The sequence below is a fragment of the Muscardinus avellanarius genome, assembly GCF_963383645.1.
Source record: "Muscardinus avellanarius genome assembly, chromosome: 1".
NCBI classification, from domain to species: domain Eukaryota; kingdom Metazoa; phylum Chordata; class Mammalia; order Rodentia; family Gliridae; genus Muscardinus; species Muscardinus avellanarius.
In genome coordinates this window covers 233,178,185-233,317,294 of record NC_137786.1, presented here as the reverse complement: position 1 = coordinate 233,317,294, position 139,110 = coordinate 233,178,185, and the positions used below count along the sequence as shown (strand labels likewise).

Here is a 139,110-nt window from a genome sequence, read left to right as displayed (position 1 = left end):
ATGGAGAAATAATTCTCTGGTGAAAAATGGGACTCCAGAATGGGGATCCTAGCATCAGGATCCTAGCATCTTTCTAGTAAAAACTTCAGCATCTGTACTCTCACATTCTCTAGAAGACGTTGTCCCACTGGCCCCACCCTCAGCCTGGGGCAGGTGCTCCTGCAAGGATTATTTCACTGTACAACAACCACCCCTTTCCATAACCTCCCCCACTAGACTGTGAACTCCCTAGCAGGCACTGGGCTGTGTAGTGTTCTATCCCCAGGGCCTTCATCAGAGAAAGTGTCAATAAAGGTTCCTAAACTAAACAAAATCAAGTGAAGTGAGCCAGATGTGGTGGTACATGCCTGTAATCCTAGTATGTGGGAGACTGAGACAGAAGGAGCTCAGGTTTGAAGCCAGCCTCCCAGCAACTCAGCAAGATCCTGTTCCCCAATAAAAAAATAAAATAGGGCAGGGGATGTAGCTGAGAGATAGAATGCCCCTGGGTTCAAGCCCCAGAACCAAAACATAAAATCAAGTGAGAGGAAAAGACCATGCCACGCTTCAAGGGCCCAAGAGCTGCCTGCCCAGCCTCTGATACCTGGGGTTCTCTATACATCCAAGCCCAGCCCGGACTGACACTTACCCGGTCAGAGTCCTGGGGGCCCCCATGAGACATTCCATCAGGGTTAAAGTGGTCCCCACAGCTAAGGAGGAAAGGTAGCAGGTGTGTAGCAAAGCAGCAGCTCACAGGCCAGTTGGTCCACCCTTTAGCCTATCGACATTTGTTTCATTCATTCACTCAACAAACAGGCCTATTCTGGGCCAGGCTTTGGGCAGATGGCACCGAAAGAATGGACACGGTTCTGCTCTCCATAAGCTTCTGATCCAGGAGAGACTCAAATGAAGGGACAGCTAATTAGATCACAGCAGAACAAACACTCTGCCATGAGACCCCTCTTTTCCGGGGTGAGGAGTCACCCTCCAGCAGGAGCTCAGAGGTGGATCCTGATTAGAATCCTAACTCTCTTACATCCTCTGGGGCCTTTCATAAGTCATTTGACCTCTTCAAGCCTCAGTTTCCTCATCTGTAAGCTGTGCCTCCCAGGGTACTTGTGAGGATCAGGCATGAGAAGTACGTAGCTGAGGATGCTATCAGGGATGTTAGGGGATCCTTACCTGCTGCAGTTCTTTGTGAGGTCCCCGTACTGATGGACGTGGAGTCCGTGCAGCCCAGGCTCCAGGCCGTCGATGGTTCCCTCAATGAGGCAGCGCTCAGGGGTCAGCTGTAGGAAGCGCACCACTCCCTGCACGGTGCCAGGGCCCCCCAGAATGGCCACTGCTGCCCCCAGATTCTCTGCAAGGTACAGGACAGTCAGGCTGCCTTGCCACCTCAGCCTGCCCCGCCTCTTCATCAGCTCCGGGAAGGCAGGGAACCTTACATAACTTCCACACAATCCCCAAAGGCTCTCTGATCCAGATGTGTGCCATCTCTAGACCATGCCCCAAGGAATAGGCCATACTCACGCATCTGGTTGCTGCCCATGCCCTTGAGTACGGCCTGCCGCCCAGTGCCTTCCAGGAGCGCCTGCACCTCCTGGCTAGGCAGAGTGGTCTGCACCAAAACCATCTGGTTCTCCAACTGCACCTCCACATCCTGAATACCTGAGAGGGCAGAGGGCAGCAGAGAAAAGAGAGCCAGACGGACAGCAGTTCCCCACCCCCAGCCCATAACCTTCCCACGGCCAGAGGTCAGCTTGGAAGCTTCCCTCTAACCATCCAACTGTGTGACCCTGAGGAGACTGTGTGTGTGTGTGTGTGTGTGTGTGTGTGTGTGTGTGTGTGTGTGTGTTCCCACACACACATGCAGGGCGTGCACAGGGGCCATCCTAGGAACTGAACCTAGGGGCATTCTACCTCCCAACTACACACCCAGCGCGCTTGTGTATTTTTATTTAATTTCGTTTTTCTTTTCTTTTTTCTTTCTTTCTTTTTTTTTTTTGCAGTACTGGGGAAGGAACCCAGGAGCATTGTACCTCTGAGCTACACCCCCAGCCCTATTTTTTATTCTTTATTTTGAAACAGGGTCTCAACAAGTTGCAAAGGGCCTCAATAAGTAGCTGAGGCTGTCTGCAAACCAGTGATCCTCCTGTCTCAGCCTCCCGAATGCTGGAATTACAGGTCTGGGCCACCACGTCTAACTCTGAGGAAGCTTTTTAAGAGTCTTCATTATGTACTAAGCATAATTTTGAAACACAGAAAAATTATTTTTAAAAAGATTTTATAGCCGGGCATGGTGGCGCACGCTTGTAATCCCTGCACTTGGGAGGCGGAGACAGGAGGATCGCGCCGGCTTAAGAGACCCTGTTTCCAAATAAAAATAGGTCTGGGAGTGTAGCCGGAGGTAGAAGGGGTTCCAGGAACCCCAGTACCACCAAAAAAAAAAAAAAAAAAAGATTTTATAGCCAGGTGTGGTGGCGCATGCTTGTAATCCCAGTACTTGGGAGGCTGAGAGAGAAGGATTGCAGGTTGGTCGACAACTTGGTGAGGCCCTCTGCAACTTAGTGAGACCCTAATTCCAAGTAAAAAATAAAATCGGGCTAGGGGTTTAGCTTAGAGGTAGATTGCCTCTGGGTTCAGCCTTAGTGCCGTACACAAAAAATGTTTTTATAGTTGGGCGTGGTGGCGCACGCTTGAAATCCCAGCATTCAGGCTGAGACCTGAGGATCACGGTTCAAGGACAGCCTCAGCTACTTAGTGAGGCCCTCTGCAACTTAGGGAGACCTTGTTTCAAAATAAAGAATAAAAAATAGGGCAGAGGGTATAGCGCGGAGGTCAAATGCCCCTGGGTTCCATCCCCAGACCAGCAAATAAATAAATACCAAAAAAATCAACTATTAGAAGCTGGGTGTGGTGGCTCACGCTTGTAATTCCAGCTCTTGTGAGGCTTAGTATTGCACAGGTTCAAAGTCAGCCTCAGCTACTTAGTGAAGGCTCTCAGCAACTTAATGAGACCCTGTTTCCAAATAAAATATAAAAAATAGGTCTGAGAGTATAGCCCAGAAGTAGAAAAGCCCCTGGGTTACACCCCCAGTATCACTCACACACACACACACACACACACACACACACACACACACACACATCAACTATTAGAGCTGGGCATGGTGACACACACTTGTAATTCCAGTACTTGGGAGGCTGAGACAGGAGGATCATATGCTCAAAGCCAGCCTCAGCAATTTAGTGAGGCTCTCGGCAACCCTTGTTTAACAAGAGCCCCAAACAGGCTCTTGTTAGACCCTGTTTGCAAATAAAAACGAAAATATGTCTGGGGATGTAGCCGGAGGTAGAAGGCCCCTGGGTTCCATCCCCACTACCACAGGGGAAAAAAAAAAAAAAGGGGGAAAAAAGGACCATTAGCTGGGCAAGATGGCACACACCTGCAACCCTAGTACTTGGGAGGCTGAGACAGGAGGACTGACTGCAGGTTCAAAGTCAGCCTCAGCAAATTAAGAAGGCTCTCAAAAATTTAGTGAGACTGTTTCAAAAAAAAAAATAAAAACAGCCAGGCCTGGTAGCACACACCTGCAGTCCCAGTACTTGGGAGGCTGACACAGGAGAATCACAGGTTTGAGACCAGTCTTAGCAACTTAGCAAGACACTATTTCAACATAAAAAATAAAAAAGGCTATTGGTATAGCCCAGAGATAAAACATCCCTGGGTCCAATCCCCAGTACTCACCCCCAAAATAGGGTTGGGTGTGTACCTCAGAGGTAGAAGGCCCCTGAGTTCAATCACCAATTACATACACACTTACACACACACACACACACACACACACACACACACACTATTTTAGTGATCACCATTTCAAAATTAAAAGGACTAGGAGTGTAGCTCAGTGGAAGAATGCTCCTGGATTCAACTCCCAGTACCAAAAAAAAAAAAAAAAAAATCAGAAAGATGCCTATCCATAGTATTATTTGTGATAGCTGAAAGGTGAAAACAGTTCAAATGACTATCAATGACTATCACCTGATGAATGGGTAAACAAAAAGTTGCATCTGTACACTAGGATAAAAAGTCCATGTCAGTCATAAAAAGGAATGAAGTACAGCTGGATGTGGTGGTGCACACCTGTCATCCCAGTACTTGAGAGACTGAGACATGAGGATTGCAGGTTCGAAGCCAGCCTCAGCCACTTAGCAAGACCGTTTCAAACAAAAGGCTATGGGTGTAGCTCAGAGGTAGAAGTGGTGAAGAGGGCACTTGAACCCAAACAGATTTGACTCCAGAGTGCCTCCACCTAACCCACGCACAGTGGCAGAAAGTATAGGCCCACCATGTCCCGGCTTCAGAATCCATCTCAGGAATTTCCCTCTCAGAACTGCTCCCCCCAAGAAGTGTAGTGCAAATGGCAACTGGGAAGTGCCTGTGCTCATCTTTACCTTCTCCCTAAAAGCCTCGTGGTGTTTGGTCCCACCGGCTGAACGACTAGAGGAACATTTAACAGAATCAAAGGAAGCCAAGTTCTCAGCGCCGTGCCAGTGCCACTGCCTTGCAGATCTTCCTGCTTGTGCTGGGTCACCTCCAGACCCGCTGGCCTTTTAAGAGCCAGGAGCCATGTAGCATGGGCCACGGCGACAGTTTCCTTTGTCATGATTGTGCTGTTTCCCAAGCAAGAAATGGCTGTGTTCGTGGGAACTTCCTTTGCAGGAGGAGATCTGTACCCTATCTAGGCTCTGCCTCTGGGTCTCTGTAACTTTTTTTTTTTTTTAATTGGGGATCGAACATTCTACCTGTGAGCTGCCCTCAGCTCTTTATTCTTTAATTTGAAACTGCGTTTCACTAAATTGCTGAGACTGACTTTTGACCTGCGATCAAAAGTCCTGGTGTATGTTACAGGCATACGCCACCAGCCCCCTCTAGAGTCTCCGTAACTCTTGAGAAAATATTCCTTGCACTCTTTCACCTATTAGTTTCTGCGCTTTTAACTTGGGAGTAGAGCTGGACTGGAGAGGCTGACCTGACTCTTCCCAGAGGCCTCAAGGCTGTCTGCAGAAAGGTTTACCCTGCTCTTACCTGTCACCCCTTCCAGGGACTTGCGCACTGCGTCCACGCAGCTCTGACAGGTCATCCGCACAGCGAACTCCAGCTGCGAGAGCGGTAGGGGCCGGCTGATGAGGACTGGGGATGTGTCGTGCCGTGACCGTGTTTCACCACCTTTTCTAAGGCCACTCCGAGGTGTAAGGACAAGCCTCATACGACCGTTTTCATGCCCCTCAAGATCTCACGATCATCTTAAAACCGTTCTACTAACCCTCACACCAGGTGGTCCCAGGCCCCGTCCCTTCCCCGTTTCCCAAGATGATAACCCCACCAGGGGCCGAGGCTGTGCCCGGCAAGGCTCCGCACGAAGCCTCCGCTCTCACCGTGCACTGGGTCCCGCCGTCCCCCGAGTCCGAAGCCATAACGGACCTAATCACCAGCTGGCGGGGCGCAAGCGCTCTGGCCCAGAGGCGGAGCCGCGCGGCTGCTCGGGGGCGGGTCCGGAAGCCACCTTCGGCCCGCCTCCGGAAGCCACCTTCGGCCCGCCTCCGGAAGCCACCCTTCGGCCCGCCTCCTGACGCATGCGCTTGCCAGGCCCTGGACCGCCCTCCGCGGGGCGGCGGGCACCGGCCACGCAGGCGCACTCGGGCTGTCGGGTCCGGGTTGCCTTAGTAACTGTTTGGCGTCCTCTGCTAGGGTCCGGGGCGCCAAGTGAGCTAAGATGGAGCCCAGGAAGCCCGAGCCTGCGTTCCAGCGGTTTTATCACCAGTTGCTGAGTCCGCTGTCGCTCTTCCCCCGAAAGGCGCCGGCCCCAGAGCCTCCGAAGCGCCGCCCGAAAGAGGTCTCGAACCTGCAGACGCTGCCGCTAGCCAAGCTAAAGGTGGCGTCGCTGTGCCGCCAGGTGTCCAAGCTGCTGGCCAAGCTCGGACTGGCATCGTGGGTGCCTCCAGAGGGCCGAGTCCGTCTCACTGAGGTCATCCTGGATGAGCTAAAGTGCAGCTGGCAGGAGCCTCCTGCTGAACCGAGTCTGAGCTACGAGAACAACCTGAAGCTGCGGAAGCGGCTGGAGGCCTACGTGCTGCTCAGCTGCGAGCAGCTCTTCTTACGCTACCTGCACCTGCTGGTGACCATGCCGACCTCCAGGAAGGTCTTCACTGAATCCGCCACCCTCTCCCGATTGGCTGCTAGCCTTGCCAGGGACTGTACGGTCTTCCTTACCAGTCCCGATGTCTACCGTTGCCTGCTGGCGGATTTCCAAGCCCTTCTGAAGGCAGAGCAGGCCCATAGCAGCGTGGACAAGCGGCGCCCGGCCTGCCCCGCTGGGACTTTCAAGCTCTGCCCCATCCCCTGGCCTCACAGCACTGGCTTCGCCCAGGTGCCCTGCTCCAGCCTCAGCCTGAACTACCTCATCCAACTCAGCCGCCCTGCAGAGCTTTTCAGTGAGCCCGAACTGGATCCGGTGAAGGAACTGAAGTCCATCCCCCAGCTGAAGAGTAAAAAGCCCCTCCGCTGGCCGCCCGCCATTAGAAAGGAGCGAGAGACGGACTTCACTTCCTCACAGATGGCGTCACAGCTCAGCCCCACCGCGATTCCCACCGACGAGACTCCTCCCTACCCCACTTCATCTGTCTTCTCCCAGCTCCAGGGAGCCCAGTCCATGCCCTCTCTTCGCGAGGGCTGGAAGCTGGCCGATGAGCTGGGTCTTCCTGCACTCCCCCCGCGACCCTTAACCCCACAGATCGTGGCTGCAGAGAGCAAAACAGAGCTGACTGGGGATATGGTGGCTGAGGATCTGAAGCGGAAGGTGAAGAACATGAAGTTGGAGTGGTCTCGCCCCGCACCACTGGACTCGGGCCTGCCTCCACTCCTGGGGGTTGTGACCCGCCGCCTAGCTGCCGAGCATCACATGGAGGAGCTGCAGAAGATGTTAAAGAGCCTCCAGGAGGAAGAAGCCTCTTGGAAGCAGAGCCTCCAGCCCCCCAAGTCCCCTCCACTTCAGCCCCAGCCAGTGACCACTACCCTGAAGCTTAGAAATGAGGTTGTGGTCCAAACAGCTACTGTGCAGCTCTCTGAAAGAAACTTTTTGGACACTTTCCGGGTTGAGGAGGCCAAAGTCCTGTACAACCACCTGACTGGTGAACTGGACTCCAGAGTTATCGAAGAGATGGATGTCAATCGCCTCGTGGACAGCAGCACCAAAGAGATCTACGAGGAGCTGCTGAGCCGCATCTCTATTGACCACCTCTCTTTTGACCAAGGAGGGCTGGTTGAGCCCTCAGCAGATAAAGACTGGTCGGCCTTCCTGTCCTCGACCTTTCTATACCAAGAAAAGCAGTTCCAATTCGTCAACCCTAATCTGACCGGATGTTACTCCAAGAGAGCATATGATCTCCAGTCCAAATTGGACAAGATGCCCTCTCCTAGCTCACCACATACCTTCAAAAGCTGGGAGGCACGGACAAACAAGGCCTCGTGGATGAACCGGTGGCAAAACAGCCTGTCTGTGGATGACTACTTCAAGTATCTCACCACCCAGGAGACAGATTTTCTCCACATCATCTTCCAAATGTATGAAGAAGAGGCGCCCGTGGAGACAGCAGTCCTTGTCAAAGAGTCCCTACAGATCCAGCACCCCCCGCCCTTGCTAGAAGATGAGGAGCCAGACTTTGTACCCGGGGAGTGGGATTGGAACACGGTGCTGGAGCATAGGATACGAAGTGGAAAGACCCAGGTCATGAACCTGCAGAAGCGTCTGGAACGACTGTGGTCCATGCTTGAGGTCCCCAGCAAGGACCGGCTGGACATGACCATCAAGTACAGCTCCAATGCTCGTATAAGGCAGCTGCCCTTGTTGGTGAAAGCCTGGGAGAGGGCCCTGAAGCCCATTCAACAGCGAGAGGTATTGCTGGGGAGACTGGAGTGCTTTGAGAGACAAGCCTCTGACCCTAATCGCTTCTTCCAGAAGACCAAATTGGGCCCGAGTCACCTTCTGGAGGAGAGTCAGTTCCGCTGCCATCTCCACAAGAAGCTCAGTGAAATGGAGCCTTCTTTAACTTTCCTCCTGAAGGAGATTGAGTCAATCTTTGGTGAACCAGTGACCTTCAAGGGGCGGCGCTACCTGGACAAGATGGAGCGGGACAAAGTGGAGATGCTCTTCTGGCTCCAACAGCAGCGGCGTATTCGTCACCTGGTCAGGCCCCAGAAGGCCTCCCAGGTATCAGGCTTGTTCAGGAGGAACAGCAGCCAGCCTTTAAGAGTGCCTGGGAATACTCCCAATAGCCTTTAAGCAGGCCAGGTGCTCTCAAATCCCTCCCTCATCCCCAAACACCCAGCAGCTCCTCTGGACCTCTTGATGGCTTTGGAAGAAGAAATATGGGTATCTCTATCTGTAGATGCAGGGTTCAGGAACTCTGTGCTTCCAACCACACGGACTGAGATTAAGTCTGTGTTTTGACAATGAAGTTCTCATAAAAGAATAAAAGAATCCCCAAACCCAGTATTGTTATTTATGTCAACACCCTTGTACAATACGATTCACATTCCTCTCTGTCTCTCTGTCTCTCCCCCCCCCCCTTTGCAGTACTGGGGCTGGAACCCAGGGGCATTCTACCTCTGAGCTACATCCCTGGTCCTATTTTTTTATTCTTTATTTTATTTATTTTTGGTGGTACTATGGATGGAACTCAGGAGCATTCCACCTCCAAGAGACATCCCCAGCCCTATTTTTTTATTCCTTATTTTGAAACAGGGTCTCATCGAGTTGCAAAGGACCTCACTAAGTAGCTGAGGCTGTCTGCGAACCGCGATCCTCCAGTCTCAGCCTCCCGAATGCACCACTATGCCCGGCTCCAAGTCATATCTCTTATCAAAAACTAAGACTGTCTCTTGACGTTCATTGTCAGATAGAGACAAACCATGACTTCGGAATATTCCTGTCCTATAGCATCTCCCATCTCACAACATTAAATTGGATAGTTAGAGAGCAGATGTGGTAGAACACATCTGTAATCTCAGTACTTGGGAGGTGGAGGCAGGAGGATCACAGGTTTCCTCAGCAACTTAGTGGAACGCTGTTTCAAACTAAAAAGGGCTGGGAGGAGCCAAGCGTGGTGGTGCACACTTGTAATCCCAGCATTCAGGAGGCTGAGACAGGAGGATCGTGGTTCACAGACAGCCTCAGCTACTTAGGCCCTCTGCAACTCAGTGAGACCCTGTTTCTAGATAAAGAATAAAAAATAGGGATGGGGGTGTTGCTTGGAGGTAGAATGCCCCTCCTGGATTCCATCCCCAGTGCCACAAAAAAAAAAATTTAAAAGGACTGGGAGGGATGTAGCTCAGGGGTAGAATGGTCTTGGTTACCACAGAAGAAAAGAAAAAAAGGAAGAAAGGTAAGAAAAGAGGAGGAAGAAAGGAAAAGCCAGGCATGGTAGCCCACATTTGTTACCCTAGTACTTGGAGGGCTGAGATAGGAGATGGAGATGGCAGATTCTAAGCCAGCCTCAGCAATTTATTATTTGTATTCACTATTTATTTAAATTTTTAAAATTAATTTATTATTATTTTTATTTTTTTATTTTTGGTGGTACTGGGGTTCCTGGAAGCCCTTCTACCTCCGGGCTACACTCCCAGACCTATTTTTACATTTTTATTTGGAAACAGGGTCTCCTAAGCCAGTGTGCGCGGCTGGCTTCGAACCTGCGTGATCCTCCTGTCTCTGCCTCCCAAGGCGGGGATGACAAGCGTGCGCCACCATGCCCGGCTATTTATTTATTTATTTATTTATTTATTTATTTATTTATGGTACTAGTAATGGAACCCGGGGGCTTCCTACGTCTGGGCTACACTCCCAGACCTATTTTCTATTTTATTTGGAAACAGTGCTCCAGCATCTCATGCAGATCTTGAGAAAGCTCGGTCAGGGGACCCGCAAAGGCTTAGATCCCCATGATTGTATGTCTAGCATTTCCTTCTTCAAAAAATTATTTTAGGATTATTTGGATCAATATGTATAATTGGAATTTTATGTATAAGCATTATAACTAAAACTGATGGGCAGCGGCTTGTGAGAGACTCGGGCAGCAAAGATTTTTTTCCCCAAGGATAAAGTTTGGGCCAAAGATTAAGTTCAAATTGACCTTAGTTTGGGCCAATATATAAGATTAAGTTCAAGTTGGTCTTGCGAAGTGAACAAAGCATACTTTCTATAATTATTTAAATGTCTGGCACCCTGCCCTGAAGTCTGTAAAAAAATTTTCCTGTCCTTGGAGTTCCTGCTTTCATGGCTATGCCTTGCTTTTTTCTGCCCCCAATATATATATATATATATATATATATATATATATATATATATATATATACACACAAAAATTATAACAAATCCTGAATAAAATGGAAAAGCTTGAAGCTGGTCTTGTGTGACAGCATCTTCTCTCATTCGACCTCAACTCTCACCAACACATGAACCTCGACTCTTGCTAGGGCTGGACCCCGGCAAAACAGGGTCTCACTAAGTTGCTGAGAGCCTCACTAAGTAGCTGAGGCTGGCTTCGAACCTGTGAGATCCTCCTGTCTCAGCCTCCCAAGTGCTGGAATTACAAGCGTGCGCCACCAAGCCCCACAGGAAATAAACAATTTTAATTCAAAAGTTCTGAATACTTTTACAGGCTGGCCACTCCATAAGCCACTCTCCTCCCAGGTCTATCACTTCCAGATTCCTGGGACATCTGCCAATTTTTTTTCCTTTTGGTCCTGAGGATTGAATCAGAGGCATTCTATCTTCAAGGTACACCACAGTTATGTTTTTTGCTTTTATTTTGAAACAAGGTCTCACTAAGTTGCCTAGGAACTCACTAAATTGCAGAGGCTGGGCTGGAACCTGGGACCCTCCAAAATACTGGGATTACAGGCATGTGCCACTGCATCTGGCAAGGATAGTGGAACACCCCTGAGTCAAATCCCCAGTGCCACAAGAAAAGAAAAAAAAAAGAAGAGGAGGAGGACAAGGAGGAGGAGGAGGAGGAAAGTCTCACTAAATTTATGAGTCTAGCCTTAAACCTGTGATCCTCCTGTATGAACCTTCCAGGTACTGGGATTACAGGCATGTGCCACCACATCCAGCTTTCCTTTCTGCATATTTCTTTCATCTCTTCTACCTCAACAAGTGCTGAAAAATATAAAGTGTTCTTTTTTTTTTTTTTTTTTTTTTTTTTGGTGGTACTGGGGATCCTGGAAGCCCTTCTACCTCTGGGCTACACTCCCAGACCTTTTTTACATTTTTATTTGGAAATAGGGTCTCCTAAGCCAGCGCGCATGGCTGGCTTCGAACCTGCGGGATCCTCCTGTCTCTGCCTCCCAAGCGCGGGGATTACAAGCGTGCGCCACCACGCCCAGCTAAAGTGTTCTGAGGTAGGGAAAAGGGAAGAAGTGGTCCTACGACATGTAGGTGGAGACTGGACAGCTAAGATCCAGAGTCCTACAGAGCAGAGGAAATGACTTCAGTGAACAGTCAGTACAAAGGCCCTGAGGCAGGAAGCCACTTAGTGGCTTAGACAGAAGGGGGCACTGTGGCTGGGCCTAGGAAGGGGCAACAAGAGAAGCCTGAGATGAGTTGAGAAAGGAAGGCGGAGACCAGATCATGTCCACCCTTATATGCCACGTTTGGAGTGTGGATTGTATTCCTGTGTGGATCTGCCCTGGGTTGGGCTCCCCAGAAAGCTGACTGAGGTGGAGACTAGCAGGCAGGTTGCCAGGGCGGTCTCCCAGGATCAACACTGGGAACAGAAGAGAAGGAAGAAAGTCTGGGAGGGGAGAGGGGCCAAGAAATCTAAAGAGAGGGAGGCCTCCCCTCCCCAAACCCTGCAGGGAGTTCAGAAGCTGAGATGGCCCTTCAGACTTGTCCTGAGATACAGCTGCCTGGGGAAGGGATGTGGCTTTTCAGCCCAGCAAAGGAATCCCTAGCAGAGATTATTGAAGGCAGGAGAGGATGAGGGCAGGCGGGCAGTAATGGTGGCCTGGCCCTGAGCAGCGGCTGTGGGGAGAAAGAGAAGTGGGTGGATCTGGAAGACGTTAGGAATGGGATTTCCAAGCTTGAAGACGAGCTAGATGTGAGGCAGGAAGGAAAGAGAAGAATAAGGGACATTTCCAGGTCTTGGGACTGAGCAAGTGGAGCTGTAGTGATGCCAAAGAATCCCGGGACGAAAACGACATGTGGTTTGGGCCAATTCTGAGATCTAGGAGTTGATGTCAAGGGTGCCGCGCAGAGATCAGCTCTGTTTCAACTTTTAGCTGCAAGTAAGGGAGGTCGACAAAAGGCCTATTTTCATCGGTGTTGCGGACTCTTCTCCAGCCCCACCTCCCGGCCCCCGGAACTGCGCTTGGAGGGCTGTAGCCGGGCGGGAGCTGACAGCACCGCCGAGACCCCTTCCTCTTCTCCCGGGATCCTGACGCGCGGGCAGACGCAGGAGCGAACGCAACAGCGCCACCGCGTGTCAACGAGAAGTATAACATCGGTGCGCTCCCAGGCGCCAGTCCTCCTTGGGGCAGAAAAGATAAACCAGCAAGTCGCGAGAGAAAGGAAGATCATCCAGATAAAGACGTAGTAGCTAGGCGATGGGCTTTAAGGAACTATTTAAGAAAAACAAAAGGCCTTATTGTACTTGTGCCATACAGGAATGAACTCACACAGTGATAGTGCTGACAGCTACCATTCAGGGCTCCTACATGAGGGGCAGGCAGGAGCGCCCATGGCATCTACACACATCCCTATGAGAAACTGAGGCTCGAGGAGGCGAGGAGTGCGTCCCAGGCCACAGAAGACGGTGGTGCAGTCAGAATCCAGTCCATCCTAGCTATAGCAGACTGGACATGCCCTTTGTTTTGTCGGTTTGGTTTTGTTTATAGTGTTTGGGATTAAATACAGGGGCATTCTTGTGTTTGTGTGGGGGGAGTACTGGGAATGGAACCCATGGGCCTTCTACCTCCAGGTTACACCCCCAGACCTACTTTATTTTTTATATGGAGACAGGGTCTTGCTAAGTTGCTAAGGGCCTCAATAAGTCCCTGAGGCTGGCTGCGAACCTTTGATCCTCCTGCCTCAGCCTCCCAAGAACTAGGACTAAAGGCATGCGTGTGCCACCATGCCAGGCTCTGTTCATATAATTTTTCCCCCTAGTACTGAGTATTGAACCCAAGGGTGTTCTACCTCCGGGCTACACGCCCAGACCTATTTTATCTTTATATTTTTATTTGGAAACAGGGTCTCTTAAGCCAGTGTGGCTGGCTTCGAACCTGCGCGATCCTCCTGTCTCCGCCTCCCAAGCATGGGGATTCCAAGCCTGCGCCACCACGCCCGGTTTATTCTTTATTTTGAAACAGGGTCTCACTAAGTTGTGGAGAGCCTCACTAAGTAGCTGAGGCTGCCTTCGAACCACAATCCTCCTGTCTCAGCCTCCCAAATGCTGAGATTACAATGCTAGGATTATAGTGTGCACCACCATGCTGGCTTTTATTCTGTATTTTGAAACAGTGTCTCACTGAGTTGTGAAGGGCCTCACTAAGTAGCTGAGGCTGGCCTCAAACTTGTGATCCTCCTGTCTCAGCCCCCCAAGGACTGGGATTACAAGCGTGCGCCACCATGCCCGGCTTCCCCCGTACTCTTAAGGAGGTCTCCAGTGATGTTGCCCACCAATACCCTCACCTCACCTATTTTTTTTTTTGAGGGTCTAGTTTGGAACCCAGGGGCATTTCATCTCTGAGCTATACCCCCTGCCCTACTTTTTATTCTTTATTTTGAAACAGGGTCTCACTAAGTAGCAGAGGCTGTCCACAAACTGCGAACCTCCAGTTTTAGCCTCCCTAATGCTGGGATTACGAGCGTGCACCACCACGCCCGGCTCCCCTCAACTCATTTTACCTACCCTCTGGATGACAGTCAACACATCCAGCACTTTCTCTCTTAGCCAGGCGTGGTGGCACATGCTGGTAATACCAGTATGTGGGAGACTGAGATAGGAGGATCGATCGCAGGTCAGAGACCAGACTCAGCAGAGTGAGACACCCATCAACCTAGCAAGACTCTGTTTCAAAGTAGAAAATAAAATAGGACTGGAGGTGTAGCCCAGAGGTAGAATGTCCCAGTATCATGGAAGGAAAAAAAAAAAAGAAAGAAAAAAAGAGAGAAGGTCCGCTGTCTTCTGCTTTCTTGACACTGGGCTCTCTTAGCCTCCCTCTGAAGGTTCGAGGGGGAAGGAGACATGGGAGATGGCTCTGGCAGTACGGGCTATACCCCTGTGGAGCTGGGTCTCCAGGGAAGGATGGAGCCTGTGTCCGCTCAGAGACTAGCAGCTTATATGTGTTGTTTCAGGAGAGAGTCTACGGGGCTAGCGAGGGCGGTGGTTAGCCACAGCAAGGGGAGCTGTTAAAGGGAGTTCGTTGGATGGTTAGAGCTGGGTTAAGCAGAACAATGGGAATTCTCCATGAGCAGAGGGACATGAGAAGCAAGGCGCTCGTCAGGGCCATCTTAGGAAAGACAGTGGGGACATTTCAGTAAGCAGGGGACAGTGTACTTGAGCAAAACTTGGGCATTTCTGGTCAGCAAAGAGACCTGCAAAATGACACACCTTCACAAGGTGGGGTCACCTTTGTTTCAGACTCTAATACTCTCCTCCCTCGATGTCCACCCCTCCCCCTGTGGCCCGCGGCTCCCCTCTGCAGCTCCGCCTCTGAACAGGGACATGCCCTTGGGCTTCAATTTCCTCTTTCATAGCTGTATAATTCCTGGCAGGGTTGTGAGAACTGCCTAAGGTAATATTCCTCCCACTCCATCAATTATAATTATGATTTCTTGCATCACTCAGGCAAGAAGATGAGCCACCTTTCTGTCCGACACTCGTTAGATGGCTCCAGTGTCTGGCAACAGACATAGAGGGAGATGACTCTTTCTCCAAAGGCTAAGTATGACACCAATGTAAATTTCTGGAAACCTAGATCTAAGAAATGTTCTGTGGTCTTTTTGGGGCCAGAGAAACTCCTGACTTTTTTTTTTTTTTTTTTTTTTGAGGTACTAGGGATGGAACCCAGGGGCATTCTACCTCCGAGCTACACCCCCTGCCTTATTTTTTATTCTTTATTTTGAAACAGGGTCTCACTAAGTTGCAAAGGGCCTCACTAAGTAGTTGAGGCTGTCCCCGAACCACGACCCTCTGGTCTCAGCCTCCAAAATGCTGGGATGACAAGCGTGCGCCACCACCCTAACTTTGAATGAGATGTTTACATGCCTGTATTCATTGTAGCACTATTCACAGTAGCCAAATTATAAAATTAACCTAAGTGTCTATTGATGGATGAATGAAGAAAACAAGCCGGGCATGGTAGCACATGCCTATAATCCCAGTACTTGGGAGGCTGAGATAGGAGGAACACAAGTTGGAGGACAGCCTCAGCAGGTAGTGACACTGTCGCATGATGTGATGGTGCACGCTGGTAATCCCAGTACTTGGGAAGCTGAGACAGGAGGATTGATCACAGGTTCAAGGCCAGCCTCAGCAATTTAGTGAGGCCTTCAGCAACTTAGTGAGCCCTGTTTCAAAAAAATAAATAAATAAAAGCTGGACGTGGTGGTGCACGCTTGTAATCCCAGCTTTTGGGAGGCAGAGACAGGAGGATCGCACAGGTTTAAAGCCAGCCTCAGCTACTTAGGATCTCAGTAATTTAGTGAGACCCTGATTCCAAATAAAATATAAAATAGGTCTGAGAGTATAGCCCGGAGGTAGAAAAGCCCCTGGGTTCCACCCCCAGTGTCACAATAAATACATAAACACATAAATAAGGCTAGGGATATAGTTCGGAGGCAGAATGCCCGTGGGTTTAATCCCCAGTAACACATACATACACACACACACACACACACACACACACACACACACACACACACAAATAAATAAAAGGGCTGGGAGTGTAGTTCAGTGGCAGAGCACCCCGAGTTCAATCTCTAGTGCCACAAAAACAAATAACAATAAAAAAGGAAGAACTTCTGCTGGGCGTGGTGGCGCACGCTTGTAATCCCAGCATTCGGGAGGCTGAGACCAGAGGATCGCCATTCGAGGTCAGCCTCAGCTACTTAGAGAGGTCCTATGCAACTCAGTGAGACCTAGTTTCAAAAAAAGAATAAAAAAATAGGGCAGGGGGTATAGCTCAGAGGTCGAATGCTCCTGGGTTCCATCCCCAGACCCCCCCCCCAAAAAAAAAATAGACAAGGGAGCCCAAAAGAGCATATCCCAGGTCTAGAGCAGGCAGAGACCAGCAGCACGTATTGAGGTAGCTCAGACCTGCCCCTCTCCAGCCCCAGCTGACTGCCGGGAGCACCCAGCTGGCTCCGGCCTGGCTCCAGCGCTAATTTCTGAGTAGCTGGAATGTTGCTCTGCCTCTCTACACCTCTGCTGTTGTAAAAAGCCAGGTTTGGACTAGAATCAAGGTTCTTCAATATCTGCTCTCCTCACCCATTTCTAGGATTTCTCCAATTCTCTCTCTCCCCCACCGTGTGTGTGTGTGTGTGGGGGGGGGTACTGGGGATGGAAGCCAGGGGCATTTTATTCTTTCTTTTTTGGCGGTTCTGGGGTTCCTGGAAACCCTTCTACCTCCGGGCTACACTCCCAGACCTATTTTTATTTTTTTATTTGGAAACAGAGTCTCTTAAACCAGCGCAGCTGGCTTCGAACCAGAACCAGCGCCATCCTCCTGTCTCCGCCTCCCAAGCCTGGGGATTACAAGCGTGCGCCACCACGCCCGGCTATTCTTTCTTTTGAAACAGGGTCTCCCTGAGTTGCAGAGGGCCTCACTAAGTAGCTGAGGCTGTCCGAGAACTGCAATCCTCCTGTCTCAGCCTCCCAAATGCTGGGGTCACAAGGGTGCACCGCCATGCCCGGCTTCCAATTCTCTAAAACTGTTTTCTCTCTCCCAGCTGGAAACAACTAGCAGGAAAATGTCCTTTTCTCATCTGCTCCAATAGGCAGGGAGCTCTGAGAAGGCAGCACCGTGCCTAATGCGTCTGTACGTGGCCTCCTGTGGGAACTGCTGAGGCTAACAGAAACTCACTCCTGTCAGACCGAGACCAAAGCAGAGCCAGGAAAGCTCCAGGGGGTGGGGGAGGGGAGCGCTAAGAGAACCTACCGGAAAGTCCTCCACTCGCCACCCCCATGTTTTGCAGGCCTCACACGTATGCACAGATTTCCTCAACAAAATTCAACATCTTGAACTGCAATGATTTTGACAGGATGCTCCCAGCCTCAGTCTCTTCGCCGATATGCTGCTGCCAACTCCTGTCTCCAGTCTCTAAAACCAATGGCGTTACACCACATGCTCACATGATTGCTTGTGATCCTCGCAACAGTCTGAGATAAGACCAGAACCCATTTCGCGGTTGAGAAGCGGAGCCTCCAAGGGCCACCAAGCTGCTCTCCCAGCCAACTTCTGGGGTCAAGTTCGGCATTACCATTCATTTTGACATGCCATTAATCTCTGTGGGCCTCTATTTCCTCACCAATAAAATGCAACTAGCACTCATTGCACAAGATTGTCACGAAGATCAAAGGGAGGGTGCATGTAATGACTAACCTATAATAAGCGCCCAATAAAGGTTAAAGACGAGCCGTCTCCTCCAGCCAGTGCCCTACCCCCCCACCCCGCGCGCCCACGTGCCTCGCGTAAATAAACTTGTGCGCATGCGCCAGGGCCCGGCGCCCATTGGCCCCGCGGCGCCGAGGTGGGCGGGACGCAGGGGTCCTGGCCGCGGGCCCCGCCGCCTGGTCCGTTGCTCCGCGCGTCTGTCGGTCGGTGCGTCGGGGCCGCCGGCTTCGCCTCGCCATGGCGCCCTGGCCGCAGCTGCTGTGCCTGCTGGGGCTGCTCCCGGGCGCCGCCCCGGCCCCCGCCGAGCCGCGGGCAGCGGGAGCTCAGGCCTGGGCGCGGCCGGCCCGGGAGCTGCTGGCGCCCGCACACTTCGCGCTCGAGATGTACAACCGCGGCCGGGCCCCGGGGCTGCGGGCCGTGCTGGGGGCCGTACGCGGGCGCGTCAGCCGGGTGAGGACGCGCGGGCTGCCGGGCCTGGTCCCCGGGATGGGGAGCGTGGGGGCCGAGACTTGGGGCGGGGTCTGGACGGCGGCGAGGCGCTCCTTTGGAGACTGGGAATGCGCTGGGGGACATGGGTGGGAGCCTGGGGCCTGAGATAGAGGGGCCGAGGAGGGCCTGCCTCACCGCTCCTCCATCCATCCAGGCGGGCCAGAGCTCCCTGTACTCCTTGGAGGCCACCCTGGAGGAGCCGCTCTGCAAGGACCCCACAGTGTGCCAGCTCCCGGTATCCAAGAAAACTCTAGTGAGTGATGGGGAGCCCGAGGGTTCCCCGCCCTTGGGCTCAGTCAAGCAGCAATTGGGATGGATGGTGGGTCCGCTCGGAGGTAGCAGCTACTCCGCCCAGAGGCACTTTCAAGGCCCCCAGGGCCAGAGACTAAGAAGCTTTAAAGAACTGGGGTCGGGGTGCCGTCACTGCGCTTCGGGGTGACTGCCTTGGGGACGGTCCTCGTCCAAAGAGCCTCTACCGCCTCTCGGCCAGCCCTTGTTCCCACCCTAACTCCATCCTGGCCTCTTTTCTCTCCAGCTCTGCAGCTTCGAAATCCTGGATGAGCTAGGGAAACGCATACTGCTCAGGCGGGACTGTGGCCCAGTGGATCCCAAGGTTACAGGTGCTGGGATAGCCCAAGGAGGCTGGGATAGCCCCGATACGGCTACATTCAGGAGTCAGCCTTGATTTCTTCTCTGTTCCCACCTGTCCAGATGACAGAGACGAGACCCTCAATTCAGTCCTTCCACTCTTGAACAAGAATCCCCTGCCCCAGGTGAGGAGCCCGTATCTGGAAAGCTCACGGCTGCCCAGGCTTTGTTTCCCTTCACCCAGGTGTAGGTCTCTCTAGTGAGGCTGAACTCTTTGCTAAAGCCCCTTCTGCCTTTCCAGGACTTTTCTGTGAAGATGGCTTCAATTTTCAAGAACTTTGTTACCACCTACAACCGGTCTTATGAATCAGAGGCGGGTGAGGACCCAGTTTCCCAGACCCCTGATCTGATTGGTTCTTCCCCAACTTGGTTTCTTGATGGTGGGGAGCGGGAGGACACAAGAAGCTCTGCATCCTCTCAGGGAGTCCTCAGTCCCCCAGTTCTTGTCAGCCTTCTGTTGTCTGGGCAGTCACCTCAAGTACCTGTCCTCCCTCATCTTCCTGTCAGAAGCTATAATACTCGTACATGGGAGACTGAGACAGGAGGAGGTCAGGTGTAGCAATTTATTGATACCCTCAGGAACTTAGCTGGGGGTGTAGCTCAGAGGTAGAATGCTCCTGGGTTCCATTCCCAGTACAGAGAGAGAAAGAGAGAGAGAGGGAGAGGGAGAGGGAGAGGGAGAGAGGAAACCATGGGCAGGGTGTGGTGGTGCACGTTTGTAATTCCCGTGCTCGAGAGGCTGAGACAGGAGGATTGCACAGGTTCGAAGCCAGCCTCAGCTACTTAGTGAGGCTCTCAGCAACTTAGTGAGACCCTGTTTCCAAATAAAATATAAAAATGGGTCTGGAAGTATAGCCCAGAGGTGGAAAGCCCCTGGGTTCCACCCCGAGTACCCCCCCAAAAAAAGAGAGAGAGACCATGGGCTTCTGTCCCTTTGGGCAGGCTAGGATGAGGCCATATTTTCTCTGTTGGAGGCCCTTTGATATGATGGCCTTGCCCAGTTTCCCCAGGTGCTGCCCATCAGACTCCATTTCATTTACTGCTTTCACACATGGAAAGTTATAGCTTCTGTGTGCCCCTTACTCTACCCCTTGTAGGTCTAGTTCTCCCCCCACCCCCAGTCCCACGGTTCCCTGTAATCCCAGTACTTGGGAGGCTGAGACAGGATGGCAGGTTCGAGGCCACCCTCAGCAACTTAGGCTCTCAGAAACTTAGACCCTGTTTCTAAATAAAATAAAAAATAAAAAGGGCTGGGGGTATATCTCAGAGGTAGAATGCCCTAGGTTCAATACCAGCAACACACGCACATGCGCGCGCACACACACACACACACACACACACACACACACACACACACCTGCTGCAGGCCTAATCCAGAGTCCGTTTATTCCCCCATGGGAAATACTGCTTTTCAGACCCAGACAGCCCTCCTTTTATGATCTGCCTGAGATCTGAGCCACTCCTTTCCTGCTCTTTGGCCCTCAGAAGCGCAGTGGCGACTGTCTGTCTTTACCAGAAACATGGTGCGAGCACAGAAGATCCAGGCACTGGACCGTGGCACAGCTCGGTATGGCGTCACCAAGTTCAGTGACCTCACAGGTAGGTGTGGCTAGAGCCCTGGTGGAGCCTGGGAGAGACAGGTCCTGCCCTCACCCCCAGGTACCTGGGGTGACTTAAAATACCCTGTCCTCCTCCCCACAGAGGAGGAGTTCCACACCATCTACCTGAATCCCCTTCTGCGAGAGGGCCTTGGGAAGAAGATGCACCCAGCCAAGCCCTTGGATGACCCTGCGCCACCCGAGTGGGACTGGCGGAAGGAGGGGGCCGTCACCAAAGTCAAGGATCAGGTGGGAGCCCTAGCAGTGAGGGGGAGGTGTGCACACTGCGGTGCTAGGGAAGGGACCAGCCCTGACGCTGCCCTTCTCTTGCAGGGCATGTGTGGCTCCTGCTGGGCCTTCTCAGTCACAGGCAACGTGGAGGGCCAGTGGTTCCTGAACCAGGGGACCCTGCTCTCCCTCTCCGAGCAGGGTGAGCATCCCACTCCACGTCCCGCCCCCAGCCCAGCCCCTCCGGAGGGCTCCTCAGGACCAGCCTTTGTCTCCTAGAGCTCTTGGACTGTGACAAGGTGGACAAGGCCTGCATGGGTGGCTTGCCCTCCAACGCCTACATGGCCATACAGAATTTGGGTACGCATTAGAGGGGTCAGAAGGGACTTTGGGCGCCACTTCTCCCTCTGCAAGAAGCCAGTTTATGAGGGAGAGAGGCATGCACAACTGGGTTCGGGGCTCAGTGCTAACCCTAATTAGCTGAAGACCTTGAACAAACCAGCCCTGGCAGAGCCTTACTTGTCTCATCTGTGAGATAGGGCTCCTCACGCGCACCTTGTGGGATTGCCATAAATGTCCAGTGGGAGACTATGGAGAGGTGCATGATGGGGCTGTGGTGGGGGCTTCACTGCTCGGAGGTCCATGTGTTGACAAGATGGTGGAGCTAGGCGGCAACACACCTGACCCCTGAGGGGAACGCTCAGCGGTGGACTGCAGGGGCAGGAGGACTAAGAGCCGAGGGACAGAGGTGGCTGGACAGAGCCTGGCCCTGGTGCCTGGCAGGGATATGGGCTGGATCAGGAGTGGACTCTCGGAGTGGACAAGCAGGCCGTAGTCAGGCTCCCGTGCAGGCTGGGAGGAGCCCTCTTCCCAGAGGCAGAAGCCGGAGCTGAGTCACCACTTTCCCACTTTGTCCTCACTGCTGCTCCCGCCTCTCCTGCCCCAGAATGCTCCAGGGCAGGGCTCATGCCCTGGGTAGGTGAGGAGATGAGACCCTGCAAGTAGGGGGCTCAGCACACACTGGCTGAGAGCGTGCAAGCAGATGATACGCAGTCAGCTCTTTCTCTCCCTGCCCGACCCGCTTCGCTCCCCAGGAGGGCTGGAGACCGAGGATGATTACAGCTACCAGGGCCACGTGCAGTCCTGCAGTTTCTCAGAGGAGAAGGCCAAGGTCTACATCAATGACTCCGTGGAGCTGAGCCGGAATGAGCAGAGTGAGTGCGGGGCAGAGCGAGGCCGGGCTGGGCCTGGGTGTGCACTGACGCCCCCCCCCCCCTTCTCAGAGCTGGCGGCCTGGCTGGCCAAGAGGGGCCCGATCTCCGTTGCCATCAATGCCTTCGGCATGCAGGTGAGGCTCTGCCCCCGCTCCGTCTCTCCCCACCTCTCCCTGGCTTTTCCTTGGAGCTGGCCCCCTCTTCTCCCCTCCAGTTCTACCGCCATGGGATCGCCCACCCGCTCCGGCCCCTCTGCAGCCCTTGGCTCATCGACCACGCTGTACTGGTTGTAGGCTATGGCAACCGTGAGTTCCACTGATGTCTGTTTGTCCATCTGCCCTGGGCCACAGGCAGGAGTTGGACAGCAGCCTCTCAGACCTCTGAGGGGGAATTGGAAGAGTACCTAGGAGCTCCGTCCTTCCCCCAGTCTCGGGGCGCCATCCCTTCCCTCTGCGGGTGGGAAAGCTGGGGCCTGGGAGGGGACTGTTACGCTAGAGGCAGGTGCCCTAGTTGTGACTGGTGTGGTGCCAGGTCTCCGAGGCTGGAGGCAGCCTCTCTTGCTTCGCTCCCTGCCTAGTCCCTATCACACAGTAGGCCCTGCAGATACTTGAAGGGTGTAAAGTGCTTGAGGCGCTGGTGGAGAATTAGGGGCCCTGACCTGGCTTTCTGCACCACTCTCCAGGCTCCAGCATTCCCTTTTGGGCCATCAAGAACAGCTGGGGCGCTGACTGGGGTGAGGAGGTAAGTCCCAGCCGTGCAGCCGCTGGCCCGTCAGCCTCTCTCCTGCCGGCGCACCCTCACCAAGCCACCCTCTCCCCCAGGGTTACTATTACTTGCACCGCGGCTCCGGGGCCTGCGGTGTGAACACCATGGCCAGCTCGGCGGTGGTGGAATGAGGAACGTGCTGGCGGGACCTGGTGCTGAGCGGAGCAGCCCCTCCCAGCCTGGCCTGCACGTCCGGGCCCCTCCCCAGGAGGCACAGCTGGCTGAGGGGCAGGCACTGAGCACCTCAGGGTGAGTGGGGGCACTGCCCCTACTTCTCTTCACCCCACTCCCACTCCGAAGTTCCCCACCATTGTTGATTGTGGTAGCTAGGAGGATCCTGGGGTGACAGGTGCCTTTGTGGAGGCCAGAGCTGGAGCGAGAACCTGGGCTTCGGTAAGGAGCAGGATGAGAATTCTCTCATCTCAAACCCAGCTCTGTCTGCAGCACACTCTGGTTTTCTGCCCTGGCTTTCCTGTCTGATACTAGAAATTTTCTGGTCCCCCTGGATTTGGAGACACTATCCCCTTACACATCCAGGAAACTTGTAACCACCCTTTCTCTAACAGCAATAAAGAGGTGTCCTGGTCCCCAGGGTGGTGAGTGCTCAGTCCCTGAGGACAAGGAAGGGTGCGGGGGCGACTGGTGGGTGATGGTGGAATAGCTGGTCCTCCTAGGGGCCTGAAGGCTCAGCTTCTCATCAGGAACCAAGAGGTGGGAAGAGCCCTTGGATGGATCTTTATTCAGAAACACTTGGCCAGCCGATCTCTGAGGCCCTGGAACTGGTGGGCAAATGTGATCAACCACAGGGAGAGGCCTTTTTCTGCTTTCTTCAGGAACCACAGGGTTGGGGTCAGAGGTCGCTCTCCCCGTAGAGGCCGCTGGAGAAGGCCACGTAGTCCAGGGCTCCAGCCGGAGCTCCAGCTCCCTTGTAGGGCACCATCCGTCGGATGCAGTACTCAGCCTGCTCTGCTGGGAGCTCCCGCCTCAGCTCCTCGGGGGTGATGTAGTTCTGGGGAAGAGAAGGCATTGAGGGCCACAGGTCCTGTGCCCTGCCCAGCCCACCAGCCCCTCCACAGCCCGGGGCTCACCTTGTCTCCTGCCAGGATCTTGAAGGAGGCGACAACTTGCTCAGCCGTGTCTGTTTCAGCTGTCTCTCTGGTCATGAAGTCAATGAAGGCCTGGAAGGTCACGACCCCAGCTGCGTTGGGGTCCACCATGGTCATGATGCGAGCAAACTCCACTTCCCCCTGTGGAGACAGGCCAGGCACTGTGCTCATGGGTGTTGAAGCCAGGAGGGCTTCCAATGTCCCTTCTGGGGCCTGTCCAGGCTTGGCTGGCACAACTCAGGTGACGAGGGTGCTCCCTTCCTTCAAAAGACCCCAGCCAGCCTGGCTTTAGGAAGTCCTTTGGGCTAGGCTAACACCTGCTTCCTGCCCGTGGCAGCACCCCTTTACTTGTTGGTCCTGATCTTTTTCTGGGGCCACAGCCCTCTGCAGTGCTGTTTCTCAGAAGTAAAAACAATGCAAGCTCAGCCCTTGGGGTCCCAGTTAGTTGGCCTCTCTGAGCCATGTGGGGGTAATGGGAAGCAGAGGGAATGTACGTGAAGGGGGAAGGCACGCAGTAGGTGATTAACACAACAGTGGCACTCCTGGAAGGGGGTTTGGGGTGCTCACCAGGTCATAGCCCATGGAGATGAGGCAAGCTCGGAAGTCGTCAGGCTCCATCATCCCATTCCGCTTCTGTGAAGGGAGGGGATGTCAGACTCCATCCCCAGACACCGTCGCTCCCCCATGTCTCTTATCCCAAAGGGCTGGGCCCCTACTGACCCGGTCAAAGTGGTTGAAGGATGCTTGGAACTCATTGAGCTGCTCCTGGCTCAGGCCCTTGGCGTCTCGGGTCAGTACCTGGTTCTCCACCTCGTTGATGGTGCGGGCGATGGAAGTGAGAAGCTGCTCCCAGCCCACACGGATGTGCTGGGGAGTGGAGACGGGCCAGTCGGTGGGTGGCCAGTGCCCAGCCACTATTCTGTTTCCTCTCAGCCTGCTGTGTGACCCTGGGCAAGTCCACCCCTCACTGGGCCTCTGTCTCTACCAGGAAGTTTTACCAAGTGACCCCCAGCAGCCTTTCCTACCTTAAAGTTTAATGGTTTATTATGGTTTTTGTTCTTTGTTTTGTGGATCTGGGGATAGAACCCAGGGGTATTTGATCTCTGAGCTACACCCCCTGCCCTATTTTTTATTCTTTATTTTAAATCTGGGTCTTACTGAGTTGCAAAGGGCCTCACTGAGTAGCTGAGGCTGTCCGTGAACCACAATCCTCTGGTCTCAGCCTCCCAAATGCTGGGATTATAAGCGTGTGCCACCATGCCCGGCTCTATTATGTTTTTTTTTTTTTTTTTTTTTTTTTTTTTTTTTAGAGGTACTGGGGATTGAACCCTGGGCTATCCTTCTGAACTACACCTTCAGCCCCATTTTTATTTTTTATTTTGAAACAGGGTCTCACTAAGTTGCAGAGGCCTCGCCAAGTAGCTGAGGCTGTCTGTGAACCATGATCTGCCTGTCTCAGATTCCCAAGTACTGGGATTACAAGCGTGCGCCACCACGCTCGGCTCACGTATTGAGCATTGGTTGGCCAGCCATGGCAAATCCTGGCCTGTGTCTAGACTTCTTTGAGACTCTGAAAAGGTCACTTTTTATCACTGGGTCTTGGATCCCTTTTGGTAAATGAGGGAGGGACCTTGCTAAGCTGAACTGGGGACCCTCCTGGGACAGATCTGTCCTGTCCAGCTGTGGACACCCCAGACTTCCTCAGCAGGCACTGCCTCCCTTTCTCTCCTGAGTGGGGAGGGACCCACCTCCATGCCATAGACAGTGTGCTTGTTGTCAAAGACCAGGCTCTCCTGTAGCAGCTGGTGGTCACCTTCCAGCCGGTCAATATTGCTCTTGTAGTTGATGATGTTCTGCTCCTGCTGCCGCAGCCCTGCCATCTGCTCCTCCAGGGAGCCGGCCAGCCCTGCCGCCAGCCGCCCCACTTCCTGCAGGGGTACCCAGGCAGGGTGAGGACTCCCAATGCCTTGTGGCCCAGCCTTGCCCACTCCTCCATCTAGACCCCACTCTGCAAGCCCTTACCTCCACCTTTGCCTGGATCCAGGGTCCCACGGCATTGGCCTGGGCTGCAAACTGTCGCCGGAGCCTTTCATTCACCTGCTGCCGGGCCAGCTCCTCCTGCAGCGTCTGGTCACGGCTGGGCACCAACTTTCGGACCTGGGAAGGAGAGTGGTTATGCCAAGGCCAGCCCTGGGGACTGGGAGAGGGCTTTGAGGGGAGAGAGGCCCCAGCCCCTCAAGCCTCAGCCTCGGTCGCCATGAGCTCTGTCGGACCATGTCGGCATGCTGTGGGGCAAGGCACTCAAGCTCTGTAGGCTCCAGCTTCTCGTTTGTAAAACAAGGCTGATGACGTCACTCATAACAGGTGTTTTTGTGAAAGATGCCCCCATTCTGATAGAATGCTGCTGTTGCACCCATACAGGTGAGGCTGTGGCAGGCAGGTGACCTGTCCCGTGCCATGTGGAGTCCGTGGCAGACCCACATCTGGAGGTGGACTGACTTCCCCATATCTTGGGACACCCCAGGTTCCATAGTGGATGTCATGCAGGAGGGAGTGGGCAGGGCTGCTGGCGGCACTGACCATGTCCCACTTGCTGTTGATGTCCTGTGGGCTGAGGGTAATGTAGGGATTGGTGGTTCTGGGCGGCAGCCCGTACGTTTGGCAGATCTTCTGGATCTCGCCCTGGATCCCCAGGATGGCGCCTCGCTCTCGGTCAGCCTCGGGCAGTGTTGCCTTGAACTGCTCATGTGCTGTCAGCAGGCTCTTGGGGCAACAGAAGGGAGGGTCAGCCAGCATTTCCCACTGAACCACAGGGGGCAGGGGCGGCAGCAGCGGTGTGCTGGGACCTCCCTCCTCCCAGCCCAGGTTTTCCTCCCAGGCACCCGCTTTCAAGTCGTCCCACTCCACGCCCTCCAGAACCACCCCACAGTGCCTGCACCCACCTGGGTCTCCTCCACCGAGTGCACCAGCCACACGTCCTGCAGGTCCTCCACTGCCCCGTCCAGCCAGTTGTTGAAGGGCGCTGCTCTGCGCGCAAACTCCAACTGCAGCTGGTCAACGGTTTCCAGGAGCTTCTCCATGCGCTAGGAGCCAGGGGACAGCGGGTCAGGTCCTTCCCTGCAGGGGGCCTGCCCCTTCTTGCTCCAGCTCCGGCGCAGCCCCCACCTCTAGCGCATCCCTCCTCTTCTGCGTCAGCGTGCCCAGGCTGTCCCACTGGTCGCAGATGGCCTGGCAGCGGCTGTTCACCGAGGCCGCCTCGTGGTAGTCCAGCTCACTGGAGGCAAAGAGTGTGGGGCTGGACCCTGACTGCCCACCCACTGGATGCCAGGCGAGGCTTGAGGGAGCCCGGGCAAGTGGAGGATAAACGGGGCCTTTCTAGAGGGGGTCCCACTGTGTTCCTGCAGGACCTGGGGACCGCGGGTCCTCAGTGCCAGTCCCTGGAGGTGCTTGGATGGAGGGGCGGGGCCTCGAGTTCCGGGGGCGGGGTTATCCGACAAGAGTCGCCGGCCAGATCAAGGCTGGTGGGGAGGTTTGGGGTGGCAGGCTGGGGTGAAGGGAGCGGTCAGTCTGTGAGGCAGGCCGCGGAGTGAGACGGAGCGCTAGTGAGGAAGTGTGGGCCGCAGAGGGGACGAGACGAGGACGGGGTTTCAGGAGGGCTGGAGCTAGTGGGGGCACGGGAAGACACCAGCACCCCGGCGGGATTACCCAGGGGAACGCAAGGGTCGGAGCGCCCTGAGGAGCTGGGCGGGGCGGGGCGGGGGCGGGGCCGGCCGCAGGCCACGCCTACTTGAGCTCCTGCGCCAGCGCGGCGATGTGCTCCACGCGGTCCTGGTGGGCAGCCAGGTCGCTCTCCAGGGCCTCGTGGCGCCGCAGCAGCGCCCGCACCTCCTGGAGCGAAGCCGACTCGTAGTCGCGTTGGTTCAGCGTCTCCTCCTTCCCTGCTCCGAGAGAGGCTCAGAACGGTCACCCAGCGGGGGCCGGGGCAGGAGCGCGGCTCGCGAGGGCGGTGAAGCCTGCCCGCCTACCCGGGGCGTGTGCTCTGAGACGCCGCCGGGTGATAAAGTGCAGCACCTGCCGCGCGGCAGCCCGCACCGTCCAGGCTGGCTCCGAGCGCGGTGCTGGGAACTACTTGGTCCCCAACTACCGCTCGGTTCCGTGAGCCCTGTGAGCCATGACCTGGTTTCTTCGTTCATCTACGTCTCCCCAAGGCTTGGCACTTGGCCCTTGATGAATACGTGTTGGATGAATGAATAATGAATGTAAAAGTACTTTGTGAATGAATAATTATCACAATGTTGTAAATAAAAGCCAGCATAATCATAACAGCTGAAGGCACCCTTTATTGCATGCCTGTGCTTGGTGTGTGTGTGTGTGTGTGTGTGTGTGTGTGTGTGTGTGTTACTGGGGATGGAACCCAGGGGCTTTCTACCTCTGGGCTACACCCTCGACCTATTATATATTTTATTTGGAAACAGGGTCTCACTACCTTACTGAGAGCCTCGCTAAGTAGCTGAGGCTGGCTTCAAACCTGTGCGCTCCTCCTGTCTCCGCCTCCCAAGTACTGGGATTACAAGGGTGCGCCACACGCCCTGCTCTGCCTGTGCATTTTGCAGAGGAGTTAACTGAAGGCTAGAGGCTCGGAGATCTCCCCAAGGTCACATAATCAGTGTCAGCTTAAGAATTTATTACATCAAACCATTGTTATTCATTATGTCCGTATCTGTTATTAGTGTTTGCTCCTTATTTTCAGGCAGGACTAACTCATTTGCAGGATCAAAATCTCTGACAGAATACTGAGTGAATGACTTTCCACAGAGTGGTATATTTAACTCATGCAATATTTTGCATTAACTGCCTTTGAGTATGACAGAGTGCTGTTAGGGTTAGGGACAAAGTCACCTTTGGACACCTGCTACACATAAATACAATGCTAAACAGCAGGTTAATCAGAAAAGACCTACAGAGGGCGGGAGCCTGGAGGAGGGTCCCGAGTTTACAGATACACTGTGAGGCTGTGCCTCAGCAAGTCAGGGTCTCCAGCTTCCTTGCGGGGCACCTGCTCCCGTCCTGTGCATTTTGCCAGGGCTCCGTCCCAGGAGAGGCTGCTGCCCCACGATCTGTACATACCCCGAGTCCAGGTTTCATGCAGGGAGGCCTTCTGCCGGAACTTCTCTGCCAGATGCTGGAGCCTCTGCAGGCGCCGGATCTCTGAGAGCAGCCAGTCCTCGTAGCCCTTTTCCACTTGCTCCAGCCCCTGCCACGCGTTGGCGATGTCCTGTGGGGCAGGCAGAAGTGTCCTCCATCACAGTTCACCCATCGTACGGATGGAAACACAGAGCCCGAGGCGACGCGGGGGCTCCTGGGCGGAGCGGGGTGCCACCCCCAGGCCTGGCCTGGCTCACCGAGACCAGCTTGCCCTCCGAGGGCATGAAGGCGGGCCGGTGGCTCAGCCGCAGCTTGGTCTGCAGCGTGTTGAAGTTGATCTCCAGCTGGCACTTCTCCTGAACTCGGGGTGGCTTGTGCAGGCGCCGGTAGTCCCGAAAGTCCTCCAACTTTCTCTGCATGGCGCTCATGCTGGGCTCAGCCACGCGGTTCTCCAGCCATGGGACGGTGCGGCGGATCCACTCCAGCAGCTGCCGGGCCCGGGCAGAGCACAGGGCTCTGAGCTCCCTGGCCAACTCAGCCACCCTGCCCACTCACTTCGGCTGTGGCCAGAGAGCCAGGCCTTAAGACGTGGGGGTGACTGTGCATGTGTGTGTGTGTTACTGGGGCCGGAACCCAGGGGCATTCTACCTCCAAGCCACATCCCCAGCCCTATTTTATTATTTGTTTTGAATTGATTGACCCAGAGGATTGAACCCAGAGGCATTCTACCTTTGAAGCACACCCCAAGCCCTATTTTTTAGTCTTTAATTAATTGATTAATTTTGCGGTACTGGGGATGGAACTCAGGGGCATTCTACCTCCGAGCTACATCCCCACCCCCTATTTTATTTTTAATTTTGAAACAGAATCTCACTGAGTTGCAAAGGGCCTCACCAAGTAGTTGAGGCTGTCCTTGAACCAAGATCCTCCTGTCTCAGACTCCCAAATGCTGGGATTATAAGCATGCGCCACCATGCCTGGCTTTTACTCTTTATTTTGAAACAGGGTTATCACCAAGTTGCGGAGGGCCTAAGTAGCTGAAGCTGCCCACTAATCTGTACTCTTCCTATTTTAGCCTCTCAAGTACTGGGATTACAAGCGTGAGCCACCACACCTGGCTATATTTTATTTATTAAATTAATTATTTATTGTGATACTAGGGAATGAACTCAGGGACATTCTACCTTTGAGATACACCCCAAATTAATTAATTAATTAATTTATTTATTTATTTGCAGTACTGGGGATGGAACCCAGGGGCATTTGACCTCCGAGCTATACCCCCAGTCCTATTTTTTATTCTTTATTTTGAAATAGAATCTCAGTAAGTTGTGGAGGGCCTCACTAAGTAGCTGAGGCTGGCCGCAAACCCAGAACCCAGATCCTCTTGTCTCAGCCTCCCAAATGCTGGGATTACAATCGTGTGCCACCACGCCCAGCTTTTGTTTTGTTTTGTTTTGTTTTGTTGCAGTGACAGACTTCACTTTACCAACGAACCACACCCGAGACCTTTATAATTTGGTAAGGAGCAAAGGGTCATGTGGCTGCCTACATACAGTGAATGAATGATGGGTGAATCTGGACGACCCGGGGCCTGGGTAGGCAGAGGGCAGATGATGTGTGGCGAGGAGCAGAGGGAGGCTGGGGGAGGCCAGGCCTACTCTGAGAAGAGGGAGGCTCTGCAGCTCGCGCTGGGGTTGGGAGGGCCAGCAGGCCCCAGTGGGGACAGCACAGAGGGGGGGCCGCTGGCCCCAGCCTCACCTCACTGGCCAGCTTCTCATACTCTTCCATGAGCTTCTCGTTTTCCTGGTTCACAGCCAGCACCTTGCAGATCCTGTTGGCAGCTGTCTCTGCCTGTGGTGGGGACGGGCAGCAGGGCTGGCATTAAGACCGATGGCCTGGGACATGCCCACCCCTGACTCAGTCTCCTGTAAAACCTTTAAGAACCCATGCAAACTGGCCATCGACGGATGGAGGGAGTACATCTCTTGGGTGGGGGGAGCTTCCAGGTTGGAGGCCTCTGCTCCCGAGCTCACTGGGCCCGAGTGTGTGCAGCTGGGACAGGAGCGCGCCCCACTGGCACCTCCAAGTGTTGGGCTGTCAGCAAGGCCAGGCCCCCCCTTACCTGCTCAGCCCCGGCGAAGGCGTGGTAGAAGCAGGAAACATAGGTCATGATGGCTTTCTCATCCGGCTTTGGAGTGTTCACGATGTCTGGGGGAGGGCGGCAGGGTGCATGCTGACCAGAGCCAGGGGTGGACAGCGGGGTCAGTCCCTCCCAGGCAGAGAACCCCTCAGGATGGGAGGGATGAAGACATCCAGTTGCCAGCTGCCAGGTACCCCCAAGCCCAGCATTTTTCTCATCCCCCAAGCCCTCTCTGACCACCCCAGGGCCGGGCGCCTACCCCTGGTGAGTGAGCAGACACCGCAGCCCTCGTGGGGGACCGTCCACACTGCCTGCTACTCCACCCTGCCGCTCTGTCTGTCTGCCCCTTCCCCAAGGCCATGAGCTCCTGAAGGCCAGAACCCATTCTCCATCAGGCGCCACACACAGTAAGTGCTCAGAAAATGTTTACTGCTAGCCGGGCGTGGTGGTACGTGCCTGTAACCCCAGTACTTGGGAGACAGAGGATCACAGGTTCGCGGCCAACCTCAGCAACTTAGCAAGACCTTTAGCAACTCAGTGAGATCCTGTTTCAAAATAAAAAAATAAAAATAAAAAGGACCAGGGTATAGCTCAGAGATAGAATGCCCTTGGGTTCAGTCCCCAGTACCACAAACACACACACACATGCACACAAAGGTTTTCTGCTCCATTGACTAAATGGCTTGCTCGAGCACAGAGACTAGAGGCTGAATGTGCCCCAGAAGAGCTGTCAGTCTTGGGGGACCAACATCACCACAATAACCCAGAAGACTGGAATCTGAGGCAGAGGGAGGAGCCGCTCTACAGAGGAGAGGCAGGAGAGAGCAAGTGAGGGCCAATTCCCAGCATCTCTATTCAAAGAAGGACTTATTTACTTATCTATTTGTAGCACTGGGAATTGAATCCAGGGCCATTGTAACTCCAAGCAACACCCCCAGCCCTGTTATTATTAATTATTAATTGTTATTTTTGTGGTACTGAGGATTGAACCTAGGGGCTCTCTATCTCTGAGCTATACCCCCAGCCCTATTTTTTATTTTTGGTTTTGTGTGTATGTGTGAGTGTGTGTACGTGTGTGTGTGTGTGTGTGTGTGTGTGTGTGTGTGTGGTACTGGGTCCATTCTACCTCCACGCTATACCTCTAGCCCTATTTTATTCTTTTTTTTTTGCAGTACTGGCGTTGGAACCCAGGGTCACTGTATCTCTGAGAGACACCCCAGCCCTATTTCTTAGTCTTTTTATTTATCTTATTTTATTTATTTATTTATTTATTTATTATTTATTTTTGCGGGTCTGGGGATGGAACCCAGGGGCATTTGACCTCTGAGCTACACCCCCTGCCCTCCTTTTTATTCTTTATTTTGAAACCGGGTCTCACTGAGTTGCAGAGGGCCTCACTAAGTAGCTGAGGCTGTCCACGAACCGTGATCCTCCAGGTCTCTGCCTCCTGAATGCTGGGATTATTTTACTTTTTATTTTTTATTTTTTATTTTTTGCGGGTCTGGGGATAGAACTCAGGGGCATCTGACCTCCGACTACACCCCCTGTCCTATTTTTTTTTCTTTATTTTGAAACCAGGTCTCACTGAGTTGCAGAGGGCCTCACTAAGTAGCTGAGGCTGTCTGCGAACAGCAATCCTCCAGTCTCAGCCTCCGAATTCTGGGATTACAAGCATGAGCCACCACGCCCGGCTAGTCTTTTTATTATTTATTCATTCGTTTATTTGTTTGTTTATTTATTTATTTATTTATGGTGGTCCTGGGGATAGAAACCAGGGGCCTTCTACCTCGGGCTACACTCCCAGACCTATTTTTTTTTTATATATTTTATTTGGAAACAGGGTCTCTTAAGCCAGTTGAGGCTGGCTTCGAACCTGCGCGATCCTCCTATCTCTGCCTCCCAAGTGCAGGGATTACAAGCCTGCGCCACCACGCCCGGCTTAGTCTTTTTATTTTTGAAACAGGGTCTCACTGAATTGCAAAGGGCCTCGCTAAGTAGCTGAGGCTGTCCCATGAACCACAATTCTCCAGTCTCAGTCTCCCAAATGCTGGGATTACAAGTGTGTGCCACCACACCTGGCTCCTATTTTATTTTTTATTTTGAAAACAGGCTCTAAATTGTGAAGGGCCTCACTAAGTAGCTGAGGCTAGCTGCAAACCTCTGATTCTCCTGTCTCAGCCTCCCAAATACTGGGATTAGAAGGGTGTGGCACCACACCTTGGCTCTTATTTATTTATTTATTTATTTATTTATTTATTTATTTATTTTTGCGGGTCTGGGGATGAAACCCAGAGCCGCCACCACACCCGGCTTTATTTTTATTTTGAAACCAGATCTCATCCTGATGATGAGTCTCACTGCTTGCTGAGGCTGTCCTCACACCTGCAATCCTCCCGTCTCAGCCTCCCAAGCACTGAGATTTACCCAGCCAAAGAAGGATTCATTCATATAATAAGCATGCTTACATATCTGGAGTGTGAAAAATGTATCAGCATGCTTGCTTTAAATTTTAATTTCTCTGATTAAGGAGGTTAAACATAGTTGATTAGCCGGGCGCGGTGGCGCACACTTGTAATCCCAGTACTTGGGAGGCTGATACAGGAGGATCGCACAGGTTCGAAGCCAGCCTCAGCAACTTAGTGAGGCTCTCGGCAACTTAATGAGACCCTGTTTCCAAATAAAATTAAAATAGGTCTGGGAGTGTAGCCCGGTGGTAGAAAAGCCCCTGGGTTCCACCCCCAGTGCCACAAAAAAATAAAATAAAATAAAATAAATAAACATAGTTGATTAACCATTAGGTTTTCTTTTCTGTAAATAATCTATACCCTTTGCTCACTGCCCACCTTGTCATTTGTGGTTTTGTTTTCGAAGACAGAAATCTATTGCTTATCACATGGAGCAAAATATTTTCCACTATTTTTCTGGTACTGAGGGTTGAACACAGAGATGTTCTAATGCTGAGATACACGCCAGCCCCCCCTTTTTGCAGTACTGGGGATTGAACCCAGGGGCATTCTACATCTGAGCCACACCCCCAGCCCTACTTTTTATTCTATATTTTGAAACAGACTCACTAAGTTGCAGAAGGCCTCACTAAATAGCTGAGGCTGGCCTCAAACTGTCTCAGCCTCCCAAGTACTGGGATTACAAGCTTGTGCCACCATGCCCGGCCGTCCTTTTTATTTTGAAACAGGGTCTCATAAAGTTATGCGGTTCTCACTAAGCTGGGACAGGAGGGAGGGCTCCTGGAGAAGTGGTGGTGGCAGGAACGATGACCAGGAGTGCGGTTGGGGACACAACCTCCAGGCAGGAGAAGAGAGCGGGGCACAGGCGGGCAGCCAGCCAGCGCCATCCAGGACAAAGCGGAGACCTCGCCTGGCGAGGCTGGCTCACCTTCGGCGTCCAGCATCTTGGGGATGTCCAGGTATTTCTCCGCCACTTCGAAGGCAGTGTTCAGGTTGCCGACGGGGTCGTCCTAGATGGTGTACGGGACAGAGCTGAGAGGTGAGTTGAGGCTGAGGCCAGGGGTTGGGGCCGGGGGTGGCAGAGACCCACCTTGCGCAGCTTGGCGTAGTCGATGAGGTCGGGCCGGTGCCGGTGGATGAGAGCGCAGAGGGCCAGGCCGTCCTTCCAGCTGGACAGAGAGGAGGGGCGGTGAGGCTGTGCGCAAGCCAGGCCGGCCTTGTCTGTAACACGGCGCACGCCTTTGCCTGGCACACCAGCACCTCACCATTCCATCACACGCCTATGCTGAGGCCAGACCACACACTGTGTGCTCTCTCTCTCTCTCTCTCTCTCTCTCTCTCTCTCTCTCTCTCTCTCTCTCTCTCTTCCTTTCCTTCCTTTCCTTTTCTTTCTTTCTTGCAGTACTGGGGATGGAACCCAGGGGCGTTCTACCTCTAAGCTACACCCCCAGCCCTATTTTTTCTTCCTTCCTTCCTTCCTTCCTTCCTTCCTTTCTCTTTTAGTGCGGTTCTGGTTCCTTCCTTCTTTTCTTTCTTTCCTTCTTTCTTTCTTTCTTTCTTTCTTTCTTTCTTTCTTTTCTTTCTTTCTTTCTTTCCTTCTTTCTGCGGGTCTAGGGATGGAACCCAGTAGCATTTGACCTCCAAGCTACAACCCCTGCCCTATTTTTTTGTTTATTTTTTATTTATTTTTTTGGTGGTACTGGGGTTCTTGGAAGCCCTTCTACCTCCAGGCTACACTCCCAGGCCTATTTTTTAAATATATTTTTTATTTGGAAACAGGGTTTCTTAAGCCAGTGCGGCTAGCTTCGAACCTGTGTGATCTTCCTGTCTCCGCCTCCCAAGTGCGGGGATTACAAGCGTGCCCACCACGCCCGGCTCCTTTTATTCTTTTTTATTTTTCTTTTTTGGTGGTACTGGGGGTATACTCCCAGACCTTTTTTATATTTTATTTGGAAACAGGGTCTTACTAAGTTTCTGAAAGCCTCACTAAGTAGCTGAGGCTGGCTTCGAACCCGTGTGATCCTCCTGTCTCAGCCTCCCAAGCACAGGGATTACAAGTGTGCACCACCACGCCCAGCTATTCTTTATTTTGAAAACAGGATCTCACTAAGTTGCAGAGGGCCTCACTAAGTAGCTGAGGTTGGCCATGAACCGTGATCCTCTTGTCTCAGCCTCCCAAATGCTGGGATTACAAGTGTGCACTGTCATGCCCGGTATATATACTTCCAGACATATTATATATTTTATTTGGAAACAGGGTCCTGCTAAGTTGCTGAGAGCCTCACTAAGTAGCTGAGGCTGGCTTCAAACCTGTGTGATCCTCCTGTCTCAGCCTCCCAAGTGCTGGGGTTACAAGCATGCGCCACCACACCCGGCTCTTATTTTTTATATCGAAATAGGGTCTCACTAAGTTGCAGAGGGCCTAACTTACTGAGGCTGGCCTTGAAACCTGTGATTCTCCTGTCTCAGCTCACAAGTACTGGGATTACAGGTGTGAGCCACCATGCCCTTCTTTTTTTTTATTTATTTTTTTATTTTGAGACAGTCTCACTCAGTTGCCCAGTATCTTGCTAAGATGCCGAGGCTGGCCTGGACTCTGCAATCCTCCTGCCTTAGCCTCCCAAGTACTGGGATTACAGATGTGCACCACCACACTGGACAAGAACAGACCAAATTCTAGAAGCCTCTGGCCTCTGGGCTCTCTCTGGCGGAACCCTTCCCGCGGATGTCTCCAAGGCTCCCTGCTTCAGGAATCCTCTAACTCTTCTGAATTTGGTTCCATTCAACTCAGTAAGGCCAACATCAACAGAGGCCTGCTGCACGTACACACTGGTTTGAGAACCTAGTTGTGACCCCTCCCTCCCTCAGGTTTGGGGACAGAGTGGAAGATGCTGGGGGGTGGGGGGCAGCTGGGTCCCCTCAGCGACCAGCAAGGGCTCCTCCCGGGGCACTCGTGCTGACCCAACAGACCTGGTGTGGAAGTTCTGCACGTTGACGTTGCGGTAGGGCGCCGTCTTCCGCTGGCACCACAGCAGCAAGCCCTCCTTGGCTGAGGTTTCTGAGTGGCCAAGAGGTGTGAGCATTCGTTGCAAAGGGGGTGGGGCCTCCCACCCTCACCCCTCCCCACTGCCCACCTTCCACTGAGATGTCCTGGATGGCAAAGCGGAGGATGATGGTCCAGATCATGCCCAGGGTCATCTTCAGGTTCCCGTCCACGATCTCTGCAAGGAACAGGCTCTGGCTGGCACTCATACACCGTCCAGCCGCTCATCCCCTGACCCTCGTTCTCGACCCTCGTTGGCCTAGCAGGTGCTCCATAGACATCAGTTATTATTATTAATTATTATTATTATTAAACTGGGCTGGTAATGGAGATTGAGCCCAGAGGCAGTCTACCTTTGAGCTACATCCCAACCCTATTATTTATTTATTTTATTATTTTATTTATTCATGTATTTATTTATTTTTTTGCTGCAATGGGAATAGAACCCAGGGACAGTCTACCCTCTGAACTATAGCCTCAGTCCTAATTTTTTATTCTTTTTTATTATTATTAATTTATTTATTTATTTTGCAGTACTGGGGATGAAAGCCAGGGGCATTCTACCTCCAAGTTACACACCCAGCCTTATTATTATTTTTTTTGTGTGTGTGGGGGTCTGGGGATGGAACTCAGGGGCATTCGACCTCTGAGCCACACCCCTTGCCCTGTTTTTTATTCTTTTTTTTTTTTTTTTTTTTGGTGGTACTGGGGTTCCTGGAAACCCTTCTACCTCTGGGCTACACTCCCAGACACCTATTTTATATATATATTTTTGGAAATAGGGTCTCTTAAGTCAGCAAGGCTGGCTTCAAACCTGCGCGATCCTCCTGTCTTCACCTCCCAAACGCTGGGATTACAAGCGTGCGCCACCACGCCCGGCTATTCTTTATTTTGAAACAGGATCTCACTAAGTTGCGGAGGGCCTCACTAAATAGCTGAGGCTGGCTGCGAACCTGCAACTCTCCTGTCTCAGCCTCCCATGTGCTGGGATTACAGGTGTACACCACCACGCCCAGCTCTGTTATTTTACAATGATTCACTGAACACCTCCTAGGCACCAGGCGCTTTGGGTGCATTTGCTCCCCTCAGCCTCTCCTTGAGGCCGGGGTGGTTACGCCCGTTGCGGAGATGAGGAAACTGAGGCTTGTGGAGGTGGCCTGTGACGTCAGGAGAGCCCCCCTCTCCGCCCAGTCCCCTGGTGCCCTCCTCACCCTCAGCACCGATGGACACCAGCTTCACCCCCTTGCTGGCAATGAAGTCCAGGGCCTTGTTGACGTTGGCGATTTTGTGGAAGCGCATCTTGCCTTTGTCGGGCCGGGGCAGCCTCTCTCCTAGGTATAGGAGCAGAGGTCAAGGGTGAAATTCAGGAGCTGCACTGAACATTATCTCTCCCCCACCACCCACTAAGTCCCCTCCATCACTTTGGTCTGGGCCCCCCGGGGTCTGAGGCCCTGGGCACCCGTCTCACCTCACCTGAGATGACCTCCAGCAGCAGCATGAGCTTGAGGCCATTGCGGAAGTCCTCCTCGATGTTCTCAATCTGCGTGCCCGCCTTGCGCAGGTGCGAGTTGCACCAGGCTGTGAAGGTCTGAGGGCGGAGGACAGTGCTCAGACGCAGGACCAGGTCTGGGAGGCAGGCCACCATCTCAGAGCCCCAGGCCCTGAATTCAAGTCCCAGCTCAGGCCCTGCCTTGCTGTGCACCGTAGGCCAGTCCCTTTCCCTCTCTGAGCTTTAGCTCTCATGGGAGGAGAAAAATGGGATCTGGGCCCCATGCAGGTCCCAGTTGGGACTTGAGGTACCCTGTTGCCAGACCCCAGCCTTGGCTGGTCTTAAACACTGGAAGGGAGCTTAGAAAAGCCCCAAAGCATGAGTTTCTCTGAGGTGTAGGGACCAGCCCAGGGAGTTATAGCCTTTCTTTTTCTTTTCTTCCTTTCTTTTTTTCTCTTCTGTTTTCTTTTTATTTTATTTTTTGCAGTACTGGGGATGGAACCCAGGGGCATTGTACTTCCGAGCTACACCCCCAGTCCTATTATTTATTCTTTTTATTTTACTTATTTATTTATTTGCAGCTCTGGGGATGGAACCCGGAGCATTTGACCTCTGAGCTACACCCCCTGCCCTATTTTTTATTATTTATTTTTGAAACCAATTCTCACTAAGTAGCTGAGGCTGTCCGCAAACTGCAATGCTCCGGTCTCAGCCTCCTGAATGCTGAGATTACAAGCGTGCTCCACCACTCCAGCGAGGCTGGCTTCGAACCTGCGCAACCCTCCTGTCTCTGCCTCCCAAGCGCGGGGATTACAAGTGTGCGCCAGCACACCCGGCGTCTTCTTTTTATTTTTATTTTTTTTGAAACAGGCTCTCATTGAGCTGCGAAGTGCCTTGCTAAATAGCTGAGGCTGTCGGCAAATCACAATCTTCCAGTCTCAGCCTCCAGAATGCTGAGATTACAAGCGTGTGCCACTACACCTGGCTTTTTCTTTCTCTCTCCCTCTCACTCTGTGTGTGTGTGTGTGTGTGTGTGTGTGTATGTGTGTGTGTGTGTGTGAGAGAGAGAGAGAGAGAGAGAGAGAGAGAGAGAGAGAGATATGATTGGGGATGAACTCAGGAGCATTCTACCTTTAAGGTACACCTCCAGCCCTATTTTATTCTTTAATTTGCATAGGGCCTCTGTAAATTGCTGAGGCTGGCTATGAACTGCAATTGTCTGGTCTCAGCTTCCCACGTACTGAGATTACAAGCATGTGCCACCGTGCCTGGCTGAGTTGTGGCCTTTTTAAACTCCGGAATTTTGTATGGAAGCACCCACCACCCCAGGTTGTGGACCGGCCTCCAGGGAGCACTGTGCAGGCCGTGGGGAGGAGTCTGATGAACACTCAGGACAGCCTGACCTGGTTTCTGGAGGTGACAGTCTCCCCCCAACTCAGCCTCAGTCTCCATCTGATATGGGGGGCGGTGCATGGCTATGTGTGTTGGGGATGGGGCGACCTGGAGCCTGGTGCACAGGTTTCTACCAACCTATCAAGCTTCCAGGCCCTGAGCATTGCCATTAGCTATGGAGTCTTGGCAGATTCCGTGGTTGGCTCCAATCCCAGCAGAACCTCTCACTCTCCCTGATCTGGGCTGGGGCTGTGTCTCGCCTTTGTATAATCAAGGGGTCAGACTCCATGAAGTCTAAGGTCCTTCTTCCAACCTGGCAGGACTCTGGGAATCCAGAGTATTCCTACAGCACAAACTACACCCTCCTGGGAGGTGGCCTGGAAGCTCTTGGGAATCCTTGCCTTTGGTCAGCTTTCCAGATGCCCAAATACTTTTTGCAAGGTGATGCTTTAAATACTCAAGGGGCTGTGGTCGCTGAAGGAAGGGAGCGAGCTTCCTGTCAGCAGAGGTGTAGAAGTGCTACTTAGTGCTACTTGATGGGGGTCTGAGCACCGGAGAGGGCATTTATTCTCGGCAGTTCTTTCTAACCCTGGAGTCTGGGTCTGGTTAGTCTGCAGGCAGGGAAGGATGAGCTGAACTGACTTTATTTATTTATTTATTTTTGGTGGTACTGGGGATGGAACCCAGGGGCTTTTCTACCTCCGGGCTATACTCCCAGACCCTTTTTATATTTTATTTGGAAACAGGGTCTCACTAAGTTGCTGAGAGCCTCACTAAGTAGCTGAGACTGGCTTCGAACCCTCCTGTGCGATCCTCCTGTCTCAGCCTCCCAAGTGCGGGGATTACAAGTGTGCGCCACCACACCCGGCCCGACTTTGTTTTTTAATGGTCCTGAGAATTGAACCCAGGAGCATTCTACCTCTGAGCTACACCCCCATCCTGATTTTACTTTTCATTTCTAAACAGAGTCTTATTTGGTTGCTGAGAGCCTCTTTTTTTGTGTATGTGGCACTGGAGATGGAACCCAGAGGCCTTCTACCTCCGGGCTACACCCCCAGACCTATTTTGTATTTTATTTGGAAACAGGTTCTCACTAAGTTGCTGAGAGCCTCACTAGGTAGCCGAGGCTGGCTTCGAACCTGCGCGATCCTCCTGTCTCAGCCTCCCAAGTCCTGGGATTTCAAGCGTGCCCACCACGCCCAGCTCTGAGAGCCTCTTGAAGTTGCTGAGCCTGTCTTAGAACCTGCGATCTTCCTGTCTCAGCCTCCCAAGTCCTGCTTGGAACTACAGATGTGCACTGCACACCTGGCTTCAGACAGGACTCTTAATGAGATGAGGTCCCTGGCTAAGGGAGTTCCTGCAGTCCGTCAGGCACGAGGATGACCCATGGGAGGTACAGCCACCATCAGGTGGGGGCCTTTGAGAGGACTCCCAGGAGTCCAGCCTGCGTTGGAAGAGCAGAGACTACGCAGACAGGCGAGGGCAGTCCAGGCACCACCACCGGGGCAAGCGCTCAGTGAGAAACAGTTGGTGCGTCTGTAGGACTACAGATTTCTGGGCAGTGTTGGAAGGAAGCTGGGGGTTTTGGGGTATCAGCAGTGAAAGGCAGGCCAGAGGGGCGGTGAGGGCCAGGTCATGCATGACCTTGGGTGCTAAGCTTGAGAGCTTGAACTTGGTCCTGAGAGCCAGAGGGAGCCAGGCAAGAGGGAGGTGCGCAGAACTGTATTTGAGAACGCTCGTTCTGTTGGCAGTGGAGACCAGAGGCCTGGAAGAGTAGCAGGAGCAGCAAGGAGGGGTGGCAGGGATGGGAAGAGAGGGGAAAGGTGTCAGCGAGGGGCCGGGAGCGATCAGGTGAGTGACATAGAGGCAGGGGCTTTGTCTCTTGATGATTCTGGGCTCTTAAAACAGCACTGGCTTGTCTAGTGAGATGGCACACGCCTGAGATCCCAGCACTTGGGAGGCTGAGACAGGAGGATCTCAGGCTCGAGGCCAGCCTCAGCAACTTATTGAGGTCCTCAGCAACTTAGTGAGGCTCTGTTTCAAAAAAAAAGGGCGGAGCCGGGCATGGTGGTGCACACTTGTAATCCCAGTACTTGGGAAGCTGAGACAGGAGGATTGTGCAGTTCGAAGCCAGCTTCAGCTACTTAGTGAGGCTCTCAGCAACTTAGTGAAACCCTGTTTCCAAATAAAAAATATAAAATAGGTCTGAGAGTGTAGCCAGAGGTAAAAGGCCTCTGGGTTCCATCCCCAGTAACACACACACACACACACACACACACACACACACACACACACACTAAAAATAAAAAGGGTGAGGGGTGTAGCTATAAAGTAGGACCTCCCCTCTGCCCACCCAGGTTCAATCCCCAGTATCCCCCAAGAAAAAGATTTTGGGTGAAGTTGAAGGAAGCAAACCCAGGAAGGAGGAAGCAGGGGTGCTCCAAACCCACATGAGGCCCTGGGGTAGAGGAGTCACTGGCGAAAAAGGGAGCACGGAGGAGCAGGAATGGGGCAGGGCCAAAGCAGACCACAGGATCTTTCTCCTCTCTCCTCTCCTCTCCTCTCCTCTCCTCTCCTCTCCTCTCCTCTCCTCTCCTCTCCCCTCCCCTCCCCTCCCCTCCCCTCCCCTCCCCTCCCCTCCCCTCCCCTCCCCTCCCCTCTCTCTCTCTCTCTCTCTCTCTCTCTCTCTCTCTCTCTCTCTCTCTCTCTCTCTCTCTCGTCTATCTGCAGATGGAACCCAGGGCATTTACCTCCAAGCTACACCCCCAGCCCTCTTATCTATTCTTAATTTTGAAACAGGGTCTCACTGAGTTGCAAAGGGCCTCACTAAGTAGCTGAGGCTGGCCGCAAACTGCAGTCCTCTGTCTCAGCTTCCCAAGTACTGGGATTACAAGCGTGCGCCCCCATGCCCAGCCAGGATGTTTATTTCAACCTTGTGATAAATAATGGTGGTAAGAGACGTTGATTGATTTTCAGAGCATCAGCCCTGGGCAGCTGTCAGACAATGAGGTGGGTGGCTGTCAACTGGGGTGAAAGGATGTTCCTGATATTTTAAGTGACAGGGTCAGACATAGCCTGGCCTGTTTCATGTGAGGGGCAGCTGGTCCTGGTTCTGGGCGAAGCCTGGGTGGCGGGAGGGGGACAGGAGCGGTTACAGAGCAGGTGGCAGCTGGAGCCAGGGCAGGGATGACCTCACTGGGCGATTGCAGAACCCAGGGAGCACAGCCATGCTTGGGGCAGGTGCAGGGGGAGCCTGGAGGAAGGCATGCCACCCGGGCACCCCCAGCTAAGTCAGCTCAGCCTCCTGCACCTCGGGGTCGGCTGACCCAGCGGAAATGCTCTGATTCGTAATTCTGGGATTCTCAGATCCTGCACATCCCTCTGGGCACCAGGGTTCCCTGGCCTTTCCTGGAGTCATGCGCTGTTGGCACTCAGCTGGAGCCCGTGACCTCACGGTGCTCCTTACCCCTGGCCTGCCAGTCCTCAAATTCTTCTCACTCAGGCTGGGATCATTTTCTCAGCAGGGAACCCAGGTGTCCTGCCCCCTCCACCCGGGAAAGTCTGGGAGTGAAAATAGTTCCGGGGGGGGGGCTGGAGTGCCCAACCAGGCTGAGCCTGGGCAGCAGCTGCCCCATGCCCCCCTCGAGCTCCCCCAAGGTGCTGCCTCAGCACGAAATGCCCATCTGGCCGGAGGGTCAGGTTACTAGTAAGGGGACCCGGGGCTCCCCTCCTTCTGGACCTGTAGCCTTTTCAGCAGACTCAGGCCCCCGAGGCAGGGAGGGGTGATATGGGAAGGGGTGGGGGTGAGGCAAGGGATGAGACCTTTACTTAGCTTGGGGGCCCTGTTTCACGACAGCATTTGACTTGGGGCCTGTCACTGTCCCTTCCTGGGCTTCGGTTCCCTCAACTGTCAAATGAGATAGAGTGACTCTGGCTGGACCCCACCCCCCCAGAGGATAAGGAACAGAGGGAGGGTGGGGTCTGGGATGGTCCTCCGCCCATACTCCTGGGTCCACTTTGTGTTTGGCTTGTTTCCCTCCGGGTGGGATGAACAGGAGAGAAAGATGATTTTCCTCAGCCCCCAGCCCTCAACTTGGCTCTCCTGACCTGTGCACAACTCCTTTTTGCCAGCAGAATTGGGGCGGTGGGCCCAGGGGAACGAGCCCGGAGCTCTGCCTCTCTTCTTTCCCTGGGGTCCGCATAGGGCCGGTGGGCAGGACCAGGGGTGGGCATTCTAAGTTACAGTCAGGCTCCGCGCCTGACCTGCAGAGATGCCGGGACAACCGTCTAGCCTCCCAGGCCTCGGCTTTGCCGTCGGGAGATGGGTGAGAACTCACTTTCCGCTGCTGCTTCTCCCAGGCCGGGTCCAGCAGTAGGTCGCGGTCCCAGTCCTCCTCCTGCTCCATGTACTCGCCCCCGCCGCCCACGAAGGCCCCCTCCCCGGCCCCCAGGCCCTCGGGCTGCATCACCATCATCATCTCGCTGGGGCTCCCGGCTCCGCTCCGTGCTCCTGGACACTCGGCCCCTTTAAGTAGGGCCCAGCCCAGCCCCAGATCGGATTCACACTAAATATGGGGGTGGTGGGTGGGGCCGGATAGGGGACGCTGCCCGGGAGCTAGGGAGTGCGGAATTGGGGGAATTGGGAGACCCTGGGGTAGAGTTCCCGGTGCAAATCCCAGGTTCACGTTTCAGCTCCAGGCTTGGGCGCTGAGTTGCCTTGGGAAAGACACGGGCCCTTTCTGTTTCCTCCTCGGTAAAATAGAGGTGGTAATATCGGTAGTGGGTGCAGACCTCGCTAAAGGCTGCCCTCCCGGCCTCCTCATGGTCCTCTGGTAGTGCTGCGGGGCAGGGACAGAGCCCTAGCCTCCTTTTGCAGTCAGAAACGCGAAAGCTCTGAGCTGCTTTGAGAGTTTTCTAGGGTGATGAAGAGAGACACCTGAGCCCGGAGTGGTGGCTTACGCCTGTAAGGCCGAGACAGGGGCATTGCAAGTTCGAGGCCAGCCTCAGAAACTAAGCGAGCTGCCCAGCAACTTAGCGAGACTGTTAAAAATAAAATAAAATAAAATAAAATAGGTCTCAGAGGTAGAATATCACTGGGTCTAAAACCCAGTACCAAAAAAAAAAAAAAAAAAGAAGAAGAACAGAGACACCCGAGCATAGGAAGGGACGGCGAGCCAGCTGGATAGGCCTGGACAGAGCTATTAATATCGGGGCGGCTGCGGGGTGGTGGGGGAGAATGTGCTGAGCCGGGAAACCCCGACGCCACCGGGGCGCAACTCAATCCTCTGGGCTGCCTGGCCTCAGCCCCAGAAGGCGGGGCCTCAGCTGGAGGGGCGGGGCTTCTGCAAACAGGCGGGGTGGTGACTTCGCTGTCACCTGGACTCTATCGCCAACTGGATTCCGAGCAGTCCCTTACCCATTCGGTCGACCAATCAACTCTCTCCATATGCGGCCCCTCCCTCCAAGTCTTGAGTTCACCGCCCTCCTCCGAGCTCCTATTGGTCGCCTTAGATGTCCGTCCGCCGCTATTCCCACCCCAATACGGAAGCGGCGGGTCCTCGGATTCGACCGCTGGTGGGTCCGGACCATGGGGCGCCCGTGGGCTGCGGGGAGCGCGGAGGGAGCGCCCGCGCGGCTGCCTCTCGTGCTCACGGCGCTGTGGGCCGCCATCGTGGGCCTGGAGCTGGCTTATGTGCTGGTGCTGGGTCCCGGGCCACCCCCGCTGGGACCCCTGGCTCGGGCCTTGCAGCTGGCTCTGGCCGCCTTCCAGCTGCTTAACCTGCTGGGCAACGTGTGTCTCTTCCTGCGCTCAGATCCCAGCATCCGCGGCGTGATGCTGGCCGGCCGCAGTCTGGGCCAGGGCTGGGCGTGAGTGGAGCGCGGGGTCCGGGGTCAGAAGCGGGAGACTCGGACGGGGGATGTGAGATGTTAAAACCAGCTTTCGTTAGCATCCGGGTTGTTAGAGCCAGAGAACTCCCTAGAACCTGGCATGGAAGAGCCAAAATGAGTGTTTTTTTTTTTTTTAATTCACATACTTATTGAGGACCTTCTGTATGCAAGGTTCTGTTCCGGGACTGGGGGTACAGTAAAACAGATGATCCTCAATGCCTTGGAATTGGTCCCAGTGGGTGAAGGGGCAGATAAGAAACGTCAGGCACAGTAAGTAAGCAAATTGTAAAAAAAAAAAAAAAAATGTTAAGAGAATGATGATATTGAAACAAGAATTGGGGCAGGGTAGAGAGGGTACAAGTTTCAATTTTAAATAGGCCGTCAAACCGGGTGTGGTGGTGCATGTCTGTAATCCCGCACTTGAGGGGCTGAGGCAGGAGGATTGCAGGTTCGATACCCTGATTCAAAATTAAATAAATAAATGCCAGGCGTGGTGGCGCACGCTTGTAATCCCAGCATTTGGGAGGCTGAGACAGGAGGATCGCGGTTCCAGGACAGCTTCAGCTACTTGGTGAGGACCTTTGCAACTCAGTGAGACCCTGTTTCAAAATAAAGAATAAAAAATAGGGCTGGGGGTATAGCTCAGAGGTAGAATGCCCCTGGGTTCCATCCCCAGTACCGGAAAAAAAAAAAAAAAAAAAGACAGGTATGGTGGTGCACACCTGTAATCCCAGTTCTTGGGAGCCTGAGACAGGAGGATCCCAGGTTCAAGGGTGGCCTCAGCAACTTAGCAAGGCTCTCAGCAACCTAGTGTGACCTTGTTTCCAAAAGAAAAATTGGGGTGGAGGTGTAGCTCGGAGGTAAAATGTCTCTGAGTGACTTCATCCCCAGTAGCACCCCCCTCCAGAAAAAAAAAAAAAAAAGAGAGAAAAAAGAGGGTCAAGGTGGAGTTTAGTCCCCAGTACCAAAAAAGAGGGTCACGGGTGGACCTCACTGAAACATCGGAACAAAAACTTGAAGAGAGGAGGGAGTTAGCCAGGTTGGAATTTGAGGGCAGAGTGTTCCAGGTAGGGGGAACCGACCAGGCAAAGACCCGGGGGTGGGGGGGTGGGGGGGTAGCTGTGTGCCAGGCACATTCCTGGACAGCAAGAAGCCAGAGTGGCTGGAGTGGACTGAGAGGGGAAGAGATGTCAGCAAGAGGGCCTCATAGGACCCTGACACAGAGGACCGGAGAGTCACCGGAGAGGGTTTTGAGCAGAGGAGGAACGCGATTTAGGCTTGAAACGGCTGTCTGGGATGAGACTGCACTAGGAGAGGAAGGGGGAGGCGAAGACCAGGCGAGAGACTCCTACGGGACAGTTCATGGCGACTGGCTGGAGGCGGAGGAAGTCAGAAATCTGCTGTTGGGTATTAGAGGCCGGACTGGGGATATCAAAGCGGGCAGCGACCTCAGACCTACAGTGCTAGGGGCCTGGGGAACCTCCTTCAGCCTCCGTGTACCTTCAAGAACCCGAGGTCCCAAGCGCAGGGGCTGCCGCTGGGCACGATCTGGGGCACGCAGGGCTGCTGCTGGGGGCACTGACCCTGAGCTTCCTTCCTTCCCTGCAGCTACTGCTACCAGTGCCAAAGCCAGGTGCCGCCGCGCAGCGGGCACTGCTCGGCCTGCCGCGTCTGCGTCCTGCGGCGTGACCACCACTGCCGCCTGCTGGGCCGCTGTGTGGGCTTCCGCAACTACCGGCCCTTCCTGTGCCTGCTGCTGCACGCCGCCGGCGTCCTGCTCCACGTCTCGGTGCTGCTGGGCCCCGCCCTGGCGCTGCTGCTGCGCGCCCACTCGCCAATGCACACCGCCGCCCTGCTGCTGCTGCCCTGGCTCCTGCTGCTCACAGGTGAGGGCCGGCCCGTCCTGGCGGAGGCCATGGGAGCCCCGACCCAGTGGCATCTGTGGGTCTGAGCCTCAGTGGCATCTGAGCTGGGTGTACAGCACTGCGCTTCAACGCGCTGCCCCCGGGACAAGGGCAGACAGAGTTCTGTCTGGGAAGATTCCAGGACTTGTTGGCAGAGGGGGAAAGAGCAGTCAGAGTCCCGGGTGGTAGAAAAGAGGAGCATATTTATGTATTTGCTTATTTCTCTTGCTGGGGATTGAACCCAGGGGCATTCTACCTCTGAGCGTCACCCTCAGCCCTTTATATTTATTTTGTTTTGAAATACGGTCTTGCTAAATTGCTAGTTAAGAGTCTTGCTAAATTTCCGAGGCTGGTCTCCAACCTGTGATCCTCCTGTCTCTGCCTCCCGAGTCCTGGAATTCCAGGTGTGCCCCAGCACGCCCGGCAAGGGGGAGTAATTTTAGGGAAGTGGGCGCTCTGAGGACAGCCGCATGAGCCGGAGGCGCAAAGGCGAGTGGATGGGAAGTAGAAGAGGTAAGGCTAGGATAATCTGTTAGGACCGGATGATTTGTTGGGGCAGTAGGGAGCCGGTGAAAGCTCCAGGCCGGGGAAGGTCCTTTGCTGGGGGTTGGGAGCAGAAGACTTGGAGGCCGAGGCGACCGAAAGGCTGTGTTCTGAACGACATGCTTATTCCTTTCTTTTGATGCCACCCAGGTCCCTCGGGGATGCTTTGCACTCCATCTCCTCAGTCCTTCCTCCTGACCTTCCCAGCCTCCCCGGAACCTTAGATACCTCCAGCCGCTCTTGAGAAAGAGGCTGCGGGGTTGTCAGTCTCCTGCCCGCATGGGCTTTTACCATTTTAAAGTGTATAATTCATGATGTGAGACTATAATGCACCAATAAAAGCCTATTAAAAAATTAATAGGCCGGGCGTGGTGGCGCACGCTTGTAATCCCCGCGCTTGGGAGGCAGAGACAGGAGGATCGCGCAGGTTCGAAGCCAGCCGCGTGCGCTGGTTTAAGAGACCCTGTTTCCAAATAAAAATGTAAAAATAGGTCTGGGAGTGTAGCCCGGAGGTAGAAGGGCTTCCAGGAACCCCAGTACCACACACACACACAAAAATAATAATAATAAGAGCCGGGCGTGGTGGCGCACGCTTGTAATCCCAGTACTTGGGAGGCTGAGACAGGGTTCGAAGCTAGCCTCTGCTACTTAGTGAGGTTCTCAGCAACTTAGGCCCTGTTTCCAGAAAAAAAAAAATATAAAAAATAGGTCTGAGAGTATAGCCCGGAGGTAGAAAGTCCCTGGGTTCCATTCCCAGTACCACACACACACACACAAAAAAAAAAAAAAAAAAAAAAAATTAATAAAAAGAGCCAGGTGTGGTGGCGCATGCTTGTAATCCCAGTACTTGGGAGGCTGAGACAGGAGGATTATAGGTTCAAAGTCAGCCTCAGCAACTTAGTGAGGCTCTTAGCAACTTAGCAAGACCCTGTTTCCAAATAAAAAATAAAATAGGGCTGGGAGTATAGCTCCGAGGTAAAATGTCCCTGGGTTCCATCCCCAGTACCACACACAAAAAAAAAGGATTGGGAGTGTAGCTTATAGATAGAATGCCCCGGGTTTAATCCTGAGTACTACACAAAAAATAAAGTGTATAATTCAGTGAATTTTAGCATATTCACAATGCATTGCAACCATTGTCACTAAATCCGGAATATTTTCACTCCAAAAAGAAACCCTGTACCCATTAAGTATCCATTTCTCCATTCTTTTCCTAATCTCCCAGCCTTGGCAACCACTCATCTCTTTTGCCTATTTTTTTTTTTTTTGGGTGGTACTTGGGGTGGAACCCAGGGGCCTTCTACCTCTGGGCCACACTCCCAGACCTATTTTATATTTTATTTGGAAACAGGGTCTCTTAAGCCAGCTGAGGCTGGCTTTGAACCTGCGCCATCCTCCTGTCTCCGCCTCCCAAGCGCGGGGATTACAAGCGAGCGCCACCACACCCGGCTCTTTTGCCTTTTTTAAATTTTTTTGTAATACCAAGGATTAAACACAGGGGCATTCTTTCTCTGAGCTACACCCCCAGCTCTATTTTTATTTATTTACACTTGATCTTAGCCAAAAGGCCGAGAAGCGATCTATTTTTATTTCTTTATTTGATTTTTTTTTTTTTTTTTTTTTTGCGGGTCTAGGAATGGAACCCAGGGGCATTTGACCTCCGAGCTACACCCCCTGTCCTATTTTTTATTCATTATTTTGAAACCAGGTCTCACTGAGTTGCGGAGGGCCTCACTAAGTAGCTGAGGCTGTCCGCGAACCACGATCCTCCAGGTCTCAGCCTCCCGTATGCTGGGATTACACGCGTGCGCCACCATGCCCGGCTTTATTTCTTTATTTGAAACAGGGTCTCACTAAGTTGCTGAGGCTAGCTGGGAACTTGCAATCCTCCCGTCTCAGCCTCTCAAGTCCTGGGATTCCAAGTGTGCGCCACCACGCCCGGCTCTGATCTTTTCCTATTTCTATGGATTTGTCTATTCAGGACATTTCTATAGGAGGTCACACAATACTTGTGACCTTTGATGCCTGCCTCCTCTCATTTAGCCCCACGTGTCACATCGTCTAGTAGTTCATTATTCAGCAGGCATGTTGCTCAAATTGGCAGAGGTGGTTCCATTGTGATCCAGATCACAGCTGTAATTAAACCGCTGAGACACCGTCTGTTTGATGTCCCAGCGCTCCCTGAGGGCAGAGCTGCCCTCTCATCCTAGTATATTTTGTGTCCAGCCTGAGGCCTCATTCACCAGCGGGGCTGTCTGCCTGGTTCTGTGGTTGCAGCTACGGACTTGGTATTTGCAAAACCACGGAATCAGCCCTCCCTCATGTGGAGGGTAGAAGCGGAAGGAGGGTAGGAGCTGGGCTTTGGGGGTTCTGGGCCAGACCGCTGCCCCTAACCCTCTGTTCTTTCTGCAGGCAGGGTGTCTCTGGCCCAGTTCGCCCTGGCCTTCGTGACGGACACATGCATAGCAGGTGCGCTGCTGTGTGGGGCTGGGCTGCTCTTCCACGGAATGCTGCTGCTGCGGGGCCAGACCACGTGGGAGTGGGCTCGAGGCCAGCACTCTTATGACCTGGGCCCCTCCCACAATCTGCAGGCAGTGCTGGGGCCCCGCTGGGCTCTCGTCTGGCTCTGGCCTTTCCTGGCCTCTCCCTTGCCTGGGGATGGGATTTCCTTCCAGACCACGGCGGATGTGAGGCTGTCAGCCTCCTGACTCCTGCAGGAGATAGAACTGAACAGGGCAGAGGGGAGCCGCAGGTGGGGCTGCAAACTCTTTGTTTCTGGTCCCATCCCCAGCCAGGGGATGGAGGTCAGGCTGGGCCTGACAGTCTGCAGAGAGCATCTCCAGCCCCTTCCTTGCCCCTGTCCAGTCTGGAGTCCCCTGGCCAGGGCTCAGGCCCTGCCATTCTGCCTCTTTGGGCAGAGGATTGCAGAGGAGGGTCTGGCAAGGGGCTGTCTGGCTGCCCCTCTGCTGGGCTAGTAAAGTGCCCACCTGGTCCCTGGCCTCTCTCCATCCTTGCTGGGTTTCTGATCTCTTGCCTTGTGAACCCAGCCACTACTTCTGTCACGGGCCTGAGAATCACAGAAGAGCTGAGGGTCAGAGGGGCCAGTGCTGTGCCTCCTCTGGCCCTGGCTGGGTAGGGGTGGGATCCAGGCAGTGAGAAGCCAAGCATGCTTTTCAAGATCAGCACCTTATAGTGGGAAGCATTTCTGCCACGGCAGTTGCCTGGAAGCTCTCTTGGCTAGCCTGGCACGTCGAGAAGCTGCTAGGTTCCTTATTCTGTGGGTGGAAACCGGCAAACTCTATTGCCTGACAAGATGACGGGCAGCAAATGGAGGAGGCAGGACTTGGACCCAGGTCTCTGTGCTTTTGCCTTCAGCCTTGTACAGCTTAAGGAAGCGAGTAGTAGAAAATCAAGTAAAGCCCTGAGCCGGGTGTCAAGAGCTGTGAAGACCAGTGCTGCGGGCATAGGCTGTACCTCTCCGTGGGCTCTTTTTTCTTGTTTTTGTGATCCTGGGATTGAACCCAGTGGTGGTCTATCACTGAGCTATACTTCCAGCCCTTTTTATATTGAAACAGGGTCTCAATGAATCGCCAAAGCTGGCCTTGAACTTGTGAACCTCACGTGTTGGTCTCCCAAGTACTGGGATTGTTGGCTGCCCCACTGTCCCGCTCCTCTGGCCTCTGTGGGAGCTGCTTACTCATTATTTTAATAAATACAGTAAAGAGTTAAGCATGGGTGGCTTCAACACACAAGGTTATCTTGGTTTGCTCCTAGATTCTCAGTGCAATGATAAGAAATAAAAACGAAGCCAGGCATGGTGGCGCACACCCATAATCCCAGGACTTGGAAGCCTGAGACAAGAGGGTCACGGGTTCGAGGACAGCCTCAGCAATTTAGTGAGGCTATCAGCAACTTAGACCTTGTTTCCAAATCAAAAAATTGGGCTGGAGTGTAGCTCAAGATAGAATGAATGTCCCTGGGTTCAATATCCATTACCATAAAAAGGAATGAAAGAAGGAAGGAAGGAAGGACCCATACAGTGGTGCATGCCTGTAATCCCAGTACTTGGGAGGCTGAGGCAGGAGGATTGCAGGTTTGATAACAGCCTCAGCAATATATTGAGACCCTCAGCAATTTAGCGAGGCCCTGTTTCAAAACAAAAATAAAAAGGGCTGGTGGGCCAGGTGAGGTGGCTCACGCTTGTAATCTTAGTACTTGGGAGGCTGAGACAGGAGGATCGCAGGTTCGCAGCTGGCTGTAGCTACTTAGCAGGGCCCTGTGCAACTTAGTAAGATCCTGTTTCAAAATAAAAGAATACAAAGCCAAGCGTGGTGGTGCACACTTGTAATCCCAGTACTTGGGAGGCCGAGACAGGAGGATCCCAGTTCTCCTCTAGCCTCAGCTACTTAGGCCCTCTGCAACTTAGTGAGACCCTGTTTCAAAATAAAGACTAAAAATCGGGCTGGGTGTAGTTCAAATGAATGCCTCTGGGTTGAATCCCCGGTACCACAAAAAAATAAAAATACAATAAAAGAATACAATAGGGCTGGGGGTATAACTCAGAGGTGGAATGCCCCTGGATTCAATTCCCAGTACTGCAAAATTAAATAAATAAATAAATAAATAAATAAATAAATGGGCTGGTGGTATAATTTGGAGGTACACTGCCCCTGAGTCTAATCCTCAGTACCAGAAAGGAAGAGAGAAAGAAAGAGAACCTGTTCCCATAGGGAGGGGCAGAAACCCCCTAAATCTTGGAGAGGCTCAAGAATTCCACCAGTACGTGGAAGGTGAGGGGTTAGGCTTCAGGCCAACAGTGGGGCGTGGTGGTGCACACTTGTAATCCCAGTGCTTGGGAGGCTGAGGCAGGAGGATCACAAGTTCTCAGCCAGCCTCAGCTACTTAGTGAGGCCCTCTGCAACTTAGTGAAATCTTGTTTCAAAATAAAGAATAAAAAAATAGGACTGGGGGTGTAGCTCAGAGGTAGAATGTCCCTGGGTTCAATCCCCAGTCACACACACACACACACACACACACACACACACAAAAAAAAAAAAAAATAAATTACAAAGGGTTGGGGGTGTAGCTCTGGGATAGAAAGCCTCTAGGCTCAATCCCCAGTACACACACACACACACACACACACACACACACACACACACACACACAGAGTAGGTGGAGCCTACCCCACTGGCCCCGCCCACCCTGGGCTCTCAGCTTCTGGCAGGATAGGGCAGTGTTTTGTGAGTCTGGGGATGGAACCCAGGGGCATTTGACCTCCGAGTTATACCCCCTGCCCTATTTCCTATTTTTTATTCTTTATTTTGAAACAGGGTCTCACTAAGTTGCAGAGGGCCTCACTAAGTAGCTGAGGCTGTCCTTGAACCCCCATCCTCCAGTCTCAGCCTCCTGAATGCTGGGGTTATGAGCGTACAGCACCACACTTGGCTGGGGCAGTGTTATTGGAAGGCGAAAGTGGACCAGGGGATCTCTGGGTGTCTGAGGTGGGATGGGGTGGGGTGGGAATAAGGGGCTGGACCAAAAGTGGGGTTAAGTGATAGTCCTGGGGATCACAGGCTGGTCCTTACCCCAGACCTCTGCCCAAGCCCCTGGGGGTTATTGCTTTCCCAGTCAACCATGCTCTTGCTACTTTTGATTTTAGACACTTGGTGCGCCTGACACTGTGTCATCAGTCCTCTCCATCACACCCCGCATTCCTCCAGCATATCCACACCCCGCAGTCCTCCAGCATATCTTATTTTCATGTTTCTTATTTAATAGTGAGGAGATGCAAAAGATTTATAAAACACCCACCTGCACATCTGTTTAGGGAAATCATCATTTTCTCCCAAGACCCAGCGGTGCCCCCCGCTGGTGGGGGGACACTGCCCTGTCTCCAAGCCTTGCTTTGCTTTCTTATTTTGTTACATGTTGGTTTTGCATGATTGGAACTTTGTATAAATGGAATCATATCAAGTTTATCTTCTGACTTGCCTTTTCACTCAAAATTGTGTTTCTGAGATGTATATATATTGTGGCATGCATGGTCCAGGGTGTATAGCAATCTACCGAACATGCCAGTGAATCCTTTTTCTACTTGGTGTCATTTTACGTGCCCCTGTGTTCTTTGGGAATCACCCACTAAGAGCCCTGCTCTTCCATACAGATTGTAGAATCAACTTGTCAAGTTTCACCAATAAAAAATCCTCTGAGATCATGACTAGAACCTCATTGAATCTATAGATCAGTTTGGAAAGTCGGCATCCACCTGCAATTGAATTTTCCAATTTGTGAAATGTCAATCTCTTCGCTGAATGTTTTCAATAAAGTTATACTTGTTCTCATTAAAGATCATGTCTTTGTGTGTGTGTGCGCACGTGCGTGCGCGTGTGTGTGGTGCTGGGTATTGAAACAAGGGGAATTCAACCTCTGAGCTACACCCCAGCTATGTTTTTGTGTGTGTGTGGTACTGGGGATTCAACCCAGGAGTATTCTACCTCCAAGGTATACACGCAACCCTATTTTTTTATTCTTAATTTTGAAACAGGGTCTCACTGAGTTGCAGAGGGCCTCACTAAGAGCTGAGGCTGTCCGCAAACCACGGTCCTCCTGTCTTGGCCTCTCAGATACTGGGATTACAAGTCTGAGCCAACATACCCAGCTTATTCTTTATTTTTATTTTTAGCTACTAAGGATTGAGCCCAGGGGCAGTCTACCTTTGGACTCTACCCCCAGGCCTATTTTATTTTTAATTTGGGAACAGAGTCTCTTTAAGTTGCTGAGGCTGACTTCTAACCTGCGATCCTCCTGCCTCAGCCTTCCAAGTACTGGGATTACAACTGTGCCATTATGCCTGGCTGATTTATTCACAAGTATATTTTAGTGCTTATTACACATGACCTTTTTTTTTTTTTTTTTTTTTGTAGTACCGGGGATGGAACGCTATACCCTCAGCCCTATTTTTTTATTCTTTATTTTGAAATAGGGTCACACTATGTTGTAAAGGGTCTCACTAAGTAGCTGAGGCTGGCTGTGAACCCAGATCCTCCTGTCTCAGCCTCCCAAATGCTTTACACGACCACGCCTGCCCCCCCCCCCAGAACTGGGGTTGGAACCCAGAAGCATCCTACCTCCAAGCTACACCCCCAGCCCTATTTTTTTTTTTCTGGGTCTGGGGATAGAACCCAGGGCATTTGACCTCCAAGCTACACCCCCAGCCATATCTTTTCTTCTTTATTTTGAAACAGGGTCTCACTAAGTTGCAGAGGGCCTGAGTAGCTGAGGCTGTCTGCAAACCGCGATCCTCTGGTCTCAGCTTCCCAAATGCTGGGATTATAAGTGTGTGCCACCACACCCGGCTTCAGCCCTATTTCTTATTCTTATTCTTTTATTTTTGGTGGTACTGGGGGTGGAACACAGAGGCTTTCTACCTCCGGGCTATACTTCCTATTTTATATTTTATTTGGAAACAGGATCTCACTTCGAACCTGTGCGATCCTCCTATCTCAGCCTCCCAAGCGCTGGGATTACAAGTGTGTGCCAGCGTGCCTGGACTTATTCTTTATTTTGAAACAGGGCCTAAGTAGCTGAGAATGGCTGTGAACTTGCAATCCTCCTGTCTCAGCCTCCCATGTGCTGGGACCGCTGCGCGGTCTCTGGGTGCTCACCCTCCTGCACTGCTCTTGCCTCATGCACACTTGTCCACATAGTTTATGTTGTGTACACACACACACACACACACACACACACACACACACACACATTTTTTTTCTTCTATTTTCTTTTGATGGTGGTACAGGGGATTGAGCCCAGGGCCTCATACTCTAGGCCAGGGTCTTACCACTGAGCTACATCACCAGCCATTTAAAATTTTTATTTGAGACATGGTTTCCTTAAGTTGCCAAGGCGAGCCTTGAACTTGGGATCCTCCTGCACCACTGTACCAGGCTCTATACATCCCTTCATAGGTACATAGTATAACACTACTAAATCCCCATCAGGCATAGTGCTCCTTTTCATCACCATGAATAGCTAAGAACCCGTATCAGATATCTGTGATCTGTGTTCACACAGCTCGCGGTTGGGGGTGAGTGCGTCTGTAAGGCCACAGCCCAGCCCCCTCCCCAACAGCTCCAGGGACAGGGCTGGGGGCACCCTCTCGCCAAGGCTTCTATCTCCAAGTCCCACAGGCTGCCTCTCTGATGGAGTGACACTCCCTCTGCACCACATCTCTGCACTTCTGGGGACACTTTCGGCTTGTTCCCCATGCCTCAGCCGGTGCTTTCGAGTGGCCGGGCGGTGTGTCTGTGGGGGGAAAGCCCCTTGCCTCTTAAGCTCGCCCTGCATACATTCCTTGGGAGGGCGGGTGGGCTGTGTCACCCCTGTCCCTGTGTCTTGGGCACAGAGGCTGTTACTGGGCAGCGGCAGCCAGCTTGGGGCCCTTGGCCTTGGGGCCAGGCTGTGCAGTCACTCCTGTCTACTACCACTTTTCCAGGACAGCTCCTCATTTCCTCTTGAGGGGCTGCCAAGCTCAGAGGGTGTTGGCGCTGAAGTGTTTTAGAAATGTGGTCAAGGTGCCTTGTTTTACGTGAGTGGAGACTGGAGCTCAGAGGGGTCCGGTTGCTTCCTGCAAGGCCCAGCTGTGTGCCTGGAGGAGGAAGATGGAGGGCCCCAGGGAGGGGAGCTCTGGCTCCCAACGCGGACTGGCTAGGGACTCGGGGGCCTCGGGCCTCTGGCTCTTGGGGTCTACATAGGTGCTTTGGTTTGGTCTCCAGCCTGAGTGGGTACCTTTCCACCTAATTCGCTTGTCCTCTGGTCACTGCCTAGTGAACTTTCCACCCACAGGACTGATTTGGGATCCTGCCCTGAGGAGAATCCTGATGGACACTTTTAAGCTTCTGCCTCCTGGGGCCCCTCTCAGGCCCCAGAAATGCCTCTCCTGGTGCCTCTGGCCCTGTGTCTACTCTAACTTGGCCTTCCTCTCCAGGGGTGGTCTGTGTGAGCTGGGGGGAGCTGAGCCCATAGCTTCCACGTGGCGCCCCCTGCCCTCCTGCAGCACCTCCTCTGTTAGTGACTTTCATAGGGTCTCGGAGGCCTGAGGTGCTGGCTGAGTCTAAGTGCCGGAAGACGGGAGACGGCTGTGCCCTGGGCCAGCTGCTAGTGGAAAGAGAAGCCTTGGGCTCAGCCGGGCAGAAGACCAGAGCACAGGCTTTGCCTGATGGCTGCGCTGGCAGGAGGCTGTCTCACCTGAACAAAGCCAGAAAGCAGGAGGGCCGGCCTTCTCTCTTTTCACCCCATGCCTCAGACTCTCCCCGGTGCCCCTCTAAGAGTTCTGGAAAGAGCTGGGGAGGGTGGTGGGCAGCCTGAGCTCAGTGGGCGGGTCCTGAGGGAGGAGGGGCTGAGCTTCCCGGTCCTCGCTGATGGGATGGGGTGGGGAGCAGGGGCGCTTAGGAGAGCAGCGGGCAGCTGGCGCCCAGCACACTGCTGTGTGGGGAGAGCCCTGGGGCCACCGAACTGCCCAGCTCAGTGGGAACGGCTGGATCTTGCTGGCTCCATTCCGCAGGCACGGGCTCAGGCGGCCACCAGCCCCTCGCTCACGGGCATGTTGATGTGAGCACTCAGCAGCGGTGCACTCTGACCTTCCCGGACCACCAGCACCTATAGAGGAGGTACCCATGCTGCAGCGGCCATTTGTTTGTTTGATCTCTGCTCCCTTCTGCGCTGACTTTAATGCAGGCCGCCAGGGCTTGAAAAAGGCATGGAGAGGCTGGGAGGCCTGGGCTGCGCAGACAACATGCCCCCACCCTGCAACCCGAGGATCATGGCCTCGCTCGGGACCTCCCCAGGAACCCCTTGCCTCTGGAGAACACAAAAGGGCGACCTACCTTGATAATGTCGGAGATGCCTTTGTTACTGAGACTCTCCACAGAGGTCTCCAGGGGGTAGCTGAGCCCTGGCACCAGCAAGGGGACCTAGGTTTGGAGTCAAGGAGGTAAGGAAGTCAGCCCTCACCCCCAGCCACTGGGGCGAGTCACAAAGCACGCTTGTGCTTGTGCCTGCTGTCGGCTGGGTCTCAGGACCCCTTGGGGTGGGGGGGATGGTGACTGACTTGATCCAGGACGTGGCACCGTGCGGGGAACAGAATGCCCAGGGCCACGTGGCATCTGGTTAAAACTACACCTCCTGACTCCTCCCAAGGCCAGGCCTGTTTCTTCCACATTTCAGAGTCTTAGTTTCTTTTTCTCCCAATTTGGGATGAAACCTGGTACTGGGGGAAAGCAGACCCTTCGCCCTATGGCAGTTCTCCTTGGGGCAGAGAAAAGTTCCTTCCAGCAGCAGGAGCAACCGGGGAGAGTGGGCTCTGGAGCCCCTCGGCCCTCAACAGGGTCACAGTGGAGGTAGGACGTAGGCTCTGCTGTTCTCCCGGGCCCTTGTGCAGCTACCTGGGGCCTCTGAGGCTGGGAGAAGGGCAGCAGAGGCAGGGCCTGGTGCTCCCTCCACTGCCCTTGCTGGGCCCAGCCTGTTGTCTGGCTGGGGCGTTGGCCTGCTGGCCACCTGCTGGCCACCCCCACTCACTCACCTGTGCCTGCCAGTGCCTTCCCTGGCTGCCATACCCCACGTCTCGGTGAGGGGGGCCCAATACCTTGAGGAAGGCCCGGGGCAGGGCATAGAGTGCCTCGTTGTACAGGAAGCAGACGAGCAGCCCCAGCACGGGCCGGGCCGTCGAGGTGTTCTGCAGGTGAAGTGTGAGCTTAAAGGTGGGGCCCAGGCCCTGAACCTGTGGGGGAGCGTAGAGAAGGCCTCAGGCACTGCTCTGAGGGCCTCTGGCCCTGCCTGCTGCCTCCTCCTGCGCCCTCAAGCCCTCCCCGTCCACTGCTCCAACTCTTTGCCCACGTGCATCTCAAAATGCTCAGAAGCCCAGAAGGCTACAGGGGTCAGCAGAGGCCCAGACAGAGGCGCGGAAGCAGAGGCAGCCAGGGGGCACACCCGACTCGCGGCATGCCACCGCTGCCCGTCGCTCCCGCCACTCTCCCCCGGGGCCGCTCCGCCTTTCACTCCCAGCCTAGTGGACGTGACCACAGCACCTTCTCCCTCGTACTCTGAATTTCTCTAACCCCTTCCTCATCTATATCCACTGTCTTTAGGAAAGAGGAGATGTGAACCTGGGTGGATCACACAACACACTCAGGGAGCAAAGGGCTGGCTGGAGCCCTGCGGCCCTCGAGGTCACTCATGCATGAGTGTGTGTGTGTGTGTGTGTGTGTGTGTGTGTGTGCGCACACACACGTGTTCCTCCTCCCTTGCACGATGTGTGGGTTCAGACTGGGGTGGCCCTTTCTCATTCTGGCAGTCCCAACGCCTTGGGCTGCCTGTGGCTATGACAGGAACAGGTTTCTTTACTGTTCTGCGGCTGTGAGGATCCCTTCAGGCTCAGGGGAAGAAACACCCTGACGCGACCACTCTGTGCTCCCTGCCCCACGTCTGGGGGCTCATGTGAGGCATAGCACAAAAGCGGGGCGCTGGCCAGCCACAGGGAGGGCAGCATGGGAGGGCGAGGAGGCAAGAGCACTCTCACGGGAGGCAAGGAGGCCCAGGCCGTGGTCAGCTCGGCTCGGGCTCTGGGGCCCCTGCCACCCCACACCTGGGCACTCACCACAGCGTGCAGCTTGAGCGACTCCCGCCCTGTGGCCGACATGGGGCTCAGGTTGGACTCGAGAGCCTGCACGTAGGCGCGGGCAGCCCGGAGGCGCAGCAGGTAGAGGTCCATCTGGAAGGCCCGGTGCATGGCTGCGGAGGGAACACAGGGCTGGAGTGGGCAGAGGCAGCAGCAGAGGAAAGGTGCCCTGCTCAGGCTGCTGGGGGAGGGTGTGGTGGGCAGAGGCTGGGAACGAGGGGCAGGGGGCCGAAGCCCAGAGCCCAGCCTCCAGGGTGCTGGAAGTGGTGGCCATCCCCTCCTTCCCCCGTCCTGGTTCTCCCACCACCTTACTGCCTGCGCCATCTTAGTCTTCTGTTCTGGCTCCTCTGTGATTGGCTTTGGCCCTCTTCTCACCCTCCATCTTCTTCCTCTGGCTCTGACCTCCGAGAAGCACAGCTGCCAGCTCTTGAGGCAGGGGCCCTGCGCTCCTGCGTCCACACTGCACAGTGTCCCCAGCATCCTCCGTAGACCTGGCTGCCTCCTACTTTCTTCTGAGTACTGGGGATGGAACCCAGGGGCATTTTCTACACCCCAGCCACACTCCCAGCACTATTTTTTTGTGTGTGTGTGGGTGTGGCATGGAACCCAGAGGCATTTGACCTTCGAGCTATACCCCCTGCCCTACTTTTTATTATTTATTTTAAAACAGGGTCTCACTAAGTTGTGGAGGACCTCACTAAGTAACTGAGGCTGTCCGTGAACCACGATCCTCTGTTCTCAGCCTCCCGAATACTGGGATTACAAGTGTGCGCCACCACGCCTGGCCCCGGCACTAATTTTTATTCTTTTTTTTTTTTTTTTTTTTTTTTTTTTTTTTTTTTTGGTGGTACTGGGGTTCCTGGAAGCCCTTCTACCTCCGGGCTACACTCCCAGACCTATTTTTACATTTTTATTTGGAAACAGGGTCTCCTAAGCCAGCGCGCACGGCTGGCTTCGAACCTGCCAGATCCTCCTGTCTCCGCCTCCCAAGCGCGGGGATTACAAGCGTGCGCCACCACGCCCGGCCTTAATTTTTATTCTTTATTTTGAAACAGGGTCTCACTGAATTGCAGAGGGCCTCACTAAGTAGCTGAGGCTGGCCATGAACCTGCGGTCTTCCCGTCTCAGCCTCCCAATGCTGGGATTACAGGCGTGCATCCCCATGCCCGGCTCTGCCGCCTGCTTCTAACTGCCTGTGGTCTCTCCCCCGGGGTGTTCCTGCCAACACCGCAAGTTCAATATGCCCACAGCAGTAGGCGCCCTCGCTGTCCTGCCTCAGCTGCTGCACCCCCGCCCCTCACCTCGCCACATCCACCAAGAGCAGCAGCCCTTCCTCAAACCCACCTGCAGAGCCGGCCCCAGCCGCCACACCTCATTTCCAGACCCAGCACTTCAGTCTGTTCTTGCTCTTTTGTGTGTGAGGTGCCTTTTGCCATTGGAAGTTTTATATCTTTTTATTTGGGGAGAGAGTTATACTGGGGTTTAAACTCAGGGGCACTTTACCACTGAGCTATACTACACCCAGTCCTTTTAAATTATTTTTATCTTTTACGTGTGTGTGTGTGTGTGTGTGTGTGTTTCTGGGGATTGAACCTAGGGGCATTTAACCTCTGAGCTACACTCCCAGTCCCTTTATTTATTTATTTATTTATTTACTTTTATTTTGTGGTACTGGGGATGGAACCCAGGGGCATTCTACCTCCAAGCTACACTCCGATCCTATTTTTTAGTCTTTTTATTTTTTGAAAAGTTGTGAAGGGCCTTACTAAGTAGCTGAGGTGGTCCGCGAACTGTGATCTTCCAGTCTCAGCCTCCTGAATGCTGTGATTACAAGTGTGTGCCACCACGCTGGCCCTATTTATTTATTTTGAAACAGGGTCTCTCTAGGTTACCGAGAATCTTGGTACATTGCTGAGGCTGCCCTTGGACGTTGGATCCTTCTGTCTTAGCCTCTCAAGTATTGGGGTTATAAGCCATCATCCCTAGCTGCCTTTTTTTCCCCCCCTGTGGTACTGGGGATGGAATCCAGGGGCATTCTACCTCCAAGGTACATTCCCAGCCCTACTTTTTATTCTTTAGTTGGAAACACGGTCTCACTGAGTTACTGAAAGTAGCCGAGGCTGGCTTCGAACCTACGCAATTCTCCTGTCGTAGCCTCCCAAGTACTGAGATCACAAGTGTGCACCACCACGATCAGCCCGGCTGCCCTTTTGAGACGGGGTCTTCCTATGCCACAAGGCTGGCCTGGAACTCACGGGCTCAGTGTTCCTCCCACCTCAGCCTCTTGAGTAGCTGAGAATATAGTTCTGCGCCATCGGGCCTGACTCTAAGTATGTTTGGACAGTTTTACCTTTCCCCACTAGTCTGAATGACACCTTGAATGTACACTGACTTTCTCCATAGACAAGGTCTGTCTCCGGACTTCGCAAATGTTCCTAAATAATCTCCCTGTATTCTTCCCCATCAGTGTGGGAGCTCCCCGTTTCTACGGCTTCATAGTTGGTATGACTTCATCGGATAAGTTAAGTTCCCTCACTCTTATTCCCCCAAATTTCTTAGATTTACTCTTCAAACCAACTGATCAAGCCCTTAAACCCCATTGAAATGTTCTCTATAACTGTTACATTTTTAGATTAATTCTAATCTAGAATTGGAAGCTTTACAATGTTTAATTCCTAGTACCTCCAAAAAAAAAAAAAATCTTGGTCTCAGTTTGTCAGAGGGCAGAGAAAATAGCAGACTGTGTTTTTACCTCTGAGCTACACCCCCAGACCTATTTATTTATTTATTTATTTATTTATTGCAGTACTAGGGATGGAACCCAGGGGCATTCTACCTCCGACCTACACCCCCAGCCCTATTTTTTATTCTTTATTCTGAAACAGGGTCTCACTGAGTTGCAAAGGGCCTCACTAAGTAGCAACTGAGGCTGTCTGTGAACTACAATCCTCCCGTCTCACCCTCCCAAATGCTGGGATTACAAGTGTGGGCCACCACACCAGGCTCTTTATGTCATTCATTCATTCATTCATTCATTCTGTATAGTACTGGGGATTGAACCCAGGGTCATTCTACCTCCGAGCTAGATCCCCAGCCCTATTTTACTCTTTATTTTGAAGCAGGGTCTCAGTAAGTTGCAGAGGGCCTCTCTGAGTAGCTGTGAGTGGCTGCGAACCTGTGATCCTCCTCTCTCAACCTTCAAAGCACTGAGATTATAAGCGTACACCACTACACCTAGCCATAGCAGATTTTTGTAGTCTCAAAATGTAAGTGAAACAATGGATCAAAGAACAGAAAAATAATTAGGGAGTTCTGTAAGGTGACCAGGTAAAACATTAAGAAATTATAAGAGCTAGGTGTGGTGGCGCACGCTTCTTCTTCTTTTTTTTTGGTGGTACTGGGGATGGAACCCAGGGGCCCTCTACCTCTGGGCTATACTCCCAGACCTATTTTATATTTTATTTGGAGACAGGGTCTCTTAAGCCAGCTGAGGCTGGCTTCGAATCTGCACGATCCTCCTGTCTCAGCCTCCCAAGCGCAGGGATTACAAGCGTTCTGCCACCACGCCCGGCTGGCACATGCTTCTAATCCCAGCATTTGGGAGGCTGAGACTGGAGGATCGCAGTTCACGGACAGCCTCAGCTAGTTTTTTTTTTTTTTTTTTTTTTTTTTTTGCGGGATGGAACCCAGGGGCACTCGACCTCCGAGCTATACTCCCTGCCCTAGTTTTTATTCTTTAATTTGAAACAGGGTCTAACTAAGTTGTGGAGGGCCTCACTAAGTAGCTGAGGCTGTCCGCGAACCATGATCCTTTGGTCTCAGCCTCCCGAATGCTGGGATTACAAGTGTGTGCCACCACGCCTGGCTCAGCCTCAGCTATTTAGTGAGGCCCATTTGCAATTTAGTGAGACTCTGTTTCAAAAAAAAAAAATAGGGCAGGGGGTATAGCTCGGAGGTCGAATGCTCCTGGGTTCCACCCCCAGACCTGCAAAAAAAAAAAAAAAATCATAAGCAGCTAGGAATGGTGGCATATGGCAGTAATCCCAGTATTTGGGAGACTGAGACAGGAGGATCGTAGGCTTGAGGACAGCCTCAGCAACTTAGCAAGGCCCTCAGCAACTTAGTGAGATCCTGTTTCCAAATAAAAAATAAAACAGGGCTTGGGTGTTGCTTGGAGTTAGATTGCCCCTGGGTTCTATTTCCAGCACCATGAAAACAACACAACAACAACAACAACAACAACAACAACCAAATCAAACAACAAAACTAGCTGAACTGGGTGCAGGAGTGCACACCTGTAATCACAGTACTTGGAAAGCAGAGTCAGACACAGGAGGATTGCAAGTTTTAGGCCAGCCTGAACTTAGTGTGACCCTTTCCTAAAGTGGAAACTAAAAAGGGCTGGGAGCGTCGGTCAGAGGTAGAGCATTCCTGAGTTCAGTCCCCAGGACCACCACGGCTGACATACCGTAGTTTTCTGCTTGCCTCCGCTCACTCCCTAAATGACACATCTGGCTCAGCTTTGAATTTTGGCTCCTCGGGAGCTGGCTCCGAGCTGCCTCTCCGGCCACCAGCCACTCTGCCCCGGCACTGCCCCTCCGCCGTCTAGGTCAGGGCCCTATGCCTCCAGCTCAGACTCCAACTAAACTGCCCTTCTCTCCCCACTGTCTGGAGGATTTATAATCCTCTTTTGGTATAAGTCAATGTCGCCTCTCTCCAAAGCGTTTCTTGTTTCCCAGGAAAAATTCCTTACTCCCCCGTGTGTGCTCCAATAGCCCTTGGCAGAAACCCCTTCTGCACCTGTCACACACCATGACCAGCCTACGTCAAGGACCCCAGCACAAGGCCTGGCATAAGCAGAGGTAATGAAAGAAAGAATGAATGAATGAATGAATGAAAGAGCTGGGAAAATCGAGCCAGCAGAAGAATGTTGTTAATTTCTACTTTTCTCCTGAGAATTGCCGCATCTGGAAGTGACCGCTGCCTCTCTGAATTCCAAGGCTCTCGCCCTCGCCCACAGCACCGATCACCTGGAGGAACCTTGCTTACAGGTGCTGCGCCTCCTGGGCTGTCCCTGGCCCTTTTACTGCTCGAGACACCTGGGCGAATTCACCTAGTACTTGCTTGGGAGCGATGGAGGAGGAGGAGGAGGAGGAGGAGGAGGAGGAGGAGGAGGAGGAGCTGGTCTCACCTGTGCCAGCCTCCCGCTCCCTTAGCGTCTGGTCCACATACAGCCGCGTCTTTCGGGGCACGTTGAGTTTGGTGGCCTGGGCTGGAGGGGGCCCTGCCTCGCCTGTGCCCTCCACGAACACTGCTGTGCGCTTCAGGATCTTGATTATCAGGCCCCCGCCTGGGGAAGTGGAGAGACAGGAACAGACTGGGCCTCCCGGGTTCTAACCTATAATCCCATCTTTCTTCCCCAAACAACCAGCCTCATATAGAGCTGTTTCTGTATATGTTTGTCTTCCTGACAAGATTCAGTTTCTGGAAGGAATGAAGTATGTCTGAATCTTACCACGAATTCATGAATCCATTTAGCAGCTATTTATGGAATACTGAGGTGTTCCCAGCACTGCGACCAGCCCTGGGATGCTAGGATGGTCTGGAGGGACACCACGCAACCCAGGGACAAACTGCTAATAAGTTGTTCTGACGGCGCCCCGGGCTGACAGGATGTGTCTGCAGGCCTCGCTTTCTACCGCCCGGTCCGCCGTGCTCACCCACTCCGCCTCCCCAGAATCTGTCCTCACACCAGCTGAGCCCCCTCACCTCGAGTGGTCATGATGAGGGTGTTGTCCTCACGCCCATAGCGGCCAAAGCAAAGGCTGGTCACTGCATCCTATATGAAGACACCAGAGTGTAGTTGGGGGTATACTGGAGAGGAAAGCAAGACTGGGAAGAAGGGACACCCCCGCTCCAATGGCAGGATGGAGGAGAGGCTTCGGGACAGGCTGCCTCGGAAATATCTCCTCTAGTTCCCATCTTCCTTCCAACCTCACTGCCAAGGCCAAAGTTCCAGACAAAATATCACAGACTCTCATTGTGGGGGTAGCTGGCTAATCAATGCTCCAGCCTGGTCTTCTCCCCAATTTGTCCTTTCCAATGCCGCTTAGGTTGTCTTTCAAAAATATGAGCTTCCAGCCGGGCGTGGTGCCACTCCCTTGTCATCCCAGCATTTGGGAGGCTGAGACCGGAGGAGTAGTTCAAGGCCAGCCTCAGCTACTTAGTGAGGCCCTCTGCAACTCAGTGAGACCTGGTTTCAAAATAAAGAATAAAATATAGGGCTGGGGATGTAGCTTGGAGGTAGAATGCCCCTGGGTTCCATCCCCAGATCCGCAAAAAAAAAAAAAAAAAAAAAAAAAGAGCTTCCAACAGCTTTGCCACATCAGACTCCAACCTGTCATACATCACATCACTCTCTCCTCTTTACTTTTCCCAACTTCCTGCTCTCCCGGCACTCTAAGGCCCATATAAGTTGCTTTTAGATTTTATATTGTGACCCAGGAAAATTTATACATATATCCCTAACCTGTGGTATACTCAGGAATTTCTTTTTGTGTGTGTGACACTTGGGATTGAACACAGGGACATTCTACCTCTGAGCTACACCCCCAGGCCTATTTTATGTTTTAAACTTTATTTTGAAACAGGGTCTGAGTTGCTGAGGCTGGCCTCAAACTTGCAATCCTCTTGTCTCAGCCTTCTAAGTTTGGGGATTATAGGTGTGCAACACTATGCCCAGCACCATCATCCTGGCTGGTTGGTTGGTTGGTTTGGTACTAGGGACTGAACTCAGAGGCATTCTACCTCCACGCTACATCCCAGCCCCATTTAATTTTATTTATTTATTTATTTATTTTTTGTGGTATTGGTGTTCCTGGAAGCCCTTCTACCTCCGGGCTACACTCTCAGACCTATTTTATATTTTTATTTGGAAACAGGGTCTCTTAAGCCAGCGAGACTGGCTTCAAACCAGCGCGATCCTCCTGTCTCTGCCTCCCAAGCGCGGGGTTTACAAGCGTGCGCCACCACGCCTGGCCCCATTTAATTTTTATTTTGAAACAGGGTGTTGCTAGGTTGATGAGTCTCACTCCTTGCTAAGGCTGTTCTCAAGCCTGTGATTCTCCTGCCTAGGCCTCCCAGTATTGGGATTACAAGCATGTGCCACCTGGCTACTATCATATTTTTTAAAATGTTGCTGGCTGAGATACACTACACTGATTAATGACTCACAAGTCATTAAGGGGTTTGAACTACCTGGCTCCTCCATCGGGACCCCTCAGGTCTCTCAGCCTCTGTTCATGCTGTTCCGGATGTGCCAGGTGAGCCGTCACTTGCTCTGGGCGAGTCCCCAGAGGTTCCCTCCCTGTTCCTCCCCCCTGCCCCAGCCACTGGCCCTCTGCTTTCCCATAGCTTCTCACGTCAGTCTGCCTGTGTGCTCACGGGCAGTGTCTTTGGCTGGCTTTCTCCTCCCACTGTCAGCTCCCTGGAATCACGGGCTTAGTCACTATTTAACTGCCCCCCCCCCAGCAAGGTGACCTGCACATGTGGGGTGCCCAATCTAAAAGGCAGCTGAGGAGCCTCAGAGTGAGGCGGGGCGAGGAGCGAGCGGCAGGTGCTGGGGCAGAGGGGCTCACCGGGGTGCGGATGACGTTGAGCAGGGCCTTGTCGCGGTAAATGCGGACCTCTCCGTTGGCCAGCCCGGCCATGACGGCCTGCAGACTCCGGGAACGCTGCTCCATGACGTTCATGGTCAGGATGGCTGCGGGCATCTGCACTGTCCAGAGCTTCTTACCCTGGTGGGAAACAGCTAGTGTCTGCAGGGAGCTTGGGGCTTAGGGTGGCAAGAAGAGGCGGCTGGAGCTGCAGGGAGGGGGCGCCAGAGGGCTCTTGGGTGCAGAGGGGCTGGGGCTTGCCAGAGGCCACACCTTGTGGGTGAAGCCGTGCAGGCTGTCTTGGGTGCTGCCCACCACCAGGACCTTGTGTACCCGGACAAGCCCCACGGGCTGGGTACTCAGCTCGATGCAGTACTTGGGGCGCTTGGAGTCTCTGTGGAATAAAGACACACCGTTCTGCCTCAAAGAAGCCCTCTCTCCACTCCCTGCCTGGCCATCTTCCTTCTAAGCCCAACAGCCTAACCCAGGAGGAAGCCTGGCCCGGGGCAGGTGATGCCCGGATGGCTCCACTTCTACCACTCAGTAGGCGTGCGACACTGGAGAACGCCAAGGGTGTTTTCCTTCCCTGCCCTCTTCTGCTTTTACTGTGCTGATTTGTATGATAAACTGACATTTTTGTTGTTGCTGTTGCACTGGGGATGGAACCCAGGGGCATTCTACCTCCGAGTTACAGCCCCACCCCTATTTTTTATTCTTTATTTTGAAACAAAGTCTCACTAAGTTGCAGAGGGCCTCACTAAGTGGCTGAGGCTGGCTGGGAACCAAGATCCTCCTGTTTCAGCCTGCCGAGTACTGGGATTACAAGCTTGCACTACCACACCTGATGTATAACAGAGCTCTCAGCAAGTTTATTTTAGACTGCTCTAGCCAGTGCTAGTGGACTTAGGCAGTTTGCTAATTTATTTTAAAAAAATAGATGAAGCTGGGTGTTTTGGCATAAGCCTGTAATCCCAGTATGTAAGAGGCTGAGACAAAAGGAATACAGGTTTGAGGAGCAACGCAGCAAGGCTCTACTGAGATGGTGTTTCACAGAATAAAAAACAAAAAGGGCTGGGGTGTAGACCAGGGATAGAATGCCCCTGGGTTCAATCCTCAGTATATATATATATTAAAAAAAAATAGTTGTAAAGCCTAAGGAAGTGTTCCAGAATATAAAATAATAGAACAAGCACAAGAGACTGTTTCTTCTTCCTCCAGTTTCTGACTGCATTGCTCACATGGTACGGCCAGCTCGCGGGCTCTTGCTTGGCCAGCCCCTGTCTTAGAAGCTTCCAGACACACGGAATGTATATGTTTATGGGCGCAATCTCCTCTATGAAACTGTCAGCTCTTTTCATTCTCAAATTATAGCCCCAGAGTCCTCCTGTTCCTCTTGCAAGCCCTGAAACCACCCGGCTGTCTGAGATGTTCTTTCTGGTCCAGAGACCACGGCTACCTTCTCAGGATGTAGATGTTTCCATTGCGGCAGGCAGCGGCAAGCCGGAACTCCACATCAAACTGGCCAGAAGCCTCCAGAAAGACTGGGACGCTGGGAAGGCTCATCTGCAAAGAGGGGGTTCAAACTGGCCAGAAGCCTCCAGAAAGACTGGGACGCTGGGAAGGCTCATCTGCAAAGAGGGGGTTCAAACGTCCTGATCTCTTGGGGCCCCAGTTCCTCCCTGGCCTGTAGTAATACCCCTGGGTTGGTTCTTTGTCTAAACTCCCTATCTCCTTACACCCTGTCGGTTGAGGTTAAACACGTACAGTTTTCCTGGAGGGAAGTGGGCAATACGTAGCATACAAGCGTGCAAGGTGTCTGAGCAAGGAAGTCCATTCCAGTGGGGTTAACACTCGTCGAAAGATGAAAACATCAATGTCCAGCAAGAGGTGGCAGAGTGCATAAATGAGGGTACCTCTAACTAACAGATATGTGTGGCCTTTAAAAAGGCTGATGTGTTGAGCCAGGCGCGGTGGCGCGCGCTTGTAATCCCAGCATTTGGGAGGCTGAGACCAGAGGATCAGGGTTCGCAGACAGCCTCAGCTACTTAGTGAGGCCCTCTACAACTCAGTGAGACCCGTTTCCAAAATAAATAAATAATAATTAAAAAAAAACAGGGCAGGGGGTGTAGCTCAGAGGTCAAATGCCCCTGGGTTCCATCCCCAGATACACACACACACACACACACACACACACACACACACACACACTAAAAATAAATAAATAAATAAATAAATAAATAAATAAATAAAAAGGCTGATGTGGCTTCATGCATATAGAAAGACACTGGTGATATAATTCAATGTGAAAAGAGTAAGTTACAGGATCCTCTACTGTGGTCCTGTTTTTATGAAGATAAATATTTACATACAGTTGTATATCTATGTTCAAATATGAAAATGTCTAGAAAGATATATGTTAAAACTTCATTAATAGGCCAGGTGTGGTGGTGCACGCTTGTAATCCCAGCATTTGGGAGGCTGAGACAGGAGGATCGTTGTTCATGGACAGCCTCAGCTACTTAGTGAGGCCTTCCGCAACTCAGTGAGACCCAGTTTCAAAATAAAGAATAAAAAATAGGGCAGGGGGTGTAGCTCGGAGGTTGAATGCCCCTGGGTTCCATTCCCAGACCCGCAAAAACCCCCCCAAAAAACAAAAAAAACCCACTAATATATATGTGGGTGGTGGGATTAGGATATATATCCTGTTCTTTTCCTTTTTTTTTTTTTTTTTTTTGGTGGTACTGGGATTCCTGGAAACCCTTCTACCTCTGGGCTACACTCCCAGACCTATTTTATATATATTATTTGAAAACAAGGTTTCTTAAGCCAGCTGAGGCTGGCTTCGAACCAGCGTGATCCTCCTGTCTCCGCCTCCCAAGTGCAGGGATTACAAGCGTGCGCCACCACGCCCGGCCTATCCTGTTCTTTATGTTCATCTACAGTTTCTAATTTTTTGATGAGGAATGCATCCTCCCCAGGACTACCTGGACGCACAGGGAGGGAGCGCGGCCTAGGCTTGGGTGTGCCCGGGCCCGACCCGACACTGACCTGGGCCAATATGGTGAAGGCCTCAGGGTCCAGCACCAGGAGCTCCTTGTTCTCAGTGCCCAGCACCAGGCAGGACATGGCGTCCTCGTCAGCCAGGTTCTTCTTCAAGGTGATCATGGTGGTGATGACGGTCTGCAGAAGGACTCCGGGGTCAACCAGAGAACCCCATCCCATAGAAGCCCCAAGATGCCACAGGAGGGGAAAAGGACAGCAAAGGAGGGGGAGGAAGACACATCAGAGATGTGACAGAGATTTATGTGCAAAGATGTTTACTGTATCAAACCTACCTAAAAAAACTGTCTAAGGCAATTAGAATTGACAACATGATAAAAAACAATACGGCAGATGGGCATGATGGTGCGCGCCTGTAATCCTAGTACCTGGGGGCTGAGACAGGAGGACTGCAGTGTCAACATAGCAAGACCGGTCTTTCTTTTCTTTTCTTTTTCCTCTTTTCTTTTCTTTTCTTTCTTTCTTTCTTCCTTTCTTTCTCTCTCTCTCTCTCTTTTTTTTTTTTTTTGTAGCACAGGTAATTAAATCCAGGGGCGTCTACCTCTGAGCTAACCCCCATTCCTATTTTATTTTTATTTTGAAGCCGGGTCCCACTAAGTTTTTGAGGCCTTGCCAAAGCTGGCCTCAAATCTGCAGTCCCCGGCCGGGTGTGGTGGCGCACGCTTGTAACCCCCGTGCTTGGGAGGCGGAGACAGGAGGATTGAGCAGGTTCGAAGCCAGCCGCGCTGGTTTAAGAGACCCTGTTTCCAAATAAAAATATAAAAAAGAGGTCTGGGAGTGTAGTCCAGAGGTAGAAGGGTTTCCAGGAACCCCAGTACCACCACCATCACAACAACAAACAAACAACAACAACAAAAAAACCCTGCAGTCCCTTTCTTAGCCTTTCCAGGCGCATGGACCCATGCCCAACTATAAGGATCTGTTTCAAAAAATTGGAAAGCCGGGCGTGGTGGCGCACGCTTGTAATTCCTGCGCTTGGGAGGCAGAGGCAGGAGGATTGAGGCCAGCCGCGCTGGTTTAAGAGACCCTGTTTCAAAAATACAGAAAATAGGTCTGGGAGTGTAGCCCAGAGGTAGAAGGGCTTCCAGGAACCCCAGTACCACCAAAAAAAAAAAAAAAATTGGAAAAACAAAATAGGTGGGAGGTGTAGCTCAGAGTTGGAATGCCCCCGAGTTCAATCTCTATTTTTTTTTTTTTTTTGTGTGTGGTACTGAGGATGGAACTCAGGGGCTTTTCTACCTCCAGGCTATACTCCCAGACCTATTTTTATATTTTATTTGGAAACAGGGTCTCACTAAGCTGCTGAGAGCCTCACTAAGTATCTGAGGCTGGCTTTGAACCTGTGCGATCCTCCTGTCTCAGTCTCCCAAGCACTAGGATGACAAACCACCATGCCCAGCAAGTTCAATCTCTATAATACACACAACACACACACACACACACACACACACACACACACACACACACACAAAAACATAGCAGTTGAGCATGGTGGTGCATGCTTTTAATCCTAGGAGGCTAGGACAGGAGGATCGTAGGTTTGAGGCCAGCCTCAGTAATCTAGTGAGTCCCTATTTCAAAAATAAAAAGGGCAAGCCAGGCCTGGTGCCACACACTTGTAATCCCAGCATTTGGGAAGCTGAGACAGGAAGATCGTGGTTCGCGGACAGTGTCAGCTACTACTTAGTGAGGCCCTTTGCAACTCAGTGAGACCCTGTTTCAAAATAAAAAATAAAAATAGGCCAGGCGTGGTAGCGCACGCTTGTAATCCCCGCGCTTGGGAAGGAGAGACAGGAGAATTGCATAGGTTCGAAGCCAGCCTCGCTGGCTTAAGAAACCCTGTTTCCAAATAAAAATATTAAAAAAAAAAATAGGTCTGGTAGTGTAGCCCGGAGGTAAAAGAGCTTCCAGGAACCCCAGTACCACCAAAAAAATAAAAATACAATAAAATAAATGAATAAAATAAAAAATAGGCTGGAGGTGTAGCTTAGAGGTAGAATGTCCCTGGGTTCTATCCCCAATTCCAGAAAGAAAGAAAGAAAGAAAGAAAGAAAGAAAGAAAGAAAGAAAGAAAGAAAGAAGAAAGAAAGAAAGAAAGAAAGAAAGAAAAGAAAAGAAAGAGGGAATTGGACATGGTGGCACATGCTTGTAATCCCAGTACTTGGGAGGCTGAGTCAGGAGGATTGTGGTTCATGGCCAGCCTCAGCTACTTAGTGAGGCCCTCTGCAACTTAGGCTCTGTTTCAAAATAAAGAATTAAAAATAGGACTGGAGGTGTAGGTCAGAGGCAGAATGGCCCTGGGTTCAATATCCAGTACCGCAAAATAAATAAATACATACATACATACATACATAAAAAGGGCTAAGGGTATAATTCAGAGTTAGAATGATCCTGGATTCAATCCCTAGCACCACAAAATAAAAAAGTGCAAGTCATGTGAATGTAAGCCCAGTTTAAATAATATATGAACATACAAAGATGCTGGGATGCAGCTAGGGATGGCTCAGGAGTGATGCATAAGGCCCTGTACCACAATAAATACAAAGACTTTCTCAGTGGTGGAGTACCTGGGCTCAATCCCCAGTCCCGCAGAGAGAGAGGAGAGAGAGACAGGGGCTACTACCTGCCGCTTGATGGCCTTGGTCTTATGCTGGTTCACAAACGCCTCCATTTCACTCAGTTCCAGCTGCAGAAACCTGGACACAGAGAAGAGGCGTGTGCATGCCCCAGTCGGGCTGCCCTCGGGGACAGCCCACGGCCACTCCCTTTCCTGCCCTCCACAGGACCCTTACCTGAGTGACTGTACAGACAAGGGCACCTCTCCCTTCTCCCTGCAAGGAGAGCAGCCGGCACGGCAGGCTTAGTGCAGGGATGGGCCCTGGGAGCCAGACTTTGGGATGAAGGTGGGGGAGAGGGGACGAGGGGCAGGCGGGCAGGTGGCTCTCACCGGATGCTCTCCAGCATCTCCTTCAGGGTTAAGGGGTCGATCCGGTCCTGTGACAGCATGGGAAAAGGAAGGGCCTGTGGGCACAGTGCCCACGCCCCAAGGCGTTCCACACGTCCAGGGTGCTTCTTTCTGCCTCCTTCCCCGCATGCTTGCACAGGCCCCAGGCCCACACACATCATCCTCTCTAGGGGTGCCTCCCCAAGAGCTCTCCTGCGGGCCCCCGCCTTCCTTGGCTTCTCCCCGGGCAGAGGTGTGGCTGGATCCTGCTCTCCAGAGGCCCTTGCTGAGTGCCTGCACTGCTCAAGGGCTGAGCAGGGCACCCTGTCCCACTCCCGCCACTGACCCGCCCGCGAGCCTTCTCTCCCAGCTGGAAGCCAGCGGCTGCCATCTTTGCCTTCAGGGCCCCCCTCTGTGTCACTGACCTCCTTGGCCTGGTTCCAAAGATCTTGTTCCAGAGCGTTTGGAGGCAACTGGGGCAGGCTGAATTTGAAGTAGGGTCTAAGATTCTTATAAATGTAGACACACGGGCCCGAAGCGAGGGCCAGAGCTGGAGTCCGGGGCTCGTGCTGCTCCATGAGGAAGGTGGCAGCAGCGGCTGGCAGGGAGGGCAGTGGGCTTTCTGCCAACACCGTTGGTCCTTTGAGCACCTTCAGGTGGGGCTGCTGCCCACCCGGGCCAAGGTCTCCCACCACCAGCTGCAGGAAGAAGATGGCCCATTCTAGTTTCAGGGTCTAAGAGGCCTCTCCCCTGCCCCTCCCAGCTCCTTTGCTGCCGCTCATTCCTTTATCACACCAACACGGGCTCTGCCATCAGGCTCTCAGCTACGTGCTCTTGGGGAAGTTAACCTGGCAGAGCTTGGGTTTTCTAGGTGCAAATTGGGACCACCTACCTCATGACACGGGGGATAAAATCTAGTGAGATCATGAATTACAGAACCTAGTGAGTGCTTGTTAAGAACAGGTGGCAGCTAGCAGAGCGTTTTGGGGTACACTTGTAGTCCCAGCATTTGGGAGGCTGAGACAGGAGGATCGCGGTTCGTAGACAGCCTCAGCTACTTAGTGAGGTCCTTTGAAACTCAGCGAGACCCTGTTTCAAAATAAAGAATAAAAAATAGGGATGGAGATGCAGCTCGGAGGTAGAACGCCCCTGGGTTCCATCCCCAGTACCACACACACACACACATACAATAGATGGCAGCTGATTTTTTATTTCTCCTTATCCTTTCATTTTTTATTTCTGTCTTTCTTTTTGTAGTGCTAAAGATCAAACCCATGGCCCCATGTCTGCTAGTCAAGCACTCAACTACTGGGCTAAACACTTCTTTATTTGCATTTCTACTTATTTTTCTATTATAATTAATTTTTTATTTTGGATTTTTGGGGGTACTGGGGATTGAACCTAGGGGCATTCTACCTCCAAGCTAAACCCTGAACTTTTTTTTTTCCTTTGTTTGTTTTTTTGTTTTGTTTTGTTTTTTTGGTGGTACTGGGGTTCCTGAAAGCCCTTCTACTACTGGGCTACACTCCCAGACCTACTTTATATTTTTAAATTTGGAAACAGGGTCTCTTAAGCCAGCGAGGCTGGCTCTGAACTAGCGCGATCCTCCTGTCTCCGCCTCCCAAGCGCGGGGATTACAAGCGTGCGCCACCATGCCCAGCTTTTCCTTTGTTTTGAAACAGGGTCTCACTAAGATTCTGGGAGTCTCACTAAGTTGCTGAGGCTGGTCTTGAACTTGTGATCTTCTAGTCTCCATCTCTCAAGTACTAAGATTACAAGAATGTGCCACCATGCCTAGCTGAAAAAAAATTTTTTTTGTGGTACTAGGGGTGGAACCCAGGGGTTTTTCTACCTCCGGGCTATACACCCAGACCTATTTTATATTTGGAAACAGGGTCTCACTAAGTTGCTGAGAGCCTCACTAAGTAGTGAGACTGGCTTTGAACCCGCGCGATGCTCCTGTGTCAGTCTCCCAAGCACGGGGATTACAAGCGTGCACCGCCACGTCCGGCTCAGAAATGTTTTTTATTATTGAAAATTTCCAGTTACAGCCGGGCATGGCGGTGCACGCTTGTAATCCCCACACTTGGGAGGCTGAGACAGGAGGATCGCACGGGTTCGAAGTCAGCCTCAGCTACTCAGTGAGGCTTCCAGCAACTTAGTGAGACCCTGTTTCCAAATAAAATATTTAAAAAAAAGGTCTGGGAGTATAGCCCGGAGGTAGAAAGCCTCTAGGTTCCAACCCCAGTACCACCAAAATAAATAAATAAATAAATAAATAAAAATAATAATAATAAAATAAAATTTCCAGTTACAAACAAAAGTTGAGAGGTACTTTTACAGTGAACCCCCCCATAAACACATTATCTGGCTTCAACGATTCTCAGCTCATAGCCAACCTTAAAATCCATGATCTACTTATTTACTTGTACTGGGGATTGAATCCAGGGGCATTGTACCTCCAAGCTATAACTCCATTCCTATTTTGTTTTTTATTTTGAAACAGGGTCTCGTTAGGTTGTTGAGAGTCTCACTACAGCACTGAGGCTGTTCTTTAGCCTAGGATCCTCCTGTCTCCGCCACCCCAAGGATTACAGGCATGCACCACCATGCCTGGATTAAAATCGATAATCTTTTTCTTTTTGAGGTACTGGGAATTGAACCCAGGGGCATTCTACCTCTAAGCTACACCCCCAGTCCTATTTTTTTATTCTTTACTTTGAAATAGGGTCTCACTGAGTTGCAGAAGGCCTCACAAAGTAGCTGAGGCTGTCCATGAACAACGATCCTCCTGTCTCAGCCTCCTAAATGCTGGGATTACAAGCACAGCCATCACGCCCAGCTCCTATTTTTTATTCTTTATTGTGAAACAGGGTCTCACTAAATTGCAGAAAGCCTCACTAAATAGCTGAGAATGGCTACAATCCACAATCCTCCTGTCTCTTCCTCCCAAATGCTGGCATTACAAGCATGCGCCACCATGCCCAGCCTATCTATGATTTTTTTTTTCTTCTTTGCGGGTCTGGGGATGGAACCCAGGGGCATTTGACCTCTAAGCTACACCCCTGCCCTATTTTTTATTCTTTATTTTGAAACAGGGTCTCACTGAGTTGCAGAGGGCCTCACTAAGTAGCTGAGGCTGTCCGCGAACTGCGATCCTCCAGTCTCAGCCTCCCGAATGCTGGGATTACAAGCGTGCGCCACCACGCCCGGCTCTATGATCTTTTGATAAACATAACTCTCACTTTCCTCCAGATTCTAATGCCCACCCACAACCAAGGGACTTCCTTCCCTTCTAGCAGAATATCATGTCAGAGTAACTAAATTCCTAAGTTTCCTCTTGGTGGAATTCTGGCAGCATTTTGTTCTGACTTTGGAAAATCAATAGGTTCATTTCACTCCCCAACAATTTTTTTTTAAATACCTATGACTTCCAGGTAATGCTAAGTCTCCCTTCTGGGCACTCACTCTCCCACCCCCCAACTCTGCTTACCTTGTACTCCCCGTCCCCATGCAAATCTGCCAGGGCTGGAAAAAACAAAAGGGATATTCGTAAAGTCTCAGAACCCCATAGGGTTTGTCGTGGGACCACTATCTGACTCCCTCGCGCTCCGAGAACCAGGGGTTCCTGATTGCAGAGACTCACCGAGGCAGGCTGAAAAGGTGTGGATGTTGGCCATGGGGTCGTAGTGCGCATCCAGCCATTTCGAATTGGCCTCGTTACTGGAAACAGGGGGAGAGTTTCGGGGAATGAGTCTCAAGGGAGGGGAAGAAGACTTTGAGGGAGTTGGGGCCTACGGATCGCAGAGAACTCGCTCTAAACTGGGTGCAGAACGTCTAAGTCCAAGTCTGGGCTCTCCAGCCCAGAGAGTGGCCTCCAGGCCGGCGCACACCTCCTTGGACCAAGAGTCCTACAAGGACTGCGAGCGCTGCCCAAACCGCAGGATCCCACAGCTCGAGAGACTAAAGCACCCTCTTTACATCTATGAGAACAGAAACCGTTGCCACCCAGGCTTTCACCTCTCAGCTCGGCCGCCGTCGGAATCCGATGAAGACGCAGCAGCCATCTTCCGCAAGCGTCGTCTTGGCAACCGGCCCCGCCCCCGCCTCGGCGCAACGCCCAATAGTGCCGGGACGCCGGGAAGCGCGAGTTCAATGGTTCCGGGGGCCAAGCTTTCCGGTCTAGAATCTAGGGTCACCATGCAAAAAGTGCTGCCCGCCTTGCTGGGTGCAGCTCGCTAAGAAACAGTCTCCCTAATCTCCGCATCTGGGCCATGAAACCTCCAGGTCAGGGACATGGTCCTCTGGCTTGGAGGCCTGGAAAGGAGCCTCTGCTGGGCACTATGCACCAAAATCGAGTTTCTCCATCTTCATGTTAACGTGGTTGCAAAGGGCCATGCCCCTTCTGGCTGCCTTAGTGTGGAGACTCATACTCCAAGAAGCAAAACAGGGGCCGGGGGTGGGAGGGTAAGGAGCAGTGTGGAGGACCCTGACTAAAGTAGATAGTTTGCTAGTTTTTAAACTCCTAGGGTAGAATAAAAGCAACCCTGTTTCAAAAAAAAAAAAAAAAGGAGCAGGGCATGGTGATCCATGCTTGTAATCCCAGCATTTGGGAGACTGAGACAGGAGGCTCGTGGTTCCTGGATAAACTACTTAGTGAGGCCCTTTGCAACTCAGTGAAATCCTGTTTCAAAATAAAGAATAAAAGGATTAAGAAAAGGAGCCGGACATGGTGGAGCACGCTTGTAATCCCAGCATTTGGGATGCTGAGACAGGAGGATCGCAGTTCACAGACAACCTCAGCTACTTAGGCCCTTTGCAACTCAGTGAGACCCTGTTTCAAAATAAAGAATAAAAAGTAGAGCTGTAGCTTGGAGGTAGAATGCCTCTGGGTTCCATCCCCGGTGCCGCAAAAAATAATAATAAAATTAAAAATTAAAAAAAGAAGCTGGTCGTGGTGGCGCACGCTTATAATCCCAGTACTTGAGAGGCTGAGACAGGAGGATCACAGTTCACAGACAGCCTCGGCTACTTAGTGAGGCCTTTCACAACTCAGTGAGACTCTGTTTCAAAATAAAGAATAAGAAATAGGGCTAGGGGTGTAGCTCAAAGGTAGAATGCCCCCGAGTTCCATTCCCAGTACTGCAAAAAAAAAAAAAAAAAAAAAACCAGAAAAAGAAAAAGAAAAAAGGCTGGGGTGTAGGTTGGAGGTAGAGTGCCCCTGGGCTCAACCCCTAATACCTAAATAAATACCTTCAAAAAGGAAGACTGCAAAAATTGCACTGTCTATGACTGTGTGTCCTTGTTTGGACATGTCACAATCCTGTTGAGGACAGGACCAAAATGCCATCCTAACCGCTCCCAAGCTTCAGCCCCACCACCCTTCCTAGTACAAAAAGGAGGACTCACACACACTGCAAAGAAGATGGTTGTTTCTAATATTTATTTTTCTCATTATAAAAGTAATACATGAAGAGCATTGGGTTTGGTGAGAACAGTTTGAGCCCTGGCTCTGTCCATACGCCCTGCAGGATCTAGACCAGTCACCTGTCAGAACCGCCACTTCCTCATCTGGAAACAGGACAAGGTGCCCTGTGGTGCCCACGCCATAGATGGCAGCATGGCAAAGCACAGAGGGGAAGCACTTGGAAAACTGGAAGGTGCCAATAGATGGAAGGGGGTGAGTGTCATCGCCCTCAGCTGAGGTAGCACCAAAGTCCGAGCTCCTGCCCCTCCCCAGTAACAGCGCAATGGGGGGCCACTGGCAGCCCTTGTTCGATGGGGGAGGGGCACGCCAATCCTCTCAAGCTTGGCCAGATGGGGCCTCGCCGGGGCCCTTCCAGAATCGGGCATCGGCTGTGGCCAGCCGGGTCAGAACCTCCTCCAGCTCCGGACCGTCCTCCGGGAAGCGCTCTGCGAAGGATCGGATGAGGCCGGAGGCTGAGGCCTCATATTCCAGAAGCCGTACCTCTGAGCCTGGGAGGAATCGGAGAGAAATGGCAGTGGGGAAAGGTCTTAATAGGGAAGTGGAATCGTAAAATTAGAATCACAGAAACAGCTAGGTCTTACTGAGCTCTTAGCCTGTGCCAAAAATTGTGCTCAGTCAGGCGCTGTGGTCCAGCCTGTAATCCTAGCACTTGGGAGGCTGAGACAGGAGGACCACAGGCTCAAGGCCAACCTCAGTAATGTAGCAAAATCCTCAGCAACTAGCAATTTTTATTTTATTTCAAAGTATAAAATGAAAGGGCTAGGGGTGTATGCCTCTGGGTTCAATAAAAAAGAAAAGTAACAGAAAACCTAAAACAAAACAACAACAACAACAACAAAAAAAACACTCAGTATTTCTCTTATCTAATTTAGTTCCTACAATAACCCTGTAAGGGTGAAAATAGAACAGGTGGAGTATTAAGTAAATGCTACCTGCCTCCTTCCTTTCCTATCTTCCCTCGCTCTCTTCCGCCACTTAAGATTCACATCAGGCGCTGTGTTAGATAAAACAGATTCAGTCCCTGGCCTCCAGGAGCTTACAGGCCAGCAACTGCTTTGAGTCTGTCTAGACATGAACAAGTTTCCCATCCTCCCTAGGCTCAGCTTTCTCATCTACACCTTTTCTCTCAGGGAGTGGTGATGAGCACAGACCATAATGCACTGGCTGGGTGCTCAACAGGTGTCAGCAGCCGCAGCAGCATCTCTGAGCCGCTTTATGTGCCGCTTCGGTGGTCCTGTCCCGAGGGTCCCCTGATACCCATGGGAAACATCCCCCTCTGGCTCACTTCAGCGGCTGTACCCTCTCACAGCACCCTGCCGGGCTCCGTGGCATCCGGAGGTGAACGGCAGCTAAGAACACAGGCTCCCGGGTTCAGATGGCCCGAATTCAAGTCCTTACTCTGTCCCCCCAGCCGTACAGCCTCAAGCAAATATGCATCCCCTCTTTCTGTTTCAGTTTTCAGCTGGAAAAATGGGAGAAAACGCCAGATGTGGTGGTGCACACTTGGAATCCCAGTACTTGGGAGGCTGAGACAGAAGGATCACAGGTTGTAGCCAGCCTCAGTGACTTTGTGAGGCCCTCTGCAACTTGTAAGACCTTGTTTCAAAATAAAGGATACAAAATAAGGCTGGGGCCCAGGTGTAGTGGCGCATACTTGTAATCCCAGCATTTGGGAGGCTGAGACAGGAGGATTGTGGTTTGTGGACAGCCTCAGCTACTTAGTGAGGCCCTTTGCAGCTCAGCGAGACCCTGTTTCAAAAACTAAAAAGACACCGGGCATGGTGGCTCACGCTTGTAATCCCCACGCTTGGGAGGCTGAGACAGGAGGATCGCACAAGTTCGAAGCCAGCCTCAGATACTTAGTGAGGCTCTCAGCAACTTAGTGAGACCCTGTTTCCAAATAAAATATAAATAAGGTCTGGGAGTATAGCCCGGAGGTAGAAAGTCTCTGGGTTCCACCCCCAGTACCACCAAAACAACAACAACAAAAAAAAGCCTAAAAAGACAAAAATACGACCGGGGGTGTAGCTCGGAGGTACCATGCCCCTGGGTTCAGTCCCCAGTACTGCAAAATAAACAAACAAACAAATAAATAAAATAAGGTTGGGGGTATAGCTTGGAGGTAGACTACCCCTGGGTTTGATCTCCAGTACCACAAAAGAAGAAAAAAAAAAAAAAAAAGAAGGTGGATAATGACTATTCCTGTTGGGCTATTGGGAGTTAAGACCACAAAAAGGTTTTTTTTTTTTTTGGTGTGTGTGTGTGGGGGGGTACTGGGGAACTGGGGATGAGACCCAGGGACAGTCTACCTCCGAGCTACACCCCCAGCCCTGTTTTTTATTCTTTGAAACAGGATCTCACTGAGTTGCAGAGGGCCTCGTTAGGTAGTATCTGAGGCTGTCCGTGAACTGCAATCCTCCTGTCTCGGCCTCCCAAATGCTGGGATTACAAACATGCGCCACCGCGCCTGGCCCATGGAAAGTTTTTACCCAGTACCTGGCACCTGGAAGTCCTCCAAAACTGGCCGTCATCCATATCACCATCATCACACTAAGACCTTTGAAAATCCAACCTGTTCTTCAGGTCTAGAACCTTCCAGGTTCTTGAAGGGAGATGGGATCGATCTCCCCTCTTCCAAGTGCTTGTTGGTGGCTGGCTGCTCTCTTTTGGGCGCTCACCGTGCTTCCCTTGTCTAAGTATCTCCATGTCTTCCTCCTAATGGGCTGTGAACTCCCTGAAGGGAGGGCCTGGGCCCTGTTCACCTCTCCATCCTTTAATGCTTACATAGGGCTGGACGTATCAAATCAATGCCGATACTGTCCACGAGGCCAGCAGGATTCACCATTCACTCGCTTTGGTTTTGCTTTTTGGTGGTACTGGAAGTGTCACCCAGAGGCATTCTACCACTGAGCCACACACACCCTTAGCCCTTTCAGTTTTTGTTCTGAAACAGGGTCTCGCTCAGTTACTGTGCACTGGCCTTAAACCAATGAGCTGCCTTTCTTAGCCTCCCCAGTACTAGGATTACAGGCGTGTGCCACTGTGCCCGGCCCACTCATTCACTTGATTATATAGAGGGTCTGCTGCGTGCCAGGCCTATGCTGGAGGCCAGGGCATGAGGTGTCTGTTGTCACAGAGATGAGACAGACAAGAAAATGGCCCAGTGTGATGGGCAAAGAGAAAGAAGCTGAAGGGTAGGAAGAGATGGAAGGGGTGGGGGGAGCATCTCCTAGGATGTGCCAAGAAACAGGAGCCTGAATGACAACGAGGACCAGACAGGCGCAGATCTGGGGACCATGGTGTCTTGCAGAGGGAGGAGCAGGTACGGAGGCCACAGGGGCGGAGCGAGCTCAGCGGGCTGGAGAAACGGGAGGACACGTGGGGCGCGAGCACACGCAGACAGGTCCTGGGCTTCTGGAAACAAGTGTCACTTGAGAAGGGAGAGGGATGATGGAGCCGCCCTTCGTCCTGGACTCTGCTGACGCAAGTTCTCCCCTGGGATTCACTCAGCCAGCTGAGTCCGGCTTGCCAAGGACCTGCTCTTTAGGATGCTTAGCCTGACCGGGCACCCTGTGGCCAGATTGCCAGTTCTCAGCCTGGACCCCCAAACACCCCGCCATGCTGGCCTTCCTCAAACTTCTGCACAACCGAGTGTGTGTGTGTGTGTGTGTGTGTGTGTGTGTGTGTGTGTGTGTGCACATGAGAGACAGACAGACAGAGACAGGCCGCAGACAGAAGAAAGAGTGGTAGATGCCAGGGTTTTGGCCTGTGGTCTGGCAGGAGAAGGATGGATGGTGGCAGAGAGGGCAGAGGGGAAGGACCACCCGGGCAGCCTTCAGTGAGCCCAGGTGTGTCCCGTGTGCGCCCAAGAGGCCCGGTGTGGCCACCATCAAAGGCGGTCCAGGTCCTTACCTTCAAGGCGCGTGTTGGGCTGAACGATGAGCTTGCGGGACTCCTTGCGCAGCAGCACTGTGTCCCTGAGGGTGAGGAAGCACTCGGGGGGCGCATCGGTGACTGCCGCATACCCCTCGTACAGAGCCCGCCCTCCGGCCACGTCCCCTGTGGACTTCAGCACCTGTAGGAAGGAAGGAGTAAGTATCCAGGGTGGGCACCCACCTTGTGTCCACAAGACGCTGAAGACTGCCAGGGACCACGCCGACCGTGCCCAGCCCCGGATGGTCTGTGAATGTGTCTCCTCCAGAATTCCAATATTAAAACCTAACGGCTGTGGTGGCGCACGCTTGTAATCCCAGCGTTCGGGAGGCTGAGACTGGAGGATCACAGTTTGCGGACAGCCTCAGCTACTTAGTGAGGCCCTCTGCAACTTAGTGAGACCCTGTTTCAAAATAAAGAATAAAAAATAGGGCGGGGGGTGTAGCTCGGAGGTCGAATGCCCCTGGGTTTCATCCCCAGACCCGCAAAAACCAAAAACAACAAAAAACAAACAAACAAGAAAAAAAACTTAATGGCACATTAAAAAAACAAAAACAGAAACACTTAATGATGCCGGGTGTAGTGGTCCATGCTTTTAATCCCAGCATTTGGGAGGCAGAGACCAGAGGATCGTGGTTCATGGACAGCCTCAGCTACTTAGCAAGGCCCTTTGCAACTCAGTGAGACCATTTCAAAAATAAAAAAAGACTAAAGCCGGGCGTGGTGGCGCACGCTTGTAATCCCAGCACTTGGGAGGCTGAGACAGGAGGATCACACAGGTTTGAAGCCAGCCTCAGCTACTGAGTGAGGCTCTCAGCAACTTACTGAGATCCTGTTTCCAAATAAAATATAAAATAGGTCTAGGATTACAAGTGTGCGCCACCACACCCGACTTTATTTTTTGTTTTGAAACAGGGTCTTGCTAGGTTGTTGAAAGTATCACTACTTACTGAAGCTGTCCTTCAGCCAACACTCTTCCTACCTCAGCCTCCCAAGTACTGGGATTACAGGCATGCACCATCATAGCCAGGTCCTTTTTACTTTTTATTGTGAGACAAGGACTCACTAGGTTTCTGAGAGTTTTGCTGAATTGCTCAGGTTGGCCTCAAATCTGCTATTCCTTGTCTCAGCCTCTCAAGTACTGGGATTACAGGAGTGTACCACCATGTCAGGTCTGGCTTAATGGTTTTTAATTTCTAACTTATTTTATTGTCTACCTTCCTTCTCTACCGTGAGAAACTGCTTAGTACGTGGCACATGATAACACTCACTATAAAGACTTGCTGAATGAAGGAAGGAATTAACCAGGAGGAAGTGTGAGGAGGGTGGGGCGACAGGGCAGAGGTTTGGGGGGATCCAGGGCTAGAGCCCTTCCCTTACCTGGAGTCTCCGCAGGAACCGCTCCAGGGCAGGCCTGCCCACGGACCGGATCTTGCTGCGGTCCAAGCGGACCCGGGCATCGGGGCGGCCATCAGAGCCTGTGGTGGGGATGACGGTGACGAGTCCCTCGCCAGCCTCCAGCAAGACCCTCAGGATCACAAACCGGGCCTGCATGTGAGCCTGCCAGGCCAGGGAGAAAGAGGTCATTGGAAGCTGGTATCGGATGCTGCGTCCCAGGCCTGACACACTGTGTGTGAGCACTGACCGTCAGTGATTAGCACCGTTAACTATTCTCTTTGACCCTGTGGGTCCTTCTGACTAGTTTTCTCCCTTCAAAAGCTCCCTTCTCCTCTGCTCACAGGGAGGGCAAGGTGCCTGGAGGACAGGAAGGCCATTTCCCTGGTCAAGCACCATGCCCCTGCTGCCCACCCCAGGATAGCTACTAGCCTGAGGACCCCCCACTGCCAGGATGCTGGGCACTTTCTGTTACACATTCCTATGTGTACTCAACAGCAGGACCAAGTAGGTGCCATTACCCCGGTTTACTGATTAACAAAATAGGTGATAAAGGAAGAGCCAGACCCAAGTTTTCCAGACTCTAAAACAACTCTATGTGTGTGTATATAGGGGGGATTACTGGGGATTGTCCCCAGAGGCATTCTACCTTTCAGCCACACCCCCAGCTCCACTTTATTTTTTTGAAACAGGGTCTTGCTAAGTTACTGAAGGCCTAAGTTCCTGGCCTCGAACCTGCAATCCTCCTGTCTTAATGTCTCCAGTACTGGGATTACAGGTGTGTGCCATTGCCTATGGCTTGTTAACATAACACCACTACTGCTCACTCTAATCTTTGTTTGTTTGCTGCTGGGAATCGAACCCAGGAGCATTCTACTTCTGAGCTACCCGCTTATTTTATTTTCGTTTTGAAATGGGATTTCACTAAATTGCTGAGGGCCTCACCTAGTTGCTGAGGCTAGTCTTGAACCCGTGATCCTTTTGTCTCAGCCTCCCAAGTACTCAGATTACAGGCACGCACTGCCACGCCTGGCTCGCTTATTTCCAAAGTACATGTTGTAACTGGCTCCAGAGGCAGACCGTGTGGAGTGAATGTAGGCACTGCCTTACCAACAAGTTAATGAATCTCTTTGTATCTCAACTGCCTCCACTTTAAAGCAAGGGTAATAACAGCACCCCCCTTCCAGGGTCAAAACTGGGTGGAGAAGCTAACTCCTGTAGGTGCTGAGGGCCTTGCCAGGCACACAGTAAGTCAGAAAGCCGTGGCCAAGGAGAGATTATGACTCCTATTTTACAGATGGAGACAGAGGCTCACGGTAAGGACATGACTGCCCAGCAACAGCGGACTCTGGTATAAAACCCAGTTTAGCCGGGCGTGGTGGCGCATGCTCGTAATCCCCGCGCTTGGGAGGCAGAGACAGGAGGATCGCGCAGGTTCGAAGCCAGCCGCGCGCGCTGGCTTAGGAGACCCTGTTTCAAAATAAAAATGTTAAAAAATAGGTCTGGGAGTGTAGCCCAGAGGTAGAAGGGCTTCCAGGAACCCCAGTACCACCAAAAAATAAAAAATAAAAAAAATAAATAAAAAATAAAACCCAGTTTACTGATCTACCTTAGGGTGCGGTTGTACTAACCCTGCACCCAGAATCCAGACCTGCCCCTGGGTGGGCTCCCCTGCCTCCTGAGGGCTCCGCCCAGCCCCACCTGGCGCCAGCTGGAGGCCTCCGGGGTGTAGAACTCCAGAGCCAGCAGCCCAGCCCGAACCATGTTCAACCAGTTCACATAGATCACGTCTTCCGCGTCTGTCCCCTGGAAGCCGAAGATCCTGGACAGGAAGGGGCAGGGGCGGGGACGGTCAGGGCCGCCCTGTCCTCCTGGCCAGCACCCCCAGCCCTCCACGCCCTCGGCTCCTACTCTAGCACTTGGGGGTTCAGGCAGAGGTAGAGGCCCACGCTCTCGGCCCGGCACTCTTCGTAGCTAGAGGCAATGTTGCTGAATTTGCTGTCCCAGGTCTCTCCACTGCGGTACCAGCTCTGAATCTAGGAGGGGGATTCACGAGTCAGACCCCGGCCACACCCACCCTCCCAGCACCCTGAGCTCCCTGGAGACCATCCTTACCTGCTCCCCTGTCTCTGGATTGATCACTGTCTCCTGGTCAAAGTTGAACACCCCCTTCTCATCCTGCGGGGTGAAAACATGGGCGTGAGTAGGGGAAATGTGCCCCCAGCCCGGGCCAGGTCTTCAGCTCCTGGATTCCCTGGACCGAGACGGGGAGCAGAGAGCGGAGGGCAGGAGCAGCTAGCCCATCATACCAATGGCTGCAAACCCGAGAGCCCCAAAACACCAGGCTCCTCCTCACAGCCCTAGGAATGGAGGAACCAGTACCTACCCTACTGCAAGGGAGGGAGACTGAGGACCAGCAGAGGAACCACATGAAGTCATGTGAAGACCCAGATCCAGATCTCCAGACCCCAGTTAGAGATGCCCCAGTGGGTGGACCAGAGCCCAGCTGCTTCATCCCCGTCTCCCTGGGTTGCCAGAGCAGGGCCCAACACCATCTGTATATGCCATCCCGCCCCCAGCGCCTCGCACGGCCCTTGTCCGCCCAGGCCATCTCATTGGTGTGGCTCCGTGCTTGAGGCCCACAAGCTTCCTCAGCCTGCTGAAGAGGCCGTCTGCCTTTCCCATGTTCCCCTAGCAGGTGCTGAGGGTTCTGGCCTCTGTGGCCAGCTTGGGGGGAAGGAACAACTCTTGGAGAAGCGGCTCCCCATTAACACCTGGAAAGGTACAGGAGGTTCATGACCCACCCTCCTAGCCTGTCCCCAGGGCAGCTGAGTCACACCCTGCTCGCCCAGCGATTCCTCCTGGTGCCCGGGCCACCAACTGAACTGTCCAGGAGACTCTTCTCTAGGGGTAATGGGACATGTTGAGGCAGGACAGACAGGGTCTTCCCTGCCTATGGAACTGTCTTCCCAAAGCCAGGGCAGAGGCCGGGGCAGCTTCACCCCTGGGTGCGGCCGCCGGGGAGGGAGCTGCCTTCTCACCTGTGCGAAGAGCTTCCCGCTGCCGTGGCCCAGCAGCTCGTGCAGCCCCACCTGCACGTCGAAGGAGGGCCCCTTCCAGCGGGTGTACAGGTCCTGCCGAGACAAGCAGACAGCGGTGTCCACTGTCCCACCCTGTCCACCAGCCGGCCTGCCTCCCCCCACCCAGGGAAAGGGTCCATCATGGCGATTGTGGCTGGTGGAGGCCAAGTGTGCTCCGATCCTCACAGCCCATCCTGTAACCAGGGGAAGGAGGAACTCCCTTTACTGTGGGAACCAGCGAGAAAAGGGAGGCTCCTCTGAGCTACAAGGTCGTGCAGCTGGGAAATGAGCAGCCAGGATCAAAGGCAGGCTTTATCCCTTTTTTTGTTTTTATTTAGTGCCAGAGATTGAACCCAGGGGCATTCTACCTCCAAGCTATACTCCCAGCCCTTTTGTTTTGTTGGTACTAAAAAATGAGCCCAGGGCCATTCACTCTCCGAGCTATACTCCCAGCCCTATTTTTAATTTTTGAAAGAGGGTCTCAAGCTGGGCTTGGTGGCTCATGCTTGTAATCCCAGTACTTGGGAGGCTGAGACAGGAGGATCTCAGGTTCAAAGCCAGCCTCGACAACTTAGCGAGGCCCTATGCTACTTAGTGAGACCCTGTTTCCAAATAAGAAATAAAATTGGGCTGGAGCTGGGCGTGGTGGCGCAGGCTTGTAATCCCTGCGCTTGGGAGGCGGAGACAAGAGGATCGTGCAGGTTCGAAGTCAGCCGCGCTGGCTTAAGAGACCCTGTTTCCAAAAAAGTAAAAAAAAAACAAAATAGGTCTGGGAGTGTAGCCCGGAGGTAGAAGGGTTTCCAGGAACACCAGTACCACCAAAAAAAAAAAAAAAAAAAAAAAAATTGGGCTGGAGTTTAGCTCAGAGATAAAATGTCTCTGAGTTCAATCCCCAGTGCCCCCCACACACACAAAAAAAAAAAAAAAAAAAAAAGGAAAAGAAAAAGAAAAAAAGAAAAGAGGATCTTGCTAGGTTGATGGATCTCATGACTTGCTCAAGCTGTCCTTGAACCTGCGGTCCTTCTAGCATTCCGGGGATGTACCACCATCCCGGCTGCCTCCGAGCCCTTTTTGCTTTTTGTTTTAAAACAGGGTCTTGCTAAGTTGCTGAGGCTCTTGTGAGGTTGCCAAGGCTGGCCTGTAACCTTTGATGCCCCTGTCTCAACCACCTGAGTACTGGGATCAGAGGTGAGTGCCACCACACCCAGCTCCCTGCTCTGTCCCTGCCAGGCCCTGGTTGCTGGTGCCCACCTTGTCCTCCTCCTCCAGGAATGTGAGTTTCTCCCGCTGCGTGGCATAGGCCACGGCCAAGACGTTCCCCAGAGACACGTTTTTAAAGCCTTCCGTCTGCCTCAGATCGTCATCTGGAAGGGAAGGCGAAGGCTGGGCGGTGCACGGCCTGGGCACCTGCGGCCGGGCAGTGGGGGGCCCAGGGCTCGCGGTGCACGGCGTGGGCACCTGCGGGCCGGGCAGTGGGGCGGTTCCCAGGGCTCGCGGGACACCACGGTGGCTCACAGTTGGGGATGTTGATGCCGGCAGGGATGCCGGAGCCAGCGAAGGTGAGGACGTCCAGGGATGTGAAGTCGGGGGTGAGGAACTTGTCTTTCTCAAAGGCTGGCGGCCAGGGCAGCTCCTTCAGCAGCTGTTCCGCGCTGGCCACCAGCCGCTCGAACTTGGCACTCATTGCCTTGTTCACCATGGCCACGAAGCCTGTAGGGAGGGAGGGGGCTGTGGCTTGGCAGGCCTGGGGCGTCCCCTCCGTGCCTCCAGCCTTTGGGCCGGCACACAGGTACAGAGTGCATGCTGGGAACCACAGTGAGCCAGGCCTGGGCCCTGAGGGACTGGCTCCTAGGTTTGGGTCTGTGGTTCAGATGAGTCGGACTCCTCAGGATGAATGTCCTGCCTCGCACGGGGTCCCCAGGGGATACGGGGATGGGGCCGAGGCACCTGCCACCAGGCCAAGATGACTGCCACCAAATCGGGTTCACAGCCGGCTCACCCTGCTCCAGCCCCCGTGGGCCATGACTGCAGATGTGTGGGTGTGTGTGGGGGGGTACTGGATTTTGAACTCAGGGGCATTCTACCTTTGAGCGACCCCAGCCCTTTTTAATCTTTTGGTTTGCTAAGGTCTCCTCAGTAGGCTGCTGAGAGCCTCGCTGAGTTGCTGAGGCTGGTCTCAAACCTGTGATCCTCCCGTCTCAGCCTCTCAAGTACTGGGATTACAGGTGTGCGCCATCTGCAGATATGATTTTGCTGATGCCCAGAGGTCAGGGTTACTTGGCCCAAGGTCACTGAGCTGATGATGGATACAGCTGCTCTCTGAATGCACGTCTGACCCTGCGCCTGGAGCAGATGTCAGAGGCAAAGTGCTCAGAGCCAGGGCGCCTGGGATCGGACCCTGCCGGCTGGCAAACACTGTCACAGAATGATGACATCTGAGTCAACAAGGATGGCGCCAGGGCCGTGGTAGATAATGGTTATTTTATTTTATTGTATGGTCCTGGGGATAGAGCCCGGGGGCATTCTACCTCCAAGCTACACCCCCAGCCCTATTTTTATTCTTTATTTTGAAACAGGGTCTCACTGAGTTGCAAAGGGACTCATTTTTTTTTTTTTTTTTTTTGGTGGTATTGGGGGTGGAACCCAGAGGCTTTCTACCTCTGGGCTATACTCTCAGACCTTTTTTTTTTTTTTTAAATCTATATTTTATTTGGAAACAGGGTCTCACTAAGTTGCTGAGAGCCTCACTAAGTAGCTGAGGCTGGCTTGGAACCTGTGCGATCCTCCTGTCTCAGCCTCCCAAGCGTGGGGATTACAAGCGTGCGCCACCGTGCCCGGCTCAAAGGGACTCATTTTAAGTAGCTCAGGCTGGCCTTGAACCGTGATCCTCCCGAATGCTGGCTGTTGTTACTATTATTACTAGAGTCAAGGGGAGAGGGAAGAACTCTGGGAGACTCTGGGGACCACGAGTCTGAACCTGGGCGGGAGAGATTCCAACCTGACCTGTACGCACCCCTCCACACGTTACCTTCAAATTCTCCTCGGGAGCCAAAGGGGTCGCGGTAGCTCTCGATGAACCCGATGTAACTGGGGAGAGAAAGGCAGAGATGGGCGCGGGCGGGCGGCAGGGGTGGGCACTGAAGGCTGTCACCTCACCTCTCCACGATGGGGCCTTTGTCCTGGATCCAGAAGCGGGAGCCCCTCTTGTGAGCCTCGATGGAGCCCTGCGTGAAACTGTCCACGTACTGGGCCAGCATCTGCTCCTGGTGGCTGTTGGCTGTGTACGCCTGCAGTGAGCGGGCCGGTCAGCCGGGTCACCCTCCACACCCAAACCCCTCGGCTGCCCAGAGGGGTCTTGGGCCCGCAGCCCCTACCTTGGCTTTCTCCAGGTGCTCCACCACCTTCTGGAGGATGGGGGCATAGTCCCCCCGGGTCACCTGGAAATGGCACCCCTGGAATTCGTAGCTCTTCAGCTTGGAAGTCACTTCAGAGTCCTGAGTAGGATCTGAGGAAAAAGAGATCGCTCAGGGAAAAGGCCAAGCTGAAACCCCTCAGCAGGCTTTTCGTCGAGGTACTCTTGTGCTAAGACCTTCAATGGCTCCCCAGTGCCAACAGGTATCAGTACTAGCTCTCATTTGCAAAATAGACATGTTATATAACATGAAATGGTCTAAGTGATTTATTTAATTTTTTTGTGGGTCTGGAGGTGGAACCCAGGGGCATTTGACCTCCGAGCTACAGCCCCTGCCATATTTTTTTTTTATTCTTTATTTTGAAACTGGGTCTGAGTTGCTGGGCTTCACTAAGTAGTTGAGGCTGTCCGCGAACCGCGATCCTCCGGTCTTAGCCTCCCAAACGCTGGGATTACAAGCGTGCGCCACCACGCCTGGCTTCAGTGACTTATTTAATTTAGTGAGACTGGGGATTAAACCCAGGGGCATTCTAGCTCTGAGCGATATCCAGCAATATTTTATTCTTTTTTTGAAACAGGATCTCACTAACCTAGGGGCTCAATTGCTTTAGTTTCCCATCTGTAAAATGGAGGTAATAATTTTCTTCTCTCTCGAGGCTTAAATAAGAACACATAAAGCACTTAGATCCAGGCGTGGTGGCCCATGCCTGTAATTCTAGTACTTAAGAGTCTAGACAGGAGGATCTCAGGTTCACAGCCAGCATCAGCAACTTGGAGAGGCCCTCAGCAACTTAGTGAGACTTTATTTAAAAAAATAATAAAATAAAGCCAGGCATGGTGGTACACACTTGGAATCCCAGTACTTGAGAGGATAAGAGGATCCAGGTTCACAGCCAGCCTCAGCTACTTAGTGAGGCCCCACACAACTTAGTGAGACCCTGTTTGAAAGTAAAGAATAAAAATCAGGACTGGGAGTGTAGCTTGGGGGTAGAATGCCCCTGGGTTCCATCCCCAGTGCAAAAAAAAAAAAAAAAAAGAGGAAGGCATGGCAGCTCATACCTTTAATCCAAGTACTTGGGAGGCTGAGAAAGGAGGATCACTGGTTCATGGCCAGCCTCAGCAACTTAGCAAAGGCCCTGGAAACTTAGTGAGCTCCTGTCTTAAAAAAAAAAAAAAAAAAAAAAAAAAAAAAGCCAGGTGTGGTGGCACACACTTGTAATCCCAGCATTTGGACTGAGACAGGAGGATCGTGGTTTGTGGCCAGCCTCACCTACTTAGTGAGGCCCCTTTGCAACTCAGTGAGACCCTGTTTCAAAATAAAGAATGAAAAAAAGGGCTGGGGGTATAGCTCAAAGGTAGAATGCCCATGGGTTCCATCCCCAGTACCACAATAAAAGAAAGAAAGGAAGAAAGGAAGAAAGAAAGGCAGGCAGGCAGGCAAGCAGGCAGGCGGAGGTATAGTTCAAAGGAAGAACAGCCCTGGATCAATCCCCAGTACAACATATACTCATGCACAAAAAGTCATATCCCAATACTTGAGAGACTAAGACAGGTTGCTGCAATTTAGTGAAGCTCTCAGGAACATATTAAGTCACTGTTTCAAATAAACAATAAGGCGGGCGTGGTGGCGCACACTTGTAATCCCCGGGCCTGGGAGGCGGAGACAGGAGGATCACACAGGTTCAAAGCCAGCCGTGCTGGCTTAGGAGACCCTGTTTCCAAATAAAAAGTATAAAATAGGTCTGGAAGTGTAGCCCAGAGGTAAAAGAGCTTCCAGGAACCCCAGTACCACCAACAAAACAAGACAAAATAAACAATAAGGTGGAACTGAAAGGATCTAGCTCAGAGGTAGAAGGCCCCTGGACTCAATCCCCAGTACCAATAGTAAATGAATAAAGAATCAAAATAAATAAATAACAAAAGTCACATGCCAAAATTGCAACAGTCCTTATTATTTAAAAAAAAAATTTTGCAGTACTGGGGATGGAACCCAGGGGCCTTCTACCTCTGAGCTTATACTCCCAGATCTTTTTTTAAAAATATTTTATTTGGAAACAGGGTCTCACTAAGTTGCTGAGAGCCTCACTAAGCTGCTGAGGCTGGCTTCGAACCTGCAATCCTCCTGTCTCAGCCTCTCGAGTACTGGGATTACAAGTGTGCACCACCATGCCCAGCTAGCAACAGTCCTTATAAAGAGACAAGAGTGGCTGGGGAGTAGGGGCTGTCATGACAGAAGAAGTTGGGGTGAAGTAAGGCAGGGGCCACCAGCCATGGGATGCAGGCGGCCTCTGGAAGCTAGAAAAAGCAAGGAAACACGTCCCTGAAGGTTCCAGAGGAACAAAGCCACCTGATACCTTGACTTTAGGCTGTGGACCTCCGAAACTAACGGAATCATGTTGTTTCATATCACTAAATTTGTGGTACTTTATTAGAGAATCAATGAGATAATAGTGCACCCCACCCATACTGGGGGTTAAATTGAGGGTCTCATGCATGTTAGGAGAACACTCTAAACCACTGAGTCACTGAGCTACATCCCCAGTGCGCTCGTGCTGTCTGTCTGTCTGTCTGTCTCTCTCCCTCCCTCCCTCCCTATCTCTTTGTACTAAGGCTTGAACCCAGGGGTGTTATGCCTCTGAGCTACACCTCTAGCCCTTTTTTATTTTATTTATTTATCTATTTATTTATTTATTTATTTTTGTGGTACTGAGGATGGAACCCAGGGGCCTTCTAACTCCGGGCTATAATTCCAGACCTATTTTATATTTTATTTGGAGACAGGGTCTCTTAAACCAGCTGAGGCTGGCTTTGAACCTGCACGATCCTCCTGTCTCAGCCTCCCAAGCGCGGGGATTACAAGCGTGCGCCACCACGCTCAGCCTTTTTTTTTTAATTTTGAAACAGCATCCTAGACCGGCGTGGTAGCATACACTTGTAATCTCAGTACCCGGCAGGTTGAGACAGGGGATCACAGGTTTAAGGCCAGCCTCAGGTACTTAGAGAGGCCATCTGCAATTTAGTGAAAACATGTTTCAAATTAAAAAATGAAAATTAGGGCTGGGGGTGTAGCTCAGAGGTAGAATGACCTTGGGTTCAGTCCCCAGATGTACACACACACGCACACACACACCAGGGTCTCATTAAGTTGCTGAGGGCATCACTAACTTGCTGAGACTGGCCTTGAACCTACAATCCTCTTGTCTCAGTCTCCCAAGTACTGAGATTACAGTATGCCTGGCCAAAGCCACTCTGTTAACCATTGACCTGTCCTGTATCCTGTGCTGAAGTACAGGCTCAGCTTGTATTCCCGCAGGATCCCCTCCTCTTTCCTGAACCCACATCCTTTTCTCTGGTCAAACCAGACGGCTTGCCGACCCCTGAGCTTCTCCACTACCCTGCTGCAGCTCGTGCCGTTCTGTCTGCTTGGAGCACCGCTGCCCACGTGTTCTGACCGACTCCCACGCTAAGCACCTTAGTATCGACCTTAGCTGGGGAGACAGTGATGACCGAAACACCGGTTCCCTCCTCCCAGGGGACCTGCAGTCCAGTAGGGGAAACACAAACACAACCTGGAAATTACTGGTTGGAAAAGAGCGGGGCAAAGGGCCTCAGCTGTGGGAGACAGGGAAACGGCCTAGGGAAGGTGACGTCCACACCAGGCCTGGGGATGAGGAGGAGTTGGCCAGGAAACAGTGAAGAGCTAGAGGGCAATCTGGGTGGGAAAGGGGAAAACAGATCCCAAAAGGCCTGGGGAGGGGAGGTGGGAACCAGAAGCTATGGAGCACAGCTAAAGCAGAGGCTGAGCAGGGGCCTGTGGGAAACAAGGCCAGGGTTGGGGGGTGTAGCAGGTAAAGAAAGACCAGTAAAGGTCCTCACCAAGGCCTGGATGTCCCCAGCCACCCCAGGTCCATGTGCAGAATCCCCCTATGACCACCCCCCTACCCCGGCTCCAGGGGGCTTGAGAACAGAGAGGGCCAATCAGAGGATCCTGGGTAGAGCCTAGAGCCACTTGCAGGCCGTACGCCGAAGCTCCTGGGAGAGAAGGGCCCTCCTGCTGCTGGAGTGGCGGGCAGGTGGCCAGGGCCGCCCATCTGTAGATGCCAAGGTGGGAGACGGGGCTTCAGCGCACCTGTGCCGAGCACGGAGGCGAGCCGCACCTCGTAGCAGGACTTCCCTTCCCGGTCCACCTCCTTGAAGAGTCGCGTGTTGTAGGCACTGAGGTTCTAAAAAAGACCGAAGGAGGGTTTGGGAGAGGACAAGGGGTGGGAGGAGGAGAGTGGTAACCCCGGGAGGAATGGCAGGGTGACAGAGCAGGCCAGGGCCTCCAAGAGACCTCCAACTGGCTGGGAGTGGGAGTGGGTGTGGGCCGGCAGGCCAGCGCCAGCTTCCTGCTCCCCTCCCTTCGCTGAGCCCTAACTTGTCTTTTTCTGGTGCTGGGGTTTGAACCCAGGAGCATTCTACCTCCAAGCTACATCCCTAGCCCTTTTCTATTTTTGTTTTGAAACAAGGTCTCGCCATGTTGCTGAGTCTTGCCACTTGCTGAGGCTATCCTGAACCTGTGATCCTCCTGTCTCAGTCTTCCAAATACTGGAATTACAAGTGTACCACCATACCCAGCCTGAGCACTAACTTTTACTAGGCATGGATAGGACCGTGCCAGGCACCGCATGACCTCAGCTAACCCAAGACTGACTCCCCGGCTCCTGAGCAGCAGAGCAAGCCGCAGGGCTCCAGTGCGGCTCTGCCATCCTACCTCGTCCTGCCCGACGCTGTCCCCAGGTCCTTTAACTGGGACGAGCAGAATTGAGCTCATCCCTGGCACACATGGGTCATCTGTGTGAGCTGAGACCCAAGGACAGGTGCCCGTGTCAAAGGGGCTGGGACGAGAGCCCCACCAGACCACCACCCTGAGCCCCCAACCCCCAAACCTGGGAGTCCAGAAAGTCTTGGGCCAGTTTGGCATCCTCCATGGTACAATCTCCAGAAAAATAGGTGGTGATTCCCTGTTGAAAAAAGAGACAGGAGGCGGGAAAGAGGAGCTGCTGAAGGCCGGGGCGGGGGGCTTGCAGCAGCAGGCGGGGCCCTTCCCAGGCTTCCTGAGCCTCTTCCCAGAAGGCATTTTACAGATGACAGCTGAGGCTCCCCCTCGAGAGTGGGAGGCAGAGCTTGATGCTCCCACCGGCAAGCCCTTCCCTCCAGACCAGGGGGCCTAGGAGGACGCCCTACGCTCCCCTAAGCACTTGGGGGCCTCACCTCCTTCCCCAGCCCGAGGTGTCGAAGCCTCGGCTCCAGAGAGAACATAAGGTCCCCGCAGGTCTGCCAGAGCTCCCGGACTTCTTTCGGGTGCTGCTGGGCGGCCTTACTTCCCAGGATCACACGCTCCAGCTTCTCCTGCAGGGGAAAGGAGATCATTGGCTTGGCCCTGGCCTCCAGAGCTCCTCTCTACCCCAAGCCCTTCTGCCACAGCCTAAGACCCAAGTCCAGGGACCCACAGCACCAGCGGGGCCTGAGAAGCGTCAAGCCTCGGCCTGCCAGAGCCCTGAGGCACCGGACGCTGCGTTTCCTCATTACCAGGCTATTCCTTGCACAGGCACAAAGGTCTCAGAAGCCCTGTGTAGGAGCTACATCTGTCCCATCAAGGCTGGCTCTCACGGTCCCTAGGAAGGACGTGCCGGGCTTGGGCCTCTCCCCCGTCCCTAATAACAACAGCTCACGCTTCCACGCCCCTCCCTGGCACGACCGCAGAGCAGCGAGGTGTGGAAGAGCGGTGCTCTTCCTTCAAACGTGTCTGTAGCACCCAGCCAGGCTGGATGACACCCATCATTACACAGTGCGGCAGCAACGAGACTAAGGCTCTGCTCAGCACCACTGGCTCTGGCTGGGGCTCCTCTGCTGCCTTCCCCACCCCCACCCCACTGCCCCCTGCCTCTCCGCTTTTCCCAGCCCTCCTTTAGCTCACCTTGGGCAGGTTGGGAACAAACTTGGTGTCACCAAATGACTTGTAGTTGCCCATGTTGGAGTAGACCCCCGCGGTATAGACCAGGAACGCCTGAGGGGAGGTGGTATTGCATCAGAGGTCTGGGGAGCACAGCCCCTCCCTCCCGGGAAGTCTCTGCCTGAGCCTAGAACACTTGGCTAGAACCAGTCTGGGTGAGGCTGGGAAAATCTAGGGGCAAGACCAATTTTCACGCCCCCACTGTGCAGCCAAACTGGTCTCCGCAGTTCAAAAACACACCCTAAGCAAGGTGCGGTGGCACATGGCTGTCATCCCAGGACTTGGGAGGCTAAGACAGGAGGATCACGGGTTAGGAGCCAACCTCAGCAACTTAGCAAGACCTTGTTTCAAAGTAAGAAATAAAAAAGGAGTGTAGCTCAGACGTAGAATACCCCTAGCTTCAATCCCAGTACCAAGCCCCCTCCCCCTAAAAGAATCCTGATAGCTCATCTGTCTTTGCGCCCTCTTTCCCCAGACCCCTCTCAGCTGCCTGCGGCCTATGCGTCCTTCAAGGCCCAATCCCAACACCACCTCCTTCTCTAGGAAGCCTTTTCCCCAACTCCAGTGAGCATATAAGCTGGCTTGACCAGTCAGAAAAACCACCTTCTCTGGCTATGAGGATGAGCAGAGGGCTCCTGCTAGCCAATAAATTCTACATAGGAAACTTCTTACTAGTAAAACTAGTAAAGAGATTCATCTTACACTAGGCATTGCCAGGCTGGGGCCCCTAGAGCTCCCCACTACGGTGAGAGGAAAAGCAAGACTAAGAGATCCTCTCTTTGTGGTACTGGGAATGAAACCCAGGGGCTTTCTACCTCTGAGCTATACTCCCAGACCTATTTTATATTTTATTTTATTTTTTAATTTTTTTATTTTTTTGGTGGTACTGGGGTTCCTGGAAACCCTTCTACCTCTGGGCTACACTCCCAGACCTATTTTTACTTTTTTTTTTTTTTTAATTTGGAAACAGGGTCTCCTAAGCCAGCGCGCGCAGCTGGCTTTGAACCTGCGCGATCCTCCTGTCTCCGCCTCCTAAGCGTGGGGATTACAAGCGTGCACCACCACGCCCAGCTTCCTATTTTCAAATAAGAAATAAAATAGGGCTGGGGGAGCCGGGCATGGTGGTGCACACTTATAATCCCAATACTGGGGAGGCTGAGACAGAAGGATTGCAGATTTGTGGCCAGCCTTACCTACCTAGTGAGGCCCTCTGCAATTTAGTGAGACCTTGTTTCAAAATTAAAAAAAAAAAAAAAAAAAATCAGGCTGGGGATGTGGCTCAAAGGTAGAATGCCCCTGGGTTCAAACCTTGTTACTGAAAAAAAAAAAAAAAAAGGCTGGGGTTGTAGCTAAGAAGTAGAATGCCCCTGGGTTCAATCCCTATCACCAGGGGGGGAAAAATAAAAAAAGAAAGGAAGAACTGGGTGTGGTGGCGCATGCTTGTAATCCCAGCACAAGCCACACACAGAGGCATTCTACCTCTGAGCTACATCTCCAGCACTGTTTTATTTCTATTTTGAAACAAGGTTGGTTTCAAAGGGTTAATGAGAGCCTTGCTACTTGCTAAGGCTGTCCTGCAACCTGTGATCCTCCCATCTCAGCCTCCCAAGTACTGGGACTGCAGGCATGTGCCACCATGCCTCGCTAGACCTCCTGACTTCTACTCTGGACTCCTCCTGAATAGCCACAGCTGCCTCCACTGTAACCACAGCAGCCATCCCATATCGCGGAATAGCCGATGTTCTAAGTGGTCAATCACAATACTAGGAGTTAAGACAACCCACATGCATATCTTTTTTTTTATGGTACTGGGAATGGAACCCAGTTGCATTCTACCTTCGAGCTACACCCCCAGCCCTGTTTTTTATTCTTTATTTTGAAACAGTGACTCACTGAGTTGCAAAGGACCTCACTAAGTAACTGAGGCTGATCACAAACCGTGATCCTCCTGTCTCAGCCTCCCAAATGCTGAGATTACAAGCGTGAGCCACCACGCCTGGTTCCCACAAGCATATCTTAGAGATGAGAAGACTGAGGTCCCAGGGGGAGGCTCCTGAGTTTGCAGCCTTTGGTCTTATCCTCGGTCTACTCCAAGAAAGAGACACCTGCGCCCTCGGAAGCTTGGCCCCTCATACCTAGGAGCCACTCAGGAAATGAGGATTGGCGTGAGTAAACTGACCTGATACTCCTCCTCCGTAAGGCCCTCGGCCAGGGCATGTTGGCGCAGTTGATCTGGGTCCTGGGCACGGAAGAGGCGGCTGAGCAGGGCGTAGATGTAGGGGGCTTCCGGGGAGGTCTGCAGCAGCACAGCCAGGCCTCCGTACCAGGCAGCCCGCGACAGGTGGTGGGCATAGAGGCGCTCTGTGGGTGACAGCAGGCGGAAGGCCTCGCGGCAGTCCAGGCTAGACACGCCGATGTCATTGGGTAGGATGTACTGGGTGTCCGCCATGGGCCCTGCAGGGAACCAGCACCATCATCACGGCCACCTCATCACGGCCACCATATACCACGCACTATACCACCACAGACCATGCACACCTGTCTCTGAACTCTCCTGAGCTCAATTACCCTCAATTACCCTCCAAAAATCCAGGAGGAGGGAAAAACTATGGTACCCACTCAATTTTTTTTTTTTCTTGGCAGTACTGGGGATTAAACCCAGAGGCATTTTACCTCTGAGCTATACCCCCAGTCCTATTTTTTATCTTTTATTTTAAAACAAGGTCTCAATACATTGCAGAGGGTCTAAGTAGCTGAGGCTAACTGAGAACCTGCAATCCTCCTGTCTCAGCCTCTCAAGTAGTGAGATTACAAGGGTGCGCCACCACGCTCAGCTCTATGGTACCCGCTCACTGGATACAATGAGACTCAGAGAAGATTAGGTGACCCAACCAAGAAGATTATAAAGTGTATTACATGCCTGTAATCTTAGTACTTAGGAGGCTGAGACATAAGGATCACAGGTTCAGGGACAGCCTCAGCAATTCAGTGAGACTCTCAACAACCTAGTGAGACCTTGTTTCTTTTTTTTTTTTTTTGAGGGTCTGGGGATGGAACCCAGGAACATTTGACCTCTGAGCTACACCCCCTGGCCAATTTTTTATTCTTTATTTTGAAACAGGGTCTCACTGAGTTGCGGAGGGCATAAGTAGCTGAGGCCATCCGTGAACCGCGATCCTCCGGTCTCAGCCTCCCAAACGCTGAGATTACAAGCGTGCGCCACCACGCCCAGCTGAGACCTTGTTTCAAAGTTAAAAGTAAAATAGGGCCAGGTGTGATGCTTGTAATCCCAGCATTCGGGAGGCGGAGATCGGAGGATTGCTGTCCTGGACAGCCTCGGCTACTTAGTGAGGCCCTCCGCAACTTAGTGAGACCCTGTTTCAAAATAAAGAATAAAACATAGGGCAGGGGGTGTAGCTTGGAGGTCGAATACCCCTGGATTCCATCCCCAGACACACACACACACACACACACACACACACACACACACACACACACACAGAATAAAAAATAGGGCTGGGGATGTAGCTCAGAGGTAGAATGCCCCTGAGTCTCATCTCAGTACTGCAAAATTAATTAATTAATTAATTAATTAATTAGGGTGACTTTGTTCACGTTATCCCTGAGTAGCTTGAGGCTGTAACTGTTTTCTATATTTCTCTATCTTTTTAATAAACTCATTTATCTTTTTTTTTTTTTTTTTGCGGGTCTGAAGATGGAACCCAGGGGCATTCAACCGCCGAGCTACACCCCCTGCCCTACTTTTTTTTTATTCCTTATTTTGAAACCGGGTCTCACTGAGTTGCGGAGGGCCTCACTCACTAAGTAGCTGAGGCTGTCCGCAAACCGCGATCCTCCAGGTCTCAGCCTCCCGAATGCTGGGATTACAAGCGTGCACCACCACGCCCAGCTTTTTAATAAACTCGTTTAAATCTTAAAAATTAATTAAAATAAAAAATAAAATAGGGCTAGGTGTGTAGCTTGGAGGTAGAATGCCCCAGATTTCATCCCTAGTACCATAAAAAAAAAAAAAAGCAAACAAACAAAATGTAATAATAAGCCAGATTGGGCATCTGGCTTCTCAACCTTAAAAATCCGAATTCCGGCCGGGCGTGGTGGCGCACGCTTGTAATCCCCGCGCTTGGGAGGCAGAGACAGGAGGATCGCGCTGGCTTAGGAGACCCTGTTTCCAAATATAAAATGTAAAAAGAGGTCTGGGAGTGTAGCCCGGAGGTAGAAGGGCTTCCAGGAACCCCAGTACCACCAAAAAAAAAAAAAAAAAAAAAAAAAAAATCCGAATTCAGCTATCTACAGATGAGGAAACAGGACCAGAGAGCTAGGAGCCTTGTCTAATCACACAACACGGGGGGTCAGCAGTGGAGACCCTCATTTCTAGACTTCCAGGCCCTTCCTTATTTCCACCCACCCACCCACCTCTGCCCTTCTAGCCTCCTAGTTCAGAATTTGTCAACACCCTCCACACACACTGTTCACAAGGACAGAGGGCCAGGCTTCCTTCCAGCTGGAAGTCTCCAACCCTGACTCAGTCCCAGATTCCTAAAAACCGAGACTTTTACTTTCCCTCTCTTTCCTCCTCTGTAAAAAGATGATGATAATCCCAACTTCAACAGGTGGGTGTGCAAATCAGAGGTCACCCTGGTAGGGATTTGTGTACCTAACGCAGGAATGCTCTTCCTTGTGCACTCTTTTGCTAGGCTCCTAGTTATCTGTGTCGTCCCCATCCAGGTACCCTTCTCCAGCCCTCCGTTCTCCTGCCCTGCACATGGGCTGGGTCAGGGAAGCCACAGACATTCACAACCCATTTTACAGACAGGGAAATCGCAACTTGGAGAGGCCAAACAACTTGCTCAAGGTCTCAGAGCCCGGTTGGGACCTGGGGGGTCTCCCGATCCACGGCATTCCCCACGTCTCCCTCCCAGATTGGAAAAGAGTTTCCAGCCGCCCCCCCCCTCCCTTCCGAGGCTCCGCCCCATCCCCAGAGCCGAAAGGGGTGTTCTTAACTCTTCGCTGCCCGGAATTCTCCTTGGCTTCTTGGCCGGGAAGAATTTGGAAGGGGTACAGGAGGGTGGGCAGAGAGGAACTGCTCTTGCACTAGGCCCGTCTCGCCCTGGTCCCCTGAGGATGACACACCGTGACCCCGAAACCCGGGCGCCCGGCCTCACCTGCAGCAGCTGCTCCGTCCGCAAACTCACTTCCTGCTTCCGGCTCCCCCATTCATTGGGGCGCCTCAAACCCCGCCCCCACCGGCCAATTGTCTGGTCCCGGGGCCCAGATGGGCGGAGGCTCCAGCCAATAGGCGAGCTCCCCAGGCCCGCCCATCACCCCGCCCCCAGGCGCTACGATAGCGAGCGTCAGGGCCCGGCGGCCTTGGCCTTTTGTCCGCCGGCCACGCTCGCGCAGGGGTCGGGCACCCTTCCCGGCCGCGGCCTGGTCCTGGCAGACAGGGCTGACGAGGTCCCCGAGCCCCGGCGCGGCCGGCGTGTTATAGATGTGGTATCAGAGTCCTTACCCCACACTCAACCAGGACCCTCTCTCTCTTTGGGTCTTCGTCCCAGAGCCCCGCCCCCCCCATTGCAGTTTTCAGGTGGGAACCTGCACAATGGGAGTAAGCTGGCCCCCGCTTCCTCGCTGGACGCGGTGGTCTGGGGTGCAGATTCAGGAGGCGGCCGAGCTCTCTGTGATGGCGTGCAGACTCAGGAGGCTACAGGCGAGCGGAGACTCCACCTGCTCGGGGTCGCAGAGGAACGCGCCCCCCTGGCGGCCCGCCGGGCTTCTCTGCAATGCCACTCATCGCCCGCGGGCTGGAAGTAGCCGCTAAACATTTCCGGGCCTCAGTTTCCTCTCTCTGCACACAGGGGTGAGGACAGGAAGGGGCTGTCAGTTTCTTGGTGGTGCTTGCCAGATGTACCTGATGATGGGAGAGCTTCCTGTGACCCGACCCAAAGGCAGCCCAGGGCAGAGGCGCCACAAGCCTTTTTTGTTTGTTTGTTTTTGTATTGAGGATTGAACCCAGGGGCATTCTACCTCCGAGTTACACCTTCAGCCCTTTTCATTATTTTATTTTATTTTTGCAATACTAGGGATGGAACCCAGAGGCCTTCTACCTCCAAGCCACACCCACAGCACTAATTTTTATTATTTATTTTGAAACAATCTCACTGAGTTGCAAAGGGCCTCACTAAGCTGAGGCTGTCCGAGAAACGTGATCCTCCTGCTTCAGCCTCCGGAATTCTGGGATGACAAGTGTGGGCCACCACTCCCGGCTCTATTTTTATTAGTGTTTTTTTTTGTTTTTTGAAACAGCATTTCACTAAATTGCTGAGGCTGGCTTTGAACCTTCGATCCTTGTGTCTCAGACTTGTGTCTCAGACTTCCAAGTACTGAGATTACAGGCTTGGCCACTACGCCCAACCAGAAGTCCACTCTTTGAAGTGGGGACATCTTGGCCTGAGTGGGTCTGTGGAGCAAGACATGAGGAAGTCCCTGGTGCTGGCCATGGACAGAGTGGGGAGCCCAGTGAGGAGCTCAGATCAGCCTTAGGGCAGGGCCAGGTCCCCTAAGGACAAATCAGGCTGCTGGTAACTACTGGTTCATAACTGTAGCTGGGTCATTTTCTCTCTCTGTGTTTTGGCTTCATCAACCTGAAAACCCCCCTAATATTTTAATCCATCCCAAGGGACAGTGAGGGCTTCAGTGAGCGTTGACTGGACAGTGCTGAGGCACACTCTCCCTGCCAGGCCTGTGTCTAGCCCAGCATGCCGACTGTGCAGCCTAAGCTCCGGTTTCTCATTCACAAACATGCCCAAGGCCCTGGTTTGACAGTGTTATTACCTGTTGGCTCTGATGACAGTTGTCATTAGAAGAGGGAGTTCAATAAAAGGGGTATAGTCTTTGGAAAGTCACCCTCTTTCCAGTGCAGTTCTAATCTTCAAAATGGGTGTGAGGCACCATGGCACATACTTGTAATCTGAGTACTTGGGAGGCTGAGACAGGAGAATCTCGGGTTCATGGCCAGCCTCAGCAATTTAGTGAGGCTCCCCACAACTTAGTGAGACCCTGCTTTAAAATAAAAATATAAAATAGGTTCCATCCCCAGTACCACACAAAAAATATAAATATAAATATAAAATAGGGCAGGGGATGTAGCTCAGAGGTAGAATGTGGACTAAATCCCCAGTACCACATACACATACACAAATCCCAGTATTCAGCCACACGTGGTGGCGCACACTTGTAATCCCAGCATTTGGGAAGCTGAGACAGGAGGATCACAGTTCGCAGACAGCTTCAGCTATTTAGTGAGGCCCTTTGCGACTCAGTGAGACCCTGTTTTAAAAATAAAGAATAAAAAATAGGGACGGGAAGCAGGGCGTGGTGGCGTACACTTGTAATCCCAGCATTCAGGAGGCTGAGACTGGAGGATTGTGGTTCACGGACAGCCTCAGCTACTTGGTGAGGCCCTCTGCAACTCAGTGAGACCTGGTTTCAAAATAAAGCATAAAAAATAGGGCAGGGGGTGTAGCTCGGAGGTCAAATGCCCCTGGGTCCCATCCCCAGTAAACACACACACACACACACACACACACACACACACACACACACACACAGACACACACACACAAATAGAATCCCAGTATTCAGGACTCAGGACCCAGCTGATAGGAGCACTTAGTAAATTCCTTTGCAGGTAACCTGCTACAGAGGATCTCACTTAATTCTTGCAAAACCCCTGAGATAGGGTATCATTTTACACAATTCACAGATGGGAGAACTGTGAATTGAGAGGTCCATTGACTTCCGTAAGACCTCACAGCATGTCCTGAGGAGCCTCTAAATAGGGCCTCACCTTACTCAGAGCTCCCTGAGCCCTCCATCTGCCCCCAGCACACACAGTGACATGGAACAGCCTACTCACTGGAGTCACAGCCTTGGCTCTTAGCCAGGGAATGAAAAGGGTAGGCATCCCAGTACGTGGGAGGCTGAGACAGGAGGATCCCAATTTGCAGACAGCCTCAGCTACTTAGTGAGACCCTCTGCAACTTAGACCCTGTTTCAAAAAAAGAATAAAAAATTGGGCTGGGGGTATAGCTTGGAAGTAGAATACCCCTGGGTTCCAATCCCAACCCCACAAAAAAGGGGGTAGGTGAAGAAGTAATCTTAAGTATCAACGATGTCATGGGTGCCTTTCATACATTCACAACCCCCTGGTGAGGTAGGAACTGTCATTCCACCTCACAGTGGTGGAAGCTGAGGCTCCAAGAGCTGGCAAGGGCAAGTCTGGGCTGTCCGACCCCTCCCACCAGAGTCCTCCCAGGAGCCCAGAGCCGTGCCTCTGCTGGTCTCTCCTCTCAGAGTCTGAGATTCCCTGCCAGACACAGGCTCAGAATGTTCCCTTTCCTAGTCCCCAACGGGGTCAGAAGACAGTAACTGGGGAAGAGTTGCATTTCTAGTGCTCGAATGGGAGGGGGTGAGCTGCCCCCGCACTCCCTGGGGCATCTGCGGCTGCCCTCCAGCACACTGCAGCGTGTGATATTTGGAAGCAAGAACGCAATCGCATGTCCCTCTTCTCACCCATGGCGAGCGCTCTGTCCTCTCAACGCCCGGCTTTGGGTTTTCTGCTCACATCCAGCTGTGTGGCTTTAGGCAGGCGCCTCTTGGTGGACTTGGTACTTCCTAAGACTCAGGCATGTCCTGCACCCTGGTATGGATTCCTGTATGAAGGTCCATCTATCTGTCTCCCCAGTGGGTCCGGGGCAGCCTCAGCATCACCCCGGCTCAGCCTTTGGCTCACAGGAATAGCTGACTCACAGCCAGGATGCATGTAAGAGTTCCAGCTCAGACTTGGCCTCCATGGCAACCGGGGCACACGAGGCCCTAGCCCAAAAGCCCACACTCCACACTCCCTCTCTTTTGCCCCCTCTGCACACTGCACTCATTATTTTCCCAGCCTTTTGATGAAAACAGAATGTTTAGCTCTTCCCGTGGAAGGACAGCCATACTGTGACGGAGAGGGGAGGGCTCTGCCACCTGATGGATGTTTTGGGTTTAAATCTGTCTGGGCCACTTTCTAGCTGTGTGACTTGCAGCATGTGCCTTCAGCTCCCTCCCAGAAGCAAAACCTGGTGTCTGATGGGTGCTCAGTGAACGCAGTTGTTATTACAGTTGGCACAGTGTGGGCCCATGGTGGGCACGCAGTGATGACAGCCCTTGTGTTCGAGCCAACGCTCTGGAGCCATCCTCCCTCTGCTTTGCTGATCCCTGGCTGTCCACAGACGAGGGTCCAAATGTTCCATCCAGCATCTTCCCGTCAGCACAGCTGCACCCTCTGCCCCAGCCCCAGCTGCCCCTGCAACCCATGTGCCAGCCCCCTGAATCTGCCACTCAGCTCCTGCTTCCCACCCGCTCTGCTCCTACCGATCCTGTGGGCCTGGCTGCTCCTGCGCTGCCATGGAGTCTGAGCTCCTACGAGGTCTCAATGTCTGGCTCTCTGCTCCGTGGCCAGGAGGGCTGCCCCCGGCCCCTGACAATTCTCTGATCCTAACATATGAAGCCACCTGTCTGTAAGCTGGGGACAGTAATCTGGTCCGTCCTCCACTAGACCTACGAACTCCACCAGGCGGGGAACCTGTTTCGGACTCTAGAACTCCTTGGCACAGAGTCCATGTCTGTGAGCGTCAGCACATGCCAGTCCCAGCCTGCCCGCCCCCCTTGGGGCATGCATGCGGGACACGTGGATCTGTGAGGGCAGCTGAGCAGCAAGGTTTATAGAGGAGCCCAGGGCAGCAGCATAAAGGACAAATGTCTGTTACCGGGTGGGCAGGCTCAGGGCGCAGCCAGCCCAAGCTGGGGATCAGGGGCCATGGGCCCTTCACTCCCCCAGGGGCACAGTGTCGCCGGCATGATGTAGGACACCCCAGGAAGGGCATGGGCATAGGGCTGCGCTTCCCTCCATCAACCTGGGGCGGAGCTGGGGTCAAGATCCCAGGGACCTCCTTGGGGACCAGGGCGGTTGGAGGGTCATAGCCCATCCGATGTGTCCAACAGTGTGGCTAGGCGCTGGCAGGCAGAGTCCCACATGCAGAGCTCCATCCAGGCTGCAGGAGGCGGAGGGCCTGGGTGAGCGGGCGGGATTGGCAGCAAAGACCTGAGCCTAGTCCAGTGGCCCCTGGAAGATGAGGCGGACGCAGCCATGCTCGCCAGTGAGCCAAGCCCCACAAAAGGGGCAGGCGGCATGGAAGGCATGGGTGCCGTGGGGCAGTGGTGTCTGGGCCCAGTAGCGGGCAGTCTTCTCTGAGCAGACATGGCCACAGGGTGCAAAGGCATGGCTGGGCGGCCCGGGGTCCAGACAGAGGCCAGCCTCCTGGCCAAGCCACAGGGGTACATAGGGCCCCACGAGGCGGCAGAGAGGACACTCGCGCTCCTGGGGTCCCCGTTCCCGCCGGCAGCCCCAGCCATGGTAGCCGTGGACGTGGCCGCAACGGACATAGACCCAGGGCTGCTGCTTGTCAGGGGCTGTGCGGCCACGGGCTGGGCTGGGGAAGGCCAGGGTGCTGAGGCCCACGGGGCACTGGGGCCGCGCCGCGTTGGCCTCCTGCCGCTGGGCCTCCAGCTGCTTCAGTGTGGGTGCCCGCAGCAGCCCCGCCGGGGTGCGCCATAGCAGCGTGGCCCCACACAGGTCGATGAGCGAGCCGTCTTGCAGCACGTTGGATTCATTCTCCACCTGCCAGAAGCAGCAGAAGGGCTTTAGCCAGAGAGCCCCCCACCCCGTCACTGGGCAGCCTTGCCCCAGCCAAGCCCTCCATCCATCCCACTAACACCCACCCCCCGTGGCACACAGGGCCAGCAGGCCAGGCTGGGTGGCATGGGGCGGGAGGGCAGACAGGGGCATGCCATCCTGCGCTCTTGGCCTGGGCTTTGGTGTCCTCATCTGTCAAGAGGTCAGGACCCAAACAAGGTTTTTCTAAAACACTTTCTGAAGCTCTCTCGTAAGGGCAGAGACAGGAAACATCTCACAGGGAATGCTGGATACTTAGCCCAAAGCAGCCGACCCAGGGATCATGGTTAACATCAAGGACTCCAGCCACAGTCCTGGGCTTGAATTCTGGCCTGACAGTAACTCTATGTCCCTGTCTTAGTCTCCTCATCCTCAAGGTGGATTTCATATCCTGGTATCTTGACTGGGTCTCATGAAGATTAAAGGAACCAATAGGTGTAAACATTGGGGATGGTACCTGGCATACCATACACGCTCACAAGCGTATGCAGAGTTCATGTGTATCGTGTGTGTGTGTGTGTGTGTGTGTGTGTGTGTGTGTGTTATTAGGGATTGAACCCAGGGGTATCCTACCTCTGAGCTGCAACCCCAGACCTATTTTATTTTTTGTTTTGAAACAGGGCCTCACTAAGTTGGTGAGACTAACCTTTAACCTGCGATCCTCCTGTCTCAGCTTCCCAAGTACTGAGATTATAGGCTTATGCCACTGCGTCTGGTTATTTTTTATTTTTTGGTGGTACAGGGGGTGGAACCCAGGGGCTTTCTACCTCCCGGCTATACTCTCAGACCTATTTTATATTTTATTTGGAAACAGGGTCTCAATAAGTTGCTGAGAGCCTCATTAAGTAGCTGAGGCTGGCTTCGAATCTGTGCGATCCTGTCTCAGCCTCCCAAGTGCGGGGATTATAAACATGCATCGCCATGCCTGGCTTGGTTATTTTTTCTTTTGAAACAGGATCTTGCACCAGGAGTGGTAGCACACACCTAAAATTCCAGTATTTGGGAGGCTGAGACAAGGGGATTGCAAGTTTAAGGTCAGCCTCAAGCAATTTAGCAAGACCCTCAGCAACTTATCAAGACCCTATTTCAAAATAAAAAATAAAAAAGGGCTGGGAGTACAGCTTGGAGGTAGAGCGCTCCAGCATTCCGTCTCCAGCGGGAGGGAAGGCAGGCGGGCAGGCCGACTGTGAACCTAGCTAAGCTGCTGAAGCTCTCACTAAGCTGCTGAGGCAGGCCTCACACCTGCTCTCTTCCTGTCTCAGCCTCCCAAGTACTAGGACGACAGGCATGTGCCACCATGCCCAGCTTACATGCATAGTTTTAAAACTAATTCTTCCCAAATCCTCCAGTAGAGTGAACACTCGAGAAGCTAAGCCCTGCTGTCTCCTGAGGTTTTGCATCTCCTTGGCAAATGTGTTCAGACCCAGGAGAAGGGTGGGCACATGCCCCCGGCTCCCTCTAGGCCACACTGCCAGCGCTCAACCTTAGCGCTCTGCTCTGAACCACTGGACCACGTGGGGCTTCCACGCGGCCGGCACTGTCAGAACTACTCCAAGGGCCCTTCCCCCCTGGGAGAGGATAATAAAGCTAAACTCACTTGTACGTGACAGACATGCTACAAACTGCCGGCACTCCCGGCTATAAACTGCTCACACATGGACCAAGTGTCATCCTCACAAGAGCCTCAAAGATTGCAGCCTCAAAGCCGCTGGGTCTGCACGGTCCCTTGCGCAGCACCACTTCCCACGCTCCACAGATCTCCAGCAGTGTGCAGGCTATACCTGCGGATGCCTGTCTGTGGGTCAAATGGCAGCTGCCAACTCCCTGAGCCTGGGATTCCCCCGGACGGGGTCCACTGGGGTTCCCTTGATCGTGAGGGCAGCAGATCACCTCCTGGCTTGGACAGGGGATGGGCAGACTGTGGGCCTGGGAAGGATGGGAGGGGAGATGGAGTGGACCTACCAGCTTCCCCCGCTGCTGGGCTGAGCGGCTGTCCCGCAGCGTGTACACGTTCCCGCAGACAGAGATCTCCCGCCAGACACCCGGGGCCGAGTCCTCGGAGAAGCCGCCCGCGGGGTGCATCACCAGGACCCCATTGGTGGTCAGGCCATCCATCAGGCCATCCGGGGTCCGCCATTTGGCTGCCCGTTCCTGGGACCACATGAGGGATCGGATCACATCCCTGAGTAGCCCCCAGCAGGCTTCCTCTCTACCCTCAGACTCAGGGGTAGCACCCAGAGGACTGCAGGACTCAGGGTACTGCCTGACTCCCTAGGCCTCACTCTGCGCATCTGTGAAGCGGAGCTGCTAGAGCTTGCACGGGTCCTGGGAGGACGACTGAGGGCCAGCCCATGGCTCCAGGGCGCTGCACCTCCCCAGCCTCCCCCTGCTCACTCTCCAGTGAAGAGCTGGTCCCGGCCTGGGGGCTCACTCACTCCAAGGAAGATGTTGCTGGAAGCATCAAAGCCAGCGGCATAGATGCGGGCGGTATAGGGTGGCCGGCGGTCACAGAGGATGCGGCAGGCGTAGCGGGAAATGGTGCTCTGGGCAGAATGGCCCTCAGCAGCCCCTCCTCCAGGGGACGTGTCCGTCACCACAAAGTCGATCATGTTCTCAGTGGAGCGACCAATCTGCAAGGGAGGGGAGGAAGAAAGCAGGCCTCACAGGCTCACGGCACCGGAGCATCTCAGGATTCCCCTCCTCAGCCGCTCAGCAGCTGTGTGCAGGGCCGTGGAGCCACTATACGGCTGCCAGGCCCAGAGGAAGGGCAGCGCCATCATATCTCTCAGGACCCTCGAGGCTCCTAGGTGGGGTCTTGGGTCGGGAGCGTCTCCTCCATCTCCTCCGCAGCTTCAACAGCTCTGGGGAGTACCCCACTCAATAAAACTATTTGATTTGCTAATGTAACAATGAAGAGGTGACAGTGGCGTGGTGTCCAATAGCTTAAATACTGACCTTGACTGCTGTGGGAGGCCTCAAAGAGTCATAGCAAATAGTGACTTTTTAGTAAGAATTCACTATGCGCTGAGCATTTTAAGTGCAATGCAACTCAGTTAATCTTCCCAGGGGTGGGTGCTGTTATAGTTCCCATTCACCAATGAGACCAAAGCCCAGAGGAGCTATGTGACTAAGTCTTCCATCAGTAAGTGGTGGAGGTGGCATCTGAATCAGGTATGATTCTCCCCCCTGCCTTCTGAATTCTGAAACGGTTGAAACTGTTTGGGCATCGTGTGTGTGTGTGTGTGTGTGTGTGTGTGTGTGTGTGTGTGTGCGCGCGCGCATGTGTGGTTTGTTATTAGGATTAAACCCAGGAGGGTTTTACCTATGAACTACACTCCCTAGCCCTATTTTATTTTACATACTGAGGGGACTGAAGTCAGGGACACTTTACCTCTGAGCTACACCTCCAGTCCTTTTTATTTTTTATGTTGGAATAGGGTCTTGCTAAGTTGCTGAGACTGGCCTCACTGCAATCCTACTGTCTCAGCCTCCCAGTACTGGGATTCCAGGCATGTGCCACTGTGCCCTGGACGTCTGAATCTTGATTCCGTGACTATCTGCTGAGTGAGTGTAAAGCCAGTGGCCACACAGGAACAGAGAGCCTCCTCATTTGAAGCACCGAGTCCCCCAAAGCACCTTTCCCATGGCCTCCAGTCTCATGGCCTTACTCTGGAATGCCTACAAAGCCCAGCAGCCAGGAGGTGGCTGGTGGAGGGGCTGAGCATACCTGGAACATGTCTGTGTCACTGTCATGTGTGTACTCCACTATGACTGAGTGGCTCCGGGACAGTGTGTAGGAGATGCTGTGCTGGCCTCGGTTACTCAGTGCCTGTAGGGAGAAAGAAGTCACCTCTCAGGCTATGTGGCCAGGAGAGGTTAAGCTTCTGAGCCCGAAAAAAGCTCAGGGCCCAACGGCCACTCCTGAGCAGGGGTGGCTCCATCCTGTGTAGGGGGGGACTGACAGCAGGTGCTCTACATGGGCTCCTTATTTAATCCTCCAGCCACCCCAAGTATGGGCTTATTGTTCCCATTTTACAGTTGAGGGAACAGAAGGTCAGAGAGAAGAACTGGCCCAGGGCCACATGGCTGGAAACAACAGAGGGTGACTTCTACCCCAGTCCTCTCAAGCCTCCTCTTGGAGCCTTGGCTGCCTCTAAAATGATACTGATGGTTTCCAGCCAATGAATGATGGCCAAGGAGATGTTCTGAGAACCATAAAGGACTGTGCACACTGCAAAGGATTTCCCATCGCCATCATCTCTCTGTTGCCCGGCAGGCAACAGAGAAAGTAATGGCATGGTGGGTTGGTGGCAGGTTGGCCCGGGAAGCCCGAAGATCTGGCCCTGGGGCGGGGAGGGCAGGACAGCGGGGGTCCCCCGAGCTGCTTGCCTTGGAGACGAGCGGCGTAGAGATGTGGTGCATGACGTCTGGCTTCACTCCGTTGGCATGTGGCCGGCGGCTCAGTGCCAGGCGGCTCCGCCGGCGGCCCTTGTCCCCATTTGCTAGACACCCATTGTAGCTGTGGTTGCAGGGGGTTCAGAAAACAGGGTTGGGGGAGGAGAGAAAGAAAGAGAAAATGAGCCCCTGCTGAGACTTGGAGAAAACTGCCAACTCTGGGCAGATCCTACTTTAATAAACAATCTCTAGAACCCACAGTGGTAAACCAGCGCCCTGGTTGGAGGGGGCATTCATTCAATTAACCAAGTATTTGGTGCCTGGGCAGGTGCTGGGCACTGGAGGATAGAAGTGACACACCACGGGTCAGTTTTGCACCCTCAGTGTAGGGAGCTCCCCAACGGCTCAAGGAACCCAGGTACCACCTGCCATGGCCCAGGCACAAGCTAAGTGCACCTGGGGCCAGAGGTAGGAGGGGGGAATTGTTCCCAGGATCAGGTTTCTGGGAGAGAAAACACCTATATTTGGCCTTGAGGAACTGGAAAGAATTCACTTATACCACATTATCATTTATTACATCACTACTAGAAATGGAAATGAAAAAAATAGACCCACAATGCCACTACCTCCACATCTCCATACAAGTCAAATTTCCACCTTCCTCTCCAGCTCCGGTCGGGAGGGAGTGAACGTGAGAGGCAACGATGGCGGAGTCACCGCAGCCAGGCCCTGCTGCCTCTGTGCTCCCGGCCCTTCACGGTCTCGATCGCCTAACAGAATCTGTGCGGTGTCCTGCCAAGCAGCTGTCTTTCTTCCCATATTACAAATGAGAGACATTGAGGCTCAAGGAGGTAAAGTGATTTGTCTCAGGCTACTAAGTAAAAACGTCCAGATCTGAGCTCAGGCCTGCCCAACTCTGGACTCGTAGACACCCTTGCAGTTGGAGGGCTCACCCTGAGCCAAGGCCCCAAGGCTGGCAGGGTTTGCTGGATCAGAGATTGGGGACTTGTGCTGTGAAGTGCAGCAGGGGAAGATGACGCTCAAGGAAAGGCCGGAAACATCAGGCTAAGAGCAGTATTCTGTGGGCAGCAGGGAGCCATAGAAGGCTTTGGAGTAGGAAGTGATGGGATAAATAGCTGCCAAATAAGACTGCTTGGGTCACAATTTCTTGGAGAGTTTGTTAACACCTAGCTTCTCTGGCCGGGCGTGGTGGCGCTTGTAATCCCCGCGCTTGGGAGGCAGAGAAAGGAGGATCGCGCAGGTTTGAAGCCAGCCTCGCTGGCCTAAGAGACCCTGTTTCCAAATAAAAATATAAAATAGGTCTGGGAGTGTACCCCGGAGAAGGGTTTCCAGGAACCCCAGTACCACCCACCCCCCAAAAAAAATCTAGCTTCTCTGGTCCCAGCCACGGAGATTCTGATTCTGCAAGTTTGAGGTGGGCCCATTAAACTGTATTTGAAATGTACACCCTGGTGGCCCTCACACCAGCCAGATGCAGAGGACAGATGGCTACCGAGAGGTTTCATCTCCTTAGGTCCCACCATCGGTGACCTTGGCTTCAGCTGGGAAGCCAGCCCTTCCTTGGGGACATCCAGCAGGTGCTTTACCCATACAAAACCCCCAAGAGCTGGCCATGGTGGCACATGCTTGGAATCCCAGCATTTGGGAGGCTGAGACATGAGGATCACGGTTCGCAGACAGCCTCAGCTACTTAGTGAGGCCCTTTGCAACTCAGTGAGACCCTCTTTCAAAATAAAGAATAAAAAATAGGGCTGGGAATGTAGCTCGGAGGTAGAATGTCTCTGGGTTCCACTCCCAGTATCTCAAAAAACAAACAAACAAACAAACAAACAAACAAACAAACACAAGAAGGGACTGCTTCTGCCCATCTGAGCTCTTCCTGTGGAGTTGGGAAGCAGACCTAGAGGGACCCAGGCTCAGGACTCAGGACCCAGGCTCAGGACTCACATAAGCCTGGCTTAAGTCTTGGCTCTTCTCCTTATCACATGACCCCTGTAGAACGGGGCTCATTTTTTCAGGACCTACTTCACAGGTCCATTTTTAGAACTAAGCAAGAAAAACCCTTTGAGAATGCTTGGTACAGTTTGGTATAATTACATCAAACCTTTGATAAATGTTAATTATTAGTGTTACTTTTTAAAAAAAAACACATGAACATAAGCATCAACAAAGAGTAGTTGTTATTATTCCTTAATCACTGCCATCGTGATACTATCGTCTATCAAGTCCTATCAAGGAGTTTGTTCAGGACTGATGGCAGAGAGGCCAAAAAGAGACATGGGTGGCGAGGAGGACGGATCTCTGTGGGAGGTGCAGGGACCCAGGGCAGGCCAAAACCAGAAGGGAGGAGATCTGCCCAGCCCCCAACTCCCACGCTTCCTCTCTCCTGGCCTCGGTTTTCCCATCTGTAGCATGAGGGTGAGCTGCGGCTGAGTAAGAAAGACCTGGGTCCAAATCCCAGCCCTGCCACTTACCAGCTGTGTGCCCTTGGGCCAGTCACTTCCCCTCTCTGAGCCTCGGTCTCCTCACCTTCCTCACAGCATCTTTGTGAAGATTGAAATGAAATAATGTCCATGAAAGCGCTTGGCACGGGCCTCCCAGAACACCTGATACGTGCTGGGTGCTGTTCTACGTAATTTACAGAAATCACCTCCTTTCCTTTCGTCCTTCTTTCCTTCCTTCCTACAACCCTCTGAGGTTGGGATTATTGTTATCCCTGTTTGCAAAACAGGCAAACAGAGGCACAGGGAAGTTCGGCAGTGTGCAGCGGCAAGATTGGAGCCACGCAGTTCTGCTGCACAACCAGAGTTCTTCACCTCACACCACACACACCAGGTGCTCTGTGGAAGGCAGCTGCTGTTACTTTTTTCTCATTCGATCTGAAATTTGGGTGGCAAGTTAAGACTTGTCTCAGGAATTTATGAGAAACCGGAAGATAAAATAATCATTAGGAATTGAGGTGGATTGGTCAAATTTGTCTTTCAGTGGGGAAGATAACAAGGGACAAACAGCAGAAGGGCCTATGTAAAGGGTGGCTGGGGCCCTTCTTCTGGCTGTCCTGGGGAGTGCCAGGTGCCCGCCCCTCCTGGACCAGAGAGGCTCACCCCAGGACGATGAGTTCGCCATACTTGATGGGCTCCTCGCCGGGCTGTGCCTCTTCACTGGGAGAAGAGAGAACGCGAGAGCCCTTGTTCCCAGGATGCTGGAGATCTGAGGTTCGGGAGCACCCCACTTCGGGGTTTCCTTCCAGCACCATTCTAGGCAGAATGGAAGAGGAGAAAAGAACTTAGCAGCTTTCCATCCTGGACCCCTCATTCCCAGCTCAGGTCTGCCCAAGGCCACCTAGGCTAGGGCAAGAGTGACCTTTCACAGCCCCTATTGTCATGGAAACCGTTCACCTCTGCCTCCTCTAACCTACCCGGGTTGCTGGGATACCAGGAAGGGAAGGTGGGTGGGATGAGCCAAGAGGGAAGAGTGGCAGAGTCAGAGGCCCAGGAGGATGGACCAACTCCGGGTGGCCCGAGTTGTTTCTTGACCAAAATCCTAATCTGGGATGTGCTTGGGAAAGGGGCAAAGGACTTGGGGGCTCTTACTCCTTAACTCAGATTCAATTCCTGGCTTGAGCTTTCAGCACCAGGACTTCTGAGCTAACCTCTGTCAGGTTCTTGGGATCTGTCTCTCCTAACCTTTCCAGGCCTCTGTCCGCCTGTCTGATTCTCAATGACTCTCTGTCCTCCCAGGACTGTCCTTTTCCCTGGCTCCTTACCACCCTCCTCCCCTCTCTGCCTGTCGCAACCTCCACCTCGCCAGCCACGCGAGGAGACGCCAGCCAGTCTCCCCATCGCGGCTCCCCCGAGGGCAGGCCTCTGGCCCCCTCCTGGTGGCCCCCTCTCCCTCCCTCAGGTGTCCGTCTGCGTCCCGAGGCCGCCGTCTCTGGAGGCCTGTGGGGGCGGCGCTCCCCCTCCGGCTCGGGCTGCGGCAGGGCCGGTCTCCTGCCCGTCTGGAAAGCATCCCCACGCCGGAGCGGCTGCGAGGGCAGGCCCGCGCCCCGCGCCCCGCGCCGCGCATACGCAGATACACACCCGCAGCCCCTCCACACGCGCGCGCACGCGCGGCCCCGCACACCCGGCCGTGCACACCCGCACCCCACACCGCAGAGACGCGCACACGCGCAGACGGCCGCGGGCGCGGGCCGGGACCCAGCACCCCAGACGCGCAAACACGCCCCCCGCGCCGCCCCCGCCCCTCGCCCCGGCGGCCTCACCTGGCCGCGCTCCCGCCCGCCCCGCGCCTGCCCCGCACCGGCCGCTGCGGCGGGAAGGGCCTGGCCCGCGGCGGCTCCGCGCGGCCTCGTCACGGGGACACCCGGGGCCCGAGGAGGGGGCGAGCGCGCAGCGCCCCGCCCCACCCCTAGCTCGACGCCCCGCCCCCACGGGACGCCCCGCCCACTGGCCCCGCCCCGCGGCCATCCCCGCCCGCCCAAAGGCGCCTCCCCTGCAGTCTAGCCTCGCCCTGGTCGGCGGGGCAGCGTCTCTGAGGCCACGCCCCTTGCTCTGGCCCCGCCCCCGGGCCCGGGAAAGCCCCGCCCACAGCCGTGGCGGATTCCTCGCTAGGCCTCCTCTCTGGCGGAGGAGCTCCCAGGTAGTCTTCGAGACCCCAACCCCCTGCGGGCTCCCAGACTCCGCCCCCATTCCCGGGGATTCCGGGGCTGCCCCGCAGACCCTGGCGCCCCCACCTCACCGTGGGCCGGAGACCTCGCCCTGGACCTGAAGCGCCTCTCGCAAGCTTTAGGCCGGGGACTCCCCACCTGAAGCCCGAAGACCCCGACTCCCATATGGGGAACCCTTGGAGTTAGAGAAGGGGAGAAACGGGGCGAGGAGGAGAGGAAAGTTAAACACGAGGAGCCGGAGGAGGGGGTGGGCGGCAGCGGCTGAGGCCCCAGAAAGGGGCTCCGCTTGACCTGAGGCGCACGCAGCCCAGCTCGGCCACTCTCTCGCTGGGGGTCTCCAGAGCTCTGAGCCCGGGGTGTCCGGAGACACCTCCTGTGCCCCTCCTCTCCAGCCACACGCGCCCCCGCCGCGAGGCCAGGAAGGGTAAGCAGACCTTTGGCGGCTTGCGGACCCTGAGCCCGGGGCTTGCGAAAGACCCCTTCCATCCTCCATCCCAGGAGTTCTGGGCTGGCTTTGAGCAGATGGAACCATTTAATTCCCGGCATGGTAATCGTCCATTTTTACGGAGAAAAGTAATAGTTTTACAAAAATGACTTGCTCGCGGTTGTTTTGCTAGAAAAGAGGCAAGAGGGGAATCTCGGCTGAACGATTCCAAAGTCTAGATTCTTGATTCATTCATTCATTAGTTCCTTTTAACGGTGCTGAAGATGGAACCCAGGGTATTGCACAAGCTAGGCAAGTTTCTACCACCAGCTGCATCTTAGCCCTTGGCCTCTGGACTTTGTGTGTGTGTGTGGCGGGGATTGAACCCAGGGACACTCTACTTCTGAGCTCTATCCCCAGTCCTTTTTAATTTTTTTTATTTTTTATTTATTTATTTATTTATTTATTTTTTTGGTGGTACTGGGGTTCCTGGAAGCCCTTCTACCTCCGGGCTACACTCCCAGACCTCTTTTTACATTTTATATTTGGAAACAGGGTCTCCTAAGCCAGCGCGCGCGGCTGGCTTCGAACCTGCGCGATCCTCCTGTCTCTGCCTCCCAAGCGCGGGGATTACAAGCGTGCGCCACCACGCCCGGCTCCTTTTTTATTTTTAATTTGGAAACATGATCTCCCTAAAGTTGCTGAGGGTCTTGCTAAATTGCTGAGGCTGATTGAACCTGCCATCCTCCTGTCTCAGCATCCCAAGGACTAGGATTCCAGGAGTGCCCCGCTGTGCCCAGTCTCCTGACTTCTGACATTGTATGATTAAGGATGGCAGGATGGGGGCTCGGAGGAGAAACTTTATCTGCAACAGATGAGGCCCCTTTTGCTCAGCATCTCTTGGTTTTCAGCAATAACCACGGGCTGAGGCAGGTCCACCCTTTGTTTATTTATTTTTTGTGGTACTGGGGATGGAACCCAGGGGCATTCTACCTCCAAGCTACACCTCCAGCCCACTTTTATTCTTTTATTTTGAAACAGAGGCCCACTAAGTTACCGATGACCTAAGTGTTGAGGCTGGCCGCGAACCTGTGATCCTCCTGTCTCAGCCTCCCGAGTACTGGGATTACAAGTGTGTGCCAGCACGCCTGGCGAGGGGTGTGTTTTATGAGAACATCAAAGAAGGCTGCGTGGAGGAGGTGGCCTTTGACCTCAGTCATCAAGAATGAACAGGAATTTGCCTACACATTCCCAAGAGAGAACATCTGCAACTTGCTTCCGATCCACGCCACAATTTGTTGCAGGTAAAGCTCCTAATCTCTCACACTCTGGGACCCCACCACATCCACCCTATTAACTCCCACACCTAAATATAGGCAAAGATACCACTTGCTTTACCAACCGCACTGCAGGATTGCTGGCATCGCCAGACGCCTACAGCAGGCACTGACTGGGACAGCCTCGTTCCCTCGTGTAACCCTGGCTTCCGGCACACTGCCTGCCCAGCCCTCGTGACCAGGTACTGAATAGCTGTTAGAATCCCCCATTTACAGATGAGGAAACAGGTGTGGGGGAAACTTGCTCCAGGCCGTGCAGTCAGACAGGAGTCCCAGTTGCTACTGCAGGACCACGGACTGTGGCCAGGAAGGTCTGTGAGATTGCCAAGACTCGCAGAAGAGACAGAAGTTTCTTCCCTGGTGGAGCGCTGGACTGGACCTGCATGCCAGGGGAGCAGGGAGCCTGGGTAGAACTGACACACCAGGTCAGAAAGAGGAAGTGAGGCCGGGCGTGGTGACGCAGGCTTGTAATCCCAGGATTTGGGAGGCTGAGACGGGAGGATCGCAGTTCGTGGACAGCCTCAGGTACTTAGTGAGGCCCTTTGCAACTCAGAGAGACCCTGTTTCAAAATAAAGAATAAGAAGCCGGGCGTGGCCGGGCGTGGCCGGGCGTGGTGGCGCACGCTTGTAATCCCAGCATTTGGGAGGCTGAGGTAGGAGGATCGTGGTTCACGGACAGCCTCAGCTACTACTTGGTGAAGCCCTTTGCAACTCAGTGAGACTCTGTTTCAAAATAAAAAATAAAAAAAATAGGGCAGGGGGTGTAGCTCGGAGGTCGAATGCCCCTGGGTTTCATCCCCAGACCCGCAAAAAAGAGGAAGTGAGAGTTGGGACATCACCAACAGCCACCAGTTCCCAAGCTCCCACCTTGACTTTTGGTTCTAAATCCAGGGCTTTGTCCCACGAACGCCTGCTTCTTATCTGCGTCTCAAGTTCCTTACATGTAAAATGGGAATAATAGTGGTACCTACCTGTGCTGGTGTATGATTTTGCAGTACTCGTCTCAATTCCCCATACGCAGCCCCTCCCTTCTCTGTCTTCAATGTAGATCTCATCTCTTTTGCTTCAAAGGAGACAAACAGCCAGGCATGGTGGCACATACCTGTAATCCCACTCGGGAGGCTGAGACAGGAGGACTGCAGGTTTGAGGCCAGCCTCAGCAATTTAGCGAGGCCTTCAGCAATTTAGTGAGATCCTGTTTCAAAATAATACAAGAAATAGGGCTGGAGGTAGAGCTCAGAAGTAGAACACCCCTGGATTCAGTCCCCAGTCCATAAAAGGGGGTGGGACAAAGAAAGGAACAAGATACAAACTATTTCTTCAACTTCTTTTTTTATTATTATTATTATTTTTTTGTGCTGGTACTGGGGTTCCTGGAAATCCTTCCACCTCCGGGCTACACTCCCAGACACCCATTTTTTATATTTTTATTTGGAAACAAGGGCTCTTAAGCCAGAGAGGCTGGCGTCGAACCTGCACGATCCTCCTGTCTCCGCCTCCCAAGCATGGGGATTACAAGCATGCACCACCACGCCCGGCTTCTTATTCTTTATTTTGAAACAGGGTCTCTCTGAGTTGCAAAGGGCCTCACTAAGTAGCTGAGGCTGTCCACGAACTGCGATCCTCCCGTCTCAGCCTCCCGAATGCTGGGATCACAAGCGCGCGCCACCACGCCCGGCCTCACTTCCTCTTTCTGACCTGGTGCGTCAGTTCTACCCAGGCTCCCTGCTCCCCTGGCATGCAGGTCCAGTCCATGCAGGTCCAGTCCATGCAGGTCCAGTCCAGTTCTTAAGTACTTCAGTTCAAGTGTCTGAAGGTTGGGAAAATCTTGGTTTATCAAGTTGAGAGAAGATATTTAAAACAAAACTTGTAATCCCAGCATTTGGGAGGATGGCAGTTCAAGGATAGCCTCAGCTACTTAGTGAGGCCCTTTGTAACTCAGTGAGACCCTGTTTCAAAATTTAAAAAAGGCGCCATTTGTGGTGGCGCACGCTTGTAATCCCCGCGCTTGGGAGGCGGAGACAGGAGGATCGCGCAGGTTCAAAGCCAGCCGCGCTGGCTTAAGAGACTCTGTTTCCAAATAAAAATATAAAATAGGTCTGGGAGTGTAGCCCAGAGGTAGAAGGGTTTCCAAGAACCCCAGTACCACCAAAAAAAAAAAAAAAAAACAACAACAACAACAAAAAAAAAACCTACCAAGATAGCCAGGTTCCCAGGACACTGGTCTATGGGCTTCTGATTCCTCCCAGTGCCATGAAGCTGGGAAGTGGCCGGGGATCAAAGAGGCCATTTCAAATAGAAGAGAAATGAGGAGGGCAGAGGACTTGAGAGGACTGAGGCCTGAGGCCTGTTTATTTTTTCCCCCTTTTATTTTGTGGCACTGCGGATGGAACCCAGGGGCATTCTACCTCCGACCTACACTCCCAGCCCTATTTTTTATTCTTTATTTTGAAGCAGGGTCTCACTGATTTGCAGAGGGCCTCACTAAGTAGCTGAGGTTGTCCACGAATTGCGATCCTCCTGTTTCAGCCTCCCAAATGCTGGGATTACAAGCGTGTGCCACCATGCCTGATTCCTGGTTCTTATTTTTCGTAGAAAATGTTTTAGAATTACAGGTTCAAGGCCAGCCTGAGTAACTTAGCTAGACACTCAGCAATTTAGTGAAATCCTGTTTCAAAAAATAAAAGCCAGGCGTGGTGGTGCTGTCTCTAATCCCAGTACTTGGGAGGCTGAGTCAGGAGGATCCCAGGTTCGAGGAGGGCCTCAGCAAGTAGTGAGACTCTCATCAACCTCAAAAGACCCTGTTTCAAACTAAAAATAGAATAAGGCTGGTAAGAGCTTGGAGGTAGAATGCCTCTGGGTTCTCTCCTCTGTACCAAAAAACAAACCAAAAAATGTGCCAGGGGTGTGATTCAGAGGTAGAATGTCCCTGGATGCAATCCCTAGTACCAAAGGAAAAAGAAGTTAAACCTGGATTGGTGGCATACACCTGTAATCCCAGTACTTGGGAGGCTGAGGCAGAAAAATGGCAGGTTCAAGTCCAGCCTCAGCAACTCAGTGAGACTCTTAGCAATCTAACGAGACTCTGTTTCAAAATAAAAAAAAATTTAAAGGGCGAGGGGTAGATCAGAGGTAGACTGCTCCTGGATTCAATCCCCAGTACCAAAAACTAAACAAAATAAAAAGTTGTGATTTATGGCTTCCTCCTTTTTTGCGGTACTGGGAAGGGAACCCAGGGGCTTTTCTACCTCCGGGCTATACTCCCAGACCTATTTTCTATTTTATTTGGAAACAGGGTCTCACTAAGTTGCCGAGAGCCTCACTCAGGAGCTGAGGCTGGCTTCGAACCTGTTTGATCCTCCGGTCTCAGCCTCCCAAATGCTGGGATTACAAGCGTGCGCCACCACGCCCGGCTGTGGCCCCTTTTATAATGAAGGGACTGATGGCTTGAATATATGATGCTTGATATCTCACCTGGATTCACTGGGAGGTTTTAACCACGTAGTCCTGGGAACAGCTTATCACAGTTCCTGGATATATTAATTATCTATTACTGCATAACCAATTACCCTAAAATTTAGTGACTTAAATAATAAGCATTCAGCTTATTATTATTAAATTCAGCTTATTATTATTACAAGTGTGGTGGAGCACACTTGTAATCCAAGTATTTGGGAGGCTGAGACAGGAGGATCGCAGGTTCATGGCCAGCCACCATCCCGGAGGTGAGACCTGGACAGTCTCAGCTCGCCCTGCTACTGTTGGAGGCTGCGCTCTGAGCGGATGCAGAGGAGGCTCCCCCGTGGGCATGGCACCACTGAGGCTGCGGGGTGTCAGTTACCCAGCTTGTGGGACCGTTGATTTTTTTTTTTCCCCACAACAGTGGAGATGGAAGCCAGGGGCATTCTACCTCCGAGCTACACTCCCAGTCCTATTTTTTTTATTCTTTTATTTTGAAACAGGGTCTCACTGAGTTGCAAAGGGCCTCACTAAGTAGATGAGGCTGTCTTCGAACCACGATCCTCCTGCCTCAGCCTCCCAAATGCTGAGATTACAAGTGTGTGCCACCATGCCCGGCTTATTTTTTATTTATTTATTTTCAAACAGAGTCTGGCTTAGTTGCAATTTAGGGTATAGTTTAGCTACACCCTAAATTGTTGATGCTGGCCTCAAACCTGTGGTCCTCTTGTCTCAGCCTCCTAAGTACCTGGATTACAGGTATGTGACTCCATGCCTGGCTAAGAATATTCCTTTTATTTTTATTTATTTTTTTGTGGTACTGGGAATGAAACCGAGGGACCTTCTACCTCCTGGCTATAACCTAAGATCTATTTTATAGCTTATTTGGAAACAAGTTCTCACTAAATTGCTGAGGCTGGCTTTGAACATACGATCCTCCTGTCTCAGCCTCCCAAGTACTGGGATTACAAATGTGTGCCACCACGCCCAGCTTCCATTTATTTATTTACTTATTTATTTATTTATATTTTTATTTTTTGGCGGGTCTGGGGATGGAACCCAGGAGCATTCGACCTCCGAGCTACACCCCCTGCCCTATTTTTAATTCTTTATTTTGAAACAGGGTCTCACTGAGTTGCAAAGAGCCTCACTAAGTAGCTGAGGCTGGCCGTGAACCACGATCCTCTGGTCTCAGCCTCCCAAATGCTGGGATTAGAAGTGTGCGCCACCACGCTTCTAATAATAATACACTTTAAAAATAAACTTATTATTTATTTATTATTGGTACTGGGGATGGAAGCCAGCAGTATTCTACCTCTGAGCTATACCCCAAGTTCAATTTTTATATTTTATTTTGAAAAAGGGTCTCGCTAGGTTGATGAGTATCTCACTACTTACTGAGGCTTCCTTGGACCTCTGATCCTCTTGTTTCTGCCTCCCAAGTACTGGGATTACAGGTGTGTGACTCCATGCCCAACTAAGGATGTTCCTTTTAAGAGCTAGCTCTTGGCCAGATGTGGTTGGCACATGCCTGTGATCCCAGTACTTTGCAAGCTGAGACAGGAGAATTGCAGGTTTGAAGTCAACCTCGCAACTTCACAAGGCTCGCAGCAATCCCAGCAGCACTAAAAGAAAAAACAAAAGCTAAAAACCCCAAAAATTCAATGACAACAACAACAAAAAAAGAACATTAAGAGCCCGGGCATGGTGGCGCACGCTTGTAATCCCAGAATTTGGGAAGCTGAGACAAGATGATTGTGGTTCGAGGACAGCCTCAGCTACTTAGTGAGGCCCTTTGCAACTCAGTGAGACCCTGTTTCAAAATAAAAGAATAAAAAAAGAGGACTGGGAGTGTAGCTTGGAGGAGTGCCCCTGGGTTCCACCTCCAGTGTCACGAGAAAAAAAAAAAAAAAAGAATGGTCCCACAGGCTGGGATTAGGGTAGCTGACACCCCGCAGCCTCGGTGGTGCCATGCCCTCGGGGGAGCCCCCTCCGCATCCGCTCAGAGCGCAGCCTCCACAACGGTAGCAGGGCGAGATGAGACTTGAGCTCTTATTCTTTATTTTATTTTTATTTATTTATTTATTTATTTATTTGGTGGTACTGGGGGTGGAACCCAGAGGTTTTCTACCTCCGGGCTATACTCCCAGACCTATTTTATATTTTATTTGGAAACAGGGTCTCACTAAGTTGCCGAGAGCCTCACTAAGTAGCTGAGGCTGGCTTCGAACCCGTGCGATCCTCCTGTCTCAGCCTCCCAAGCGCGGGGATTACAAGCGTGCGCCACCACGCCCGGCCTTATTTAAAACAGGGTCTCGCTAAGTTGCGGAGAACCTCACTAAGTAGCTGAGGCTGTCCACGAACCGCCATCCTCAGGTCTCAGCCTCCCGAATGCTGGGATTACAAGCATGTGCCACTACGCCTGGCAACCCCAGCCCTAATTTTTATTCTTTGTTTTGAAACAGGGTCTAAATGAGTTGCATAGGGCCTCACTAAGTAGTAGCTAAGGCTGTCCTTGAACGGTGATCCTCTTGTCTCAGCCTCCCAAATGCTGGGATTACAAGTGTGTGCCACCATGCCGTGCTTATTTTTTATTTTGAAACAGGACCTCACTAAGTTGCTGAGGCTGGTCTGGAACCTGCCATCCTCCTGTCTCAGCCTCCCGAGTGCTGGGATTATAGGTGCGCACCACCACGCCCAACAGGTGATGAAAATGTTCCAGCAGCTGAGCTGATGGTTATGTGTATCTGTGAATATGCTGAAACCCATTCAGTTATACACTTTAAATGGGTGAATCGCATGATAATATGAATTACATCTCAATATAGATATTACTAAAATTAAAACATAACATTGAGCAAAAGAAGCCAAACAACAGAATTCTTACTCTTTGATTCCATTTCCATAAAGTTCAAAAATAGCACCGGGTGGGGTGGTGCACACTTGTAATCCCAGAAATCAGGAGGCTGAGACCCGAGGATCGCGGTTTGTGGACAGCTTCCTCTACTTCGTGAGGCCCTCTGCAACTTAGTAAGACCCTTTTCAAAATAAAGAATAAAAATTGGACTGGGGTGTAGCTCGGAGGTCGAAAGCCCCTGGGTTCAATCCCCAGACCTGCCAAAAAAAAAAAAAAAAAAAAAAAGCAAATGCTTGCCAGATGCTGTGTGAGCATGCTTGTAGTTCCAGCACTTGAGAGGCTGAGACAGGAGGACTCTAATTCGAGGCCAGGCCTCGGCAATTTAGCAAGCCCATCAGCAACTTAGTGAGACTCTTTCAAATATAAAAGTTTAAGGAGGGTGGGAGTGTAGCTCAGAGGTAGAATGCTTCTGGGTTCAATCCTCAGTACCAGACACAAAAATAATAAAAATAGCCAGTGCTGAGCTAATTCAGGTGCACACTTAAACAGTAAATTAGAGAAAGGCAAGGACATTATCATCGGGTGATGGCCATGCTGGTAAAACATACGGGGCCCTGCCGGGCGTCATTCCATATACAGCTGTCTCTTCCTCTCCCTAGCCCGGATGCTGGAGGTTGAATCCAGGGCCATGAGAACCACCTCAGCTACTTAACGAGACCCGCAGTCTCCTGGTTCCTGGCCACCGGCCATGCACTCACCTTCCTGAATCCTTCATGCCGGAAGAGTTCATTTCGTTGTAATTAAGGGCTGGACACTGTAGGGCAGACAGAGGAAATCAGAACAGCCTGGCTTCTAACAGCCTTCCCAGAATTAACTGATTTCCTGTGAGATGGGTACTGTTATTAGCTCTACTTTCTTAAGGCAGAAACGGAAGCACAGGAAGGTGCATTACCTCGCCCCAGGTTTGTTTGTTTGTTTGTTTGTTTTGTGGGTCTGGGCATGGAACCCAGGGGTATTCTACCTCTGAGCTATATAAACCCCTGTCCAATTTTTATTCTTTTTTTTTTTTTTTTTTTTTTTTGGTGGTACTGGGGGTGGAACCCAGAGGCTTTCTACCTCCGGGCTATACTCCCAGACCCATTTATATTTTATTTTGGAAACAGGGTCTCACTAAGTTGCTGAGAGCCTCACTAAGTAGCTGAGGCTGGCTTCGAACCCGTGCGATCCTCCTGTCTCAGCCTCCCAAGCGCGGGGATTACAAGCGTGCGCCACCACACCCGGCATTTATTCTGTATTTTGAAACAGGTTCTCACTAAATTGCAAAGGTCCTCACTAAGTAGCTGAGGCTGTCTGCGAACCGCGATCCTCCTGTCTCAGCCTCCCGAATGCTGGGATTCCAAGCGTGCGCCACCACGCCCGGCTTAGTCTTTATTTTGAAAGAGGGTCTCACTGAGTTGCAAAGGGGCTCACTGAGGCTGTCTGTGAACCATGATCCTCCCGTCTCAGCCTCCCGAATGCTGGGATTCCAAGTGTGCGCCACCACACCTGGCTCGCCCCAGGTTTTATAGCTATCAAATCAGAGAGCCAGCAGGGTTCCAGAGTCTTGATACAGTCAGTGAGGCTGAGTGTTAGGAAGGCTTCCAAGGCAGGGACAATCACGTTTAATTAGTGGGAATCCAACAAGAATTCACAATAAAACATATCTCACAGTTTACAGTGTGGTTTTATATGGATTCTCTCATTTTACTAGATGAGGCAGTATAGAGTTGTGTTTAATAGCCTAAGGTTGTAGCTGGGTGTGGTGGCGCACACTTGGAATCCCAGTTCTTGGGAGGCCGACACTGAAGGATCGCAGGTTCACGGCCAGCCTCAGCTACTTAGGCCCTCCACAATTTAGTGAGACCTTAGGACTGGGGGTGTAGCTCGGAGGTCAAATGTCCCTGGGTTCCCTCCCCAGTACCGAAAAATAAAAAAAGCCTAAAGTCTATAATCTGATAATCCCAATGTTTATTTCTCAGCCCTGTCACTTACAAACTCAGTTTTATTGGGCTTCTCCCCCCACCCCCACCCCCGCCGTGGTACTGGGGATGGAAGCCAGAGGCATTCTACCTCCGAGTTACACTCCCAGCCCTATTTTTTATTATTTATTTATTTATTTATTTTTATTTTTATTTTATTTTTTGCAGGTCTGGGGATGGAACCCAGAGGCATTTGACCTCCAAGCTATACCCCCTGCCCATTTTTTTTATTCCTCGTTTTGAAACCGGGTCTCACTGAGTTGCAGAGGCCTCACTAAGTAGCTGAGGCTGTCCGCGAACCGCGATCCTCCGGTCTCAGCCTCCTAAATGCTGGGATTACAAGCGTGCGCCACCACGCCCGGCTTTTTATTTTTATTTTTGAAACAGCGTCTCACTGAGTTGCAGAGGGCCTCACTAAGTAGCTGAGGCTGGCCGCGAACTGTGACCCTCCTGTTTCAACCTCCCAAATGCTGGGATGATATGGGCTTCTTTTTGGTGTCTGGACTTTCTCATTTGTTAGAGGGTACAATAAAAATATTTGTTGCATATCATCATGAGGGCTAAGTAGGATAATAATGCCCTGAAGCACTTAGCACAGTGCCCAGCATATAGCAAACGCTCAGGAAAAAAGTTAAATGATAAAAGAAACTAGTTTATTTTACTGGTGATCGGTGATGCATCAAATGTTCTAAACCGGCCGGGTGTGCTTGTCATCCCAGCGTTCGGGAGGCCGAGACAGGAGGATTGTGGTTCGCGGACAGCTTCAGCTACTACTTAGTGAGGCCCTTTGCAATTCAGTGAGTCCTTGTTTCAAAATAAAGAATAAAAAATAGGGCTGGGGGTGTAGCTTGGAGGTAGAATGCCCCTGGGTTCCATCCTCAGCACCACACACACAAAAAATGTTCTAAACTTATTAAGCCTCATGGCAGCTTTGGGAAGGTTTTGTCTTCATTGTACAGATAATAGCAGCTTCTTCTTCTTCTTCTTCTTCTTCTTATTATTATTATTATTATTATTATTATTACAGTACCAGGAATTAAATACAGGAGTGCTTTACCACTGAACTACATTCCTAGTCCTTTTTATTCTGAAACAGGATCTTGCTAGGTATGTTGGGAGTGATGAATCCATTCCTCAATTCAGGAACTCAGGGTCAGCGGGTCCTTGGCTAATGTAATGGAAAAGAATTTTATACACTCAAGGGTGAATGCCATGTCAAGCAACATCTTGGGGAGGGCAAGGCTCTCCTCTTACAGGGCCTTTCATGAGGGGTGGGCTAGAGATGTGTGAGGCTGACCTCAGTCCGGGCAGTTTCTAGTGGTCTGGTCAACCTTAGGGTCCTCAGGCTGATTGAGGTCTTCATTACCTTACTGACAGATAAGCTGGCGACAGTCCTAAATGAGAGGTTTCTCAAAATATCATCTCTGTCTTGTTAGCAATGCACAAGGCAGTCATAGTTCCTTTCAGCTAACTCTGGGATCTACAGATTTCCCAGAAATTTCGGAGAGACAGTCCTGGAAAGGGAACTGGTTTGGGGAATAAAGGTTGAGGCGCGTTAGCACTTGGTTCTTCTTTTTTTTCTTTTCTTTTTGCAGTACTGAGGATTGAACCCAGGGGCATTCTACCTCCAAGCTACACCCCCAGCCCTGTTTTTTTTTTTAAATTAATTTATTTTTTAAATTGGTGCATTGTAGTCATATATCAATCACATTGGAGTACAAGACTTGAGAGGATATACAAACACACATCATCCAATCAGCCCTCCTCCAGCCCCCATCCCATTCCCTCCCCCCCCTCCATCGTGCTTCTTTGGTGATTTACTTTGATACATTTGTTTATGTACCTCCTGCGTTTTAAAGAGGCTCCGTCCTCCAGTATTACATACCCTCTGATTGGTCACATTAGTTGCTTCACTATAGGGCCCTTTCTATAGCTCAACCTCTTCCTGTTGCCCTTTTCCTCCTAGTTATTGCTGATTAAGAGAAGCATCTGATTTATATTTTCTGCGATATTTCTCTGTGCATGCTGCGTTGCAAGTACCGATCCCACTCTTGATGGTCCCAGTAGTGGCCTGGCTACTCAGTGGACTGATCCAGACCTCGCTGGCTCAAGCAGCGGCCTTGCCTCATGGGAGGCCCCAGTTCTGTTCTTGCTGGCCCCAGCACCAGTCTAGCCCTTCGGCAGGTTGTTATCCTGGCCTCGGAGGCCCCAGTACCGGCCTTGCCTCACGGCAGGCTCCAATGCCGGCCTCGTTGGCCCCAGCACCGGCCTAACCCCTCGGCAGGTTCCATTCCCGGGTTAGGAGGCCCCAGCACTGGCCATGTCTCACGGCAGGCTCCGATGCTGGCCTCGCCTCACGGCAGGCTCTGATGCCGGCCTCGCTGGCCCCAGCACCGGCCTAACCCCTCGACAGGCTCTTATCCCGGCCTCGGAGGTCCCAGTACCGGCCTTGCCTCATGGCAGGCTCCGATGCCGGCCTCACTGGCCCCAACACCGGCCTAACCCCTCGGCAGGCTCTTATCCTGGCCTCGGAGGCCCCAGTACCGGCCTTGCCTCAAGGCAGGCTCCAATCCCGGCCTCGGAGGCCTCAGCACCGGCCTTGCCTCACGGCAGGCTCCAATGCCGGCCTCGCTGGCCCCAGCATCGGCCTCACCCCTCGGCAGGCTCCAATCCCCCAGCCCTGGTTTTTATTCTTTATTTTGAAATAGGTCTCACTGAGCTGCAGAGGACCTCACTAAGTTGTAGCTGAGGCTGGCCACAAACCGTGATCCTCCTGTCTCAGCCTCCCAAATGCTGGGATTACAAGCATGGGCCACCACACCCAGCTACCAGGTTCTTATATTAAAGTTATACTTTACGCCGGGCATGGTGACACATGCTTGTAATCCCAGCATTCGGGAGGCAGAGACCGGAAAATCGCACTTCATGAACAGCCTCAGCTACTTGGCAAGGCCTTTCACAACTCAGTGAGACCCTGTTTCAAAACTAAAAAACAAAACAAAAAAAGTTATACTTTATTTTTCCTTTCCGTTCCTTTCCTGTCTTTTTACCTTTTCATTTCTTGGATCCTACATCAAGCTGAGTAGCCTTGAGATCCTCCAGCCTCAGCCTCCCAAGTTTCTATGATAACAAGTCTGTACCAGCTCCAGGTTAATCTTATTTATTTATTTATTTAATTTTTTTGGTGGTACTGGGGGCGGAACCCAGGGGCTTTCTACCTCCAGGCTATTCTCCCAGACCTATTTTATATTTTTATTTGGAAACAGGGTCTCACTAAGTTGCTGAGAGCCTCACTAACTAAGTAGCTGAGGCTGGCTTCGAACCTGTGTGATCCTCCTGTCTCTGCCTCCCAAGCGCGGGGATTACAAGCGTGCGCCACCACGCCCGGCTATTTATTTATTTATTTATTTATATATTGTACTGGGAATGGAACCCAGGGGCACTCTATCTCCAAGCTACATCCATAGCCCTATATTTTAATTCTCTATTTTGAAACAGAGTCTCACTGAGTTGCTGAGGCTAGCTGCAAACCTGTGCTCCTCCTGTCTCAGCCTCTCAAGTACTGGTATTACAGGTGTGCACCATGACACCCAGCTTCCAGGTTCTCTCTCTCTCCCTATCTATGTATTTCTCTCTCTCTCTTTTGGTGTGGTAGTAGGGATTGAATTGAACTCAGAGGCATTCTACCTTTGAGCTACACTCTAGCCCAATTTTTTATTTGGAAATAGAGTCTCACTAGGTTGATGAGTCTCACTACTTGCTGAGGCTGTCCTTGAATTTGAGATCCTCCTGCCTCAGCCTCCCAAGTACTGGGATTACAAGCGTGCACCACCATGCCCACTTCCAGGTTCACTTTAAACCCTAAAAATACCACCATGTCAGCCTGTTATGGTGGCCCACGCCTGTATCCCAGTACTTGAAAGATTGAGATAGGAGGAGAGAAGGCTCATGGCCAGCCTCAGCAACATAGTGAGATTCTCAGCAACAAGACTCTGTTTCAAAAATAAATAAATAAATAAAATCGGACTAGGGGTGTAGTTTGAAGGTGGAATGCCCCTGGATTCAATCCCTAATACCACAAAACAAAAACAAAATAAAAATTCCCACCATGTAGCCGGGCGTGGTAGCGCACGCTTGTAATCCCCGCGCTTGGGAGGCAGAGACAGGAGGATCGCGCAGGTTCGAAGCCAGTCGCGCGCGCTGGTTTAGGAGACCCTGTTTCCAAATAAAAAAAATGTAAAAATAGGTCTGGGAGTGTAGCCCGGAGGTAGAAGGGCTTTCAGGAACCCCAGTACCACCAAAAAAAAAAAAAAAAAATTCCCACCATGTCCAGTAGATGACGCGCCAGCACAGTAAAGAGCGGGCATTGGGGAGGGATCAAAACTACTAGTCCCAGAATGCTTTGCGGGCCTGCTCTCCTGCTTGGCTGTCCGACGTAGTGCCTGTGCGTATTCCTCAGGGAAGGGATTACCGAAACCTTTCCGTTTTTTCTTCTATCCGCAGAAGGCAAGATAGGAGCTTTCTGTCTGTTCCTAACCCTCCTCGTCGTACTAGCTGGCGAGCGGTAGGCCGGAAACAAGGCTGCCATTTGTTGGCCTGCCTGGCCCTCGCCTGACCTCAGGACCCTTGACCTCTGGGCCAAGATGGCGGCGCCCAGAGCCTCGCTGCTGTGGTCCCTGGAGTGATCTAACACCGGAGCCCCCACGTCATGTCGAAGCTGAGCCGGGCCTCCCGGGCCCTCAGGAAGCCCGAGGCCGGCGGCGTGATCCGCACCATCGTGCGGGCCGGCCAGGCCATGCCCGGGCCCCCGCTCGGCCCGGTCCTGGGTCAGGTGCGGCAGTGCCCGGGCCGGGTGGGCACGGGAGCGGGCTCCGGAGGGCTCCCCGCCCGGCGCTGCGCCCGCCTTAGCTTCCCAGCCCTCGGCACCCCAGCCTCCTCAACCCTCCTCCAGTACGCTGTGAGGATGCGTGCGAATCGTCGGCAGGTCGAGTGGTGTTTGAATGTGGGTTGAGGAAAGATGGGAAGAGACACAGCCGGGAGCGGTGGCGCACGCCAGTAATCCCGGTACTTGGAAGGCTGAGTCAAGAGGGTTGAAGGATTGAGGCCAGCCTCTACAACTTTGTGAGATCCTGGGGCTGGGAGAGTAGCTCGAAGATAGAATGCTTCTGGGTTCATCCCCCATACAGACAGAAAAAAAGAAGGGACAGACCTAATGTTTTATACTTCCTTCCCAGCGAGGCGTCTCTATCAACCAGTTCTGTAAGGAGTTCAACGAGAAGACGAAGGATATCAAAGAAGGCATTCCTCTGCCCACGAAGATTTTTGTGAAGGTGCGGAGTCTGGATTCTGATTCTCTGCTGCGTTCCTATCGCCCCTATTCTTCCTCAGCCCCCTCTTTGCCCTTCTTTCAGGGGGCTCCTCACAGTTTCAATCTCGGGGCTGCTGTTCTGTTCCCGACTTGGCAGTCTTCCTATGAATAAGCTCCCAGCCGCTGTGTTTCTTTTTCTTTTCTCTTTTTCCTTTTCCTCCCTTCCTCTCTTCTTGTGTGCGCGCTTGTGCATGCATGTACTGGAGACTGAACCCAGAGGCATTCTACCTTCGAGCTACACCCCCAGCCCTTTTTATGTTTGTGTTTTGTAACAGGGTCTAGCTAAGTTCCAGAGGGCCTTTCTAAGTTTCCGAGGCTGGGCGTGAACATTTGGTCCTCCTGTCTCAGCCTCCCAAGAACTGAAATTAAGGCGTGCACCACTATGCCCGACTCTTCTCATTTTTTGATACTGGGGGTGTAACCCAGGGTCTCACTCATGTTAGGCAAGCATTCTACCTCTGAAATATATCTCCAGTCGTGTGTGTGTGTGTGTGTGTGTGTATGTGTGTGTGTGTGTTAGTGTTACTGGGGACTAAACTCAGAAGTGTTCTACCTCTCGGCTATATCCCCAGCCCCATTTTATTTATTTATTTATTTATTTATTTATTTATTTATTTATTGTGGGTCTGGGGATGGAACCCAGGGGCATTCAACCACCAAGCTATACCTCCTGCCCTATTTTTTATTCTTTATTTTGAAACAGGGTCTCACTAAGTTGCAGAGGGCCTCACTGAGTAGCTGAGGCTGTCCACAAACCATGATCCCCCAGTCTCAGCCTCCCGAATGCTGGAATTACAAGCATAATTGTGCGCCACCACATCCGGCTATATATTTTTTCACATAATTACTTTTTATTGAATGTGTTAATGTTACAGAGTCCGTGCACTGCCAAACCATGCCTGAGAATCCAAGGGAGGAAAGGGTACAGTGGACAGCCTCTCCCGCCCATCACGCAGCACGCTGAAACTTGATCATGAGCACTGTGATAACTTCACAGTCTCCTAAACTGTAACAAGAGTTGGGATTTGAATCCGCTGCAGGTCCTCAGTCTCCAGTACAGCAGGCCATTAAATAAGCCTCATCTTCATCTCAGTGCACTCAGTAACAACCCCTGACAAAATTTCATAGGAAAACAAAACTTTTTAAGAAAATGATGTGGCTCAAGGCCCACGAGGTCACTGTTAAGGTTTCTGGTTTCCAAATGAAGTCTTCAGTTTAACCAAGAATCTCTCCTGTCATCCAGCCTCCCTGGCTGGCTCGGGGGCTCACCGGGCTGAGGCAGGGTGCCATCCTGACTGCCAATGGGCCTGCAGGGATGTCGGAGACCAGCCCCCCTGGAGGCGGTCCCTGCGCTGACAAGTTCTAGTGCCAACTCCTACAGCAGCTCCCTAGCCAGGGCGGTTTTCCTCACCTTTTGCACCCATCTGGACAGCAGTAAGCCTGCGATGCTGGCCTTTGGCAAAGGGACTTATTTTAAGAAAGCCAGAATCAGCTATATTTTATTTTGAGACAAGGTATTACTAAGTTGCCCAGGTTGACCTGGAACTTGCTTGAAATCCTCCTGCCTCAGCCTCCCCAAGTGGCTGGGATTGCAGGAGTGCACCGCCACACTCAGCTCAGACAACATGTTTTCTGAACAGTCTAGTCCTGTTTATTGCAGTCTTACCCTGGTCCCTCTGTCTCAATGGGGCTTGCAGAGCAGAGTTGGGCTTAGGATAGAGGTTAAAGGGATGTTTGCTGCAGATTTATTTTTTTTTTTTTCTGTAGTTTTGTTGTCTTTAGGGACATCATAGGAAGATGAGTTGAGGAAAGGGAGGAACAGGACATTAGAAGTTTCCTGGAAGCCAGGTGTAGTGGCACATGTCTAATCCTAGTACTTGGGAGCCTCAAATAGGCGGATTGTAGGTTCAAGGCCAGCCTCAGCAAGTTAATGAGACATTTAGCAACTTAGTAAAACCCTGTTTCAAAATAAAAATAGAATAGAGCTAGGAGTGTAGCCTGCAAGTGGAATGCCCCTGGGTTTGATCTCCTATGTCCCCCCACCCCACCCCCCAAAAAAAGAAAGCTTCCCTGGGCCTGGGCAGCAGAAAGAGATATTGTCTTTCTGTTTTTCTGTTAAGCCTGACAGGACATTTGAAATCAAGATTGCACAGCCCACGGTTTCCTATTTCTTGAAGGCCGCTGCTGGGATTGAGAAGGGAGCCCGGCAGACAGGTGAGGGCCAGGGCGGGCACCAGGGAGCCCGGGGCTGTGGAAGGAAGCAGGGACACTTGAAGAGCTACTTGTTTCTCTGTTCCGCCCAGGGAAAGAGGTGGCAGGCCTGGTGACCGTGAAGCACATATATGAGATCGCCCGCATCAAAGCTCAGGACGACGCCTTCGCCCTGCAGGACGTGCCGCTGTCCTCGGTGGTGCGCTCCATCATCGGCTCCGCACGGTCCATGGGCATTCGCGTGGTGAAGGGGTGAGTGCGGGGCCGCAGTGCTGAGGGCTCCTTAGCGTGAGAGGCAGCCTTTGAGTCAAAGCAGCTTAGGTTCTTGGCGCTGGGGGCTGGGTTGAGGCCTTTCTCCTGGAACACACTTTTTTTTTGGTGGTGGTACTGGGGGTGGAACTCAGGGGCTTTTCTACCTCTGGGCTATACTCCCAGACCTATTTTATATTTTATTTGGAAACAGGGTCTCACTAAGTTGCCGAGAGCCTCACTAAGTAGCTGAGGCTGGCTTCGAACCTGTGTGATCCTCCTGTCGCAGCCTCCCAAGTGCTGGGATTACAAGTGTGCGCCACCAAACCCGGCTTTGGAACACACTTTTTTTTTTTTTTTTTTTTTTGGTGGTACTGGGGGTGGAACCCAGAGGCTTTCTACCTCCGGGCTATACTCCCAGACCTATTTTATATTTTATTTGGAAACAGGGTCTCACTAAGTTGCTGAGAGCCTCACTAAGTAGCTGAGGCTGGCTTCAAACCTGTGCGATCCTCCTGTCTCAGCCTCCCAAGTGCAGGGATTACAAGCGTGCGCCACTACGCCCGGCTTTGGAACACACTTTAAAGCAGCTGTTACGTGTTAGACGTGGTTCTGGCTGGCGGATACAGCCGGGAACGATCAGTTCTGCTTGCCCTGCCTGGAGGAGTGCGCAGTCCTGGGAAGCAGATCCCGAAGTGGAGCATCAGCCTGCCAGCCGTCCATGTTGATCGAGGCGTGATGGGTGTCACAGAGCGGGAGGGTGGCTTCTGATTTTGCCTGATGTGTCAGTGAGAGCCTTGGGGGAGGTGACATCCAGGCAGAGCCCTGGAAACGCAGGATAGAGACGGGGCGGGGGGCGGGGATGATGCAGGGAGTAGATAGGTGCCATGAAAGATGGGAGGGGAGACAGTGCAGCAGTGTTCACTGTGATCTGGGCATCTGGTCCTGGAGGCGGGGTGCAGCGGTGAGAGGGAGGGGCCTGCACTGTCCTGCTGAGATGATCCTGAGGCCAGCAGGGGCCCCCTGGGGGGGGGCTTCCCAGGATCAGGAATTGTCCTGTTTGTTTGTTTGTTTGTTTGTTTGTTTTTGTAGTACTGGGGATTAAACCCAGGACATTCTGCCTCTTAGCTATACCCCCAGCCAGCTCTACTTTTTTTTTTTTTTTTTTTTTTTACACTGGGTCTCACTGAGTTGCTGAGGGCCTTACTAAGTTGCTGAGAGTAGCCTCAAACCTATGACCCTCCTGTTTCAGCCTCCCAAGTACTGGAAAACAATTCCACAACTGGTAGGAATTGTTTGTTTTCTTTTTCTTTTAAAATAAAGTGTCAGGTAGAAGGTGTCCAGCCCAGACCACAGCAAGGACAGACACAGCTCTTGACCTTTGCTGACCTCTTGCTGTTTGTCACACCCCATGGCAAGGCTGACAGATGTTTCCCAAGAGGGGCTGGGTGGGGCTGGAGCAGAAATGGACTTGATTTATTTCAGGTGTGTGTGTGTGTTACTGGGGACTGGACCCAGGGGCATTCTCCCTCTGAGCTCCAGCCCACCCCTATTTTATTTTTATATTATTATTATTATTATTATTATTATTATTATTATTATTATTATTTGGTGGTACTGGGGTTCTTGGAAGCCTTCTACCGCCGGGATACACTCCCAGACCTATTTTATATTTTTTTATTTTGGAAACAGGGTCTCTTAAGCCAGCGCGGCTGGCTCCAAACCAGCGCGATCCCCCTGTCTCTGCCTCCCAAGCTCGGGGATTACAAGCGTGTGCCACCATGCCCGGCCTATTTTTTTATTTTGAAACATGGTCTCACTGAGTTGCCGAGGGCCTAAGTTGCTGAAGCTGGCCTTGAACCTGCCATGCTCCTGTATCGGACTCACAAGTACCGGGATGAAATCTTTGCTTATGGGGAGCACAGACATGCGTAGATCTGATCCACGTCCTGGACCCCTCAGTGTCTGGGACACAGAGGAAGGGCTGGCGGGTATGGCCAGGGCCTCCCAGGACACAGAGAGCTTGATGGAGACGAAAGGCGATGGGGTGGCGCGTGGAGCATTCTTGGCAGAGGAACAAAGGGGCAAAGACATGGAGGCCGGGAGGTCCAGGGAAAGGGCGTTACGTGGGCCTGGTGGGCCCCACTGGTGACCGGCCACTCACCAGCCTTCTCCTTCTTCACCTGCAGCCTCAGTGCAGAGGAGCTGGCAGCCTTTCAGAAGGAGCGAGCTGAATTCCTGGCTGCTCAGAAAGAGGCAGATTTGGCTGCCCAGGAAGAAGCTGCCAAGAAGTGACCCCTGCCCTCCGCGCTCCAGGATTTGGGGGAAGCAGCTGAGGGGGCCAGTGGAGAAGGTGGTGTCAACACAGAGAAAGGGAGGTCACTCCAGCCTGGTTATTAATTTCCTGACTTTATATATTTTTACATATATGGCTCTGGCAAGCCCGAATAAACACCCTTTGTCACCCACTCCCACCTTCTGTTTTGGGATGACAGGGAAGAGGACCAGTACTTTCTTTTGTGTGAATGTGGTATTTGGGATTAAACCCAGAGGCATTTCTACCTCTGAGCTACACTGCCAGCCCCATTTTATCTTCATTTTGAAACAGAGTCACTAGGTTGATAAGAGTTTCACTACATGCCGAGGCTGTCTTTGAACCTGCGATCCTCATGTCTCAACCTCTCAATACTGGGATTAGGTGTGTGCCACCACACTCGGCTCAGTGCTTTGTTTTATTTATTTTGTGGAACCGGGGATCAAGCCCAGTGCCTTTGTGGTCTCCAGCCCCAGGGACCAGTACTGATGATAGCCAACATGGACAGATGTCAGGTGCCCTAAGAGGACACCAGGGGTCTGCATGCTGCTCTTCAGACGTGGAAGTTGAAACTGAGCTAAGCAAAGGAATTTGCCCAGCGTCTTAGTCTGTTTTTGTGTTGTTATAACAAAATACATGAGACTGGGTATTTAATCCCAAATACCACACTTTATAAAGAAAGAGGTTTAGCCAGGTGTGGTGGCGCACGCTTGTAATCCCAGCATTTGGGAGGCAGAGACTGGAGGATGGCAGTTCGCCAACAGCCTCAGCTACTTAGCCAGGCCCTTTGCAACTCAGTAAGACCCTGTTTCAAAAAATAAAGAATAAAAAATAGGTCTGGGGGTATAGCTCACAGGTACAGTGCCCTCTGGGTTTCATCCCTGATAACACACACACACACACACACACACACACACACACACACACACAAAAGAGGTTTGCATGGCTCATGATTCTGGTGGCTGTAAAGTCCAAGCCACGTGGCACCGGGCTCTGGCAAGGCCCCACTTGGCTGCATCACATCATGGCTGTGGAGCAGAAAGGCTGTCATGTGCAGAAAGGGCCAGAGCACATGGGTTGGCCTCACTTTATAACAACCCTCATTGAGACCAGCTTTAATGCTTTCATGAGGATGGTGCCCCGTGGCCTAATTACTTTCCACTAGACCCCACCTCTTCAGAGTTCTACCACCTCAGTACTGCCACACGGAGAACCGAGCCTCCAGCACGTGAGCCACTGGGGAACAAACCAGGGCACCAGCCTCCGAGTTGGTGCCGGTGGTAGGAGTGGAAGCCGGGTCTGAGAGAAATCCCGTGCTCAGGGCTGGAGCCCTTGCCTCCCATGAGTGAGGTCCTGGGTTCAACCCCTCGCTCTGCCAAAGAAAAAAAACTAGTGTTTTTTCCTTCCTTGGGAGTGTAGGTGGGGTCCATGGATGCTGGGGCTTGGGATACTGCTTGTCTTCCATTAGGGATATCTCGTTTCTCCAGGACTTGCTACCTCAACAGAAGAACCCTGTGAGAGGTCTGCGATCACAGCCCCAGCCAGGGCTACTGCATGGAGCACCCAGGTTCAAGGACTACCTCAGGCCTTTCTATTAAGTTTTTTTTTTTTTTTTTTTTTTTTTTTAATTCAGTACCAAGGATCAAACTTAGGGCCTTAAGTTTGAAGTAAGTGCCGTAGCTCTGAACTACCAAACCCTCTACTAAGTTTATTTGTGTGTGTGTGATATTGGGAATTGAACCCAGAAGCATTCTACCTCTGAGCTACACCCCCAGCCCTCAGTCCTATGTTTGTTTCTTTATTTTGAAATACATCTCACTAAAGTTACAGAGGGCTTCACTAAGTAGCTGAGGCTGTCTGCAAACCTGTGATCCTCATCTCAGCCTCCCAAGTACTGGGATTACAAGCCTGTACCACCACACCTGGCCTCAGAGGTGGAAGTTTAACAGTTTTATATACATCTGCAACGGACCAGCTCAGTTGGGCACCGGGACCGCTGGGATTAAGTTCTCAGAAAGTGGGCAAAGAGATTCGGCTGTGTTCTGCAGAGGCCTCTCTGCAGCGATTTCCCTCTCTGGCCAAGTAAAACTCCTTCAAGTCCTTGTTCAGCGCTAAACGTGGGGATTTTTCCCAGCACTTAGGAGAGAGAAATCTGAAAATGACTGGACACGGACAACTGCCTCTCGTGCAATTGATGGGTTTATTTCCAAAAACCAGCAAATTTGTAATTTTTCCCCAGTGCTTCCCTAGTGGAAAAATGTAAACACCAAAAAACAGTAGTGAAGTATAGAGTGAATCTATACTTCATGTAAATCACCAACCATAAATAAGACAAAAGTAAGGCCTGTGACGTCACAGGTCTTTTGTGATTGAGATCAGGTGGGTCTTAGGGGACAAATTCCGGGAAAGAATAAGGGTCACACACAGGGTTTTTGGAGAATCTGGCTTTTAGAAACTCCTTTAACCCTTTCCATTCCTTAGGTTCTGTCCATCCTCCTCTAGTAACTTCTTTGAGCTGAATGGGGACGAAGTTGGAGGCTCCAGCTTTCATACATGTAGTTGGCATGGGAAAATCCGTGTCATGTACCTCTATGGTGATCCAGAGAATTGTGATAATGTCTGCTGGATTTTGTCTGCAGT

General features: G+C 52.4%; 9 protein-coding genes across 14 annotated transcripts in view; 4 read left to right on the top strand and 5 right to left on the bottom strand.

The window, feature by feature from the left end:
• The window catches only part of CCS (copper chaperone for superoxide dismutase), a gene marked incomplete at both ends in the record, with an annotated part of 13,616 nt that extends 8,159 nt beyond the window's left edge, over positions 1-5,457 (bottom strand). The window contains 5 exons of the mRNA XM_080718854.1: positions 629-689; positions 1,162-1,339; positions 1,510-1,647; positions 5,069-5,141; positions 5,419-5,457. Coding sequence (XP_080574980.1) covers positions 629-689; positions 1,162-1,339; positions 1,510-1,647; positions 5,069-5,141; positions 5,419-5,457 — 489 coding nt within the window. The remainder of the gene's footprint in view (positions 1-628; positions 690-1,161; positions 1,340-1,509; positions 1,648-5,068; positions 5,142-5,418) is intronic.
• A 299-nt stretch (positions 5,458-5,756) lies between these two features.
• Positions 5,757-8,321, top strand: CCDC87 (coiled-coil domain containing 87; the record flags this gene model as incomplete). Its single annotated transcript, XM_080705802.1, has 1 exon — positions 5,757-8,321. The coding sequence occupies one exon, from the start codon at positions 5,757-5,759 to the stop codon at positions 8,319-8,321; it is 2,565 nt and encodes an 854-aa protein (XP_080561928.1).
• A 9,572-nt stretch (positions 8,322-17,893) lies between these two features.
• Positions 17,894-22,729, top strand: CTSF (cathepsin F; the record flags this gene model as incomplete). Its single annotated transcript, XM_080693493.1, has 14 exons — positions 17,894-18,106; positions 18,300-18,398; positions 18,681-18,765; positions 18,857-18,918; positions 19,035-19,110; positions 20,279-20,392; positions 20,495-20,640; positions 20,725-20,821; positions 20,899-20,979; positions 21,714-21,833; positions 21,903-21,967; positions 22,048-22,138; positions 22,516-22,574; positions 22,655-22,729. The coding sequence occupies 14 exons, from the start codon at positions 17,894-17,896 to the stop codon at positions 22,727-22,729; spliced, it is 1,383 nt and encodes a 460-aa protein (XP_080549619.1).
• A 719-nt stretch (positions 22,730-23,448) lies between these two features.
• Positions 23,449-43,859, bottom strand: ACTN3 (actinin alpha 3; the record flags this gene model as incomplete). The annotated part of the gene is made up of 21 exons (XM_080717233.1): positions 23,449-23,607; positions 23,687-23,845; positions 24,272-24,337; positions 24,425-24,571; positions 25,453-25,632; positions 25,727-25,861; positions 26,285-26,467; positions 26,647-26,787; positions 26,870-26,978; positions 27,492-27,642; positions 28,832-28,979; positions 29,107-29,337; positions 30,611-30,703; positions 30,975-31,060; positions 34,386-34,467; positions 34,548-34,626; positions 36,428-36,515; positions 36,592-36,678; positions 37,712-37,831; positions 37,974-38,088; positions 43,719-43,859. 21 exons carry the CDS (start codon positions 43,857-43,859, stop codon positions 23,449-23,451), a joined length of 2,700 nt encoding a protein of 899 aa, XP_080573359.1.
• A 1,109-nt stretch (positions 43,860-44,968) lies between these two features.
• On the top strand, positions 44,969-50,425 carry ZDHHC24 (zDHHC palmitoyltransferase 24; the record flags this gene model as incomplete). Its single annotated transcript, XM_080717213.1, has 3 exons — positions 44,969-45,249; positions 46,879-47,156; positions 50,130-50,425. The coding sequence occupies 3 exons, from the start codon at positions 44,969-44,971 to the stop codon at positions 50,423-50,425; spliced, it is 855 nt and encodes a 284-aa protein (XP_080573339.1).
• Positions 50,426-57,287: 6,862 nt separating this feature from the next.
• BBS1 (Bardet-Biedl syndrome 1) lies at positions 57,288-77,117 on the bottom strand (the record flags this gene model as incomplete). The annotated part of the gene is made up of 17 exons (XM_080696986.1): positions 57,288-57,374; positions 57,602-57,688; positions 58,360-58,494; positions 59,371-59,504; positions 64,583-64,741; positions 65,161-65,230; positions 67,029-67,187; positions 67,320-67,440; positions 68,503-68,609; positions 70,095-70,226; positions 72,730-72,802; positions 72,899-72,937; positions 73,054-73,100; positions 73,476-73,748; positions 76,544-76,578; positions 76,697-76,773; positions 77,071-77,117. 17 exons carry the CDS (start codon positions 77,115-77,117, stop codon positions 57,288-57,290), a joined length of 1,782 nt encoding a protein of 593 aa, XP_080553112.1.
• A 1,736-nt stretch (positions 77,118-78,853) lies between these two features.
• DPP3 (dipeptidyl peptidase 3) lies at positions 78,854-98,807 on the bottom strand (the record flags this gene model as incomplete). Of its 2 annotated transcripts, XM_080703509.1 has the most annotated exons (17): positions 78,854-79,026; positions 82,451-82,613; positions 83,852-84,031; positions 85,568-85,688; positions 85,778-85,902; positions 85,982-86,044; positions 86,908-87,000; positions 88,198-88,310; positions 88,462-88,656; positions 89,975-90,033; positions 90,103-90,233; positions 90,321-90,451; positions 94,488-94,581; positions 95,287-95,361; positions 95,612-95,749; positions 96,318-96,407; positions 98,533-98,807. In XM_080703509.1, the coding sequence occupies 17 exons, from the start codon at positions 98,800-98,802 to the stop codon at positions 78,854-78,856; spliced, it is 2,214 nt and encodes a 737-aa protein (XP_080559635.1). The 2 variants fall into 2 exon arrangements, with proteins under 2 accessions (XP_080559635.1, XP_080559636.1); XM_080703510.1 differs by lacking the exon at positions 96,318-96,407 and having other exon boundaries at positions 98,533-98,802.
• Positions 98,808-106,524: 7,717 nt separating this feature from the next.
• Positions 106,525-114,820, bottom strand: PELI3 (pellino E3 ubiquitin protein ligase family member 3; the record flags this gene model as incomplete). Of its 4 annotated transcripts, XM_080696543.1 has the most annotated exons (7): positions 106,525-107,094; positions 109,111-109,299; positions 109,584-109,778; positions 110,876-110,977; positions 111,538-111,667; positions 114,039-114,107; positions 114,669-114,820. In XM_080696543.1, 7 exons carry the CDS (start codon positions 114,818-114,820, stop codon positions 106,525-106,527), a joined length of 1,407 nt encoding a protein of 468 aa, XP_080552669.1. The 4 variants fall into 4 exon arrangements, with proteins under 4 accessions (XP_080552669.1, XP_080552670.1, XP_080552671.1 ...); XM_080696544.1 differs by lacking the exon at positions 114,039-114,107; XM_080696545.1 differs by lacking the exons at positions 110,876-110,977; positions 114,039-114,107.
• Positions 114,821-131,036: 16,216 nt separating this feature from the next.
• On the top strand, positions 131,037-136,451 carry MRPL11 (mitochondrial ribosomal protein L11; the record flags this gene model as incomplete). Of its 2 annotated transcripts, none has more annotated exons than XM_080693068.1 (5): positions 131,037-131,081; positions 131,563-131,658; positions 133,817-133,910; positions 134,000-134,159; positions 136,346-136,451. In XM_080693068.1, 5 exons carry the CDS (start codon positions 131,037-131,039, stop codon positions 136,449-136,451), a joined length of 501 nt encoding a protein of 166 aa, XP_080549194.1. The 2 variants fall into 2 exon arrangements, with proteins under 2 accessions (XP_080549194.1, XP_080549193.1); XM_080693067.1 differs by having other exon boundaries at positions 131,037-131,159.
• Between the last annotated feature and the right edge of the window lie 2,659 nt (positions 136,452-139,110).